The sequence below is a fragment of the Scardinius erythrophthalmus genome, assembly GCF_964197995.2.
Source record: "Scardinius erythrophthalmus genome assembly, chromosome: 4".
Lineage (NCBI taxonomy): Eukaryota > Metazoa > Chordata > Actinopteri > Cypriniformes > Leuciscidae > Scardinius > Scardinius erythrophthalmus.
Window position 1 is genome coordinate 6,979,624 of NC_138224.1, and position 141,264 is coordinate 7,120,887.

The following is a 141,264-nucleotide window of genomic DNA, read 5'->3' on the forward strand; positions in this document are numbered from 1 at the left end:
TTATTATATTATTAAACGTAGCAAAAAATAAGCACGAAGCAACATAACCGCAGCGACAGGCACTCCGAGCCAATCACCAGAGTCTCAGTTGTCATGATGTGATTAATCACTCCATATTTGAACTCCTAAAACACTGTTAAGATTCCTATACATCTACTCCTACTCCTATATATACTCCTCCTACTTCTGTTCCTATACATTTACTAACTAATTTTATTTCGAAAGATAAGTGCGCCAGGAGAATTATCGGTACTGAGTTGTCTTCGGTGGTTCGGTGGTAGCATTGCTGTCGCTAAGATAAAAGGTTACCGGTTCTATTCCAACTTGTCGTTGTTTTATACAAGACTCTTATATTTCAGACTCAGTTTCGAAAGATAAACGTACCAGGAGAACTGTCAAAATAGTGTTGTCTTCAGTGGCTCAATGGGAGCGGTACCGTCGCTGAAGCGAAAGGTTTCCGGTTCTATTCCAGCTTGTTGTTGCGGTTTTATACGCTGTTGTGATTTCAGACTACGTTTTGAAAGATAAACGTACCAGGAGAACCGGCCGGACCGTGCAGGCGCTGGTGGCGCAGTGGCGGAGTCATGGTATAGCCTTCCCAAGGTCCATGGTTCAAGCCCGGGTCAGGCGTCTGTACACCCAAAAAACCAAAGGGGGGGGTAGTGTGTGTGTGTCCCCCCCCCGAGGTTTCGGAGTGCCTGTCGCTGCGGTTATGTTGCTTCGTGCTTATTTTTTGCTACGTTTAATAATATAATAAATAAACTTAACTATTTAAAACCTTTTTTTTTTTGGACTTGGACTTTTCTTTTTCTTCATGGACTTTTTTCTTTTTTGGACTTGGACTTTTCTTTTTCTTTTTTGGACTAAGTATTTTTGACTAACTAAGTAACTAAGTAACAAAGTAACAGTTACTTTAAAAGTAACTAAGTAACAGTTACTTAGGACTTTAACTTACTTTTAAAAGTAACTCTAACTCTAACTTACTTTTAAAAGTAACTGTTACTTAATTACTTTTAAAACTAAGTTACTAAGTTACTTTTTAAGTTAAAGTCCTAAGTAACTGTTACTTAGTTACTTTTAAAAGTAACTTAGTTTTAAAAGTAATTAAGTAACAGTTACTTTTAAAAGTAAGTTAGAGTTAGAGTTACTTTTAAAAGTAAGTTAAAGTCCTAAGTAACTGTTACTTAGTTACTTTTAAAGTAACTGTTACTTTGTTACTTAGTTACTTAGTTAGTCAAAAATACTTAGTCCAAAAAAGAAAAAGAAAAGTCCAAGTCCAAAAAAGAAAAAAGTCCATGAAGAAAAAGAAAAGTCCAAGTCCAAAAAAAAAAAGGTTTTAAATAGTTAAGTTTATTTATTATATTATTAAACGTAGCAAAAAATAAGCACGAAGCAACATAACCGCAGCGACAGGCACTCCGAAACCTCGGGGGGGGGACACACACACACTACCCCCCCCTTTGGTTTTTTGGGTGTACAGACGCCTGACCCGGGCTTGAACCATGGACCTTGGGAAGGCTATACCATGACTCCGCCACTGCGCCACCAGCGCCTGCACGGTCCGGCCGGTTCTCCTGGTACGTTTATCTTTCAAAACGTAGTCTGAAATCACAACAGCGTATAAAACCGCAACAACAAGCTGGAATAGAACCGGAAACCTTTCGCTTCAGCGACGGTACCGCTCCCATTGAGCCACTGAAGACAACACTATTTTGACAGTTCTCCTGGTACGTTTATCTTTCGAAACTGAGTCTGAAATATAAGAGTCTTGTATAAAACAACGACAAGTTGGAATAGAACCGGTAACCTTTTATCTTAGCGACAGCAATGCTACCACCGAACCACCGAAGACAACTCAGTACCGATAATTCTCCTGGCGCACTTATCTTTCGAAATAAAATTAGTTAGTAAATGTATAGGAACAGAAGTAGGAGGAGTATATATAGGAGTAGGAGTAGATGTATAGGAATCTTAACAGTGTTTTAGGAGTTCAAATATGGAGTGATTAATCACATCATGACAACTGAGACTCTGGTGATTGGCTCGGAGTGCCTGTCGCTGCGGTTATGTTGCTTCGTGCTTATTTTTTGCTACGTTTAATAATATAATAAATAAACTTAACTATTTAAAACCTTTTTTTTTTTGGACTTGGACTTTTCTTTTTCTTCATGGACTTTTTTCTTTTTTGGACTTGGACTTTTCTTTTTCTTTTTTGGACTAAGTATTTTTGACTAACTAAGTAACTAAGAAACCAGGCCATGCGCTTCCAAAGCAACATGTAGAACTTGAGCGATTACCTCTGAGATGAATTTCAGAGTTACCTGAATAATGATTACCTCTGTGATTGAGGCTTGGGTTGAAATCACACAACTGAAAGCTTTAACTGATTTATTTAAAAATCACAGGTCACATACAAGTAAACAGTGAAAAAGAAGTTCCTTCACATGAACAGACAAGAGATCTGTGGCTCACAGGTAAGAGCGCTGCCTCACAGATTCAGAGGTTGCTGGTTCAATCTGCGATAGGGGTGTGTGTGTGCACTCAAAGGAGATGGATACCAGTGTGTTCTCTGCCCGGAGCTTCCGGCACAGTCACCAGCAACGGTTATGCTTTTGGACAACAGGGAACAAAATAAATTATTAGTATATAAAAAAATGTCACTCCCCACCCGTTTAAGTTCACATAATTTGCTTTTCAAAGAGGAGGCCCTTCAAAAAGAAAGTGATGGGAACCTACATGTTTTCATAGCACAGTAAAACACACAATCACACATCATATACATTACCTGTCCATGAGCAGAAGTCCATCATTACAGTCAATGTCTGTCACACGACTCTGAGCTCTGCTTCTGTTGGCCGGGTTTACGCTCCACAACACATCTCTGATTCTGTAGAGTCACGGCATAATCAAACACATCATTACACACAGTACATCTAAACAAAAATCTGAATTGGCTAAATGAAATCTGTTATACATCACTAATGCTGCATAAATCAATGAACTGTTCGTCTTGTTTACTTCAATTACTGTCTTACACATACAGGCCACAAAATTATTAAAACACTGAATACAACTAAAAACTAATTCCTCATTCAAAGAATGCCAGACCTACAAAACATCAGTCAAGATTACAGAAATGATACGCAATGAAAACCAACCGCGAAGCCAACCGTGTCTAATTACTGCTCTTTACTTCATTGTTTGTAGTAAAATTATGACATTTTGAATTAAAATACCATTTTAAATGATGTTTTACTCTCATATCCCAGTCATAACAGGAAGTAGAAAAGCATGAAGCAACAGGAGAACATCAGAGCTTCACACAACTCCTGCTGACTCTCACATCATTCCAGAAAACACTGCAATAGTCCTTCTTATTACACTTTATAGTGTGACTATCAGAGGGCGATTCATTTAGAGACTAAAAAGGTAACGCTACAACTAGCGACTGATTTGCTAAAGAGCGAGCAAGACATTTGACAAGAGAAATTGACTTTAAGCGGAAAGTTACTTACAGGTGAGTCTCGTGACACTCGGTTCCTTCATTTTATCAGTCTGTGTGTCAGTTTTATCTGCAGTTGAGCTGGAATATGTGCAGATAAAGTGACATTAAGAGCTGTCATCTTCTCATCTGCAGCATCTGCACGTGTTGTTGTGTGTGTCATCATCTAGGGTCATGTTGTCAAGCAGCAGAAGTGTCAGACTGAAGGAGAACCCGGCTTCTGCCACTAGTGGAGCGGATGAAGAACTGCACTTTACTGTTGGATTATAGTCAGGGTCAATCCAGTAAGTTAAAGGGTTACTTCAGGATTTAGCATTAAGCTTTGTATTAGTAGAAAACCTGTAGTATTTTCGAATTACCATGCTTTCCCCCCTCATATCCCCCTGAGACAAGAGATTTATGTATTTTTTGTCTGGAAAAAATCCTCCGATGACGCAAAAATCGTCATTTTGCGTCATCGGAGGATTTTCTGTCCAGAGGCTAAAGACTACAGCCAGTAGATGGCGTTGTTCCGCATGTTTTCAACCCGCCCATAGAGGGAGGGATCTCACTCACAGAATGTACACAGTGTCAGCCAACTTTCTTTGGAAGCTAAGCTAGCATGCTCTTGTTCTGTGGAGAAAGCTGAATAATAGGAGAAAGCTGAGTAAGTAGGGGTTACCATCTTCCTTTTCCCGGACTTGTCCGGCGGGCGAGACTGTTAAAAATGTCCGGGATTCGGCTTTTGCGTTCTGCGGTCGCCATTCATTGTTTCCATGCACACCTCTCGTTTCAATCTAACGTTAACTGAATTAATTCCGATCGGTGAATCTGACTGTAGTGTTTACATGAACGCTAAACAAGTAATCGGTTGATGTGCGTTTTAACATTGCTAAGAAAATTCCCGCTCCTCCGTGAGAGATGCGAGACCCGGCGCGTCTCAGTATGAAGCCACCGGCCTCGCGCCGTTCTCCCGCGGCCGTCAGCCTCGTCCTGCTCGCCACAGTAAACATGATGAATGGCGACTGTAGAACGCTAAAGCCGGATCCCGGACATTTTGGGTCTCTAAATCCCTGGCAAACTCATCACTTACTTAGGCTAGCCTTGTTGTTTTCAACTGTGCTCTCTAACCGGTAGGCGTGGCCTCCTAAGGCAGCGAAGCAAGTGCATTCTGGGAGTTGTTGTCTTTCATCCACATAAGCCAAAAATACATTTTCTGGCTTTTCTCTGTCTAGAAAGCTCCAAATTCAAAAATTTCTCCACATTTCTTCTACTTAAATGACCTATTTTAAATACACATTCATCTTCCCAGAGGTGAAGTATCCCTTTAATTTTAAAAAGTTACTTAGTTGCTTGTAAAAGTACTTGTAAAAGTAACTATTAGTTACTTTTAGTAACTATTACTTAGTTACTTTAAACAACTAAATTTCTAAAACTAAAGTGAAAAAAGTTACTTTTAAAAGTAACTAAGTAATAGCGTGTGTGTGTTTCCCCCTCGTTTGGGCGTGCACCGCTCACACACACCTATCACAGAGACCTGGCTGGGATTGAACCAGCAACCTCTGAACCGTGAGGTAGCGCTCTTACCTGTGAACCACAGATCTCTTGTCTGTTCATGTGAAGGAACTTCTATTTCACTATTATCCTGAGAGTTACCTATAAAGCAGTTAAAGTGAGATTCAATACCATGTCTTCATCATAGTCTTGTCCTTTGAGAGTGTGTGTTTATCCACTCGCCCATCACAGCAATAACTGGTTTTTGGGACTCCTTGTCTAATGAGAACTATTGAAAGTCAGCAATAGTGGGATTTGAACTCAGGACACTATGATTGAAACACAACATTTTCTCTCCTGAGCCACTGAGACTGCGGAGATGAGGAGCGTTTTCAACAGGTTTGATCCAGAGCTTTGTGTTAAATGATGACTAAGTTCAGCAAATGTTGGGCTTGAGCCAGAACTTTCTGGTTTGAAAGGGAGACAACTATATCCACTGAGCCACAGATGCACTGATGATGTTTTTAAGGTCATTTAGATTTGATCTTAACTTAGTTTGAGGAAAAGATGTGCATCGGGTCTGTGGGATTTGATCACAGGACTCTGTTCCAGTGTTGTGATTCAAAGGCACTCGTTTACCCATTACACCACTGAGTTTGTTAATAAATGTGCTTTATCATCTCTTTATCTTGTTTATAGTGTAAAAACAATGAAAAAAAAAAGTTCGATCAAACAATGATCCTCTCTATCACAGAGATTGTCGATCTCAGGGCTGGTTTGGTCTTTCATATTAAGTGTGACTATTGAAGTGTTTTAGTCAACTAGTCTGACTGCCAGTTATAAGGGAAATAAAAGAGTTATGTTTGATCTCAAGGCCTTATCATCACTTTCCAGATGTGACTGAAAAGTGTTTTAGTTTTACAAAAGATGTGAAATTCTCCACCCCTTTTCTCCTTCAGCCACCCCATATGTCCTCTTTTTCTAGTACAAATAACAAAACAGAACATCATCTCAGGGTTCAAAGAGCCATTGCAGCCCAGCCAACGATGAGCAACGAGCCTCCGATTGGTGCCAGCTTGCTGAAGCTGGGGTCGTTGGTTAAAGCCCACGGCAGTGAGGAGGACTGCACCCGCCAGAGCTGGTTTCCCACAGCGAGCGGCACCTGAGAATATGCACTAACCTGTTCACGTAATAACGTGTTTGCTGTATCATACAATTCCGCATGCTTCCGTGACCAGGGAACCTCCTGACAAGAAGGACATGCTCATACCACTGAGCCACTGGCACTTCCACACTCACTCTTCTTTTTTTTTTTTTTTGGACTTTTGTCTTTTTTTAATTCATCAAAAAACAATGAAACTAAAGCATTCTTCCCTCGAAGACTGAGATTTGACCCTGGATTCTCCAGACCTAGAACCACCAGTCAGACCACTGAGCCACTGGGGAATCTGCAAATGGATTTTTTTTTTTTTTTTTTGGGAGTGTTAACTTAATTATTCATTTTAAAGTTCATAAGCTTTCAACCTGGATGAGACAAACCATTGAGACTTTGGCCCTGTCCCAAATGGAACCCTAAGCACTCGCGGCCTTCCCATAGACAGTATATAAACTGGACACAGCGACCCCATAGGTTTCAATGGAGAAAAGTGAAGCAAATTAGAAGCTCTCACTTCCTGATGGCTGAGCGTACTGCGCAGACTCAAACTGAGCTTAACGACGTGGATGTGACGTGAGCAACCCGTCTGTCTTCTAGTAGATGTGCCAAGAGAAATCTGAATCATTCCCTTCCGAATCTTGCAGAAACGGAGAGCGTGAGCAGAGCTGTCCATGAGCTAGGAGCAGGAGCAACTTTATGACACTCTATGGGCTTCTCCCTTGACTTTATCAGACTTTATTCCTCCACGTCCCCCCGATTGCCTACGAGCTTCTCCTCCTGTCTATTCGGTAATTCCAGATTGTCGCGTGGTTATGACGCAATCGTTAGCCTACTTTTACAAAAACTGTTTCTACGGGGCCATAACGTAGGATACAAGGTAATGGAGCCTTTTATACATTGTCGTGTTTCTTTAGAAAAAAACAATGGAGAAATGGAGTCTTTAAACGCCTTAGATGTAAAGTTATTCACTGTCAAAGTGACGCCAAAATGAATGGGAGCTCATATGCTAACAGCAAGTGATGGCTTGTTAGCCAATAGCGGCTCCCGGGGGTGGTACGGAATTCGACCGCTGGATTGACCCCCTGGGTCTTCCTCTGAGTTTGCATTTTTGTGACGTAATGCCGCTTTGACTGTCGGGAAGAAGTCTACTGTGGAGCCCGCATGAGCGCGGGCTCTGAAAAAGTGCGCATCAAGGGCGCAAATCGACCACATGGGGGTGCTTGCGAGCACCCTTCTGAGATCTAAAAATGACAAATTGGACACACTGCGGTCTCACGGACTTAACGGACACGCGCACGCGGCAGCCATTGTAAGTTCACAAGACCTAAAGTGCACATGAAGTGTGCCATTTGGGACAGGGCCATAGAGATGATTTATTTTGTAAAGGCTGTTAATAGAGTAATGTAACTAAACATCGCCATCCTGTGGTGAATTATGTGTTTCACACTGATACAACTTATTTTTAGGGACAAAAAAAAACTTTTTTTATCAATTCAAAATCGTGTCTCTGCAGTTAGAACAGGACATTATGTTAGAATAATCTAAAATATAACTGACTGAAAAAAATCCATTTTATTAATAAACAGAAAGGTAACAGAAATTGCAACATAAATAATCAGCTCCAAAATAGCAACTCCAAAATAGATAGAGGCAGTTAAACTTTATAAGTGAGTCTTGAGAAATAACATTTCAAAGCTGGAAAATGCATTGAGTCTTAGTTTTGGTGGAGAACATTTCAGAACGTCAGTTGTGCTGAAAAAAAAAAAAAAAACATGTACCAGATGTAAATTTTTCCATTAGCAATTTGCCTAAAAGATGGCTTTTGGTTACAACCAAATGACAACAAATTTATCTCAATCTTTAGATTGATGGAAAGCTGGCTTTTATTATAGACTGTGTGGCTGTTAAAACAAAAACAACCAGGACATAATTATAAAGAATATACACAACATAAGGCTGACATCTTTTGCCATTTTAATGACTATTAATTGACTATATTGATTGGGTGCATTTGCCTGTGAGGCACACTCAACTACATTAGAAACATTAAAGTCAACATTTTAAAACATGTAACATGCAAAACATCCAAAAATAATTATATGTATGTATATATTTGCATTATCCAGCATGTCAGTTACATGTTCTTGGAACTTTCTTTTTCTGGGAGATGTTCTGGAACACTTTTCCATCTGGCTGAGTTTTCAAAGTCAGTGAGAAAGGTCCGCTTATTTGTAACTTCTTTCCCATCTATAAGAGAACAATAGTAACATGAGCAGTCAGTAGATGACAGCAAAAAGTAGTGTAATATGCAGCCCATTGTTACTCCACTGCTCTTACCTCCTCCAAGAGTTTACTCATGGTTCCAGGATCATTTGGGTTGAATTTGGAGTCAGTTTTCACTTCAATCTTCAACAGCACTTTCATACGTGAGTGTGAGTCCTGGCCAGGGTCTCTGTATGTGGTAGTGGACTCTAAAGAGCAGTATAAAAGATGCAAAGTTAGGTTAGAATTTTTCTTTTAATATATATAATAAATCAAATCAGTCCAATTATGGATTATATATATTCTTGGACTAGGAAAATGTATTATATAAAATAATATTACTTTAGTTTTCAGACCATTTCTTCCAGAATAAGATAAACACATTATAAAAGGGCAAAAACATAAAAAAATCAGATGATAATTTATTTACTGATGTAGAATTTATTTATATAAAATCTGTTTAAACTGTTTTAATTATTCTTATTTATTTTTATTATTTTTATGTATTCTATGTAAAGCACTTTGAATTGCCATTGTGTATGAAATGTGCTATATAAATAAACTTGCCTTGCCTATAGAATGCAATATAGATTAAACACAAATGCATGCACGGCTTATAATTTACTTAAATGTATTTACTAATATTTATAAGATATTTTTACACTTTACACCACACCGATAAAAAGAACAAAAAACAATTACAAAAAGTATAGATGCCAATAGTCTGTCTACTTAATTTACTCATTCACTATACAACAAGAGCTTTTCAGATCTTTATTTTAGCGTAGCATACATACCATTGCACCTGAGAAAATGCACTAATCTATTCACGTAATAAGTTGCACAAAATTTTTAATTCTGTCTTAGTTACTTGTATGACACCTTCATAGACATTAGTTGAGTTAGACGCCATATTGCAGATGAATTTAATGGAGAAAAATTAGGCAGTGAGGGATAGGCAAACAATCCATACAATGGGCTAAAGGTCGCAGATCACATATTTTTCACAACTCACATCTTTTAAAACTGTTTCATGGAGGTTTGGTCGTTTTTTTTTTTTTTTTAGATGTTTCATCATCTAAACAATCAGGTTGTTGTTCAACAACAGTACAATTTATTGAACACACATTATTCTATTCCTCACAGCCTTGTTTTCATTCCTACCAGAAACTGGATATGGCGCTATCCTGACTTAGGTCTACTGAAAAAAACTTCTCAGAAGTATGGTTGACAGCAAAATAACTGCACAGAGGCTTGGAATGGCAAGAGGGTGAGCAAACTGCAAGTGGTGCTCACTGCAGAGCCATATGGGTCAAAGACTTTTTGACTATCTAGCCCAGCTCTGTGTAACTAAGAGGTGGAGCTTAAACCAGTTAGGTTTAGGGATAGGGCCATTGGCTCTGCAGTGAGCAACCCCTCAAATAATGACAATTTCAATTTTGAGTAAACTTCCTTTAACTGCAATTGGCGGTTTGCAACTCACCACTGCAGATGACTCCAGCGTGCTCTGAAAATCCACAGTCATGTGTTCCCCATCCCTGAAATGCACAGGTGCTCAGTGCTACCTCTTCCCCAGTACAGTTTACATTGTCCATCCATATTTGTCCTGATGTGGCTCCAAAAAAAGAACCACTGGTTAATTCTTTAATGTCCATCCATATTTGTCCTGACGTGGCTCCAAAAAAAGAACCACTGGTTAATTCTTTAATGTCCCCACAGCCCATCTCTCTACACACCACTGCAGCATCTGACAGATCCCAGTCATCATCACACACTGTTCCCCATGTTCCATTATGGAACACCTCCACTCTTCCGGAACAAGTGTCAGTGCCGTTAACCAACCTCACAAGGGCTAATGCAAAAGAAAACGAAACAGTAATGTCAAGCAATTACAATCATATTGACTGTTGTTAATTACAAACACTGACATAAATACAATACAAAACGCAGTTAATTTCAGTAGTTCACTTACACTGACAGGTGACTCCAGCATCTTCTGAATGATGACAGTTATGCGCTCCCCACTGTGGAAATCCACATTTGCTCAATGCATGCACAGTTCCAAAGCAGTTTACATCATCCATCCATATTGGTCCTGATCCTTGTCCAAAATAAGCTTCTCTCTTTGCCTCTCTAGCATCACCACATCCCACCTCTCTACACACCACTGCAGCATCTGACAGATCCCAGCCATCATCACACACTGTTCCCCATTTTCCATTATAGAGAACCTCCACTCGTCCAGAACAGGAGTTGACACCACTCACCAGCCTAGTTCTTACTGAGGAGACACATTAAAATGAAAAAAATAAAGTGTGATAATATTGAGCACGATTAGATATGCAATTAAACATACAGTATTGTAAAAGGTTTTTTACTCACGCTGACAGATGACTCCAGCATACAAGTCTTGTAGGCATGCGCTTTGTCCCGAATTGTCCAGTGAACTCACTGCGCATTCTGTCAGTGAGGATTCAGTCCCAACACATTTCGACTCATTTATCCATACTTGTCCTGAGCTCGGCCCAAAATATGCCGCTACCTTCACCTCTTTAGCCCCCCCACAGCCCAATTCTCTACACACCACATTTGCGTCTAACAAATCCCAGCCTTTGTAACACACCATTCCCCATATTCCAGAATGGAGAACCTGCACTCTCCCAGAACAGGAGCTGCTGCCATCAACTAGTCTGACTGAAGCAGCCTTGCTTAATGTGGAATTTTCCAGAACTGCTTGTCATGAGAGAAAAAGCATTGAGAATCACAAAAATGTAATGCAGTATGTAGAGCAAAAACTAAAAAGGTAGTTTATATGTACGAGCTGTGTTTGAGCTCTTACCTTGAAGTAAAATGAGCCATATGGTGCACAGCACTGCTGCTGAAAAGAAACTAAGAAAAATGATAACACTAAAAGATATATCAGAGTAACTGAGAACAATGAATGACTTCATTGGATTTGCACTGAATAATGTCCTGACATAAGTATCCCTAATAAGACGTGCATGCTTTATTACGTCTTCTGAAGCCGTGGTTCAAATAGTAGTTTCTTATAAAGCCAAATGAATTGGACCATTTTTGAGTCATAAGTGGCCCAATTGAACTGATTTATTTTATTTGATCAAAAAGCATGTTAAGCTGACAGATCAGTATTACCATTCTCTATATTGTCTAAATGAAAATTACTTGTATTACTACTAGACATATATTTTATAGAGAATCATACCTGAGAATCAATCACACTTTGAGATAACAATACATAAACATTAAATAAACATTAACATTTATTCTTTTAGCACAGAAATAGAAGCAGCAGAATAAAGTCAGAAAGTTCAAAATATGATAAGGGTTTAAACCTTTTGAAGTGTCCCATGTATGCTTCTGTATTCTTCCTCCCTCTGAAAGATAAGTTTGTATGTTGGCGATTTATAGTGTTTTTATCTAGAGGTACAACCTCCAGCCCATGTCTCCTCCCTTCAGACGACCCAGACCATCACTCCTTTTTAGTGTATTATTTTACATAGGATATAATTACAGCATTTACTCAACAGGTAAAGTAGTTAGTAATTTGCACTTGAGGAAGCAGTGACCCAAGGACGCAAACAGGTTAGGCATAAAATAAACCATGAGGTATTGATCACAATAGTTGCAATCACTCTGTCTCTCAGATATTATCACTTTCAACTCATTCTCCCTCTTATAAGGCTGGGGTTTTCTTCATTCTTTGGAACTGTCTGCATTGTTTGGTGTTCGCAGAAATTGTAATTTTGTTCAAACTTATACTCTTGCAAATAAATAGCACTTGCTTGGCACTACACAAAAGGCTGTTCATTGTTTGCATTTTGTTTGGTTGTTTAAATGAGTTGTTCCTTCCTAATTACTCTGTAAGGCCCCATTAACAAGATGCAAACGGTGAAGCTTTTGAATATTTACCTTTCAGAAATAATCTTGCATTATTTAGGACTGTCTGTCAAGCTCCAAAATGGACAACAAAGAAGCATCATAATAAGACGTGCGTGCTTTATTACATGTCTTCTGAAGCCGTGTCTCAAATAAAAGTCTAGTTTCTGTAATTGTGCATGTTACACCCTGTTGTTGTTTTTGAATAGTAATTGGCTGCTTTTCCTGCTAAATGCATGCACAGGTCTGTCTCAGTTCATTTACCCATTGCAAATGGTTAACAAAACAACTAAGGCCATGTTATGACTGCCAGAAAAAGAAAAAAAAATTCTAATTTTTTTTGCATATCCAGATTTTACCTAGATGGGGTTTGAAAGTCTGGACAACAACAAAAAAAAAAACACATGAAATTGTTTTTTTCAAATCCAATCCAAACCACATATGGACATAGTTTGAAATGCAATTCCAATCAGATGTGTCTCAGTCTGGATACTCTGGCTACTCAAATCAGAATTCAAACTGTCTTTTGCATCACTCTTAAAAGTAACACACAATGAAACCTGTGACGGAAATGGCGAAAATTATTCATACAGTGTTCAAGTGGTTTGTCCAAAAGATTTCAGCATTTTCTGCACTGTAACTCGACTGGGCACTTATTTGGAGAGCGAGATGATGCACCATTTTTCCTGCATCCGTTTTGAAAGCCTCGTCACATACATGGGTATGCCTACGTCGTTACCAAAGCAACCCATGCAGATAGGTTGGTTATGTTTGGACACACAAATCTTATTCGATCACCTGCAATTAATAGTGCAGACAGTCTGCCTGAAAATATCAGAGTTGAAAAAATAAAATTCTAATTTGCTTGAAGTCTGAACATATAGCCTAAGTGTACTGAAAATACTTTGGTGTGTTATTTATGACAAATAATGAGACACCAGCTCATCAAGCCTTGATGCTTCTCAACAGTACTATCATGACATGGGTGGAAAGATTCATTCTTGTTTCAAAAACAAAGCAACTGGAATAATTACCTAAATATGGTAACATGATACCATACCTAGAGTACCATGGTAACAGCAGTCACAACATGGACACTCATCAGGAAATTATCACCCTGATAACCAAGGCAAATTATTCAGTTTGTAACTCTACAATGGTATCTGATTCGTGTTTTAAATGAAATAGAATGGAATTAAATCAAATTAATTATTGTTAACTACACTAATTACATTTGTGCAATTATAAAAGTCCAGACAGGTTCATATATGTACAATATCGGATATATCAAGATTACTGTATATATTACATGTAAATGTTGGTTAGCAAGTTAGGATATGACACAAAGATACTTTCTCAGAATCTAAACACAAATATGTATCGTCATTAGGAAAGCAAAAATTGCAGGGATATTATATGAAGCACTGCCATGGATGAAAAACTTACATAAGATAATTATTAATAATATTTATAAAAGGTCAGATTGTATATATATATATATATATATATATAATTTTTTTTATATATTATTTATATATATATATATATATATATGTGTGTGTGTATGTATGTATGTATGTATAAAAGTTTGTAGCATTCAATTTCCTATTAGATTATCCTTGTTTTCTTCTCTGCATGCCAGCAATGACCTGAGAAACCAACATCATTGTACATTTTTATTGTGGAAAATATTAAATTCAAAATTAAACCGTTTTAAAGTTGTGCTAAAGTCTTACCAAAATGTCAGGGTGCAATTCCTTTTGCCTTTTTGAAGACTTTTCCATCTGCCTGAGTTTTCAATGATAAAGTTCCATTTATTCGCAGCTTCTTCATCTATGAGATCCAAATGAAGATAAATACAAAAAGCCAACAGTACCATGAGCAGACAGTAGATGCAAAAAGTAGTGAAGGATGCAGCACTGCTCTCACCTCCTCTGAAAGTTTATTTATGATTCCAGAATCATTTGGGTCGACTCCAAGTTCAGCCTTCACTGTAATCTTCAACAGGACTTTAATATCTGAGTGAATGTGAGAAAGTTAAAAAAAAAAAAATTTCTTTCTCAAATAATTGTGCTCAATGGACCATTTTCACATTTCCAGGGTTCTCAAACACTGAAGTCTTCATAGTTTGTTTAACGTCTGGTGAACGGAAACTACAATAAAAATAATTAGCAAAGTAGCAAAAGAAAAATTGATTGCGTCAGTAAGAAGAGAGAAAGATGTCAAATTTGCCTCAGCCATTGCAGCGTTAACCATTTTTCTCTAATTTAATGCCAAGGTAATAAAACAGTATAGTTGTGTAATGCATGCCTACATGTAGCCTACTTTAAAAAATTTAAAGTCGACATGAAATGGAATTTGCGATAGTCTTTTCTTTCTTATTGTAACGTATATCCGGCTTCTCTAAAAAAAAAAAAAAAAAAAAAATGGCGGGGCTTGATTTTGAACTGATTGGATGGTTAGATCATTGTGGTTTGCTATTGGTGGATCTCATGTGAGTGACAGGTTGTCTCGCCCTCACGCCAGTAAGCAAATCATCAGAGAAGAGATGAGATGTCGCTGCAAGAGGGAGGGGAAGTTATTTTGATTCAAAATATGAGGGTACAAGCACTAAAAAAAATACTGCAATATTTCATCAAACATAAGAATGTTCCCTTTTGATTTCATGCTGACTTTAAAAATGAAAACATAAAAAAAACTTACGAAAGTGCATCGTCACAGTTTGTGAAAAGGGCCCATTATATCACTCGCTGACATTAAAAAAATCGGCACTCACATCCACAAATGACTCCGGCATTTTTCTGGGCACAGCTGGTTGGACTTCTGTTATATGAACAGCTCATCAATGTAGACTCATTCCCAAAACAGTTTACATTATTCATCCATACTGTTCCTGAACCCTTTCCATAATAAGCAGAACTCTTTACTTCCAAAACTGCTCCACAGCCCAGTTCTCTACACACCACTGCAGCATCTGACAGATCCCAGCCATCATCACACACTGTTCCCCACTGTCTATATTGGAGAACCTCCACTCGCCCAGAACAGGAGCTGGTGCTGTTGACCAGCCTGACGATATCTAATGCTCAGACAAAGGAAGGGAGATTATATATATATTCAGTTTGAGTTTGAGCTTAACACGAATCATTTTAGTATTATATTGACTACATTCAATGCAAGGGATGTAAAGCACGCTGTTCATTTTTTAATATTAGGAACAAGGCTGCAGTTTGAACTCACTCTGACAAATGACTCCTGCATCTTTCTCATGTCCACAGCTGCCTTTTCCCCATCCACTTGATTTACAATCTTGCAGTCTTGATTCAGTGTTAGAACATTGTAAATCACTTAGCCATACAGGTCCTGATCCTTGACCAAAATAAGCAGCACTCTTTGCCTCTATCACATTCCCACAGCCCATCTCTCTACACACCACTGCAGCATCTGACAGATCCCAGCCATTATCACACACTGTTCCCCATGTTCCATTATAGAGAACCTCCACTCGTCCAGAACAGGAGTTTCTTCCATTAATGAGTCTGATAGTAGCTTAATGTCACATAAATGAAAGCAAAGAAACATGTGAAATAATTAAATACATATTTAGGATGTTTTCTCCCTTTACAATGCCTAATAACTGTACTTCATTTTCAGTTCAGTCCCACACTGCTATAAACTCTTTTTTACATAAATAACAATGAGAGTGTAAAAAGTTAGAAAAGCAGTGGATTTTACTTACAGTAACAGATGACTCCTGCATCCTTTGAATGGTCATACATTCCATATTTACGTGATTCACAGGCGCTCAGTGTGGCCTCATTTCCAACACAGTTTACATCGCCCATAAATATCTGTCCTGCACCTTGTCCAAAATAAGCAGCACTCTTTGCTTCTACAGCATCCCCACATCCCACCTCTCTACACACCACTGCAGCATCTGACAGATCCCAGCCATCATCACACACTGTTCCCCACTGACCGTTTTTGAAAACCTCCACTCGTCCAGAACAAGAAGTGCTGCCATTAGCCAGTCTAATGTTAGCTAATGCCCACAAAAACAAGAGTGGATCAAATATGATGACTCAAAGTTTACATGCTTAGATTAACATACTGTTTATTTTGTGTACAAGGTTTTGTACTCACGCTGACATGAGACTCCAGCATCCTTCTCATGTCCACAGGTGTTTTGCCCCCATCCCTGTGAATTACAGTTTCTCAGTGTAGAGTCAGTGGCGCACTGTAACCCACTTAGCCATACTGGTCCTGATCCCTGTCCAAAATAAGCAGCACTCTTTGCCTCTATAACATCTCCACAGCCCAATTCTTTACACACCACTGCGGCACGTGCAGAATCCCAGCCATCATCACACACTGTTCCCCATCGGCCATCAAAGAAAACCTCCACTCTCCCAGAACAAGAGTTAGTGCCATTCACCAGCTTAATAAGACCTAAGTCAGAGTAAAGGAAAACAAACAAGCAAACGTATTAGGATTGTTTACCCAATGGATTCAGACATGATGTTTTTTTACTCACTTTACAGTGACAATATTTTCTCTTCAGTTCATAATCTCATGTGGTCTTACATGCATGGCAATGGAAGCAACATACACAAAGCTGTTAATTTCATTAAAATGACTTACCCTGACAGATGACTCCAGCATCCTTTGAATGCGAAGTGTACACTCCTAATTTTTTTAACTCACAGGCACCGAGTGTGGCCTCATTTCCAATACAGTTGACATCATCCAACCATACTGGTCCCCAACCTTGTCCGAAATAAGCAGCACTCTTTGCCTCTACAGCATCCCCACATCCCATCTCTCTACACACCACTGCAGCATCTGACAGATCCCAGCCATTATCCGACACTGTTCCCCACTGAATGTTTTGCCAAAGATAATAGAAAATATCCACTCTTCCAGAACAAGCGTTGATGCCATCTGAAAACTTAACTTTGCCTGAATAATATCATGAGAGCTGTTGTCAGTGAATTATATCTGATGCGCTTTCTCAGATTCATGCACAGATAAGCTAATAAAATATTATGGATTATTTACAACCAAATTTCTATAACGTAAATGGACCAAATCCCATCCACTGGGATTATGTTGGTAGTTTTGTCTCAAATGTATGATTGACAGCAAAACTATTAATTTAACTATAAATTTAAGCACACACACATACATAAAATATTTAGTACTCACGGTGACAGGCAACTCCAGCATCCTTCTCATGTCCACATGAGTTTTGTCCCCATTCCTTTAAACTGCAGTGTCTCAGTGTCGATTCAGTGTTAGAACACTGCACATCACTTAGCCATACGGGCCCTAGTCCCTGGCCAAAATAACCACCGCTCCTTTGCTCGAAAACTTCGCCACAGCCCATTTCTTTACACACCACTGCAGCATCTGACAGATCCCAGCCATCATTGCACACTGTTCCCCACTGACCGTCATGGAGAACCTCCACTCGTCCAGAACAGGAGTGACTGCCATTCACCAATCTGACGAGGGCTAATTTCCACACAGAGCAGTCAGAATTTTGACATAACATAACATAACATAAATATGAGAAACAGTGATTAGTATTTTGAATTGTTTCACAGTACAAATATCTAAAAATTCTTAAATGAAGACTTGGAAGCAAAATTCCTTAAGGTATTGCTGACTTTACACTTAAAAAATTTGAATTAATAAAAAATAAATTATTTAAAGGGAGAACGAGTTTTATGTTTCTTACCCCATTGGCAGATATTTGCACTATTTTAACCATAATTTTTATGAATTTTTCAGAAAACAAGACTTTACATCTTGTGTCATTTTGCTTTTTGAATAAATGTATCTTTAAGAATGTTTAGATATTTTACTGAAAAACTAGACAATATTTTTTTGCAGTAAACTTACAATGACAGATGACTCCAGCATCCTTTGAATGGTCACAGTTAAACTCTCCCGCTTTCTTAAATCCACAAATTCTCAGCGTAGACTCATTTCCAAAACACGTCACACCACTTATAAATACTTGTCCTGATCCTTGTCCGAAATAAGCAGCACTCTTTGCCTCTACAGCATCCCCACAGCCCATATCTCTACACACCACTGCAGCATCTGACAGATCCCAGCCATCATCACACACTGTTCCCCACTGACCGTTATAGAAAAGCTCCACTCGCCCAGAACAGGAGTTGTTGCCATTTACCAGTCTGATTGATTCAGACGTACTTGAAATGGTTTTGCCTAGAACTTCATGTAACAGAAAAAAGTACAAAATGTTAAAAATACTAGCCCTGTCCCTAAAAATGTTGCTTGACCGTGCTTGTTCGTGTTAGCGTTACTACTTACTCAGAAATGGAATGAGCCACACAGAGCCTGACATTGTTGCTGAACAGTCCTCAACTTCAACAAATAAATTCTAAAAAATAAAACAAACTCTACAAATTAGCTTGACACAAAATAACATGAACCAGTTTTGATATTCACATAAACTCCGCAATCATCACACCTGCTTTTTGTTGTTCTGTTTCTAAACTGGCAAGTCAAAAAAACAATGTATGACTAGTTAAATGTCACTCCCATGTTCCCTCCTACTCCATGTTAGGAAGTAGAGTTGTGATTGAGGTTTAAAGTGGTTGAATCTGTTTGGCTCTGGTTCCTCCCACCGACTGACTTCAAAACACTTTTACTTTCTTAAGTCCATGCAGGTGCAATCAAACTTGTCTCACATGAGCATGACATCAAAAAGCAAATGCAAGTTATTAATCTTTGAAACCCAAATGAAGATATTTTTAATAAAATCTGAGATTTCAGTCCCTTCATTGACAGTCCACATAACTACCATATTGAAGCTTCAAAAGGTTCATAAAGAGATTGTAAAATTAATCCATATGAATCCAGCAGTTTGGTCCAAATGTTCTGAAGAGACACGATCATACGGAGCCCCTAAAGGGACATGAAGGAAAGCAAAAAGCAAATTGCAAATAGCTCAAAAGGTTTTGCGAGCAAATGCAGTTTCTCAGGGGAAAATCATCATTGACTTATTATTTTTCCTTCCATCTTTATTTTTTCCACCATCATGTCCCTTTAACGGCTCTGTATGATCGCTTTATATGATAAACAGATTTAATTTTAGGCTTTGTTGCAACTGGCCTGGCTGAAATGAAGTGAAGCCTGTGTTTCATGCATTGTGCTGCTTTGAGTAATATTCAAATTACATCTTGAATCTATGTGTTTATTTGCTTTATTAAGTAAGTAACTTTGCATCCAGTCTTTAATTTGACCACTAATCCCTCGTGATCCCAGCTCTTAAATGTAGGCCCTAAATGTAATTTATGCTGAAGCAGCTTTTTTTCTGTCCATTTACAAAGAATCTGTAGGATCTTTTATCTTGTGACATCTCTTCTCAATGTGTTTGTGCTGCATGTTCATCTGTGTGATCAAGTGCAGTTACATTAGCACGAAATTATGCAGTTACAATGACAAAAATAAAATCTTCAAACCTATGAGACAAATTTGAGGTGGCATTGATGAAAAATGCATGAGAAAATTCATGTATGGCAAAAGGTATTGCAAATCTGTATTTGTGTGCAAGTGATCCATATTTAATAGAGCATATTCTTGAGAAGAAACTTAAAAAGAGTGCAATGACTAATGCATCTGCCCACATACTCTATCCTTCCATGCACTTAAATAAATTATATAGAGGGAGAGATTATAGTTCCATGAACAGTAAAGATATATTAAAACGTTTGACACTTACCTGCATATACTTATACTATTACACCTGAAACTGTTGCTGTGTTCCGCCTCATGGTACTAATCTTGTCTGTGTTTTCAAGAATAAATTTACCAAATGGCCCCTCCCAGTCTATGGCCCACCTCCATATAATGAAGGCATATGCATGTAGTCAACAATCAATCAGGTCCGTCTGAGTTCACAATGTTTGTCTACTTCATCTCTGTTGAGTAAAAAAACCAATGAGTATAATTTTCCCATGAACAAAAATGCAGTCTTACCTAATGAAAAACAGATGCTGAGATATACCTGTATTTACACGTAAAAGCACTTCAAATTTTCTGGTCAGGCTTTCTCAAGCCAACATCAAGTTTGTCTTGACAAACTTTTTTTTTATCTAGTTTGTTATTTTACGCTTAGAAAATATTATGTAACCTTTTTGAGAATACATTATGCTGTTATATTTGCAAAATATAGAATATAGAGAGTATATAGAAAGGCCTGGAAGTTTTTGTCTTTAGGATCTGATTTAATAACCAGATTTTCATGTAACTAATAACCACCGTGAACTTAAAATTGCAAAGAGCCTCAACAGTAGAGACCTCAGCTACTTTATTATTGTGGTGTGTTGTTTTGTTAATGGATAAATTACTGCATAATTGGCTTGAGTAGGACAAACTTAAATTAAACTAATTAGTTCAGTCAAATTAACTTTTATGAGTATTTAGCACTTACTTTTTCTTTCAAGTTCACATAACTGATATATTTTAAGTAAACTGAACTGTTTCATTGTTTTGAGTTTTATGAAATTATTTATTTTAATTTAGACAAACTTAAGTTTAACTGAAACCGGCTGGGATGTCTATTTCCCAGCATGCTTTGCCGATGGCACTCGAAAGGGAGAGTAAATGCTAAAATTAAGTGTAATATAATGTTGCTTTTTTTGTGTAAGATTAATGTTCAGTGTGAGATTTAGTAGTGATTAATGTTTTGTTATGCTAATTTAGAAGAATTTTTGTTAACGTTGGCTTACCATCATGGTGACAAGTGGTGCATGCAGCTTGATTTGAGAGCAAATAATCCCTTTATATTGTTGTGCTCATACAACAAGTGCTTCTGTATAACATGCTATTGCTAATATGTTAACAAATTAGTATGTTAATAGATTAGCTTTTAAAAGCTAACTAAATTTATACTAATAAAAGTGTTCACATTGAGATTACATGAAAGTTTTAAGTTAATTGTATGAATTAATGTACTCATACATTTTAATTGTTCTTAACTTGAAATGTTTAAGTACAAAATAAAAATCTGCTAGTTCTGCTTACTTAAACAACTTATTCAGGTTTACAGTGTACTTCATAGATTTGAATTATATTAATTGAATGGACTTAGCACTATTAACTTTATTTACCCAAGTTATCTTAACAATAAGTTATTGAGTTACTTGGACACAAATAAAAAAAATGTTATGCTTAAATTGTTTGGGTTAATAAACTTAAATGATTTAAGGCAATCGGTTTGAGTTGAACTAACTCATCAGGTTTTACAGTGTACAACTACTGTACTAAATGTAAATGTGTCTGTTTTTGTCCCAGAAATGTGCAGATTTCACATAGGCCTACTCCCAAATATGTTATTTAACATGCACCTATATTTCTGACTTTAGTCATTCCAAAAAACATTGTTCAATCAATCATACTTTTTTTAATATGTTGAGTATAATGTTGAAATTATTAAAAATAGTTCAAGATATCAATATTGACTGTTGTAAATATAGGCATAGTTCCAGATTAATGGATTCTTTTTTTTTTATAAAACTTCTTAAACTTTGTATTTGCTTTGAATATAATTGAGGCATACCTAATGTGAAATCCACACTATTTGGCTGCTTTGAATATTATTCAAACAACATGTAAGGGTTTTAGAATGATTTGCTTTGCTGAATAAATAATGCAAAGTACCTTGAATCTGGCCATGTGCAGTCATATCATGTCTGCCAATTTTAGGCTACAAATGTATTTTTTAGTAACTTTCAGCTTTTGTTATATCAGAACTATACATACAGAACTCTGTTTTAAAAAAAAAATTAATGCACTAATTATGCTGTTAGCACTGAACAAAAACTGCGGCGTTTTGAGCAGAGTTCTGCATATTCACAAATCATCTCATTATAACAAACAATTATGTAAATAAAAAAATTAATTGTACATTCAGCTTCATTAATTCTAACATAACTTTGTGAGATTGCGATGACTAAAATGAGTATGTTTTTTAGTGATTACCAAGGGAGTGCTCTTTGGGCCAGGTCAAACCCAGCATTCAATATGATTTTTCCAGTTAAAATGAACAGTAGTTTGTGAACATAGACGCTTTAATAACAAATAATTTATCTGAAGCATTTATGCTGGGATGTGTAGGTTGTGCAGTGACACGTAACCTGAAACTATTTCAAGGAAATCTATTTAAATGTGTTTTTAAAGAGGAAGCACATCTTAGCCTTACCCTGGAGTTGGTTCAACCTCCACCTATGCTGTTACTATAACCATTCAGATGCCAGTTGGACTAATAAAGTTAATGCTTAAACTCCAGATTGATTCTCATTTAGATCTCATTTAATGTGGCTTGGTAAAAATAAATGAATACATTGAGGGAATATCCATGACAAATAATTGTGTATAAATATTTTTTACAGTCAGGGTTTTGGACCTGTAAATTGCTGAAGGTCATATTTTTACATCCTCAGGTTGGCAGTATCTTTTTAGCTCTCATAATGCTTTATTTTTATGCTTCTGTGTTCAGCTTTGTTTTAAGTACAGGGAAGTTTTTTTTTGTTTTAGCTTAAAACAATAGATTCTAGATTTATTTAAAAGAAACACTTGACTACGATCTAAAGGCTTCACTAAATTGATGAAAAAGATCCCTCAGTTTCCCCTCACCCAAACTGCATTGTAGGACGGTTTGCCACCTTAAGTTCCTACAGCGAGGCACACTGTTCCACGATCAGTTCCACAACTGAGTCTGTAGGACATCAGTCCATATCATCCTAGACTCACGGCGAGGAGACGGATGTCTTGAGTACCCCGTGAACTGGGAGGGCTACGGCCCAAAGGAACGATCATGGGTACCTCGGGATAACATCCTGGACCTGATATTACTCACAGTATTCCATACAAACAATCCAGAACGTCCTGCTCCCTGAGGTAGAGGCTGTCCTCGTCACCCTCCAGCTCGGTCATCAGGAGGGGGGTACTGTCACGGACTCTCTCAACACACCATCTGCACCAGGTCCTACAACTACACCCATCCGGTCCCAGTCACCCGAATACTGATCAGCCTCACCGGTAACTTTTAGCACGAACTGGTTAAATACTCATGATTCCCACACATCCTCATCCGCTCTCATCAGTCTCTACTGGAGAGTGTACCTACCGGACTCGTCCCATCAGGTGTCTACTGTCCCGCAGCATAGACTCCGTGTACTGCCTGTATCATCTTCATCCATCTGTGTAAACCTGCAAATGTATTCAGGTAAGTGTGACTGTCAGTTGGATTGCTTTGAACTGTGACTCACCTGATCGTTTTCCTGTTCTGTTCCAACAATCTGTGAATAAATCATCCATTACTGCCAAATCCCTTTTATCGTTCTCTGTTACATGACAATAACATTTGATATAAGCATTTCACAGATTCCTATGTGCACAAATATTTATAAAAATATACTGTCAGTACATCAGAGGAGAACCGTCAGGGCTCCTATTGTAAAAAATGCTGAACGCTGATAAAATAGCTAGCGCTATTCGCTATGGAAACCGCAAGCAACATTAATGAGGACATCATTGCTAAATTATCCACGCCGTTTTCACGATTCATTTTTAAAGGAAAGCAGCAATTAATTGGCAAAGGTAGACCTACACCAGAGCTTAATTACGATACCCCTGGATGACAGCATCAATCAAGAAGCTAAAGCTTACTGCTGGAATTGTTTGCTGTTTGGGTAAGTTATTTAAAATCGAATAGGTTACATGATATCTAATAGGTTATTCTAGCCGCCATATATATATATATAAAATTGTTAAAAAACCTCTCTGAAGAAGGTAGCATTCCTCTCTTGGTGGTCTAAATGTTTTCTTTGTATTTCAGGGTAGAATGTTGTGCACGTGTATCAGGCATATCCAACACTAGGTCCTTGTCAACCTGTAAAGTCATCCGCAGGGTGGAAGATCACAGCCAAATCTGATGAGAAATATGGACAAATTCATCAGTGCAAACATTTTAAAATTTTTAATTAAACAAAAAGTGAGGATGCATTTCAGAATAGGCTATATTATTATTCATAGCCCTAAAATTGGTTGTAGTGATAAATCTGGCCAGTAGATGGCTGTATATAAATATCAAGGCTATGTTTTACAAAATCCTTGGGCTTGGACATGAGTACATCTAAAAAAATAAAATAAAAATAAAAACCTTCTTGAGACATCCATGAAATCTCAGTGTAGGCCAAACCAAACTTCTCTACAATCTTTGCTGATGATCTTTAAAGGAACACTCCACCGTTTTTTGAAATAGGGCTTATTCACCTTCTTTCCTACATTTAGATAGGTGGGCAAATGCATTTTTGTCTCAGTGCATGCATTGTGTTTTAGTTTGACAGGGTCGGCGCTAGCTTAGCTTAGCATAATGAATGGAATCCTTTGTTGCCAGCTAGCATGTCCTGAGTAAAAGTGATATAAAAAATTTAAAAAACCCACCTAATTACTTCTTGTGGCCTGCTTATTCACGACGAGTACAAATAGCGATGCAGATTAACACTAGGCGATTTCCTAGGCAGATATTGACTTATATATTAAGGACTATATTAGGGGGAAGCACAGGCAAAGCACTGCTACTTCAGCGTGATATCTCTGCGCCCAAGTAGCAGTGCTTCGCCTATGCTTCCCCCTAATATAGTCCCAAGTCAATATCTGCCTAGGAAATCGCCTAGTGTTAATCTGCATCACTATTTGTACTCGTTGTGAATACGCAGGCCACAAGAAGTAATTAGGTGGGGTTTTTTTTATATTACTATTACTCAGGACATGCTAGCTGGCAACAAAGGATTCCATCCATTATGCTAAGCTAAGCTAGCGCCGACCCTGTCAAACTAAAACACAATGCATGCACTGAGACAAAAATGCATTTGCCCACCTATCTAAATGTAGGAAAGAAGGTGAATAAGCCCTATTTCAAAAAACGGTGGAGTGTTCCTTTAACACTAATACCCATTTTTAAGACAGTATAATCTAGTAAATAGTTCCTTTGTTTTGCAGACTTCAGGATTTTGAACATTATTTCACTTTTTAATTTAGTAAATAGTGCATCCCTTATAGTCTTAGACCCAATCACACAGTACAGACAGACACAATGCGGACAATCACCAGATTAAAAATTTACGTCACTTTTCAGACATTTCATAACTCAAAACACTGATTGAACATGTTCAATCGGCGTAAACAAGCCCCGACCAAACCCAACTAAGTGCCATTGCCATTGGTCTGGGTAATTCTATATTTAATTTTTTTAAATAAAAACAAAGCATATGTTTAATTGTTTCAAATAAAAACAAAGCAAATATGTTTAATTGTTTCAAATAAAAACTAAGTATGTGGGAATATTTACCCAATATATTTATTAGTAACGGTAGGCTACTGAAGGCGTCCGTCCTGAGCCATTAATCTTAATTTCCCACCGACCACATGGGCCTGTGCTGGTCGGGTCAGAAGTTTGCTCAATGTAATGTTGTTTAAATCCTGGTAAGCATGAGGCAAAGTTCTCAATTCTTAGAGATTTATTCGAATCCAAAAGCTGGACAAGCAAGCCAAGCAGTATCAGTAATTGGCAGCAGGTTCAACACACTTCAATTCTCACTCGACACCTTTTAAAGGTAACAACATGTGGACTACAGCGCCATCTCCTGACAAAAACAACACTGTCCGTCTCCCTGTCTTCAGATAACACAACCGTCAGCCAGCGAAGCGAACTGTCCTAACTGGTGGTGTCCGCAGACGCAGTAGTAGTGCCCAAATCACCCGAGACCCGCTCAGAAACTATGCCCCGTGCGGATCACGTAAAACTTCTTCTGCGTTCAGTCCTAGACGTAAGCAAGAGCCGGTTCGGATAGCGCGACTGCGGTTCCAGACGAGAAAAACACGTGAACCCGGTTCTAGTGCGGCAGTGTTTATAATGCAACGTTATTGAACTTTAGCCTTAATTGTAGTGGGATGAGAATTTGTGCCATTCTGATACTAATGAAAGTTTGTCTTGCTCTGTGAACCGTTTGCAGGTGCTCTATTCAAGAATAACATCATTCTTCAAGGGATTAATGCCTCAACACTGCATGAGCACCTTAGCCTAAAAACCACAACAAAATCCATCCTATGTTCATCTATCTCAAATATTTTTCATATTACCGTGTGCAGTATCACTACTGTAGCTTAATACATTTTACATTTAGTCATCTGAAGGATCTAATAGTTGTTCGCAGGTTGAGGTGGCTTTCAATCCATTATGTGGCAGGTCATTAAAGAGAGAGTGCCTCAGATTCCAATGATTTATCACGTGCTTGTAATTGCAGCAGGGGTGTGATAAATAAATACAGACCCTCATAAATAAGCTTGTTTGAAATTGCAGATTGTTGTTCGGTCAGCTATATCTTTGGGGAATGAAAACATAAATCAAGTGTCTATCCATCTTAGGAAGAACAATAAAACGTAGGATACTACACAACCAGATGAAGCTGTGCAGTGTGCATATTGGTTTCAAAAGTGGATCGGGTCTACAAAGTTAATAGTTGCTGTTGTTTAACTTTTTTTTACATGACAGACACATTCAAGGTCAGCTGAGTTGAAATATGTTATTTTTATTTTCTCATATTATTTTCATTTATTTTTGGCTCCATTATTTTACGTAATGCGCAATTTTCAGGATCCAATCAGTTCCAATAAATAAAAAACACATTCCGCCATGCATATTTCTGATTTCAGAATATTAAATGAAATGGGTTGCAAGCAACAATTCACAATTATGAATTATATATTGTTATTATACATTCATTTTTTAGAAAGTAGTCATATTTTTCTTTTCTTTTTTTCTTTTAAGTGACAATATTTATAGAATCAATGTACAATTACAATTATCTGCCAGTGAAGCATTCAATAGGAAAAGAGTTTAGAAACCTATAATGAATTAAACCCCATGGAGTCTACAATCAGTGTAACATTTCTAACGGGTTATTAATAGAAAAACAATTTACAGAATACATAGTAAACAAGGCATATATATACAATTTTTTTATACATAATATTTTAATCAGTAATCAAATAAAACTGAATGTCTACAAACATCAAAGAGATACAATTCAACAATCTCATATCATAAATCTCTTGACTTTGTTTTACTTTGCATAACTACTGGAAAAAAATCACAAGTCATTCAGAGTCATGCAACAATCAAAGAATGCAAATATTTAAATGATGCTCTACCTAAACATTTGCAGTATTTTGTCTTTTTTTTTTTTTTTTTTTGTCTATAAAACATTGACTGGTTTCTTCCTTATAAACTGATCTAAACTCAAGACACTGCAGCAAGTAATACAAAAGTCCAGGCAAAGGAAATTCACAATGCTTTTTATTTCAACGGGCTTGTCTTTGCGGTCTGGGCAAAAGACGATTGGCAAGCAGACATGCGAGGGCTATACCTGCCACCTGTATGAAAGCAAGGCCCAGGACTGTTGCTGCAATGTGAAAGACGTTGTCATTTACCAAGCTGAAGACTTTGCGGAAACAACCGTGAGCATGAATCCCTGCTAGCTCGATGTTCCTGCCTCCATTCTCTGGCAACGGTCTGTTACGGCAGCCTTTGCGTTTTATGCAGCAACTGTCTGGTAAAGACACAGCGGAGGAATCATTCCCCAAACTTCCTGTTAAGTACACAGCATCTTGGATAGCCCAATCGGACATTAGCCAATCACGCCAGCCCTCAGCGCCACAGCACTCTAGCGCCCTCTGAAGGCTGTCAAGCGCGTCTGCGCGGCCCTCGTCTTCTCCATAGTCCAATACAGCTTTCTGAAGTCCGCTACGGAAACCTTCAGCGATGTCCTCTCTGTAGAAGAGCCCTGAGAGACCCGCCGATAGTCCACCTATGAGTGTGACCAACTGGAAGACGCCATACACCCGTAGAAGGTAAGGAAGGTTGGCAGCCACTCCCAAGCATCCTAAAAAACCCCAGGCGGTCACAGAAGCACCTGTGCCTAACAAGATGATGGGCGCGTTAGGGTAGCGGTTCGCTGATAGTAGCATGTAGTCGGATAACGAAGCCTGCGCCCATATGCCCAGGGTGAAGATCGCAAGGCCTGCTGCCCAAAAAAGGAAGCTGAAAATCAGGAGTGCAAGGCGCAGCAAGGGCATGACTCCCACCGCCCGGCAGCACGGTGGGGCAGCTCCAACTGCAGGCACAGGGGGCGCCAGCGAGGCCTCTGAGCACAGCGATAATGAAAGACGCTGCTGCTGGTCAGCGTAATCTCGGGAGGGAGAGAGCAGATAGCCAGGGAGTGCTGAAGGCCGACGGGAAACAGAGGATGGAGCCGGTCGTAGAGGAGAAGACAGTCTTTGAGTAGCGTGCAACTCTCGCTCCCACTCCTTTGGACGGCAGGGACTTGCCCGAGCTGGCAGCGAGTCGTAAGGCGGTGCAGGGCTCATGGCCCCGTCTTTATCTACCACCATTTCACTCTCTCTCTTTTACTCCTCCCTTTGTTTCTCCTCTCTTGAATAGGTCCTTCCTCATCACTCCCTCCTGTGCTTTATGGCTGGTCATCAACCCACCAGCGCCTATTCACACCCTATTTCACCATAAATCGTCTTTGGATGAACGCATGGCACGCTTATCTTCGTCTGCAGCTTTTCCGCCCTCTCTCTGCAGAATTTCGATGTTTATTTGCAACATTTCTTACACTCTCTTGCTGCTGCAGTGGCCGTCTGCCTGTACTGCGTCTCTGACAATATGTGGGGGGAGGGGGGGTTGGTGATTATAAGGCTATGATGCTGTTAACCCACACCACCCTGATCTCCTTCTGCTGGTGCAGGAGCCCCCGCTCAGGATCATAAATGTCTGTTCTGATTGATGTGTGGCCATAATAGGCTTTTAATAATCTAATGTCTTTGCAACACTGATATTGATTAGTTTTTAGATTGAATCTTATAGATATTCAGCACTACTCATGCATGCTATAGTATGTGTCAAGGACATGAATATTATGAATATTAAATTTGCTATCCTATGATTATGTGCACATTCTCTGGGATAAAAAAAATAAAAAACATTTAAACAGCATTGAAAGAGTTCCCTTGTATGCTGACTTGTAGGCTGCTTTTCCCTCATTATCTGCTCCCAAAAAAATATTTCATTATAATAATAATTCATTTTACATTTATAATACATTTACATTATAACATAATAATTATACATGTAATGCATAAAAATGTAATACAGTTTAATTGAATTAAAATTAATTCCATTTGTTTTATTTTAAGAATATAATGATTGATATGTAGGCATCATTAATATATTTGTCTGAAGCATTTAAGCACAAGCATAAGAAGAAAGATTTGCATACCTTTACTTTTTCTACTGATGTGGTCCATGTACTCCAGTTCATTCAAACCATATAAAACTGCAAAATACAAAATTAACAGGCCTCACTTCTCAGGTAAACTGATGAAACATCCTCAAGTAACACAAAATTCTCTAACCTCCTCACTTGGGCTTATAGCAAAATTACATGATCCATTGCATAATAAATGTATTTTTTCTTAAAAATTAAGAACAATTTTGTTTAGACAAACTACTTACCTTGCTGAACCAAATTAACTGTTCAATAATAGCTTGGACTGATTATGTAAACAAAAAGATTTTAAAATGAATCAACAGTTGATATTTTTGTTTATCCTTCACACTTTGTCACACACCAGCCAGACTTTGACCTTTTGCATGCACACATAAAGATTCACACAGAGGAAACACTCAGTATCCCCCCCTTAATGGTGATGATTCATATTTATAAAATATATTAATAGAGCAGTATCTCGCTGAACAGATGTTTGAAAAAGCTTAGGAAACGTGACTCCCCTTTTCTAGTGCACCAGCCTTCTCCGCCATAACATCAGTCCATAGGAGGAATTTATGTTTATTCCTCAAATTAATGTGTTTATGAATGGAGGTGCTTCTCAGAAAAGACTTCTGTCAGTGAAAGGCAATGACGGGCTCTCAGAAAAGTGAGGGAACAGAAAATGTGAGAGAAGAAATGCAAGATTGTGGTTGATTGGAGACTCTTTATCAATTCTAATGAATGTTTTATTATAACTGTAGGTACTGTATCTTACAACTCCTTTGAAATGCTATCAAGTTATTTTTTCAGTAAATCTGAACTATGCACTCAATGTCCTTTTGTCTTAATTTTTTTGTACATTTGCTGTTACACTGTTTGATGGTACTTACACTTGAGTTCATTCATTGTTGGACAAACCTGGGCTTTACGGAACATCTATAATGCCTTGTATCCTTTAATCACTTGCAAATATATAAATGTACACATTTTATTTTAGGTGGCAACGTAGGACACTGTATCCGCCAGACCTGATGCGGTGTCGTGCACGTCCAAACACACACACAAAAAAAAAACACGCGGAATAAAGACGGACTTCCGGCTACTTCCGGTATCCCGCTCGCGCGTTGTTGTTCGTTGCTTCGGTCAACTTCACGACAATCGTTCGCCGTTGGATTTAACCGCTATTATGGTTTCAGTCAGTGACATAAGGCGTTGAGAGTTGACTAAAATACAAATATAGATTTATTCTAACTTTGAATAATGGAAATCCTTAACGTAGAGAGTCGCGAGGCGGGTGAGTATTTTTTAGCTTGTGAGTTAAATGCTAAGAGAGTGAAGCTAGCACAACCAATCCTATTAAAGTTACTCACTCGCACAACACAACTCAAAACACACTTGTTTATATTTTTTAAAAAGGGCCTGGTAAATGAAAGTTCTTATTTGTTATGTCATTTGCTATTATTGAAACTGTATTTATAGAGTTAAAATATATTTTCTTATTATAGTTCTATTTATATTATTAATTACAAGTTGTATGTAACGTTAGTCGTTAAAATAAGATTTAAGTTGTTTTGGTCAAGTTTAATTCTTATATATATAACGTTATAGTTTTCAGCGTGCATGTAAAGTTTAAAGTTAACTTCTTCCTAAGAACAATAATTCTTTGAAACATACAACTTACACATTCGAATTTCAATTTAGTGCATCACAACAACTTTTTTCTGAAATATTAAGACCTCTTTATATTATCTACTGATAATATAACTCACTTTACATTTATCTGCACCATATTTATTTCCCTTGTTTTTTCCCTCAAGCTCTCCCTCTCTCTGCCCTGCGTCTGGTTGTGCCGCCTCTTCGGCTGATGTCGGCGTTTCTATGGCAGGTGGTTCAACGTCGTAATGTGACACAGTACGGGAAGCTGGAGCAATTTGTGATGCTGGTAACAGAGACCGTTCCAGACATCATGAGTCGAAGTCTAGTTAATAAACTTATCTTTCACTTGCGTAAAAAGGTAAATCTTATTTGAGCAAAATCCATATATATATATATATATATATATATATATAGATACACACTCATATATACACACACAGCACATGTAACGTGGGATTTATTTCTTTTAGGTGATCTTGGAGCTTTGCCTGAAAGATAAAATGCCAGATCTGTGGGTCATTCAGGCACATCTCGATTCTCTTCGAAATCTCACACATAAGGTAATAGTTTTTTTTTGTGTTTTTTTTTTGTAATTGCACTAACCAAGTTGTTGCAAAAAATAAATCAGTGTCTTGTTTCTTTGCTTTCAATTTGTTGCAGTGGAAAGATGTGGAAAGTCAAATCATCAATAACAAATTCATTAGAATGGTCCACGGCATTTTAGAGGACACAGAAAAGAAAGAGAATTTCATCCAGGTTAGTCTTTTCCTTCATCTTTCTGTGAAAAGAATGTATTAATCATGCATGAAAATGGGTTTTCCATGTTTCACCTCTGTTTCTGTCTTCAGCATGTCTTCCCTGTAGAATATGGTTCAGGATATGATGCCGTATTACAGAGCCTTGCATGGGAGTTCCTGTCTCGAGTGGAAGATCTGCTGCCAGTACCCAACCTTAAAGAGGTGTGTCCTCATTCAAAGATTGCATAATGCATTATACATTATGTTAAATTCAAGGTAACTCTGATCTGAAATCTGATGACTTTCTCAGACAGCCTCACGGCTTTGTGGTGGCCTCTCGATGATGGAGGAGATTGTGCAGCCACTCTCAGATCCAGTGGAGATTAAGGATGTGCTCCAGCACTTCAAAACCAGAAGATTGCATGCAAAAACCAATGAGCTCTCTCCGGGAGTTATCACTGAAAGTGAGCTTTACTGTTGCTACTGTACCACATTTGTTGGCATGTATTGAATAACTGAATTTAATATTTAATTCATATAAAACTTTATTATTTTAAAGGTGCAGTAAGCGATTTCTGAGAAACACTGTTGATATTTGCAATCAACCAAAACAAACATACCCCTCCCTTCATTGCTCCGTCCCCAAAATGCACGAACACGCAATGTAAGAGTGGATGTCTCTTTATCATAGCTGAAGCGATGCAAAATAATGCTTCAATGACACTCTAAACTGTCCTTTTACTATAGCCAACATTACAACAACAGCATATCTTAGTTCTGTAAAACATAGCAAAATCAATGTTACTCACAAACGGAGTAGAAACAATGCAACCTTGGCGTCTGTTTCAGTTCTTCCCGCTCAGTTCTCTCCAGCTCTGAAAAGCTTTTCTAATATGATATCGGCTTAAAGCATAACCTGTCTTTTTCCAGTGATATTCCTCTGAACTTTTCTATTTTATGTCTCTCAGCCATCTCTTTTTCTACAGTCTTTCTTCAAATCTCCCTCTTGCTCTCTCTCTCCTCCCCCATCGTGAGTGTATTCGCCCCCTACTGCTGATTGGCTAGTGTGTTGTGGTGCTCGATCCGATCCACTTTCAACAGCATTTCTCAGACATTGCTTACTGCACCTTTAACTTAGATTGTGTCCTGAACATGTTTTTGTGAGATATATCCACAAACACAATAAAGTTGTATTAGCTTAAACTGTATTATTAGAAAATATTCAAATGATGCTTTAACAAGGTGTTTTTTTCTTTTGGTCTGTACAGTGTCTATCCCTTCTACAGCTGAAGTAGTTTGTTTGCCTCATCCAATCGTACAAGACACAGTCTCGCCTGCCTTTACCATTGAAGACGAGGAACCCCCCACTTCCATTGCTCAAGAGACAATTATCGTTGAATCAGAAGGCACAGAGAACCAATCAGAATCTGATCACGCGGCCATTGCCATAATGAGCCCGTCTCAGAGTTACACAGAAGAGGCTGAGCCTTTAGCTGACAGCGAGGAGTTCACAGCGATAGCTGACGCTGAAGAAGTAGAGGATGGTTTACAGCAAGAAGAGGCACTTTGTGAAGAGAAAGACTCAGGCATCTGTGAAGTCCAGCAGATCTACCTCACCGCAGATGGCTCTGCCGTGGTGGTGTCAGAGTTTGAGAACGAGGGAGAGGAGACGACTCAACTGCAGTTCCTAGAACAATCCGAGATGGTGGAAACGTCTGGTGTGAGGCAAGTCAGCTTAGAGCAGTGGATCTCAGAATTAACTGGAAAGGGCGTCTCACTACCAGTTTTGCCTCCAACTCCTGTTGAGATTGTGAGGGAGGAGACGATCTACGTTCCTGTCATAGAAAGGCCACCATCTGTAAAGTCCATCATTCACAGAAAGAGCAGTCCACCTCGAGCCGCTCTTTCCAAAAAGACAGCTGCCGCTCCTTCAGAGTCCCAGACAATGCAGGAAGAGAAAAGACACACGTGTCCCGAGTGTCACAAAGAGTTCCGTTTCGAGTGCTTGCTGAGGAATCACATGCGCACACACACTGGCGAGCGGCCGTTCCAGTGTTCAGACTGTGGCAAAAGTTTCAGGTGTCTCAGCTTCCTGACCAATCACATCAAAACACACTCGCTTGCCAGACCTTTCAAATGCTCGCAGTGCGTCAAGACCTTCCGCAAAAAAGCGGACCTCATCAAGCACATCCGTGTGCACACTGGTGAAAAACCATACAAGTGTACCATCTGTGGAAAGAGCTTCTCCCAGGGCTCATACTTGAAGATTCACCGCGAATGCCACACCTCAGAGAACCTGCACCAGTGTCCTCACTGCGAAAAGAGCTTCCCGACGGCATTTAAACTGTCCATCCACGTCCGTTACCATTCCATGGAGCGCTCATACCAGTGTAACCAGTGTGGGAAGAGTTTCATCTATGCCAGCCTCCTCCGAAGACACAAAGGTTATCATGCAGGAGAGCGCCAGTACTTGTGTTCAATCTGCGGCAAGTCCTTCGTCTACATGTTCGACTTGAAGAAGCACCAGCGCAACCATGAGAGACCCCGGCTCAAGATCCCGTGCACCCTTTGTCACAAGACGTTTGCTGGACCTGAGATGCTAAGGTGCCACCTGCGCATACACACCGGAGAACGCCCGTTCCGCTGCAAGATTTGTGGAAAAGCCTTCTCTCAGATCGGGAACATGAAGAGACATGAACGTGTGCACACGGGCGAGCGGCCGTTCACCTGTGAAAGATGTGGAAAGACTTACAAGCACTCGTCTCACCTGAAGAACCACATGCTCAGCCACACAGGCGAGCGGCCGTGGCAGTGCTCTCATTGCGGGAGGAGCTTTAAGTTCGCTGGGCCTCTGAAGAAGCATGAGAGAATTCACCTGAGTGAGCGAGGTAATCGCAGAAGAAACTACGACCAAACCCGTGGCCGTGTAAAACTAGAATCCAAAAGCCCTTGACTGAACATGCATATTTAAAATGACTAGTTAATTTCATGAGCTGATCATTACTTTAAAAAGGTAATGTTTTGTTTTCCAAACCATGCTTGTTTATGCAACCCATATTTGAAACTGCACATGGAAATACTTTATAAATTCGTACTTTACATAGTTAGCATCATTGCCATTGTGATGTCTGAATCATGCTGGTCAAGTCATTTCAACAAACAAACAAACAAATAAATAATCTGTTTATTGCACAGTAAAACGCCTAAGAACAGAATCAATGTGGGATTTAAAACACTCACAAAAAAAAAAAAAAAAAAAAAAAAAACAATTCTAAATGGTTGTCCACCTTGGATAATTCAGAAGCAAATTGGATAAACTCACTCCAGAATATTGTCTGGAAGAGCTGTAACAATAACACTGTCCACTCTTTCACCATCACTGAGCAATGCAATGTGTATTTGTTCACAAACTTCCTTTACTGACTCTGATCTTAAAGGTTAGTTCAACAAAAAAGAAAAAATTCTCATAAATTACTTGTCGTTCAAAAGACAAATGAAGATATTTTAATTAAATCAGATATTTCTGTCCCTCCGTTGACATTCCGTGTAACTACAACTTTAACGCTACAATAAGTGATCGTAAAACAAATCCATATGAATCCATCGTATTAGTCGATTGCTTTATATGATGAACAGATTTAATTTAGGCTTTTATTTACTTTTGAACTTTTTGAAACGTCAAAGTGGTAGTTGCGTAGCTGTCAACGGAAGGACAGAAATCTCTCCTTTGAATAAAATATCTTCATTTGTGTTTTGAAGATGAATGAAAATCTTACAGGTTTGGAACGACATGAGGGTGAGTAAATTATCACAGAATTTTTATTTAACCCTTTAATTTGGCTACACATTTGGTACACACTTTAATGGAGATTGAGATTTAGGCAATGACCTTTGGCATCATCCTGTGTAACAGTAACTTACATTTGTATAATATATATATATTAAAATTTGTTAAATCTAGCAAATATAATTTAAAAGCAGATGCTTTTGTACAAAATGGAAATTCTTTTCAGTGTTCTTTTTTCATGTAGCACAAATTTGTTTCTTTTTATGATACAAATATACAATACAAATCCATTTTCTGGAAGTTTCTTTTTTGGATAGATTATGCATTCAGATGAGAAATCAGTCTGCACCAGGAAGAATTCCATCCAGTTATTTCATTATGTTCTAAAATACTTAAGACAAGGGCTATTTGTTACAAATTCAGACTTGGTTTTTCTAATTCCTGTTACTACTTACCATTAATTGTTCAGTAATAGACCCGTGGCTTCAGGATGGCGTTCACATCTTGCTATGCAAATCCAAGACTGCCATCCCAGTCCCACACTATTGAAGCTGCCAAGCAGCTGAGACTAATTATATTTCAGTGTTAGATTTTACCCTGTGAAAACGTGTGATCAACTGAGACCACATGACAACAGCACCATTAGGCAAATGTCTTTCAGATGTACATGCATATGAATGCAGAGTTCAGAGAGAACCTGAACATATAAGGTCCTGTATTTCTGTTGCTCGATAGTGGAAGTTCTTGCTTAGATTTCAGACGATTAAAGGTTTGTGTGTGTCCTTAATCCATCCTCCAAAGTCCACACGACAGAAAATACCTCTGTCAGATCTGATTTATATTCCTAAGCTTAGATGTACAGGAGAATTTGAGTCTTGCTCTCCCTCCAGAGGTAATTCAGGGGCACAAGTGTAGCATAGTCAGGTTTATCACCAACAAGTAAAATGTGTTTTTCTCAAACATGCACTACCGATCAAAGTTTTTAAATAAGTCTGAAATGAGGATGCATTTTATTTCATGAAAAATATTTTAAAAACTGTAATATTGTGAAATATTAAAATGTAAAATACCTGTTTTCTATTATTTGAAGAAAAAAAAATTCAATGTAATTTATTCCTGTGATACAAAGCTTCAGTGTCACATGATCCTCCAGAAATCATTCTAATATGCTGATTATTATCAATGTTGAAAACAGTTGTGCTGCTATTTTTGTGGAAACTGGGATCATTTTTTCCCAGGATTCTCTGATGAGTAGAAAATTCAAAAGAATAGCATTTGTTTAAAATAGAAATCATTGTCTATACTGTCATTTTTGACTAAGACTATTCAGTTTTCAAAAAGAATCATTCAGACCCAAAACTTTTGAACGGTAGTGTATATTTCCTGTTAAAAAAATGTTTGCATACACTTGACATAATAAATGTGAAGTATGTACATTTTCAATGTTAAAATACCATCTCCTCATTCTCCATTTGTAGTTTGATGCCTCTAAATTGTGTGCACATTATTTTTGCTGTTCCTTTAGGATCAAATCAGGACATTTTTGCAGTTCAGAATCACCTGAGCTCTGGGCTTTTGCAGACCTGCTAGGGTTTTTCCTCCCAACTGTCTCTGGCTCCTGAGCCGTGGTGGTTTCAGTCTCATCTAGAGGGTACTTCTCAAATATTTTATTTAGCTGCTTGAAGAACTTCCACTCCACCTGCTCCCCTTCATTTCTATGGGTTGAGAAAAGAAAAAAATATCTATACGTAATTCTTACATTTAAGTAGTATATTTTAATATTCCATTTTTGAGGTCAAAGTTGTTGTATCTACCTGTAATTATCAAGACACTGGCGGTAACTGGCCTTCAGTCTTTTAATCCTGGAGCGACACTGTTCGTCTGTCCTGCTGTAGCCCTTCTCGGCCATGACCAGTGCGATCTGCTGGAAAACAGGTTTGCGTTTGACGCAACCTTTCAGCCTCTCCTGGATAGGGTCGCTCCCCCAGATGGATATAAGTGTGTGTGTCTCACTGTCACCCCATGCCAGCTTCGGCCCTTCCACAGTCGGAGGTTTGGAGAGAGCTAAAGAGTCTGGACACGCAAACACATTTCACAGGTCTACAATTTATAGATCTTCACAAATTATATTCAAACTTTTTGATATCAAGAAGAACTTACATAGAGATCCCAGTTAGAAAGGGAGACTATGGCTACATCTACATTAATCCGGATACATTTGAAAACGCATCTAGTACCTTCCATCCACACTGAGATCGCGGCCACGGCATTTTAAAGATGCTCCCCAAACTGGATACATTTCAAAATACCTTTTCTGTGTTGACTGTGAAAATGGAGGTACGCACAAAGCATTTTGAAACTAAAAGTTTTCAAATGTTTCTGGATTAATGTAGACGTGGCCTATATTTAGATTTATTAGATTAAAATAAGAAAAGAAAAAATCATTTGCATGACCAATTTTCCGACTGATACCTGAATCAGAATCAGTTATGGATTCCAGCTCACTGATGTCCTGGTCATCAGATGTTCTGTCCTTTAAAATAATCTGCTCCAGTTGGTCATAGAATTTACACTCCTCCCTGCTGAAAAACACATTAAAAAGTAGAAACAATATTGAAAATAGTATACCTCTATGTTCACAATAGCACACACTATGCATTTATGCTGTGCAGTAAACAAGACACAACTATTGAATTCTGAACATAACCTTTAAGAACTAGTCATCACAGACTTCAACTCACTCACCCATCGTAGTAAAACTGAGACTTGAGTCTTTTTACACGCGAGTGGCATTGGACACCCGTTCTGTTGAAACCCAGTGCCATCATTCTCTTTGAAATATATCTGTATATGTGCCTGTTTTTCGGGCAGGACATGAGGCTGTGCTGCACACGGTCATCACCCCAGATATCCAGCAGGGCCTGCGTCTCCCGGTCGGACCAGGTCATCTTCCTGCCTGATTCAGATACGGCTACCATGGCTGCCTGCTGGTATTCTGAGGAAGAACAGGTGGATGAAGAGTTTAGGTTACAAGAGAGACAAAAGAGAGAAATAAGAAATAACATTTTGCTTAAAGAAAATTAAGCCTATTAAATATTTTTCATTGTGACAGTATTTTCAAGATAGTTAAGCACAATTCCCATTCCTGTAATGAAGGGGGGAAAAAGTAGAAATAAATTATAACTTATTGCGCTATTTTAAAGGTTACTTATTTTATTTTGGAGTCTCCTACAATTGGTTTAAATACATCCAAGGTAAAAAAAAATAAAAAAAGACGTTGATTTTCCTAAATTTAAAACAGAATTCATAATTTTTTGCGAGGATGAAATTTGACTTTTGAGATTCACCCACCGTGAGTGAATGAGTGAACGAACAAACACAACCTTCAAAGTCACAAACCTGCATCCTGATCATGTTCATCAAAGACATCCATGAAAAAGGCCTCATCACCCAGAACCTGCTCCAGTTTATCATAGTATTTACAATCTATATTCTCTATGCCACATCTAGATGAGAACAATATGGAGGACATTATTAAACCTCAGATAAAAAAAAACACTTTATTTTCAAAGTCAACAAGCAAAAATAAAGCCAAACTCACTTTTTCCTTTCGTGACACTGTCGGAAAGTCTTTGTCAGGTTCTTGATCTTCCATCTGCATTGCTCTGGTGTTTTGAAGAATCCCTGACTGTTCAGTTTCTCTGCTATATCAGCAAACACGTGACCGTTATGGACGGATCCTCTCAGGGCTTCCTGCACCTCATCTTCCGCCCAAATGTCTATTAGAGCTACAGTTTCAGAGTCTGACCAGGATGCTGTCTGGTCCACTCTGCTGCAGGTTTCTGACAGAAGGAAACATGTTATTTTCAACTGGATTATTAGAAATGTGTATTAGGTATTATACAAACCCTTAATATAAACCCTTAATTCTATGTACTATGTTATAAAATTACACATATCAAATTCACTTATCAAGAAATAAAATAATACACATTTCATATCTGGCACATAGACGTTTACAGGTGGTCCTATTATTTTCCCCATATCTGACATTGTTGCAGCACCTCTCCTCCCAGTCTGCCAGTAACGCTCTGTTTAGTTCCTGTCTCTATGAAGCCCCTCCTTCTGAAAATCGCAATGTGATCTGATTGGTCAGCTGGACCAGTGTGTTATGATTGGTCAATCGCTTTGAGCGTGTTGGGGAAATGTTTCAATTCATTACTAACTAACTCAACCAGGCCCAGCCCCTTTTTTCTGCGTATGCCTTGGGCGGGAATTATTTAAATGAGGAATATTGTGACGTGTTTGTTCCAGGAAGAAAACTCAAGACTACAATCGAGGCGTTTCAGGGAGTTCAGAAACATTGCGCACTGATATAAAGAAGAACTCCCTTTGGAGTGATTATTCGCTTTGTAACTTTGCAGACCTTTTCCATGCTCAAACAGCAACATTACACACTAAAGAAAGTTGAACATGTAAAAAAGCATTATAGGACCCCTTTAATAAAAGTACCTGATTTCATGTCAATGTTGGGTTCATTATCTCCTGACACTTTTGATGAAGCATTCTTTCGGAAAATGTGTTCCATCAGGTCATAGAACTTAAATTCTACACGTTCAGCTTCAGGTGAACTGCACAGAAAAAAAAAACACACACTAAAATTAAATGCACATTCCATTAAAAATTATATTTAGTGCTCAGGCCATATTCACAAATAATGTGCTAATAAGATTGCTCTCTTATTTGGTGCTGTAACATAAATGTCTCTTGAATACGGTTGGCCACTGACCTGATGCTGTCCCTGCACTGCCTGTAGCTGATTTTGAGTCGTTTGATTCTGGTATGGCACTGCTCAGCGGAGCGCAGGTATCCGTGAGCGTTCAGCTTCTCAGAGATCTCTGTGTAGATGGGGCCGTTGTGAGGGCAACGCTGAAGGTTCTGCTGGACCTGTTCATTTCCCCATAACTGGAGGAGAATCAGCGTCTCTGCATCGGACCAGGCGACCTTCTTTCTATCATCCATGCAGTTCATTGTGGTTTCTGTGTTGGGTGATCATAGGAGGACATGACACACATGTATTAGACATTTTTGGACTATTATATCAAGCTTAAAAATTTATAAATCCCCATCCATGCAAACTGAAATGGCTAGATCATCAAATCAAGCAGGATGTCTTCTGTGTGTTGAACATTAGTACCATTCAAACTTTTAGGGTCCATACAATTTTTTTATGTTTATGGGAAAAGTGTCTAATGCTCACCAAGCCTGCATTTAATTGATAAAAAATACAGTACAATTATGAAATATTATTACAATTTAAATGAACTGTTTTCTATTTGAATATATTTTAAAATGTAATTTATTTCTGTGATGGCAAAGCTGAATTTTCAGCAGCCATTTCTGCCATCTTCAGTGTCAAATGATCCTTCAGAAATTATTCTAATGATTATTATTAAAATTGAAAACAGTTGTTCTGATCAATATTATTGTGGATAGTTGTCGTGATACATTTATTCAGTATTATTTGATGAACAGATCAAAAGAACAGCATTTATTTGTAATATAAAAAAAATATCTTTACTGTCACATTTGATTTAATGTGTCCTTGCTGGAAAAAATAAATAATTCTTTAAAAAAAATTCTTACTGACCTCAAACATTAACAGGACACAAACAGCAGTGTATTACAAAACAATAGTCTACAGAAGAGTAACAGGAACGAACAGATACCTATTTCCTGGTACTTGTACACCTGGTATTCGATGTCCGTAGACTCCTCCTTTTTGATCTGTGATGAGCATGACTCTTCATTAGCCATAATTCTCTCCATCTGTTTATAGAATTTAAATTCAACTTGCTCTTTGCCCTCGGTGCTGCAAAAAGAATTAAAGAACAGCACTTTCAGTCATTTAAAATAATACAACAGCGCTCTGTAAATTAAATTATATTCACAAGATTCTCTTTTCAGCTGAGTTTTGCTTTTCCTCTATCAGGAATTTGTTAAAGGGTTACTGTCATTAATTACTCACCCTCATGTCATTCCAAACCCATTTTTGATTAAATCTGAGAGCTTTCTGTCCCTCCATTGATAGCTACGCAACTGACACTTTGATCCTTATAAAGAGATCATAACACTAATCCATATGAATTAAGCGGTTTAGTCCAAATTTTCTGATGAGACTCGATCGATTCATATGATGAACAGATTGAATTTAGGCTTTTATAGACTTTGGAACGACACGAGGGTAAGTAATTAATGAAAGAATTTTAATTTTGGGGTGAACTATCCCTTTAACAATGATGTCGAAGATGCTAAAGCACTCACTGTTTACTCTCGTGAGACTGTTTGAAGCACAGCTTCAGTCTTTTCACTCTACTCTGACATTGCTCTGCTGTTCGGACGTAACCGTGAGCGGCCATCTTTTTGGAGATCATGGCAAAGATGTGTCCGTTCTGGAGAACCCCTCGCAGCTCCCGCTGGGTTTTGTCTTCTCCCCAGATCCTGATGAGGGTTTGCGTCTCCAGGTCTGTCCATGGGATATTCCTGGTGCCTTGAGAGGGTGTAAGTGAAACTTTGGTCAATAATACAGCAAGTCTAATATAGGTCATATATTATGCGCAGAACATTTGAGTACCCTCTAGTCCGACATGACCAAGAACATCCCAATCAGTGTCGTCTTCTGCCTGCTGTCCTGAGGATTCTTCTGGAATGGTGACATCATTAATACTTTCTTCCTGTTCTGTAGAGTCTTTACGGCAGAGAATTTTCTCCAGAACATTATAAAACTTCCATTCCGGTCTTTCTCCTCTCACACTGCCAAACAAACACAGATTCAGTTCAGATATAATAAAAAAATCAGAATTCAGTTTTAAAGGTTTCTTACATTTCAAGGATTTAAATACACTACTGTTTAAAAGTTTTGGGTCAATAGGGTTGCATTTTTTTGATTAAAAAAACCCAGTAAAAATTGTAATAAATATATTACAATTCAAAATAAATGTTTTCTATTTGAATGTATTTTAAAATGTAATTTATTCCTGTGATACAAAGCTGAATTTTCAGCAACATTACTCCAATCTTCAGTGTCACATGATCTTTCAGAAAAACATTCTAATATGCTGATTTGTTGCTTAAGAAACATTTCTTATGATCAATGTTAAAAACAGTTGTGGCTTCATATTTTTATGGAAACAGTGATATATTTTTTCAGGATCCTTTGATGAATAAAAAGTTTCTTTACTGAAAGATAAAAGATTTAACTTCTTTAAAAAAAAAAAAATTGTAATCTGACGGACCCCAAACTTTTAAAGTGTAGTGAATGTCATGTCTATGTCTTGTAAAAATATATTTTTTTATTTATTTAACTATACACAAAGTTATTTGTTGCAAAATGGATGGCCCTAAAATATTTCTTTAAAGTCAACATTAAATAACATTCACAATAATAACAATAAAACCAAAAACAATCATTAAGGTAGTAAACAGAGTCTATTTTGATTTCATGTTAACTTCAAATCAGGGTTTTTATCATTTAATAAAACTATTAAAAACATTTATTTTAATTGAAAAATATAAAAATTAGTTAAAAAACTTAAACTAAAGGAAAATTTGAAATGTTGCCATGACAATAAACTGAAAGTTTCAGTATAAGCACTAACATTATTTACTAGAAATACATAAAACCTAAAAATGTAAGTAAAATTAACATGAAAAATAAAAATATACAAATAAAAGCTAGTTACATAAATAGACTATAACAAACCTAAAATAACACTTTCTGAATTAACTCACATGTTTTCATGGCATTGTCGAAAGCTCATTTTTAAGCGCTTTATCCTGGTGTGACACTGCTCTGCTGTTCTAGTAAACCCTCTCTCGAACATCTTCTTAGAGATGAGGTTAAAAATGTGTCGGTTGCGGGCACAGTCTTTTAGACTCCGCTGGACGCTGTCTTTCCCCCATATGTCAATGAGGCAGAACGTTTCTTCCTCTGACCAAGGAACTTTTGAAGCATCAGAGGTCTGGTACGAAGACTCTTCTGGGTAAATAAAGCAGAAAAGCATGTAAATCAGCATGTAAATATTATCATTATTAAACTAGATTTTTAGCAGTGCTTGCACAAGCCAAAGTCATCTTCATGATGCTAAGGTGTTGTGGGTAGAAGCTAAAGTGTAATACTTTGCATGAAGCCTTAGCATGCACCACTAATAAATGAAAACTTAGATTTAAGAGGAACTACTATGCCCTTTTACTTGATTGTGTCTTGATTTTGTTTTTTGGGCTGTACTAGAATAGGTTTTCATGCTTGAATGTTAAAAAAAAACACCCTATTTTTTACATATTTGACATTGTTGCAGCTCCTCTTTTCCCAGTCTGTCAGTAACACTCTGCTTACTTCAGAAACAGTGTGCACTGATATAGAGAACTCCTCCCTTTGGAGTGAATTTGTAACGTTGCAGACATTTTTCATGCTCAAACAGCAACATTACACACTAAAGAAAGTTGAAAGCATAAAAAAGCACAATAGGTCCTCTTTAAAATGAACTGACCTGTGTATGCCCCCAAATGATTGATAAATGTGAACTCTCTGGACACTTCTCCACTGTCGTCTCTTTTCCTTTTAGAGGATTTTTTCGAGTTTCTTTTGGTGTGTGTCTGATTCAGCTCTTCACCAATAGAGCTGTCATCATAACTGTTCCTCTTTTCTATTGATAGGGCACCCATGATTGGCCAGTTTTGATCATCATCATCATCCTCTTCATCTTCTCTCTCCTCTGTATCTATTTTGAATTTTCTCTTTTTAGACTTGCAGCTGGGCATATCCAGATCAGTGTGGCAATCATCTTTGTCTTGACCATCTAAATCGGCTCCCGATTCAGACGGGTCGCCAGATTCTGTGTGATCGCTGGATATGACGACTCGAACCAGCGGAGGGAGGGATTGAGATGAAAATGTAAAGCTGTTATGAGCTGCAACAAAGAGACAAATTAAACCTCAAATTAAAAATCCATGTGTCGGATGGACATGATACATAAGTAAGAAAGCTGAACAAAAATGCTTCTGGGGAGAGTAATTAATTGAAAGTAGAGGCAGAATACATAAATGTTCAAATTAAGTGCTTTGCTGCATTTTTTATTGAGTTTTTAAAGTTTAGTTACTGTCACCTTAATGAAACTGTCCCTTTGTAATTCCGGTTTCATTGGTGAAACTGTTCTATTGTCATTTTGACGGCATAAGCCATTTGATTTACAACTGCAAACACAGATGCAACTGACTGAAACCGTCAAAGTTGTTTCTTGTATTTGCATAATGCAAATGCATCTGATAAAATCTTTCACATAGATATGACATTGTTTAACGTAAAAACTTCTACCATTGTCCTGAAGATTTCCATTAGCTCTGTGGCGTTCAAGCAGGGTCTTTATTTGCTTTGGGACCAAAACTGAATGAAGGCATTCCTCCAGAAGAGACGGACAGGCCCTGAGCCAAGAGACCGTCTGAGAAACAAAATCAAACCAACGGTAAGAGAAATAACACAGTAAGTGTTTTTTACTGATGTTTCTTGATGTACCTGTGAAAGGTCTGGGACTGAAATCATCCGGTCCAGCTGTAGGAGGAAGTCTTCCATAAGTTCCTGTAGGGTTTTGTCAAACTTGGGTCCGTATTCATCTGGGAAAATGTTCTATTAATTGCAATGGGTTGGGGAAAAAATTATTTCATGGCACGGGAAGAAAAACAGCAAAAACCAAGTGAGTTGTGTGACCATGTTTATGTGTTTGTAACCTGGAAGAAATGCTCCCTCTCTTCGGGGTTGCTGATAAGGGTCCGAATGAGGTCCAAGAAGCAAGCCTCAGATTCTTCCATGTCTTCATCAACAACCTGCAGAAATATGCTTGAATTTTAATCTAAGCAGAAACGTGATGTTTCAAGCAGACAACATGCGTTGTCAACAACCTCCAGATGTGGATGATTTGACCTCACTGACCTCATCACTGTTGACACAAGGAGCACGGATTCGATCTATGTGAAGCTGAATTTCTTCCAGGTCGACCTGATGTTGACCACGACATAGCTCCAGAAGACGCTGTGCAAAATAACAGATACAATACAGGAACCAACTGAAGTGTCATTCATCTTTTACATGGTGGATCCTAAATGTTATCTGTTTTTGTGTACTGTGACATTTCGTACCCTTGCTCTTAATCCAAGAATAAGCTGAGCTCTTTGATGGTCATTTAGAAGCTCTGGCACAGTCTCTGTCACCATGATTACAAACTCCTCCAGCATCCTATAGTGCTTCACCTGTCTCTGTTCTGTCACCTGCCACATGGCTGCAGACAGTAACCTCAAGGGTGGAACCATGAAGCTAATCAACGAAAGAGGGTCTGATAAAATAAAATAAAATAGAAATATTAAAACAAGACCATTAGGAACCCATTTTGACTTTATAATCTGGATTTAAATTAGCCTATCTTATAATTGCACTGCCATTTTAAAATAAATAATTATAATCTATTCCAAAAAGACATAGGATAAGAAATTACTCACCTTCGATTTTTGTCCACAGAGCTTCCATTGTTTACAACTTCAATCAACTTTAAACAATCTCGAAATTAATATTTTAAAAAGCAGTGTAACATGATTTAGAAGAAAGGCGCTATAAAACGGAATACTTTTTAATTTCGATGTGCTTTCCACCTGACCATTTCGTTCGTTTCAAAACACTGGACTGAACGACACAGATTCCGGTCTAATCCGCTTTGGTCTGGTCTACAGTGTAGTTCGAGTTCTCCCTCTGGTGGTGCAAAACCACATTATGCTAGTTTTGCGCAGGCCATCTCACAAACCCAGCTTCCAAACCATTCTTTCGACTCGCGATTGTTTTGTATGCTTTTTACTGTTAATATGGTTTCATCTAGACTGGTCTGGGACAAGGACTTCAGAAACATTCTGGATTTATGTTGATATTTTAAAAATGGAAAAACTGAGGGGCTTTTATTATGAAGGATGTGGCCATGGATTTAGCTCATGAATACTTAATTTGATCATACCAACGTTGCTTTGGTAACCTTCCTGGAGTTTCGATCACGTGTTCTTATTAATATTCATAAGCCACACGTCAACGCCTGCCATTGGCGAACGTCGCGTTACGTAATTGACGTTCATGAGTAATATAATTTATAATTCAGCAGTCTGCTGTTTAAATCTCTCTGTTGTTTAAGTATCAAGTAAATATAATTTAATTATTATCTACCAATATGGCACTTATTATTAAGATTGGACAACAATATAAATGTTGGATTTTGTATTTGTAGATGTAGATCCCTATTTGTTTTAAAAGAAAACATAACTTTAATGTCATTTTTAACTACTGCTCATTATATATTAACACATGGGCAATTTATGCATGAAAAAAATAATAATAATAATAAATATATATATATATATAATATGAATCAGTTTCATTTACAGTTGGACAATGTTTGTTAATGACTTTAATTAGAATTATATGGTTTAACAAAAAATTAAAAAAATAAGATCAGAGACTTATTCTTTTTTTTATAAACTACTTTATTTCAAATCTTTGTGATATATGTAAGATTTAACTACAACTAACTTCACTAAGTTGGGAGTCTTGTAAAATCCAAAGGTTAAAATAGCACCAAAGACAAAATCCAAAAAACATTATATCACATCATACATCGTTGTAGGTCAAGGTATTTTACAAGCTTCAAAACATTTTGTTATAATCACAGCACTGAGACAATGTTTATTACAGTAGTTTGGCAGGGAGTTGTCATTTAGATAACAGGAATTTTTTCTAAAACATTTTAGTGTCAAAACAATCTATCAGCATATTGAACCAAAGCTGCAAAACTAGAAGACAATTTGATTAACCAACCATGACTTCTTTAATATATGTCTGCAGCCCACATATTCTTATATTTGGACATGTATTTGGTATTTAGAAAGAAAATGCTAATCTAGAACTAATAGGACTGACTAGACCCTTCTGTGTATATGCATGAAGCACTAAAATGTGAACTCTCTTTATGGAACTGAATGGTTGTGGCCCTGAGAAACCTACACAGCCAAATACAGGGTAATAGGACAGTGGTCACTTCCCATGGCCGTGTTTCGGATCTTGCTGTCACACAGACCCGGGAGCAATGCGGCCGACAGCACAAAGTAGTCCAAACGCCAGCCGACGTTTTTGGCTCGACAGTTCATCATGTAGGTCCAGAAGGTGTAGGCATTGGCTTGCTCCGGATACAGTTCCCGGAAACTGTCGGTGAAACCGGCCTCAAGAAGCTGCGTGAAGCCCTCACGCTCCTCTGGGGTGAAGCCCGCGTTCTTGCGGTTACCCTTGGGGTTTTTAAGATCGATCTCTTGATGGGCCACATTCAGATCGCCACACAGCACCAGGGGCTTGCGCTGGTCCAAGTTGGTCAGGTAGGCCCGGAAATCCACGTCCCAGGTCTTGCGGTAGTCCAGACGCACCAAACCACGGCTGGCATTTGGCACATACGCCGTGACCAGGAAGAAAGTTGGAAACTCAGCAGTGATAACCCGACCCTCTTTATCATGTTCCTCTTTACCTGTTTTCAAGCAGAAAGAGATATTAAGCTTACAGAAAACTCAAGATTTGTAATTTGGACAAGATTGTAAAAAACTTTATGATATTTAACATCAAATAATTTTATAACACTTTTATAGTTTTTCCATGAATAGAATAGCAACTGATGAATAATAATAATAAAAAAGAAAATGTTTTTAAATCACACAGCATAAAGACAAATGTGGGTTACCAGGCATGTGATCAGCTCTGGACAAAAAAGTAAAACCAGTTTCTCTCCAATCCAATCTGACAATATAATAATATTATTAAAATGATAAGAATTGAACTAATAAAGAAATATAGTACTGTCGCAACAATATTATTGTACTACAAATTAACTAGTATTTAAAGCTGCAGTCCGTAACTTTTTTTGTGTTCAAAATTTACATAATAATCGAGTACATGAATCCATTTTCCAAACAGTGTTTTTATCTTATCCTGAATCACTATAATACACCTATAATAAGTGTTTATATTGGGACTACTGGTTCCGCTGTGGAACAACCCCAGCACCTGCATGACTCGTCATAGACATAAACAGAGAGAAGTAGCTCCGGCTACAATGTTCTTCCGCATACAGTTCTGTTTATTAACCGCTAGAGCGCCAAAAGTTACAGACTGCAGCTTTAAAGGGATAATCCACCCAAAAATTACAACTCTGTGATCATTTATTCACCCTCAAGTTGTTCCAAACCTGTATGTATTTCTTTCTTCTGCTGAACACAAAAGAAGACATTTAAAAAAAACAGTTTCGGTTCCCATTGAGATCCAGATATCTTCTTTTATGTTACCCAGAAAAAAGAAATACATACAGGTTTGAAATTTTTGGATGGACAATCCCTTTAATACTACAAAAAAAAGAATCATATGAAGTTTTTTTTACAAGAATAACATGCCTTGTAATACTTACCAATACCATAGGTGACACTGAGGGGTTCGGTCTTGCAGAGCATGGCCACTCCGCTGTAACCCTCTTTATCCTCTGATCCAGCCCAATACTTGTGTGGATACTCGGGCATTTCAGTGATATCAGACGGCAGGGCTTTCTCAGCGCACTTGGTTTCCTGCAGACACAGCACGTCTGGGTCCTCCTTACGTACCCACTGCAAGCAGACAACAACAAAGCAGTGGAAAATGGTTCATATTCCTAGTAATCCGACATAGACTAACACAAATGCTAAATAAAGAGACAGATATGGGTTAGAGTGTTCAAGAACGACCATAATTAACATGTAAAACAACCATTGTGTTAAAAGTGCCCCTTTTACACTTTTTCGGATATTACCTATCATGTAGTGTGATATAAAGCTGTTTGCGAATATAAAAGCGTAGCAAAGTTTCAAAGATCAAAGTGCAGATAAATGGAGTTATTGTGTTCTGAACTGCCTGAAACGAGTCGTCAGTAATTCCAGTCTTACTTCCAGCACAATCCTATGTAGGTTTGTAACAAATTTACATAACGCCCGCCTATGGTTTTCACTGGCTGCCCGTGAATGTCTACTTTGACCCTCAAACACACTAGTTGTAGCTGAGACTGGAAGACTTTGGTTTGTGTTATCAACATGTCGAGAAGATGCTGTTTTCTCCGCTGCAAAAGCAAATCCACTTTTCATGCTCTTCAAAAGGATGAGATTGACTCTGTAAAACTGAAACCATCGTTACTGTTCGTATCACTGTGTATCAAGTGCTGAGGAAGCTCTGGAGCTGAAATTCAGATATGGCAATGGGCGTTTTGTTTCCAACACGTGCTGTAAGCAGTAGACCAATCAAAACAGACTTGGCCACTCTAAGTATAGGTATCTGCAGGACAGTACTAGGAGTTACCAGAACAGTGGGCGAGGCCATAAACAGAGGGGTGTTTTCGACCGCGTTACCTGATTAGCCCACGTCACAGTGGGGGTAGGGTTTAAGGGTGGGGTCAGGTGAAGGGCATCATTTTCACTGCATGATTTATAAACACCCACCAGTTTGAAAACACCCACAAATTTAGAAACGCCCACTTTTGTTCCACAGAGACCCCATACTCGGTCATCTGACCAATCAAAATAGAGTTCCTTTGAGAGAACTCTCAGAGAGGAGAGGTTTAGAGAGACTGAATCCTTGTGAGGAAAAAGCAAAAAAAAACTTGAGCAAAAAAAAGTTCAGGTGCTTTTTGACTTTGGAAGCATGAAATTCTATTGCAGGAGACTCAAAAACAAAATTATGAACCTTAAAATTAGCATTATAGGGGCACTTTAAATGTTGAGTGCATGAATGCATGTGATCTCTTACATCAAGGCCGTTCTTTTTGACCCATGCCCGCAGACCATCCACATTCCAGGAGGTGATTTTCATGTTGGCTGCACGGTCATCTTTACTGGTCATCTTATCTGGAGGATCTTCATACAGAATCGGGGCCTCTGGCTCTTTCCCTTTTTTCTCTTTCTTTGCAGGTGCTGGGACAGAAAGGTTAATGTTATCTGATTATAATCTGTGAGGATGCCAGCTTTCTTATATAGGTTTTAAAACACTGTACCAGTTCCATTGCCAGTCTCCCCATCCACAGCTTCCTCGTTCTTCTTGGCTCTTTTGGGCATGTTTACAGTTGTCTTAAGACCACACACACGAAAGAAACTGACGGCACACACACGTACACCTACAAGAGAGGACATGCGCAATGGAATGTGTAAATGTTCAATGAATCGTGCGCTGCAAGCTATGCAACCGTCAACAACAAAGACCGTAAGAACTTAATTAGTTCGAACAAAAGCGATCAAAAAATTTACTAAAACTGCATAGACCAAAATACATGTGCTTGCAGTGTGCTGAAATAACGAACGAATATAAATTAGAAAATTGACTTAACAGTCCGTAAGTTGGCCAAAAAAAATGCGGCCTGAATGAATGAAACAATAAGAACCAATCACGCTCAGATTTTGGACATTTTCACATTAATCGAGCTGAAAAATCATTAAATATAAATGTGCATTCCATTATATACAGATAGCTCTTTCTTACCTAACACTTTAATCTTTAGTTGAGATTACACTGATAGCTCAGTCTGTGCAGGTCTATGAATTGCTCTACACGGACGGGCACGAAGCTTTCGGCAGTGTGGATGAGGCAGGATGAGGCGCACGTTTCCCCATTTAGAGGTGCCCGAGATATTGCCTGACTAAAATAAGTGTTTTTAAAAAAACAATTAATACAATACATTTATTTTCAGCACATTAGAAAGGAATTGGCATTTTTTAAATTTTAAATACATTCATAAAGCTTTAAAAAAAATGTATTATCCCACTTATACCCATCAATTTCATCCAGGCATATTGTGAAAGCCCTTTTAACTGTTGTTATGGTCTTACAGCCAACGAGTGTGTGGTAAGTGTGAAGAAGATGTGGAAATTAAGAGATTAAGCAAGTCAAAATTATAATTTTTAGTATATGCATTAGTATAATTAACCAAAACCATGATAATCTCGACATTTTAATCAATATTATTAATGACCAGACTCTTTTATCCAACAGCATGCGTCACAGAGCTCCGTGACAGCCAGACATCAGCAGAATTAATTAAACTCCATTTATATAATATACAGTTAATGCAGTACCTATATATATATATATATATATATATATATATATATATATATATATATATATATATATAATAAAAATTAAGTGTATATTTTAAACCTGTTCGTTTAATATTACATTCACAACATAAGAGCACTTTTGCAGGACTTGAATATTGAGGGGGGAAAGGAATGTAGTATTTTTTTAATCAAATGATTCCTGTTTCATTCTCAAATAAGACACCATGACTGTGGTGATTGGATTTGAAGGCAGTGCTAATAAGATCGGTGTGGGTATCATCAGAGATGGGGAAGTTCTGTCAAACCCCCGGCGCACGTACATCACCCCACCTGGCCAAGGTGAGCTCATCAGACCTCACCAGTCAGTCTTTACCTCTTTAACTAAAAGAAGCTGCCACCAGTACTATTTTATCATTGCTTTCTTATGATCTTCTCAGGGTTCCTACCTGGCGAGACGGCCAAACACCACCGCAGTGTGATTCTCACTGTCCTCCAGGAGGCACTTGATGAAGCTGGGCTGAAATCTGCAGACATTGACTGTGTGGCGTACACTAAAGGTGAATGGTTTTACTTACCTGTAGTATACTGTGCATTTTTCCACCCTACCCCGCTCATCAAATATCTCTGTTGTACAGGGCCAGGAATGGGGGCCCCTCTGGTGACAGTGGCAGTTGTGGCCAGGACAGTCGCCCAGTTGTGGGGCAAGCCATTGCTGGGGGTGAACCACTGTATTGGGCACATAGAAATGGGCCGTTTGATCACCAATGCCCAAAACCCCACTGTACTATATGTGAGCGGAGGAAACACTCAGGCAAGAATTGAGAAGTCTTACACATTGAACAAAACATTTGTTTTTTAAAATTAGTATAATATATACTATAATACATATAATATATACTAAGTGCAGACAATTCAATATAATATATCCTTCATTTCACTCCTTGAAAGAATTACATTGCAATTCTCTTCAGGTTATTGCATATTCTGAACGACGTTACAGAATATTTGGAGAAACTATCGACATTGCTGTGGGAAACTGCCTGGACCGGTTTGCCAGGGTCATCAAGGTCAGTGCTTAATAAACTTTAAAACACATATGTAGAATCTTATGTTTGTTTGGTTGATAACCTTGTAGGAGGATTGGAAAATATACTTTGATGATTTGGTTTGTGTAATTATAAGATTTTACCTGTATTCACAGATATCAAATGATCCCAGCCCTGGATACAACATTGAACAGATGGCAAAGAAGTAAATTTCCATGCACTTTAATGGTTCATGTACAAGCATTAAATATCTAAATTGTCTAAAAGCATTTGGTTGATTTATGTATGTATGCATTCTTAAGGGGAACCAAGTTTATAGAGCTGCCATATACGGTGAAGGGTATGGATGTGTCATTTTCTGGGATTTTGTCTTATATAGAGGTGAGATGAATGGCTGGAATGTCTTTTGTTTTTTTAAATTCTATTTGCAGTTCTATAAAAAAAAAAAAAACTTTTTCCCTCAATAATTTGTTCACTTGCAGGACGCTGCTCACAAAATGTTGAGTACAAGTCAGTGCACACCTGAGGATTTGTGTTTCTCCCTACAAGTGCGTATTTGAACTTATGCTCATCATGCTTCCAATAAGACACACATTAATTTATGATTATGAGAAGTGACTAAAAATAGCATGCGATTGACAGGAGACTCTGTTCGCTATGCTGGTGGAGATCACAGAAAGAGCCATGGCTCACTGCGGCTCTCAGGAGGTTCTGATCGTCGGTGGAGTCGGCTGTAAGAGCTACACATGAAATACAGTGTGTTTAGTCTCATTGCAGTTTTGTCAACATCTGAATGCGTGCTCTTTTGTAGGTAACATGCGTCTGCAGGAGATGATGGGGGTCATGTGTAAGGAGAGAGGTGCTCGAATCTTTGCCACGGATGAGAGGTGAGAAAGGATCGCCTTCTTTCGGGATGTCACTGCTGAAAGAACTCATGATAGCTTGTTCTCATTACATTGAGTCAGTGTCATGGTTGTAAATCTCTTCATGTGATATCATGCCTTCAGGTTTTGTATAGACAATGGAGCAATGATTGCACAGGCCGGTTGGGAAATGTTCCGCTCGGGTCAGGTCACAGAGCTGTCAGACTCCTGGATAACACAAAGGTAAACAGCTTCACAAATAACCATCACATCATCCAGAAGCTAGGCATTCGGTTGATAAAACGTTTTGCTTTGTGCATGTTTTTTGCTTCCCATAAAAGATAACAGTGCTATTTTGTCATTAGGCTACTGATTTTTCCATTGCATGTTGAGATTAAATATAGACCTGAGATAACAGTCGTTTCTCTTGTTTAACTGTGACTGTGATCATTCATTAACAGTCTATTGTGTTTTTCAGGTACAGAACAGATGAAGTAGAGGTCACATGGCGAGACTGATGTTTTTGCTGCAACTGATTACTTATCAATATAATTTGCCCTAAATGTCAAGTTGTAATTTTTTTTCATTAAAATCCATGATCCCATAATTCAATATTCATTCATTCATTTCACATCATTGACAGAAAAAGTGTTATCACTTTCTTTTACAGTCCTGTTCACCATGTACATACTATGTACTTAGTTACAATACAATAACTGGGTTATAACTAGGTGCCAACCCTAAACCTACCCATAAACCTAAACTTAACCCATGTAGTTACCTTATATTAGCAGTGCTTTCTTAAGTAAGTACACTGAAAGTACACATACTGTAGGGTTTTATATATCCCAGTTGAAGAAAGGAATTTTTTTCTAATATTTTTGTAAAAACATTGACCTACAGCTCAACTCTTTTGATAACATGATGTAAAGTGCTGTATAAAAGCATTATACTTACAATCATGCATCAATAACATTGGGCAATGGACAATATGGCATCATTAAATATTGGTGGTGGTGGTGAATCAGCAAAAATGTTAATCCAAGATTATTTAATGCAGACCCAAAACATTATGACCAGTCATAGCAGGTGAAGTGAATATCGTTGATCATCTCCAAACAAGGCCACATATTAAGGTCTGGGTAGATTAGATGGTAAGCAAACAATCAGTTCTTGTAATCAACATGTTGGATACTGGAGATGGGCAGGAATAGAGATCTGAGTGACTTTGACAAGGGCCAAATTGTTATGGCAAGGCGACTGGGTCAGAGTATCTATGAAACAGCAAGGCTTGTGGGTTTCTCCTGGTCAGCAGTGGTAAGAATTTACCAACAGTGTTCCAAGGAGGGACAAACTACAATCCGGTGACAGTGTTGGGCGCCCAAGGCTCATCGATGCACGAGGGCAACTAAGGCTATCCCGTCTAGTCAAAGCCAACAGAAAGCTATTGTGGCACAAGTCACACAAAATTTTTGTGATGGTTATAGGAGGAATTTTATCAAAACTCACAAAGACCAATCAGAGTGCCTATGATGACCCCTGTCCACCGTCCAAAGCACCTACAATGGGTATGCGAGCGTCAGAGCTAGGCCTTGGAGCAGTGGAAAAAAGATTGCCTTGTCCGATGAGTTTTCTTTTACATCACGTGGACGGCCGTGTATGCTGTTTACCTGGGGAAGTGACGGCACCAGGATGCACTGTGGTACGACAACAAGAGGAGTGGAGGGAGTTTAATGCACTGGGCAATGTTCTGCTGGGAAACCATGGCCATTCATGTGGATGTAAATTTCACACATGCCAAATACCTAAACATTGTTGCAAACCAGGTAAAACTTTTCATGACGACGGTGTTCCTGGTGGAAGTGGCCTCTTTCAGCAGGATAATGCACTCTGCACACACTGTTCAGGAATGGTTTGAGGAACATGATTAAGAGTTCACGATGTTGCCCTGGCCTCCAAATTCCCCAATTGAGCATCTGTGGGTTGTGCAGGAGCAACAAGTTCGATGCGCAGCGGCTCCACCTCGCAACCTACAGGACTTGAAGGATCTGCTGCTAAAGTCTTGGTGCCAGAAACACAGGACTCCTTCAGGGGTGTGTTGAATCCATGCCTCCACGGATCAGGGCGGTTTTCGCAGCACGTGGAGGACCAACAACATATTAGGCAGGTGGTCATAATGTTTTGGTTCATCACTTTATATTACACCCAATGCAGACAAGCGGTTTATAAATACTAATGGATTCCTGAAATACTAAATATCCATCTTTTTATTTGAGATACATTTCTGCGTTGTACAAAAACCAGAAGACCATGAAATATTTTAACAAGTTTATTCATTTTTATTATGCAACACTGTTCGATTAAATCTCTGAACACCTTCCAGTGTAAATTATTTGTATGTTTCTAAAAAAAAAAAAAAAAATGAGGTCATACACAGCAACGGATTCCTATTAGGATTCATGACCGACATTCAATCTGGGTGAAATATATATATTAAAAAACAGCATTAAGACCAATAGACATTTGAAGGTGCTGCCATAACGTGCCAGCTGCACCTCTGTAAACTTCATGAGAACAATTTTTGTGGGAAGAAAGGGATTATTGTGGGAGGGAAGACTGATGAAAAAGACATTCTGGATTTGGTTCTAAAAACAAGCTCAGTCTTTAGAGAAAGGGATGACGTGTTCAACTACAGGTCAGAAAGTGCTTGACTTAACCACTCGCACACAAGTAGGAACAATGGAGGAATAAAAGGGATTTCTTAACTGTAAAACTGCAGTTCACTGAAATAAAATTGCAGCTTGATAACGCTTTTTTTCCTTTAAAAGAGACAATCCTCCACCAATAAAATGATAGAGGTATGCAGAGGGACTCTGCGCCTGAGGCAGACTCTGTTGTAAGGCAACCGAGAAGTCCAAGACATCGATCTTCAAGGGGGAACAAGTCCAAAGTGTCTCGGTAGAAATGTTGAAGGGGCGATAACCTGAGTGCGGGGCATGTCTCGTATGTGTGTGTTTGTGAAGCTGTGTTAGTGTGTGCTAGGCGGGCGACTCCAGGGCGTTCTTGTACCAAACAACCTTTCCAGGGTCTGAAAAACAAAGAGTCTGTTAATGACAGTCTAAAAATAGTCATTCATGGATATTAATAATAGTGGTCAACCGATATATCCAACCAAAATTTGGCATTTATAATTACTGGCTTTGGCAGGTACGTTTTTTGTTTTGCTGATGTGTCAGAAGTGGTACTTTTACTTTGACAAACGCAGAGTGTCTTAGCTCCAGTTTTCATTAGTTTACTGTCTGTCTAACAGTTCTGTACAATACATTATTATAAAGAACTGTTAAACAAAGGAAGTAGATGTTATATGCAAAAAGCCTAACCTTCCATTGTTTTCTATAATTAGTAACAAGAGGCAAATGCAATTTCAGCAAATATGCAATTATATGATTTAAACAAGCTTTTGAAAAATCTAATAAACATTTCACAAGTCTTGCATTTTGTAGACTACTGACTACATAAAAACATTTACTGTGTGAAACGTTGGTTTCGGATGCGGACAAGAGAGTTCAGCTTCACTGTGGACACACGATGGGCAAACTTTAAACCCTTGATTTCAAACTATACTGCACTTTATCCAGTTGGCCACTGTCTAGGCCTAATTCATGTCATATTCACTGTGTGCTGTGCGTAAAATTAACATTACCTGTCTTTAATTTAGAAAATATATTACCAGATTACTGAGTGCACAGTTGGTTACAGTGTTTACTTGTGTTTTATTCATTTTTTTAAACAATTTCTTTTTGTTTATTACAAATACTATAGTAGGATTACAGAATCAAGAAGTTACCATATAAAGTATAAAAGTTTATTTTATAGATTTATCTATCAAGTCCACCTGAATACAACTCTTTTCAGCAGTTATGCAAATGTTGTTATCTTTAAACAGTGAGAAACAAATATATATATAACATTTGAAGTGGATGAAAACCTCAAAAGTTCAAAGTTATACATGAATTTTGAACAATAGCCGTTCTTGTCTTAGGACAACTTTGATGAACTTTTTTGATCCACTTCAAATGTTGACCACTGAATGCATATAAATTAATATATATAAATATATATATAAATAATATATATAAAATATATAAATAAAATCACTGCTCTATAAGGTATCAGCATTGGCCGTCAAAAAAATTATATCGGTCGACCACTAAACGAAAATAAAGACACCAACCTTGTTTTTGTTTCCATAATATTGCATTCCATTCTGTGGATTAAAAGAAAAAAATCAGTGAGATAAAGCATAGAGTGGTTAGACAAACCTTAATGCCTTGTGCAACCGCAACTATATGGTCTTACCTTGTGTGTGATACTCCAAGGCTTCTTCCAGGTGGCGACAGCTAAGCAGCAGCTCCTCCGAACTCTCAGAGCCTCTCTGGACCTGACCGGGCAGAGACTCAGTAACCTCTCCAGCTACTGGATGGACAACCGGACTCTTCTCCTGGGGAACATCTGCTTCCGGGCCATCGCTGATGAAACTCAGTCCCCACTGGTTCTGCAGCAAAACCCCGATACCAGGTGGCTCTTCTGCCGCCCCAACAGAACCTCCTCCTGCCTTCACCTTGGAGGCGTAGCTGACGGCCGGCTGCAGTTTGGCAGGGCTGTCTTTCACAGGGAAAGCAGGTGGAGGTTTAAGCAAAGACAAGCTGTTGTCCACCCATCGTTCTTTCAGACCGGTTCTGGAGTGTCTCTCGTCTGAACGTGGCCCCGCTCTCGGGCCGTCTCGTCGAAAGCTTCTTGCTTTATTCTGGGTGCGACGCTCTCTGTCGCGGCTCGATGTGAAGGTCTGGGTGTGGCCCACCCCGTTAAGAGAACCTTCCAGGCTACTTGGTGAGGCTTGACGTTTATCCATCCCAGAGGAACAGCCCCCTCCTCCCCCACCGCAGCTGCCAGAGCCGGGAGAGAGGCGACGGTTTCGGATCTGTGGTTCTGATTTAGGGGGTGACACTAGGACAGCCGGATCACACAAGGGGTCGGACTCGCACACTGCATTGCTTGACTCCCAAGTACCTAAAAAATAAATCAAATCCAATTATTCAATCACGAAACATATTCAGTTGTCCAAAATCTAGAGTTTTAATCTAATGTTCATTTGATCATATCAAACCCTAACCATTAATACATTACAATATTCCATTAAATTAATAACTGTGTTATGGTTTAACATATAAATCTTAAAAACAGTGCATGGGAGGAAAGCAAACAAATGCCCAAAGCAAAGTAATGAGTCTTGAATCAGTGAGCCGTAGCAAGAAGTAACTGGAAATTTCTATCCGTCGCCTCCTTCACACATCTGCAAACTCGGAGAGGACTAACCGGAGAAACTAGGACAGCTCAGTAAAATATCTCCAACTAAGCGTTTATTAATAACATCTCATTACAGATGATAGTGACGTTTTGGATACACGATTTTTTTTTACAGCACTGGTCTAGAAACGACACTAACACGCAGTCATTGGCACACATTTGATATACAGCCTAAATGAATTAAATAAACGCGTTTGTGAGTCTAACCCACTATTATATCGTTAAATATTTTTCACAATATCATTCAAAACGTTTGAATGTTTAAGTGTGTCGACATTGCTAACGCTAACAGCAGGCCGCTTATGTTTGGATGTTTAGCGCCCATAACAACCGCCTTCAGCAGAACAAACCCGAAGCGTCAGATTAAATAACAGCCACTGCTTTTATTTCAGATCATTCAAAATCTGAACGACAACAAAGAAAGATGTTAGTGACCTCGGAAAGATCCAGAAACAAAAGTTTCATAAGTCTCGTCCCGCTCGAGCACAAACAACTTAACGTTAACTTCATATTGCAAAACACTCTCGCACTTTAACATCCAAATCAAGCAAAATACAATCTAAAGACGACACTTACCTGTTTTGATATGCATTTCGGTGTGGTAAATCCGGTTTTTAAGAGCAGTTTGGACTTTATTGTGTGTGTACGTGAGTATGTCGCGCAGCGGCGTGTTGCTTAATACGATCATACGGAAGTGACAGTCACCAGGGGGAAATGGGGGCGATGACAATTTCCGGTGTGCTGATGGCGCGAAAAAGAGAGGGAACGGCTCGTGAGCAGATTTGAAATTATATTATGGATGATAACTAGAAAAATCTGGCCATTATCTTGATTTGCATGTAGTTTTCCAGTACATTAGAAGCAAACTTAAACCATAAGTATATTTATGTACAATTAAACTTAATCATATAATTTGATTAAACGGGATTAACATATTATAGGTTTAAATATTGTTTAAAATTATCTTAGAAAAAAGGATAAAGTAGGCTATATTTTATGCTCAGAAAGGAATACAAAACAGATCCCATGCAATGGCCATGCGATATAGCGTACCAAAACAAATGGACCAAAAATGTTGATGGCTCATCCTGCACTACAAAGATTATTGTTCAATAAAATGCTCTTTAGAATGAGAATGCAACTGACTAGCTAGTACATCATGGTTTATTGCAAGATGTATACCTACTACAGCCTACTGGTCCTTCATGGGGTCTTTGAGGAAAGAGATTTTTTTTTTTTTTTCTTAAGAACAAAACTGTCAGTCTACACAATAAGTCGGCATGCATGAGTTTAAACCTTGTCTCACCGCCAGTGTCCATTCTGTCCACTTAATCAATGTGTTTTGTTTTGTAGACGCAAGTGTGCCATGAGCTACTCCTGCTTTCCTCTCTGATTCTTCCCTCAAGTTTCTGGTTATTTCCCTTGCAGCCTTTCCTGGTCTCTTCATATGAATATCTCCTGTCTTCATCACCTCAGATTTTTTGTTGCTTTCCCTCAGTGCTTATCTGTGTTTTTCTGTTTGTATTGTATTTCGTCACTCGCTTGATGAGGACACTCAGATTTGCTGATTGTTTGTGGTATTTGGTTTAAGCTTTAACTGTTGTGAACGTTGCCCTTCTCTCTGTGATTAGTCTCTCTGTAACAAACACAAACAACGACAAAAATGTAACATAACAAAGATAAAACTACAGTTTGATTAGTAAATTCATGATTTGATGATATCCTGACAGTAACAATAATAAATGCAATAGTTCTACAATGGAATAGCTTTCATAATTCTTTTTCATCACCCATTTTAATAATAAAGAGCAAGAAAAACATTTTGGGGAGAGATCTAATTAAACAGAAACGAAGCATAACCTCAAAAGTAAATGGCTCTGAGGGAGTGGCGTTGTGGTATTTCACTTTAGGGATTGGTTTATTACAGTATAAACTTTGGACCCATGGAAAAGGTTGACATTACAATTACACCTAACGATGATTCACTTGTGTTGTCTATTTCCACTGGAAAACTTCAATAAAAAAATATTTTTAAATATATAAAACACCTCCATGACTATTATGGCTCTAAAAGGAACTTCACAGGATCAAAGTAAGTTTTAAATTTCTTAATATTTATTTACAAATGTCCTCACAGACAATGTTCACAATCATTAACGGTTATTGGGGGGGGGGGGGGAGTGATTCATGTACCCCACAGGTTTTTATATTTATACCGTGGTACAGTAAGTACTCACCATTTGAGTCAGTATTTGTATCTTTTAGAAGTGCAAGTTACAGCTGTAGGTCATATTGGGTATGTCTTTATAAACTATACTTCAATGAGTAATTTCAGGTTATATTTTAACTTCATGTCTCACAGTGTTGTCTTTTTCTTGAATTATTAATCTGCAAAGCCTTGAGGACAATAGAAGCACTGCATAACGTGCATTTTGGAAGATGCCAGGACTGGCATGACAAAAATATGTTCCAAGAATGTTTTGCTATCGCTCCCATTAAGTTATAAAAACGCTATTTCTGAATGTTCAAAAATAAAGTTTTTGTGCTAACGTTTTGAGAACGTTTTTAAAGATCAGATAATTCTATTAAAGTTATTTGAAGAATGTTTGTTCATGACTTTTAAGAGGACCTCGCCAGAATGTTAGCTAAAGTTCTAAGAACATCCCTGTTGGGTATTATCCTGAGCTCTGAATAATATGTCTTCTAATCTAAAACACTGAAAATATATCACACTTGTCTCTTAATCAAGGGAATGAGCAGCATCTGTTCGAGTTGAGGATCATCCTACTTGGAGGCCGAAATTCTGGAAAGAGCTTAGTGGGAAATGCTATCTTAAACCAAGAAGAGTTTGTCCTCCATGAACGGACCACTTGCCTAAAAAGAAAAGCGGAAGTACAAGGGAGAAGTGTGACGGTGGTGGATACCCCAGGTTGGTGGTGTGACTTCTCAGCACAAGACACACCAGAGCTGGTCAGGAGAGAAATCAGACACAGCGTCTGTCTGAGTCTCCCAGGGCCTCATGTCTTTCTCCTAGTGGTGAAAACAGACTCAGTGTTCATAGAAAAGCGGAGGAGAGCCGTAGAAAAGCATCTTGAGCTCTTCAGAGAAAAGGTTTGGAGTCACATTCTGGTGCTGTTCACAAAAAGCAAAAGCTCAGAAAATAAATCATTTGAGGATCATGTTCAGGCATCAGGTAAACCCCTCCAGTGGCTCCTGAAGAAATGCAGTGGCAGGTTTCACGTTCTTGATACCCAGAAAACATGCAATGCCACCCAAGTAATGGAACTGATGGGGAAAATCGACAAGATGGTTGCAGAAAATGAAAGACAACATTTTGAAATGGATGTAAAGGCTTTACAGGAGATAGAGGATAGGAAGAGGGAAGTGGAGCTCAAGGCTCATCAGAGACTGATGAAGATACAGAAGCAGAGATCTACTCTGAAGGGTGAGTTTTAAGATAAGGTACACTAAAACAATAAATGTGCCATTAAAAGACAATTCCGTAATATTATCGATTTAACTGCACTGTCTGACACTAGGATGTAGGAAACTAAATTGAGCTGGGTATTGACACTAACTTTGCAACCAAGCTAACGTAAAATATGTTCTAAGAACGTTTCGCTAATGTTCATGTTAAGTTATTAAAAATGTTTATTTTTGAATGTTTATAACTTTGAGAGAACCTTTAAAATGTATGCACACTCTCAGAAAAAAAGGTACAAAAGCTGTCACTGTGGCGGTACCTTTTCAAAAGGTTCACTAAAGAGTGCATATAAGTCCCTCAAAGGTACATATTGGTACCAAACATGTACATATTAGTACCTAAATGGTACATATTAGAACCCTTTTGAAGGGTACTGTCCCAGTGACAGCTTTTGTACCTTTTTTTCTGAGAGTGCATTTTACAACATTAGTTTTCGTATCTAGTGCTATATAAATAAATGTGACTTTACACTAGTATTTTATCTTATGCATTTTATTGTAAAACTTAATTGTTTTTCTTCCTCCCTTCAGTGCACTCATCTCATCACCATAACATAAGACTCGTCCTGCTTGGGGCAAAGGGCTCAGGGAAGAGCTTGACAGGAAACAGCATTCTAGCAGCAGGAAGTGACCTAAGTTTTACAGCAAAGAAGCGGACCACGCGGTGCGTGAAGAAAACGTTCACAATGTTGGAAAGAATGGTCACAGTGGTGGACACACCTGGCTGGTGGATGAACTACTTTACCCAGGATTCTTCAGCTTTTGACAAACAAGAAATTGTCAACAGTGTTTATTTGTGTCCACCCGGTCCCCATGCTTTCCTTTTGGTGGTGCGGTTGGACAGGTCATTCACAGAGGTCTACAGGAGAGCCATTGAAGAGCACGTAGAGCTTGTTGGTAAGGACGTCTGGAATCACGCTATAGTGCTGTTCACCTTTGGTGACTGGCTTAGTGACACAACCATTGAGCAGTACATTGAAAGCGAAGGAAAGGCCCTCCAGTGGCTCGTGGAGAGATGCGGAGACCGCTACCATGTGATAAACAACAAAAGCCTTGGGAATAAGTTCCAGATAACAGAGCTACTGGAGAAGATAAAGGAGATGACTGCAGGAAATAGCATGAGACACTTTCAAACAGATGAGAGTCTTTTTAAAGAGATTGAGAGAAAACGGAAAGTACAGGAAGGTATGGCAAAGCTTCGGCGTGAAAATGTGCTGAGACGAAGAGAAAGTTTGAGAGCTTTTAAGAGTAAGTCAAGAACCTTTTCTTCCAGAATCATCTAATAAATTAGACTGCAATACAAAATTTTAGTATGAATCAAATGTACACTATGCAACTTTGGTCCCTGCAGGCATTTTGCAAAAGAACTTTGTTCTGGTTGTGCTTCGGCTCTCTGTGACTGTGTTTAGATGGATCTCAAGCGGACTAGCTGAAGACTACTGTAGCTATACCCATTAATAGACATGGTACTTCCTTGAAAATAAATTCCAGCACAGCGCAACAACTTATAATGAAATTACCTTTCACAATAGATTATGCTTTACAATGAACTCTGTTAGAGAGCTGCAAATGGCAATTTATCTGTTCTGTTCAATAAAATACTCACTTGATGAGTAATAAAAACGCCCTCTCCGTGTCACTTTTACAACATTTCAAATCCCTCAGTTCTCGCCATCTCTGAAAAGCCAAGCCGATGTTGATTCTGGTTTTATTACGAGCTCTGTCACGCTCTCTTTTAACCAGCAGACTCTCCTCTGTTCTGTGTTTGCCACTTATAATAGGCTTTCCATAGTGAATCAGGGAAAGACAAAAATGTGTTTTAGAAGAAGGATTGATGATGTATTGATTTTTTTTATCAAAAAAGTTCACCCTCATTCAAACTCATAAGACTTTGGTTAACCTTTTAAACACAAATTAAGATATTGTTTATGAAACCTGAGAGGTTTTGCAACTAAAACATCCAAAAAGATCCAAAAAAGATCATAAAGGAATCTTAAAACTAATCCATATGAATAAATGAAGTCAAGTAACCCCCTAAATTAAATCTGTCAGACTTCGTTAAACAATGCCTTTATGACCTTTTTTGGATCTTCAAAGTTTTGGTTGCATGGACGTTTAATAGAGGGACAGAAACTGATTTGAGAATCTAATTTCATTAAAAATATATATCTAAGTCTTATGGGTTTTGAACAACACAAGGGTGAGTAAATTATGACAGAACTAACCCTTTAAGATTTCTTTCTCTTAACAGATCAGGTGCGATTGCCCTCAGCCATAAGAGTTTTCCTCCTGGGCGGCAAGCACTCTGGTAAGACATCATCTGCATGCTGCATTTTGGGTAATGATGGACAAGAGGCTGACAGCCAAAAACCCATTAGAGGTACGGTAATGTTCAACGAGACAAAGGTTGAGGTCATTGACACAACAGGCTGGACAACTGAGTATCCAGATAATGCAGAGTTCAGCAGGAAACTTCTCCATGACTGGCTTTCTGGTTCAGCCAGCGGGATCTGCATCCTCCTGCTGGTTGTCAATGCCAGTTCCTCATTTACGCTGAAAAACCTGAAAGCAGCTCAGGACCATCTGCATGTTCTGGGAGGGAAAGCATGGAGCAGCACCATTGTGTTGTTCACGAATGGAGACTGGCTCGGTGATGTTAGCGTGGAGCAGTACATTGAAAGTGAAGGAGATGCACTTCAGACACTGGTGGAGAAATGCGGAAATAAATACCAGGTTTTCAACAACAAGATCAAAGACAATGGCACTCAGGTCGCAGAACTGATGCAGAAGATAGAGGAGAAGGTGTTAGAGCAGGTGCTAAACAGTGCAGAAAACCAAGGGAACATTAAACGACCTCTAGTACATGGCGAATTGATGTTCAAAGGAAGGATACAGATTGGGGAAGCGCAAACCCTTCTCAGAAGCTCTACACACATCCATCATGGTGAGTTTAGGTTTATATACTTGCTTGATTCTGGCATTGTATGTTTAAAATGTTTGTAACTCTTTTTGTATCAGGTGACACTGACATTCCAGGAGAGCATCAAATGTTTGGGATCTCTACATCCAGTGATCCGAGAATTACCATCACCGATTCCAGCCCTTCGCAAAATGAAAATGAATCACTGGCCTGCTGGAGTGTCCGATTATGTCGGACCTCGTTACCCAGAAACTTTCATCGAGGACTAGTAGTGGTGCTCAACAGCTTAGAATGGTTTCACCCAAATGAATCATGGATTGGTGTGAATAGGACAGATGGACCTGAAACAGGGTCTCTTGCTGTGCGCCATGTTTCACCAACTGAGCAACCAGTGAATGTACAACGATTATTCAGGGATGAATCACAGGAGGAAAGGTTCTGTGGGCCAGCCCTTCCATTTTACCACAGCAATACACCTTGCACAGCTCAAACTGCAAAAGAAAGAGCCTTTATGGATTTTGTCCAATCAGAGAGCCTGCAGAACCTAATTGACCAATGGGGTGACAGTAACATTGAGGAGCTGGAGGCATTCATAGATTCTTATTTTGAGATGGTGTGGCAGGAGAAATGCAGCAGCATGACAACAATCAACTGTGAGAGTTCAGGCATCAGTGAGAACGCTCAGGGACATCTGGCCTCGATTGACAGGAAACTGTCAAAACTTGACATCCTGGAGGGAGTTCAAAGAGAATTGCGGGAGCTGAAGCAAAGCATCAGGCACTGTAGTAGAATGTTTGAGGAACTGAAGGACAGAAGTAAAGAGACACATGACCCCAGTCGACCTTCTGAAGCAACACCGTCAGCAGAAAGTGAGGAAAGAGGTTGCAGATGAAAAGTGAATAGGGCTTGGCACTACTGAAAAAAATACTAAAAATAAATATATTGGTTAAAATGGGTCATGACTAACTTCACGAAACGGAAGCGGAAGTTACGGTAGTCTTTTCTTCCTGATTGTGACATAACTTTTCGAACAAGAAAAAAATTAGGGTGGGACTTTTTTCCATCAGGAAATTATTGGATTTGCTATTGGTCGATCTCATGTGAGTGACAGGTTGTCCCGCCCTCACGCCAATAAACATGTCATCAGAGAAGAGAAGAGATGTTGCTGCTGCAAGAGGGAGAGGAAGATATTTTGAATAAAGATTACAAGGGCACATGAATTTAAAAACAATTATGTACACTGATAAATCATTTAAAATAAATACCGCAATATTCCACACACAAAAAAGAGAACTGTCCATTTTGATTTCATGGTGCCTTTAAAGTCTGAAAAGAAGATGTGCATTTTTCTCTCTAACAGAAAAAGAATTCAAAATTAAAATGTCCCAGTTAATAAATCACAAATATAGGTATGGCCCTTTAATAATAAATATTTTAATACAGCTGGCATCACACAATTCTCATTCAAAATTCTCTTGAACAGCATGCAGACACTCTCATAAGTGCTGGTGACAGCAGAAATCATAATCTCGCAGAAGAATTTTTTTTATATATATATATAAAATGTGAAACACACACACACACACACACTATATATATATATATATATATATATATATATATATATATATATATATATACAGTAGGAAGAAAATACTATGGAAGTCAATGGGTGACGTCAACTGTCTAGTTACCAACAATCTTCAAAATATCTTTATTTTAAAAATTATGTAAATGATAACAAAATTTTCACTTTTGAGTGAAATATTCCTTTAAAGTTCCAGGAAGAAGGTTTGTTCATAACTTTCAGAGAACCTTACTAGAACGTTAGCCAAAGTTCTGAGAACGTTCCATATCATCTTTAAATGTCAATCATGCTTTTATAATCATTTGCAATCAAATCATGTTTAAAACGCTAAAATGTTAAACTAGTTGTTCAATAAATAGCCTAGCTAATAAAAATACTCAAAGGATTGTTTAAAGTGGACATAATTTTATATCAGTCATGCTTTCCCCTGACACTATTGTCTCCTTGGTAAATAAGTACTGTAGATAAACTAAATTGTTATGGCAGTTGAAAAGTTGAAAACCTTTGTTCTAAAAATAGGCGGGTGGGGGAATCAATAGTGTTGAAGTGTCTCCACCTAGTGAACCGCTGAATTGCATTCAGTCACTAGAGGTGTAGTAGCTTGACGAAATATAGGAAAGGAAATATAGCTTGTAGCCTGTTCACAGAGCACATATAAAAACAATAACACAATAAAGTCCAAACATGTAATAAGTGTATGACTCTCCTCCGTTCAGCTAATTTCACTTAAAGCTCGTGACAGAGAAAGTATCTCTGTGCTCAGGGAGCAGAATGCAGACAGATGAACCGTGAACGCGCACAGACCCCTTAAAGGCGCGTGACAGCTTGACGCCGCTTCCCTTTAAGAGCCCGTTATGCGTCACCTGACCAGGTCCACCGACAACCGAAAAGGCAGGACCTTAACCTTCATTACCAGAAAAAAAGCAACTAAATATCCAAGATCTACCCGATATATCACTGAAGCGTGAACAATTACTTGTCTTCATACTCACGCCCTTGAAAAGGCTTGAAAAAGACGCGTCATCATCACCATCATCATCCGACAGGACGGGAAGGACACACGGGCTTTGACCGAATAATACCGAGGCTCCGGAATCCCGAACAGGTTTATAGGTTGAGGATTAATCAACGGAACGTTTTTTTTTTCAGCTCGTTTTTGTGCGTTTATTTAATTCATTCCATTGAAAAAAGATCCGGTTCAACGTAAAACGCGCCGTCATTTCGGTTTGATGTTTTTTAGTTTTTTTTTTAAATACATATACTAATCAAAGGTGGCAGTTTACCGTATTATTTTGATTATTTATTTCCCACAAGAGCCAGAAAATAGCTCGGCGTAGGGCGTTACGTAATAGGAGCATTATCCATGGTGCTGAAACCAACCCATGCATAGACGCCTACATCGACCAAATTTTAGAAATAAACTTCAGACATATATTTTTGTGCTTTCGAGGAGAAATCGACATTGTCAGTTTCTGTAGAGCCACCTTGGATTCCGTCTCATTTTTTGTCGGCGAATATCATATGCATTTCGACTGTCCTTCCCCCTGAAGTTGATTCTTGAGGTGGTTGTCGACGCTACCGGGAGAAAATGTCGGGACAGACTCTGACGGATCGCATCGCCGCGGCGCAATACCAGCTCACCGGATCCGAGGTGGCTCGTGCCGTTTGCAAAGCCACCACGCACGAGGTGATGGCGCCCAAGAAGAAGCACCTGGATTGTAAGTGAGACATTTTTTGACTCACCCTCATTCCTCAACGTGTTCAGTCTCACTCAGACCTGGCGCTGTCCACTTCAGCACCACAGCACTGTCCAATGCGTAGAGTAACGTGGCTGTGTACATGCATGGCTTGTACTCATTGAGGTTGTTTGCTACTAGTTGCAATTCTGTCAGTGGAAAACCTGCCTTTTAGGGTGCATGTAATATAAGGAGCTTAAATTCTAAGAAGCGTGTCAGTGTGTGTAGCTGATTGCATTTAACTGACAGCACAGAACATACCCTGAAGTGTCTTTATGTGGGTGGTGTGGTCTGGAACTGAGAGGGAGAGACAGTAAAAGAGAAGACAGAAGGAAATCAACTGCATTTAGACAAGACGGAGAGGCTACAAAAGCATCTTCGTGTCGCCCTCGAGCTCTGTGTCCTGCAGGAGAAGGCCTTCTGAATTATAAATCGATCAGCCAAAGCATGCATGTATTATTTACAAAGCCAAAGGTGAAGACACTGGTATGCAAGCTGGGGAATCTTGTTGTGTGTTAATATCAGCAATCCCTTCATCAGGGAATCACATGTGTGATTTCACAGGCACTCCCGAAATCCATAGATTCATAAATCCGCTTTGTCTGGGCAAGGTTTAGCATTGTTGGCCTGTCTACAGACACAAACTTGTTTTACTTTTGTAGTATCAGGTGTTTTGTGACAAGAAATGTGTTTGTTGAGTTTTTATCTCATAACTCCAGCCATTTGTCTGTTGAATTGGAAGGCGTGAGGGGTGGTGGTGAGGTTGTCATGGAAACTGAAGTAGATTATTGGGGAAGGGGGAGGGGTGAGTCAGTGACATCATGATGACATGGTACCAGTTTGCATGAAAGGGTCTTCATACCAATACAGAGGCAGCATTTGCTTTGAATTTAAAGTCGCAGATTGTTAGTTTAATGTGGTCTTTTCTGTCAATGTTGTTGTGCTGCTTCATAGAATATTATTTAAATATCAAAGCTATCACTGTCTTTTTTTAGATACATTTGTTTGGATTGATTTGTATGATCTTGCATCATGTAGTTAAGAGACAAAAGCAACTGATCGGTAGAGTTTAGTCATGTGTTCACACATATGGTGCGTGTGTGTGTTTGCAATGTGTCTGTATTTACGCTGTCTGTAATCCAGTCACATGAGCAATTCCATAATCCCAATGAGCTGCACCTGCTCACATATTCATAACCTATATATACAGACTCCCAAAACAGTGCTATGCCATATACTTCAATAAATAGAGACGTTACATAGCAACAAATTGCACTAGTGGTAACGCAACTCACACTATATCTCAGTGTGTTCTAATCTGGACTATTCTTGGCTTCTTAACTCCACTGCAGTGTGCTCTCTAGCAGCCATGACTAACATATTGGCACCCTGAGCACAACGTTACATGGAATTTAAGATGATCTCCTGTCGGGAAGTCTGTCCAGAGAATGCCAGGGACATATTGCACTCCCAAAGAAACAATATTATATTATACTTATATTTGGTTTAAAGAAAATCAATCCTGTTTTAGGACTATTGGAATTTGTTTTGCATTTGTTACATTATTTTCATGACAGTTAAACACATTTTCCACCAGATTTCCCAACGAAAGAATGATGTATCATTTAAATTATAAGTGCATTTAATTCATGCTGATTCCAGTTTTCATTGCATTACAGTATTGTGAATCTAATGAGAATTAAGTATTTAGGGACAAAGTCATAATGCAAGAAATCTTAATGGTCCCAAAACAAGTTTTATTTCTTTATAAAATCTTTTATTTTATGTCTTTGGTTTTGAGGGTAAAATTTGCTACTTTTTCAGTAGTTGCTTGAGACTGAAAACTGATATTCAGTCTGAGAGAAGTTCATTTTAAAGTTCTACTTTGTGTGTGGTTGGAAATTACGCTACGTTCACTCTGTCAGTTTTTGGGATTGACACTAAGGTGCAAGTCTCAAAATGTCCCGTTCAAACAGCAATTTACAGTAGAGTTTTGAATACTGTCTGTATGAACGTGAAATGGACACCTTGGTTTAAATTCTCATTCGAAGGATGGTGCTTTTTTTGACAGTATAGTGTCCCCGTCACTATACTGGGGCGTTAGGACCGAGCCCCCTCTTGGTCTCTCTTGAAGCCAACACGGCTTCAAGTGACTGAAACTTCAATTCATCGATTGACCACTAGAGACAGGCTCCAAAAGGGAGTCAATTCCATATATCCCCCATGTTAAAATGCCCAACTTTGCAGCAGAAAAAAATGTTTATAGCCTGGTACAAAAATTGGTTTTGGTCTATATAGCTAATTTTGCCCTTCATGACAACTGTGAGGGGGGTGAATTTTTTTTATAACTCATCCGTTTAAATTATATTAAGCCTTAAAGTTTTGCATAATTAAGGGCGTGGCCACTTGAGTGACAGGTGGATTGTCACTGTTGTCACTACTAGCCGTTTGTCTGCACCTCAGTTCCACCCGCCTCTTTGCCCATTTTCTGTTATCCGAGAGTGATGCGCGGTGACGCGCCGCCAAGATGACAGTGACTGTCTCTGCCAACTTTGGGCTTCAAAAATGCTCTTCAGAAACCTACGGTTGACGTCACGGAAACTACGTCCATATTTTTTTACAGTCTATAGTTAGGACCCACACAAACCACAGTGTGAGCAGCACCCTAGTTTTCCAAGGAGGTCTCCCATCCAGGTACTGACCAGGCTCAACCCTGCTTGGCTTTAGTGGGCTACCATTCTTGAGCTACAGGGTGATAGCTGATGACAGTATGCAGGAAAAATGCACAGGCATAATGTTGTTTGTCTCTGTGGGGACTGTTTCTTGCTTCTAAATTGCATGTTATGAATTTTGCCCCTTAAAGAATCTGTCTGCTGATATTAATAATCATAAAACTCTTCATCCATATTGCAGTACGTAGCGCTGTGGTGGTAAACGTGCGTGTGTTTTGTGTGCAGATCTGATCTCAGCCACCAACGAGACAAACGTGAACATCCCTCAGATGGCTGACACACTATTCGAGAGATCCACTAACGCCAGCTGGGTGGTCGTGTTCAAAGCTCTAACCACGACTCACCACATCAGCATCTACGGCAATGAGGTGAAGCAATAAATTACAGTTTTAAACTTTATTCCTTTTAGTGTCTTTTTATCAAGTTTAAACTCAATCTTACAGATGCATTTGCTAGTTTCTTTTGGCATAAGAGAAGAAAACTGCATGCAGGACTGCATTTGCGTTTATCAAGTTCAGAGTTCATTAGACGTTTTGAGAATATGCTATAAAAATGCAATAAAATGCACCACATCTGCATCGACGGCAATGAGGTGAGGGATACATGACTGATTTACTATAAAACTAAGGGTGTGTCTCAATCAGCTCCCTAGTTCAGTAGTCACATTTCAGTGCCCTGTAAGAATTTTGGATTGAGAAAGCCCTTAAAATGGCTGACTACCTGATCAGTGCCCTGTCCACTGAACTGGGGAGCTGATTGAGACGCACTCTAAGTTTCACAAGCAAAACGCAAAGTTTCTTGGGGGAACGCAAAACCTTTGCGAGAGAACGCAAAAGCATTGAAATATGTTTTATCTCCCATCCTATATTTTTTCCATCACCATGTCCCTTTAGGGGCTCCGTAGAAAACTGCGTGCAGTATTGCATTCGCTTTTATTAAGTTCAGAGTTCATAAGGCATTTTGGTAAATAAAAAAATAAAATAAATACTGTGTGTTTCAAGATTTGTCCTGATTAAATCCCTGCAGAGATTCATCCAGTATTTGGCCTCCCGAACTTCCCTGTTTAATCTCAGCAACTTTATTGACAAAACAGGCTCCCATGGTGAGTTTGTATAAGTTAAATGAATAAAGTCACATAAACATCTATCTTAACTTGTTTACTAATTCCATGAAGTGTGATCTGAAGTGTGATCCATTAAATGTGATCAACTAAGGCTGTTTATATCTTTTCTGTCCCCAAGGCTATGACATGTCGACATTCATCAGGCGATATGCACGGTACTTGAATGAGAAGGCATATGCTTACCGCGCGATGGCCTTCGACTTCACTCGAGTTAAAAAGGGGTATGTCGATTGATTCTGGGAATAGAAGGCCACATTGGCAACATTTAGACACTAGTTACTCCAAGTTATTCAATATTACATCAGAGTACATTTTAGATAGCATGATGTTGTTAGAAACGCTTCAGACTTTTCTCCCAGAGTTGTTACATTTACAGATCACAAAGGGAATGTCATCTCTGAGTTAGAGCGAAAAAAAGGATGGTTTCTCAGGAATCAGCAAATACATGCACTGAACTGTTACTCCTGTGTGTGTGTGTGCACTCAGAGCTGAGGGTGTGATGAGGACTATGGCTCCTGACAAGCTCTTGAAGGCCATGCCTGCCCTGCAGACTCAAGTGGACACACTGCTGGAGTTTGATGTGAGTAACACCTCCCACAACATCTGGGACCTTCTGTGAAGCCGTCCCATTAACTGAGATTGTATTCATTTCGGGGTCAACCCTATGTTCCCACAGCCCTATGTTCCCACAGCCCTATGTTCCCACATTTCTAAGAATTTTTTTTTTTACGATTTGTCTAAACCCCAGTTACGGGTAGGTTTAGGGGTGGGGTCAGGGGTAGGCCATTTGTGGGAACATTGTCTAAACCCCAGTTACGGGTAGGTTTAGGGGTGGGGTCAGGGTAGGCCATTTGTGGGAACATAGGGCTGTGGGAACATAGGCATGATCCCTTTATTTCAATGATTGTTCTTGTACTTTATCATTATTAGTTTTTTTTTTAACTCCATTCTTCACAATAATGTTTTAAATGTTCCCTCCCCCCCCCCAGGTTCATCCTAAAGACTTGAACAACGGCATCATAAACGCAGCATTCTTGCTTCTCTTTAAGGATCTGATAAAGCTCTTCGCATCCTACAATGACGGCATCATCAATTTATTAGGCATGTGATAAATAATTTAATATAGATGATCTCAATCTCTGAACTATAATACATCTTACTATATTTTATACATTTCTTAAAGCCTTAAAGTTAAAATGCATTATAATATGTGCAGATTCCTTGTTACATCTGGTTACATCTACAATTGGTTGTTTGTCGTGTGTTTTAATGCGTTATATTTTCTAAAGGTGTGTTCAATGAATAGATGAGTATTATAATACATTATAACTGTATTACAATTATTCATGACAATACGATGCATTATAAGTTGCATTACAAGGCTTAATTAATGCAGAAATATAAATGTATGCAATTTTAGATTATTTGTTTGAAAGAATTAAAAGAGCATTTCATGTCTATCCTTTTATTCAACTGGTCAAGGTTGATATTGGATTTCAAGTAATTAGTTACAAGTAATACAATACTTTTTTGAGAGAGTAATTTGTAATTACACTGTTGAAGATGTAATGAGTAGCTAGTAATTAATTACTTTTTTAGAGTAACTTACTCATCATTGATTATATATAAACTAAAGCCTTAAGTAAAGTGTTAACCAAATCTTCTATCCTTAAACAATGGGCTGTGATCTGTTTTTTTTTTTTTTGGTTCTACAGAGAAATATTTCAAAATGAAGAAGTCTGAATGCAAGGATTCTCTGGACATTTATAAGAAATTTCTGACCCGGGTGACCAAAATTGCAGAGTTCATGAAAATTGCTGAGGTAAGGCCAGAAGAAGAGATATTTAAAGTCAAATATATTTACAGAATACCAATTCACTTAGAATATGATTATTGCGTTTCTGTTGCAGCAAATAGGAGTGGATAAGAATGACATCCCTGACATCTCTTATGTAAGTTACTATTGTACTCAGTGACTGTCATATTCCCAAACATTCGTCCTTTCACGTATGCACATTTATTGGCGTGTCACTATAGTGTAGCTCTTAATTTATATTAGAGTCAGGTCAAGTATTGATTCCTTGATGTCAATGGATTGTAAAAACTTTAGAGCACTGGTTGTCTTCCTTTTAAAATAATGAAGTAAAGCTGGTGTGAGTGTGAAAGAGCTTTTCATCTGTCCTAACCAAGCATCATTATTAAATCACCCTCCCATGGGAATTCTCAGTGTCTGCATCCAGGCGTAGTTGCCGACATGGCAGATTCAGACAATGAAGACTGTCCCTTTAAAGACTGCTTCAACGAAGAGCCGGTAACCATGTTGACTGATATGGGACGCAGTATGCATCTCAGTGCATTGCTTTTACCATGGCCGCATGGGATAGTAAAATGTCCATCGAATGAGCACTTCGGAAGTAGTAGGTCTACTTTTCGCCTGCTTTTTTATGAATACTATGTATTCGGACTCAGCTCACATACTGTTTTTTGCCTACTATATAGTACAGAAGTTGGCATATTTGGACGCAGTGGATTTCTTTGTATGGGCTTGTGGTTTAAAAATTCATATAAGATGCGTTTCTGCCTTTCCTCTCCAAAAAGGTGTCCTTAAAAGGCAAATAATATCTATAAAATACTATTGATCTGACCACTCTGAAACTAGCAGAAAAGAGCCTTCCGTAGAGCTTCTTTTTAGCTGTGATTAAAGTTTTCAAAACAGATGAATTTTGCTAAATCAACACTGTTGTTTTTCTGTTTTTTTTTTATGTGAAACTGCTTTCTGTATTGTATACAGTGCTACATAAATAAACATGGCTTGACTTTCTCTCAAAAATGAATAGGTCACATTGCGATTAGCCTTTTTGTTCAGAAGCTGGGTAAAGCAATGCACTGAAGTCCAGTTCCGCCCCACAGTTTGTGCAGTGAGCTGATTTTGCAGTGCTGTGAGGAGTGGTTTGAGTACAGGTTCCCAGCTGGTTTTGATGTGGTGTTTTATTGTTTGAATTTGCAGTGAAACCTTGAGAGATATTGACATCAAATGTGCTCTGACGGTTTTTGGACTGCTCATAATGTGTGTGTGTTTTATTTTGCTGTTCTCAGGCTCCCACCAGTATTCTGGAATCACTGGAGACACATATGAACAGTCTAGAAGGGAAGAAAGGGTACGAGACCCCTGAACTCATTCTAAATCATTTTAAATGTCAGACAGGAAGTAACTCTGAACTTGTAAATCAAATGCTGCATGCTAGATTTAATAGAGAAGCCTGAGTAGGGCACATAACCATGGCTGCTCACTGTGATTTTGCCAAGTAAAACATGTTAAATTGATCCTGAAACAACATTCCTGTCCGAAAACATAGTCCTAACCCTTTCCCTACTCCTAAACCTAACCCTACCCATAACTTATACCTCATAGGTGAAATGATAGGTGAACAACACTGATGTAAATGCATGTTACTAATGTTTAAAATGTCTAAACTTGACATAAACTGTAAAAATGTCCCTCATATCTGATTGGTTGATTGTAATGTTGATCTATAGGAAAATATTTTACTTGGTGAAATCACTTTCACCAACCGTGGCTTGTCTCTGCAGTTACTGTACTGTACGTCTCTTTAGATAAGAAATAGAAGGTCTCTAACTAAGTAAATATTAATACTAATTTATGTTCTATTCCTCCTCCTGCAATGGTTTGTTCAGGGAAGGGTGAGTATGTTTTAAATAATCTCGTCGACATTTTTATCAGTTTTGTTATTTTTATATAAAATAATCTCAATGTCTCTGTTTGTGTCCTTCAGGTCACCCACAAAGGTAAGTGGGCACTTTTGTTTTGATTTTGTTCATGGATCTCACACGCATATGCTTAACCTGTAGCTCTGTGTTATGTTTTAGGGATCACCCACCAATAACGTGTCTCCAACCTCCACTCCCGCCAAATCTGCTGCTGCCGTCCCCACTTTGGAGCCGCCACGCTCCGAGGCCACGCCAGCTGCCGAAACTGCCACTGAGTGAGTAATGTAACCTCACTTCCTGTCGGATAAAATGCTAATCAGAACACAAGATAATATCTGACTGTACAGTTTTCATGTTTATAAAAGTGAGTGTCTCTATCTTACCGTAGTTCTCTTCTGGATCTGGACCCATTGTCTTCCTCTGGACCTTCTGCAGGAGGAGCATCAGCTGCTCCCACATCTTGGGGAGGTACAGACACATACAGACTCAAACACATACACACACACATACAATTTCCAGACCAAACCAAAACCCGAAATTGCAAAAAAAATATTAAAATGACCTTTCCGAATGAGTAAGCTCAGATGCATGGCTATGCTGAGGTCTGACTCAAAGATGTTGGAGTATATGTGCCAGCGTGCTCAAATTGGGTTACTTTAATATGAAACCATAAAATATTTATGATCATAACTGATCTTATCAACATGAAAAAGCATTCACAACCCATTTCACTTCCGTAATGTGACATATTTTAGAGTGAAATAGGTCATCCAGCAAGAAAACCGTCAGGCTGACTGATTAAACCATGAATGTGGTCTCAATGACATCAGCTATTTTAACTTCATATTGCTCCATGACAAAACCAAAATTGCCGCAAACCCAAAATAATATGACAGACTGCCCAGAACAAAACCCAAAACCAGACCTTTAACACACAAACTTTCTACCTTAAAGCGCCTGTTTTACATTTCTCACTATAAACTCTTTAATGAATGCGTGACTTAATTTGATAATCTCTTTTTCTATCTGTCTCTGATGGGCCGCTGACACATCAGATCTGCTGGGGTCAGGTAAGCGTTGCTGGCTTTTCATTTTATGTTAGATGTGTTTTCATGTGATTTGATGTGTTAAATGTCTCATGCATTTTATTAAACATTTTGAACACTTGTTATAGCTCATCTGGGAAATTTAAAATGACCATATGACAGTCCTATATATGACAAACCACCCTTTTAGAGTGAGAATCCATTTACATCTCTGTGTCAATCCCTCAGTCTTTGCTCAGTAGAATCTCTCTCTCTCTCTCTCTCTCTCTCTCTCTCTCTCTCTCTCTCTCTCTCTCTCTCTTATGCTCTTGCCCTCTTCTTTGGTTCCTTTCCTGGTTATCTGTTTATTTACGTTGTGTTTATATTGGTCTGCTGGGGGCGTGGCTATGCAGAAATGGGTTCCCTTACTTCAGAGACTCTCCTTCCTGACCCAACCCTTGCCGTAGACTCCAACTCCTCAGCCACGCCCACAGCCGCTGAGGCAGCCGTTTCATTGGCTCCTCCTCCTTCCGCTGCCGGTGCTTCCTCCGGCTCAGCCGATCTCCTCGGAGGTCAGTAGTGAGGTTTCTTCCTTAAGAAGATGTAAAGGCTGTGGCACATTCTGAAACAGAGGAACATCCCAGCACAGAGATTAAAGATCAGATCAAAATCACAGTTTGCGGTGTTTCATTTGTGATTTGTGAAGTCTGTAGTCATCAATGCTCCTTTTCTGTCTGCAGTAGAAATCTAGTGCTTCTCATTTCATTTTCTGCTTTATATCTTCCATCCTGCATTTTGTATTTGACATTCGTTTGCCATCAATGCTCCACAAGATCTTGTGTATTAAAATTACAGATATGAATTATAATCATTTGATTATTCTTATGTGTAGCTGCATTTGCAGACTGCACAGTAAGTTTAATCAGGTTTTCAGTTGCAGTTTTACATTCAGAGAATGCAAAACGTTTTAAAGTGAGCATGAAATCAAAACTGACACATTTTGCTTTCTAATACATGCTCATAGAAAAAGTTGTTAACTCTTTCCACGCCAGCGTTTTCAAAAAAAGTTGCCAGCCACGGCCTGCATTTTTTATAATTTTCACAAAACATTCATGGCCCCCAGAATATTTTGTTGTATGAATACCTGAATAAGAAGAAAGAAATAACAGAGCCTCTGCTTTTAAATAAAAAGCCCATTTTATTTAAAAGCTGTTCTAGCTTCATGTGTTCTTTTTTTAACAACACTTGAATGGGGTTTTTCAACATTTTGAACAAAAAGCTAAGAAAATCAAGTTTTTTTCAAAGACTACAACATGCATAAGCAATGCTTTTATCACTTGTTTCTGCTCCTTTTTTGCCTGTGTTTTGATCTGGAGATTCAGTACTCTTTCAGAAGATGCGTTATAGCGCCCCCTACCTTGAGAACAGTGAAAACACGAAAAGCCGTGAAATTCCGAGATGTTCCTCACTGCAGAACACGAAATCCAGGGGGAGGAGTTGGATCTAAACCTACCCATCTCCACCCCCTGATCCCTAAACCCACCATAAACCTACCAATCTCCACCCCTTATATCTGGACCCAACTCCACCCCCTGATACCTAAACCCAACCATAAACCTACCAATCTCCACCCCTTATATCTGGACCCAACTCCACCCCCTGATACCTAAACCCAACCATAAACCTACCAATCTCCACCCCTTATATCTGGACCCAACTCCACCCCCTGATACCTAAACCCAACCATAAACCTACCAATCTCCACCCCTTATATCTGGACCCAACTCCACCCCCTGATACCTAAACCCAACCATAAACCTACCAATCTCCACCCCTTATATCTGGACCCAACTCCACCCCCTGATACCTAAACCCAACCATAAACCTACCAATCTCCACCCCTTAGATCTGGATCCAACTCCGCCCCCTGGATCTCGTGTACTGCACTGAGGTGCTACTGGAAATTCCGCCAATGGTGGGGAAAGAGTTAAAAAGAAAACAACCTCTGAAATAACTCTAATTTATGGTTGCATGGCTGAATGGGCTACTAGTTAATGTTAATCAACAGATATTTAGTAAATATTTTGTGAGTAATGCAGCCATTCTAAAAATCTTACTAATTTAATAATGATTTAATGATAAGATCAAGTTCAATCCTTCTTTCGTATGGTTGAATATCCTGGAAATCATGCCATGTTACTAAAGTAAAATAGGTTACGAATATTTAATATTAACAAAATTGGTCAGAATTATTATATAGTGCACTCTTGAAAATAAAGGTTCCAAAAGGGTGTTTACAGAGCGATGGCATAGAAGAACCATTTTTGGTTTCTCAAAGAAACTTAAAAAAATCATAATTTTCTTAGTGTGAAGAACATTTTAATAATCTAAATAACTTTTTCCCACTATAAAGAACATTTTGTGCAATGGAAATGTTCCATGGATGTTAAAGGTTCAGCCTTTATTTTTAAGAGTGCATGTTATTTTAAGTATTCAGGACATCATTTAAAATATTTCAAATGCAATAAATGTCTTTTTTCCAAACTTTGCATGACACTGAAGTCATGTCGTTTCTTTCTCTCTATGCTATCTTCTCTCTCTATTTCCTCTTCCTCCTCTCATCCTTTTCTTTGGCTATTATACGTCAACCCTTTGGCCCTTGTGTGCGGTACTCCAGATGTGTTTGCGGCCCCTGCGGCTGAAACAGCTGCTGCTGCAGAGGGCGGGGCCACCGCAGCCACGCCCACTTCTGCTGCCGATGGCACCGCGGCAACTGGTGGGTGACAACAGTTCAAGCGCATATATGTGTATGTGAGAATGTCGGTGTAGAATGGGTGAGAGAGAGAGAGTGTGTTTGCTTGTGACTGTTTTCATTTACCGCTTTTAAGAACCACATAGAGCCTCTTCTGCAGGCTCTTCCCTAATGAAGCCTCCTCTGGTCAATGTTGAGTTTTCTGAACTGGCATCGGTGTTGCCGTGGAGATTGCTATCTGTGTTGCCAGGGCAATAGTCTTTGAACATGGAAGTTCGGTTCTCTGGGGGGCAGAAGCAGATGTCGACTTGTTAGGCGCGCAACACTGACAGAATAATCAGCTCTAACTTCAACAGAGAGAGGAGAGTTCTTCTATTTTTCTTTCTCATTCTTCCTTCTCTGAAGATTCATCCTCAGGTTGACTTTATCCATCTTATTTTAATGTAAGAGCAGGTGCGGCTATTTGTAACTTGAATGTGCGAGGCTTCCAGTGTCATTCGCTTCCAGTTCCACAAAAACAGTCCGTTATGCTGTTATTGCAAACTTAATTCATTATTGTAATCATAAACACATTGGCGCAATATTGCACTTTGTTATTCTTCTAGTTATTAAATTATACCCAATTAACAGGGAACATTCTCAGACCTTTGGCAAACGTTCTGGCAAGGTTCTCTCAAAGTTATGAACAAACGTTTTGTTTGAACATTCAACATAATGAGAACTTTAGCAAAACATTCTTAGAAATATATTTTTGTTATTAGTGTAGATGCTAATGGATCAGAAGTCTCGCACATTCGCAGAAAATAGCTAATTCCCGCTTTGCAAAATAAGGTGGATATAATAAATAACAACAGTCTCAGAGCCTTGAAGATGTTTTTCGATCACCCTCTTCTCCCGGTATAGATCCCTTCGCTCCTGCGGCTGGTTCTGCTGATAACTCCCTTCAGTTGGACCTGTTCTCCCTGCAGCCAGTAGATGACAGTAACGCTCTCTTTAGCTCAGTGGCGCCCACTACTGGCCCGGCATCTGTCTCCACCACCACTAGCGATGTAGCCCACACTGCTTCCCCAGCACCGACGATAGACCTGTTTGCTGGTAAAACCCTTAGGCCAGAAATTTAGCATGCCCCATGAAAATCTTCTTTTTTTTTCTAGATTTTGATTGGTTTGATTTGTGTTGTGTATTATTACTATTATTTGTTTTTATTATTATTATGGTTTATGTTTTTGTCTTTATAAATGTCCTCTTGTCTTTAGGTTTTTTTCATCCCATGCCAGATTCATCTGTTCCCAAAATAGACCCTAACCCCAGTCTAGACCTGTTTTCAGCAGGTACACACAGTACATCCATCCACTCATTCCTTGCCTCGCTTGTTTTTTCTCCATTCTGTCCTTGACTGCTCAAGGTGAGCCAAATATGCTTCTCTCCTAGGGCAGTCGACACACTCCCTCACTCCCTTAGGCATTCATTCACTCCTTTTTCTTTCCCAATCTCTCTGTCTGTGTTTTTCTTGAAATGTCTCCAAGACCCACCAGTTACATTATCCCCACTTAGAGACGTTTTTATTTTCACTTGCACCCTTGGGCTTTATCGATGAAGTAAACGGGTTCTGACCTAAAACTGATGCACCTTACGGGTTTAGTTGTGATATTTTAGTGTTCCTTTTACATAGATAGATGCATAAAGTTACTCTTCAAATAATGGATGTTAAACGAGTAAGACTTCAGATGTCAACTAAACTCGTTCCTGTGCTCCAGATGTGTTTCATCCTCCTGCCGCTGCTCTATCTGCCCCCATGAGCTGGCCAGACAGTGGGGCAAATCTGGACCTGTTTGGGGGTTGGTAACAACCCCAGTGTGCATGATTTGCAATGGTTTGATTTGCATGCTTTGCTCAGATGGTTGCTATGGATTCTGTTATTGGGAAATAAAGCTGTTCTGATGGTTGATGGACAGCAGACAGCAGTTGTGAGAGCTTCCCTGACCTGACAGGAAGAAGTGAAAAGACTTTAATAAGGTGTATGTGTGTGCTTTTATGGTTCTTAACACTTTTGTGGGTTGTATTTGTGTGCCCAGCTAACACAATTGTTCTAAGAACATCCATTAAGTGAATGAAAACGTTATTTTTGAATGTTCTCTGGACATTACAGTTTTTTAAAGGGGCTATTTGTAAGAATTTTAATGTATGTATTGATTTTTTATTGCCAATGTGTGAACAGCTTGTTACAAAACTTAAAAAAAAACGAGACTTCCTAGGTTGTCTATGAAAGCCTGTAGACTGATTTTTAGACTGTAGACTGGCCTTGAATCACGTTCAGTCTCCTGTACGTTACGTGTGCTCAAGTGCGAGCACCTGCAGTAAGTTGTGGCTGCAGTTCACTTTATGCCCACCGGTGTCACTAATAACAAGGGTTTCTGAATTCTTTATAGCCCCTTTAAATGGTTTTACTTTTTCTTGGTTATGTGAACATTAGAGACAACATTAAGGGAATGTTCCATTTTATAATTCTGCAAACATTATGGAAACGTTACTATTGAATGTTCTCTGAACCTAATAAGTAGTAACATTTAAAGAACTAGATGAATGTCCAACTAAAACGTTCCATAAATGATGTATAAATAATGTTTTTGGGCTAATGTTTTGAGAATGTTATTAAAGACCAGATAACATTCTATTAACGTTACTAGAAGAATGTTTGTACATAAGTTCTGTTAGCTGGGTGATAACAATCTCTCTCTTTCTCTCTCTTTGGGCTTGACTCTCAGTGTAATGGCTTTGGCTCACTCACCTGCTCACTTTTTTACCCTCATGCTGCGTGGATGGATCAGAATCGGCGGGTGCCGGTGAGGCCAAACCAGCCACAGCAACCACAGGTGGAGATCTGATGTCGGGTACGTCACCTGCAGCCCTCATGACTTTTTGTTCTTTCTTCATGACATTTTCATGGTTTGTCTGGTGTTCAAAACAGTCACGTTTACAATCTTCATAGTCCATAGCATGGAAACTGCAGCATGTTTTCATACCCTTAGGAAAGACAAATCCCAAATCAGATCTCAGTCGTTTCTCAACGATAGCAATGAGATGGGGAGCAAACTATGCACCTAAAGTCAACATTAAAATGAAAATCCTATTTTCTAAATACATGTTACAGATATGCAATATATTTATGTAATCCACATTTTTTTCAATGAACCATAACGGAGAACTCAAATTAAGCTATGATTTATTTGTTTATATATATCAAGATTTTTCTTCTGGGTGTATGTGTCATTTTTAACATAGCAGAGGTGTTTTTATGTGTGTTGATGTCAGTTTAGTGATGTGTGTGTGCCTGGTGTATATATCTCAGTTGTGTTGTGGTGATACTCACATGTTAAGATGAGATCCGTGTTTCCATCTGTTTCTCTCATGCGTGGCGTTTATTTTCATCTCAGCTCTACGTGGACCTTCTTCCCAATGCCTTGCTGCTTAATTCTGCTCTCTCTTTTCTCTCATTCACTCACTCACTCACTCTCTTTTGTGCTCATCCGATGTTTCTTCTGCTTGACGACACTTTCCTCTTCCTGATCATGTTCTCTTTTGTATGTTCTTCTTCTATTACTTCTTCCAATGTTTCAAATTCCCTCTTTTTATTTATTTTTTTCTTCATTTTCCATATCTCTTCCCATCCATCTGGCTCTTGGGTCATTGCTTGCTTCCTCCTGTGCTACTGGTGAGTTCTGATGCTCCTACACCAGCTGCAATCCCACAATGCATTGCTGCATTGCAGAATAGGGCTTCAGTGAAAACTGAAAGACTGCTAACCAAGCTATAGGAAAAGTATAAGATGGATGGATGGATGGATGGATGAATGAATGAATGAAAGTTTGGATGTTTTGCAAAGATCTCCAGTGTTAGATCCTGTGCATTAATGTGCTATAATAGAAACTAATGGTTGAAAAGTTATTATAAAAAATCAGTGGTTAGTTAAAGCTGTCCAGTAATGTAGGCTATTTTAGGCTTGTTTCACAACACATGCGTAAGCAGTGGCGCATACTGTTACAGGTGCCCATATTAAAAGGTTACGATGCTGAGCCTATTTTTACTGTGTTTAGTGGGCAGAAAATATGTTGAAAATGCAATATAAACCTATTTATCAACACAATCTTTTGCAATATAGCAGCATAAAATAATGGAGGGAATTAATCACCCATTTTTGGAAAAAAGATGAATGTCAGGCTTGATTCCACATGCAGCTCAATGCACACAAAAAGCATTTTTTACGCTAAAAACCTTTGAGAAGAAAATATTATTTCAGGATTGAGCCGTAGTTTGTAGCGTCAATATAAAAGCACAGCAAGCTTTTCATAGTAGTAAGTGCTGCTTATGCATGCTGTGTGAAACAAGTCTAACACTACAGGTGTTTCAAAGCTGTTAAATGTTATGATTGAATGAATGTTTAATGTGTCAGTGTGTGTGTGTGTAGTCATGGTGTGTCTTGATAGCGCTCAGCTCTCTTTCTTCATGCTCTCATTCTTACACCGTAATTGTGTTCGAAATCACCCCCTATACCATCATTCACTATTCCCTGCATTTCTCCACTAATATATCTCCACTCATATATACTCCACTTGAAGGAGTGAATGAAAATGACACTGAGTGCGTCGGAAGGCCTGCCGCTTTTGCATAGTTTGCGCTTGCCATTTAATAATCATTTGAAACTGGCAGTACCAGTAGTAATGAAAAGATTTATCTTGAACTCTGTCATGGGAATTAGTATGTATAAACCTTAATTAAAAATTTTGATAATCAATTAAAAAGTAATTTATACCTGTATGATATGTAGCCACATTGGACCAGCGGTTTGGAAAAAGGATGCGGGCGCCATCTTCTGGTGAGACGCGGGAATTCATTCGGCCTGACCCTCACAGTGCATTATGGGTATTCTCTAGTCGTTGAGTGTAGACTCGTTATTGCGGTTAATTATGGGATTGAATGAGTGCACTCAATAACATCCACTATGGTTTCGGACACCAATACAAATGGCTGTTCCCTCAAATAGTGCCCTATTTAAGGGGATAGGGGGCGATTTCGGACACAGCCCATGCCTACACTGGACTATACCGTTGTTGTGCCACAACAGGCAGAAGCTGTCCACACTGGATGTGACAAAGTGACCATTGCAAATCAATTTGTTCTTCATATCAGAAGAAGCGAGAGCACTTGAAGTACGTCAGAATAGAACGGGATATCAGTTTACCGCCAGGAATTTGTTGTGTCGTGCCACATCCAGTTTAGACAACATCACTGATTATAATCACGAGACCGCTCGTGTCTGGTGTAGACACAGGGTTAAGAATTTTCTTGTACTGGTTGCCATAGCGATATACCCTACATGAGGGTTGTTAGCATACAGTTTAGCTCCCCTTTTCTTACTATTACTGAAAAAAAAGCTCACTGTCACGGCCACCAGCCTAGTCACCACCTCCTTCACTACATTTCCCAGCATCCTCCTTGGCCCACACCTACACCTCCTTCACAATCACCTGCAGGTGTTGTTAATATGTGAATTAACTTCACCATAAAACCACTCACCTTGTGTTCCCTCATTGTCCAGTCTTGTTTATCCCGAGTGTGTGGAACGTTTGGACCCATACCTCCCGTGTCTTTACCTATGTGATCTCCTGTGTTCTCTAGCGATTCCTCCAGTGTTCATCCCTAGCATTCCTCTCCAAGTGATCCTCTCCAGTGTCTGTGTCCTGTGCTCTCCTCTACCTTGTGTTTGCCATTTACCTGTTTGTCTTCCCAACTGCTGCTAAATAAACTCTTTCACCTGCTCTTCTGTCTCCGGGTCCCTGTTCTGTAACACTCACTATGTTTGTCTTACTCTCACTCCCCCTTAAGCTTTTGATGGAATGGGTGATATGCTCATGCCAGCTATGGCTCCCCAGGCGTCAGGGGCGTCACCCATGACCAACTCACCGGTCAAACCCATGGGAGGAAACCTGGACTCAGCTATGGCCAACATGGCCAGCAGTACGTTCCCATACATTTTTTATTTGGTGTAGCCAAAATACAATAAAAAATAAAGTGTCTTTAATGGCATCTATGGTCTCACAGCGATGCCATAGAAGAACCATTTTTGGTTGCCCAAACAACCTTTCAGTGAACAGTTCTTAAAAGAACCTTTCTCAGTGTAAAGAGCATTTTAATAATCTAAAGAACGTTTTTCCACTTAAAGAAACTTTTGTGCAATGGAAAGGTTCCATGGCTGTCTTTATGGAACCATTGATGCCAATAAAGAACTTTTGTTTTTAAGACTGAGAACCTTTAGCATTCATAGAACCTTAAAATTCCATAGAACCATAGAAAATAGAGGTTACAAAGGGTTTTGTTCCGCAGCGATGTCATAGAAGAACCATTGGGGTATAGTGGAGCCTCTTCGTGTTATTCATACAAACACAAAAAAACGGAACAAAAAAACTCACTGAACGGTTCTTAGCGGAACCCCAATGGTTCTTCTATGACATCGCTGCGGAACAAAAAAACCCTTTTGGAACATTTATTTGTAAGAGTGTGAAACTTTAACATTCATAGAACCTTTCCATTAAACAAAGGTTCTTTAGAATAATAAAATAATTATTCATTTTTAAGAGTGTAAGAGCTAACAATTATAAGAATCTAAAATTGTATATCTCTCTGTCTGTGCTTTCAGATTTGACAATGGGGAACCAGAAACCGTAAGATACAGTAACATCCTACTCTCGATTTCACCATATTTTCTTGCCCCCTTAAATATATATTTGTGTATCTGTTCCTCTTCTGTTTCTGTCTCTCTCTGTCTCAGGGGTGAAGCAGCTGGAGGGGCGAACTGGCAAGCGCAGGTACCCACCCCTAGCTGGGGCGTTGCCATGGTAAATGTTGTGTTGTTCTGTAGATGTGGAGCATGGGGGTGGAGCATGGCTTTGAGCAGCATGGCGTGGAGCCAATCACGAGCTTCCCCTTCTACCCGCCTCTCTCTTGGCTCCTATCAGCTGAATGAGCAGGACTAAAGAGGCGGAGCTTTCTCATATATGAAACTTAGGGTTGAAATATTGAAACTCTTGAAATATCAACTGTACATTTCTTATTTCAACTTATTCTTATAAACTGCACTGGTAGCACTTTACAATAAGGTTACATTTGTTAACGTTTACTACATTAGATAACACAAACTAACACTGAAAGATACTTCTAAAGCATTTATCAATCTTAGTTCATGCTAATTAAAAAATGCACTAATACAATATTAAATCAAAAGTTGTATCTGTTATTATTACATTGCTATTACTAGTTTATTATTAACTAATGTTAACATAGATGAATAAATACTGTAACTGGAATTGCTCGTTGTTACCATTGCTCATATATTTACAAAAGGATGTATCAAACTTTACAGATTCATAAAGTTTCATGAATCTGTAAAGATTCAGATTCAGTCTCGCTTTAGAGCTTCAGACCTGTTTTGGCTTGACAGCCGCTTCCTTCTCTTCTCTTTGTTTTGTTTTTATTATTATTATAATAATACTAAACATATATGCATGTACATCCTCCCTGAAATATTTCAATTCACACTTAAATCAAACTGTTAACCACCATCCCAGTTCCCACTATGCACATTCCCTTCCCTTCACCGTCTGTGTGTCGTAGAGTCATTTTGTTTAGGTTTTGTCCTGTTCTGTGTTGTTTGGTGTTAACCTTTCCTCCCCATCCCTCCCACCCGCTTAGAACTGTCCTGTCATGGGATCCCCATCACCATTTGGCATGGTAAGAGTGTGTGTTTATGTTTATGTGTGTGTGTGAAGCCGTTTGTGTTTGTTTCTCTTACTGTGTCTCTCTGTGATTCACAGCCTGGAGCAGGAGCTTCTCCCATGATGCCTGGCTCACCGATGATGGCCTCCCAACAACCAATGATGAGGCCACAGTTTCCGGCAGCAGGAGCCCCTGGACAATCGGTATTTTAGACATGAATTCAGTTGGATTTTTCACTTAGACATTAAAATAGTCATTTAGACAAGAAATGCAGACACACGTACTTAATTATTGCTCCCGTCATGTGTGCGTTTCCCCTACAGATGTCTCCGGGAATGGCCCAGAGTCCCAGGAAGCCTCCACCTTCTAAAGATCCTCTCGCCGACCTCAATATCAAAGACTTCATGTAGATGAGCAGCTGGTGTAAGTTTAACTACAGCTACAGCAGATGTGAAATCTGACGACAGGAAACACAATGAGACACAAGCGGAAATTATGTTCTGCATCTGATGGATCTCGTTTTTAATATTATATGAAGAATGTAGTTAAAAAAACATGAGTTACATGAAAATAGTATCATCTGGGGCCGTAACCATAAGGGGAACACGGATCAAAATGTAATCAATATATAGTGATCAATCAATATCTATTAATATATACTGTATAAGGAGCGATATTAAAACGTCATGTATTTCTCGTACAGGTGAAAAGCGGTCTCATGACATCAGCATGATCGAGTTGAGTTTGTGGCAAAACCTTTTACAGTGCTTGCATTATATTGAACGCATTATTAGACCATTTTCTAAGGCTGCTGCACGGTATATTAAAACCATTTAAATATCATAATATAGCGTAGTGCAATTGAAATCACAAATGCTGAGATTTCATTAAATAAATATATGCGCTGCAGGTTTCAGAGTGAAGCTCAACGCTTTGATTATTTACATGCATGCAGGTTTCTTCCAGCGGCTCAGAGACGTTAAAACCCTCAATCTGAGTTTGAATAATTTGATGTCCACATGTTCTTGTTCAAGAAATGATGGTGGCTGTTGCATTTCTATTATAAGGAAGTGGCCAAATATTAAAGATTAGGCGGACATTTGAAAGAATTTCAAGGATAACACATAAGGATTTGACCAACAATCACCAGGCTGTTGGCGCCCTCTGCAGGCATAATTTGCATAAGTTGATTATTCGCATTTTGTATATTGCATTATGTATTTTAATAGTTGTTCAATAAAACCATAAAATGTCCTGCTTTTGATACCTTATTTGAACCAAAGGCTATTGTTCACGTAGATCTATTTTTTACAAAAAATATTATCAGATTACTCCAATAATCATATGTATGTAATTATGTGTATATATATTCAAACACAAATACATACAAATTACTAAAACCTCTTTCTTTTTTCTCTGTTGCAGTTGTCACACTTATTGTGCAGCCCTGATGAATCAGACGTGTGTACTCTCTTCCGTTCATCACATTCAGGGCCTCCAGTCCCTCCTTCTCTCTCTCTCTTTCCCTCCCTCCCTGTCTGTTGTTGTAGCACAAACCGTGAACGTGACTAAGTACATGTGTGTACGTGTGTTTGTATTTCAATGTTCTCAGTTACTTCAGATCTATATATTTAAAAAAAAAAATACTATGAAGAGTAATGGGCGATGCATTCTTGAACGTGCATCTGCGGGTCTCTTAATGATAGATGTGCATTCATTTTTCCTGGCTCGCTTTCCGTGGGAAATCAAATCAAATGTGTGACGTTTTCTGTGGAAAATGTTTTTTTGCTGTGGTAAATATCACTGGGCCGGTATGTGTCATCATCAGTCGAGTATTAGTCATCTATTGACCATGGAATAACTTCTGTGGGAACAATATCAACGTATTACGAGTTAAGGTAGTGTCTCACGCACTGTTTCTTTTTATCAATGCCCTGATTTTATTATTTTTTTCGTATCTATATTGATTGTGAGTTACATGCAACATGTGACCATTTCATGAAAATAAATATGCATTTTAGAACATTTTAAATTACAGATTGTTTTGAATATCCTTAGTCTTTATTTTGAGATAAAAAGGTTGAATATATTTTAGTTATGTCAGAAGTTTACTTTGCAAACTACATGGCTAGTTAGTAAATCCCATTTGTACAAAGGTCTGTGTCCATCAAAAGACACTGTCTGAGCCGATCGAGTCCTGCTTGTACGTACAATATAATATCACAGCATGTAATTCCTTTGTTGTGTAAAGGGGGCGCCATTGAGCCAGATCAGATTATATCAGCAGCAAGTTCATCAGCCAGTCTCAAAACAGGACTGAATAGAACTGGCTGCCTGGTGTTTTGTTGTATTGCAATGTTGCAAGTGAGTATCAAGGCTATCAAAGGGACAAACAGCAGTTTAATGGGACAGTATTGCATTTTATTGATGGCTGTTTTTTATTTCAATTGAACATTTTGTTGATAAATTTTATTTTTGGATGGAATAACACCCTTTGCCCCTCCCACCTTTGTGCATGTTAGTCCTGTTGAAATGCAATAAACAGTGATCTGGAGAGAAACGCCACCGTGTAATTATTGGGTAAATGCATGTGCTTACACTGATCTCGTAAAGTTCATAAGAGCTCCCAAACAATTTAAATCATATAAACATATATTTAATCCCCAATCTGTGTGTGTCTCTCTCTCTCTGATGCACAAGCATCTTATGTCACGCTGTTACACAGCAAACATAAAGCAGTGTTCAGACAATCCAGGATGCCGAAGCCAAGATGAAGATGGCACAATGTATTCATGGCTAAAGCGACACTGACAGATCCACAACCATTGAACAAACCAGTGAGTGGACACTGATGGTATGAATTGACATCAGTCTCCCCATTGCTCTTTCTCAGTCCGTGTTTGGCATGACAGAAAATACCTCTTTAATATATGAATGTGTAGTAGAAAAGAGCACTGATGGCTAACAGAGCGACGGACAGCATCATGTTCTTCCTGTTCTCTCCTCTCAGTACCTGCAGCTCCTTTTCTGAAGAAAAAACAAAAATGGCATCATCATACAGAACTGCTCTTCACAAAACTTGTTTCAATACCAAATGACGCGATGCATCAAGACATTTTTGTGATTTATTTCCTATTGTGATGTGCATCCACGTGGAACAAGAAAAAAATTTAGGGTGGGACTTGATTTAGTTCATTAGGAATTGTTTGGATGGTTGTGGTTTGCTATTGGTCGAGCTCATTTGAGTGACAGGTTGTCCTGCCCTCAACCCAGTAAACAGTCAAGTTGCAAGAGGTAGGGGAAGTTTAAATCATGTAAATGAATTATTTCAAATAAATACTGCAATATTCCTTTAAAAAAAAAAAAACAATAATTGTTCATTTTGATTTCACGGCTACTTTAAATTCCATAACCCATGTACTAAATTTTCATTGTCAGACTGACGCATTTTTACACCCCTAATCTTTCCATAAAAGTGACTCACCATATTTCTGTATTCTGATATTCATTATGGTCATCTCATCTTCAAGGGCGAGCCTGTCAGTACATGAAAAGACTCGTTTGCTACGTTTCTACAATAGATTATGCAGCAAAAAAAGCACAGCGATGTTTATCATCACATTGTCACCACCTTTCACTGTCCGAGAGTTGTTCTTTTCTCTGTCTGAACTCTGACCTCTCCAGGTTGTTTTTACAGTGTGATTTGCGCTCTTCAATGCGGTCAATCTAAAGAGAGCAAAAAAGCATAATCAATATGAAAACAGATAGGACTTATCAGTTAATACGGGATAGCACAGACATTCAAAATTTTCAATAAATTATATCTGGGCATAAATGTAGCGTCATCACTCCAATACCTGTCAGCTGTTTCATACATAGATATACATACAGAATAATTTACCTATGGCTATACATATCTATGGTTTCATACACATGGCATGGTATAAACGAGCATTAGCTACCTCGCTTGCCACACTTATTTTCTCTTTCTTCGTCGTCCTTGATTTACTCATTTTGGAAGGTCTGAAGTATTTAGTGAAGAGAAATCATGAGAATAATATACTTCCGCACACAAATCTTTTACTCATCACTCTCTTGCTTGTGGCTCTTTGTCTGTGACGAGATTCATACTGCCATCTGCTGCCGAAGAGGTGACATTTCATATTGGACAAAGCAATCCACACATTCGCTAAACAAACAGGAGAACACTCGCATCCGCTTGTAGGAGAAAGTATGAAGAATTGACGGAGATATCTTAAAGCTACACTCTGTCATTTTTTAGTTGATTCTTAGCAAAAAACACTTTGTTCTTTCAAAATGATATGTGCTCATTAAAGGGATAGTTCACTTTGAAAATAAATTTTGGTATGTTTTAGCTTACCTCAAGGGCATCCAAGATGTAGGTGTCTTTTTTTCCGCAGTAGTTTCAATTTAGATATTTTAGGTCAAACCGTTCTTGTCTGTCAGTCATTTCATGCAGGTCTATGGATACTGTCTCAAAGAGCATGCACAAAGTCCAAATTAAACAATTCCCCATCGTAAGTACACATTGATGGCCTAAGACACGAAACGAGCGGTTTGTGTGAGAAAACGAACAGTATTTATATCGTTGTTATCTCTTGAACACAGCCGCGTCCAAGTGATCTGAGGGCGCGGGCGGGTATAGATATATACACTAGACGTCGCCTTGGCTACTGCAGTGAGAAGAAAAACAAAAAAATGTTTAGATATCGATCCTCAAATGCGATGGACATTGCTATTTAGAAAACGCATTTTACTCAAAATCGAAATAAATAAATGCATAAATAAGTAAATACTGTAAGTAAAATCAGCACACATTTAAGCTGATAATACTGACTAATCCTGACAATACATGCTAATTATCTGTAATAGCCTACTTTTTTATTATTATTATTTACTGTCCGACAATTATTTTCATCAAAAGAAGCATACATTTAAGAATGTAGCCTAGAGCAAACACTAATGTATTTTTTTTTTTTTTTTTTGATAATCAGGATGATGTTCTATGTGTGACAGGACAGGGTTGTATGTATTTGTGTGTGTGTGTGAATAAAACAAAATCAGACAAACTATAATATTTAAAAACACTGTATTTGATATATCACGTAATCAATAAAAGAATATGTTGAATTGTTGTACAATGTTGAAGCTATGAAAGAGATATACAGTCCTGCTACTTTCTACTCAATTTATAAGTAAGTACTCCCACTACCGCCACCAGGGCGGCGACACCAACTAGCAGCACCGGGAGTTCAAAGGGCGAGGTGGGAGGCATGCCTGCCTTTGAAACCACCTCTTCCGAAGATGACGTTGTGTGGTCTTGAGACACGCTAGGCTCATTACTAGATTCAGAAGTATGAGACTCCTCTGACTGTGTGACTGCAGAGTGTGGGAGAGGATCTAAAACCTGTGAGATGATTTCAGGTATGGGAACAGAAGCCAGTGTGAAATCTGACGGCTCGGACAGAAGAGGGTTGTGAGTGAAAAATGGCTGAGAATCCACCTCTGTCTCATTTTCCTCCACAACTGGCTCCTCCACACACATCAGAAGTTCCCCTGTCTGTGGAGGCTTGAGATCTGATTCTGCTGCAGACCCAATCTCCGCCAGCTCCCTATCGCTGCCGATCATGCTCAGCACGCTGCTCTGAAGGTCTTCTTCGTCGTCTGACTCCGCCCTCTCGTGGAGCTCCGCCTCTAAGTGGATGATGTCAGAGGTGGAGGAGTGGTTCTCGCTGTGGTCCTCTTGAACTAGAACCATCTCACTGGTTTCTAGACTTCTGAGCTCTGTCTCCATGTCGCTAACAGATGCCCAGGACTCAGCTAGACCCGCGGTCTGCCAGCGGCCCGAACCACTGCTGCTCTCCTCCAGGCTTGCGGTTAGATCCTGGGGAGGGTCGGGCCCCGCAAAATGCCTGTCCTCAGACAGGATGGAAGATCTTTTTTTCCCCTCCGATAATCTGACTAATGTTCACAGGTTCTGTCTTCAGTGAGTCCTAAAGATGGACAGAATGAATTCAGTCACCAAATTGAACAAAACATGATATTCAATGAGCAAATAAATACATAAAAATAAATGTGGGTCAGGAGTATTTACCAAATCTGACCTCAGCATTTATGTCCATGACAAATTACAAAAGAATTACAAACATCCTTATCTGTTGTCATGTTCTGATCTATGTATAGGCCAGTTATGCAGCCTATATATATCTCCATCTGTTCACATGTCAGACATGGCATGACAAGATCATGATTCAGTTCACATAGGACATATCTTACTCTTTTAGGACCAAATTTTATTTACTTTGCCAGATTAATCAATGTTTAAACTCATAAATCTCCCACTGACATGCTAAAGACGCACTACTGCCATTCATTTAGTGTCCAATCCCGTTAATGAAGTTCATAACATGATGGTAACAGCAGTTCGAGTTTGAACCAGTCACGGCACAATGAAAACATCTGCAGCGTCAACAGTCGGATTGTGAAGAGATAGTAAACTAAACCCCTTCAGCAAGATCAAAGGTCAACGTGCTTAAAGGGATCAGATGTGCAAGAAATACACGGTGTAGAGATGGCTGAATGTGACCCAGTGGACAGAATGTGAAACGGGAGAGGACGATGACACAGGTTATACTTTTGTATAAACCTCTTCTAACCAGCAGGAATATTTAGTTAAGTGTGGCTGAATAGGTCCTTCTATTTCCACTGTAACAAGGCAGTTAATAGAATATGATACTATCCTCATATAAAACAAACTGTGATAGAAAAGATGCTATAACTTAAAGCACTGCAGATGTTATGAAAATAAAATAAAAACTGTCCAAGCTTACATTCTCATACTACCCATTCAGGAAATTCATATAATTGTTATGAAGCAACAAATAAAATGCACATGGACTATATTTAAGATCAGAAGACAGTAAATTCTGGCTGTCATTCACTCTTCTGTAAGAGACAGAGAATACACCCAATCATAACCTGTATATGTCATTTTATATTCTGTAAGAGGAGCTATTGAAAACATATCTTACCTTGTCTGAGCACAGGGTTTAGTCAGGAAATGAATGCAGACTGAGGCTTGAATAAATACAGAGGAGGGGTCACTGGGGCTTATGGGCTTTGCTGCAACAGAATGCTATGCAGCGCCTCCCTTTGCCTGTCCCCTACCCCACCCCCTATCCCATTACATCTGTCCGACTCATGGGGACATGGCAAAGTAGTAAAAACTCATATCGGCCCATTTAACCTTATTCTGGTCCATGACACATTGATCTGTCCTACTTTCTAGGACATAGTCCTGTTTGCTTGACGTGTTTGTTTAACAAAGTTAGTGTCTAGTACCTTGTAATAAAGGTTACTGTTATTTATTTTTTGTTGTTGGGGTTTTTCTTAATTACACTAGTTAGTTTTTCTTAATTAAACTTTCACAATGACCTTAAGCAGAATTTCATCACTTTTAAACGATTTATGAAATCAAGCAGACAACCAGAATGTGCCCAAATGTATAATTTTTTCAATTGTCCATTTTCCATTTCATCTTATGTCTGCTATTTTATCATTTAAAACTTTTGGGTGAAATGGTTTGATTTTATTATTAATTATTTTGTCAAAGGTTCAAAATAAAAAGCCCTACACGCGCACTGAGATCTGATTGGTTCCCGGAGAGGAAACACGCGTCATGTGACGTATGTGTCATCGTTGACTGAGAATCAGCTGATCCTTCCAGTCTATTTTCACGACTCTGACACTCTCACGATCGACCACTTGCATATCATTTTGTGCGTTTTTAAATCTTTAGGCTTTTCCAAAAATATTCGAACGTCTTCATAAATATAAGACGTGTTTCCTTTGCCGCGACACGAGCTTTTTCTGTCGGTGGAGTTTAAAATCCTCTTACAGCAGCAGTCATGGCGCTCAGCGATGCCGACGTCCAGAAGCAGGTGAAAACGCGTTCAAATGCATCATTTAATCTTCATTACAGCATAACACTATAGAAAGATTAATCATTCAGTGCTTTGCTAAATGCATTGTTTTTTTGACGAGCCTGACAGGAGCGTCGTGATATAACAAGACGATGTGGCCTTCAAGGTTGTTCGTCATTTATTCATTAGACACGGCTAGCATCACGAGACCTGTCTATATGATAACAGTTAATGTATATCAATACATTTAAATGGGTGTATTAAAGTGAATTGTTGTATATGGAAACACGCACTTGTGCATAATGGATCAATAAGGTCAAATTAAATCAATCATCCCAAAGGCAAATGCTGAAATGCATAATGAATAATGTCAAATATGTATCACAAGATATAGAATGCAGATGATGCAAAATATGAAGATGTAGGATGTTCTGCATAGTAACAGCATTCATGAAACCTACTAAACACACACACTAGACAGACACATTTCACATCCATGTGATGGGGCCACGAGAAGAAGCTCTTATTACTACTGTAAACTTGTTTAATCATACTTAGGATTATTTGTTTCGATAAAGAGAATGCATGTGACTGTATTTGCACTGATTTCAGGTTCCATTAAAGCCTTTTCCCCATTGATATTAAATTGTTCTCCTATCGTTTTTCCATTTCTTCCAGATCAAGCACATGATGGCTTTCATTGAGCAGGAGGCCAATGAAAAAGCAGAGGAGATTGATGCAAAGGTCATTTTTTGTTTAGCTTTAAATTATTCCATTAGAACAATGCAATGTTATAGTGGAAATGGTGTAAATATACTGATATGATAAGTGACACCCCCTGCAGGCAGAGGAGGAGTTCAACATTGAGAAAGGTCGGCTGGTTCAGACCCAGCGTCTGAAGATCATGGAGTATTATGAGAAGAAGGAGAAGCAGATCGAACAGCAGAAGAAAATGTGAGTGTGACTTCCTCCTTGCCATTAGACGGCCAAATCATTACTGTGGAAATTCCCAGTTTCCTCAAAATCTGTTACTCAAACAAGCGTTTCATGTTGTAAAGCGGTTTCAAATCATTTAATTATTTGTGAAATGATCTGATTGTGAATTCTTTGTCCCTAATAGTGTTTAAATGGTTTGCTTCCTCTCCACAGTCAAATGTCCAACCTAATGAACCAGGCCAGACTGAAGGTCCTGAAGGCCCGTGATGACATGATTTCGGTTAGTTCATGTTCTCTTTTGTGGCACATCAATCCTTAAACAAAATATTGGCTGGGAGTTTCTGTTGTTTGTTTATGCAGCAGTTTTAATTCTGTGCTCTTTAGGATTTGCTAAACGACGCACGTCAACGACTAGCGAATGTAGCCAGAGATCCATCCAGATACGCTGCTTTGATGGACGGACTTATCCTGCAGGTGAGCAATATATAATACAGAGTGTAGCAAATCAGTTCTGTCAAAGACTTTCTGTGAGTCTTATGCCCTAATATTCTCATGTTTCAGGGTTTTTACCAACTCCTGGAACCCAAAGTGAACATCCGTTGCCGCAAACAGGATGTGGGCATAGTGCAGGTCTGTGGATGTATATTCAATGACTACTGAAACCATTAAAAAAAAAAAAACGAAGTAAAATCAACTTTATCTGAAACAAAAATATAAAAAAAATCAAACTTATTTTAGCTAGTTGCCAAGACAACATTTCTCATTTTCATTTAGTTTAACTTGATGTACTAAACTCAAATTTTATTAAAAACTAAATAGAATGTTTTATGCGATATTCCAATTTTGCGCTCAAGTTAAATTTGCAACTTTGGATGGAAACACAGCTACTGATATAAAAAAGACTGACTTTAGCTAAATTTGTCTTTTACATTTACATTTAATTTACATTTATTCATTTAGCAGACTCTTTTATTTCAAAGCGACTTAAAAATGTTTTATTAGGCTGCTGTGCAGAGAAACATCCCCATCTACAAGGCAGCTGTGAAGGACAGTCTTGAAGTGCGCATTGACCAGGACCACTTCCTCTCTCCAGAAATGTGAGCATCTACGCTGCCTAAGCAGTTCCTCTTTTATAAAATTAGCTTAAACGATGTTAGCTCTCTTTTTTTTTATCTTTGTAATGAAAGTTTGTGTGTTTTTCTGTGTAGCTCTGGTGGTATTGAGCTGTATAATGCTGATGGGAAGATCAAAGTGTCCAACACTCTGGAGAGCAGACTGGACCTCATGGCACAACAGGTATACAGCATTTGGGCTGAGAAGATTATGAACAGTGTTGGAAAAAGTTACTTGTGTTATAATATTGTTACTCCCTAAAAAAGTAACTAATTGCGTTACTTAGTTACTATTATTGGAAAGTAATGTTACGTTACTTTTGCATGACTTTTTATCACCTGGGCTGGGCTTGGTTTTTTGTTTTTTAATAACAAAAAAAAAAAGTTATATTTTTGGCAAACAGTTTTTTACAGTTTTATAATAACAACATGCCAGGAACTCCAGAAGAAAATTAGTCTGTACGGCTAAATCTGGCTCATTTACATTTGGACATTGTCCTTATGTTCATTAATGTGCATTGTCCCTTTTAAATAAATAAACAAATAAACAAACGTCAAGAACCTTTCACACCAAAATGAAATGATGCAGTAGAAGAAAGTTCAACACTCTTACTTCAGCAATAAAAACAAACAAATTAAACACAAATGTGATGTTTAACTAAAGTCATTATTGCTTATGGTTGAATTGGATCATTGAAGGTCAGCAGCAAAGACATTGGTTAATAAAGGCAAGGCAAGTGTATTTATATAGCACATTTCATACATAGTGGTAATTCAAAGTGCTTTACATAGAAAAGGAGTTAAAATAATCATAAAATAATCACAACATGTACATAAGAAATATAAAAATCTTGCATAAGAAATTCAAATAACACGAAGTTCAGTTTGGGGCATCCCAAGTGGGATTAAATGGATGAATTATGAATTATTTAGCATTTTAATTATTTCAGGTTTGCTTAATAGTTTACTTTTTTTACTAAATCTGTTTTTGTGCAAGTGAGATGAGTGAATGCATGTTCACATTTATTTTCAAACTACAATAACCGTCATGTTCACACAGCTCACATGTTCGCACAGCGCCTCTGCATTTTACACCCGATTTCTCTCAACATGGGGACAGGAAGAGATGTCAGACAATAAATGTGAAAATAAAGTAACTTGCGTTACTTATTTGAAAAAGTAACTTTTGCATTACTTTACTAGTTACTTGAAAAACGTAATCTGATTACTTAACTCGCATTACTTGTAATGTGTTACCACCAACACTGAGAAGCTGTGTTAAATAAATGCTAGGATTTTGATTTGATTTTGATTTCTTTTCAGATGATGCCTGAAATCCGAGTTGTCCTGTTTGGTGCAAACCAGAATCGCAAGTTCATGGACTGATTCTCATTCATAGAGGAAACCTTTTAGAACCACGGCGGAACGCCATTGTTTGATGTTGTATTCTATTTTCATTCTGATGTTAATGACTCCATTCCTGTGTCTGTCTGTCTGTATTTAAGAAAATATCATGTGAATGTGTGTGTTCTGTATGTGGTGATTCATTATTGCTGTAAAAAATAGTGTTTTGATTGGCTGAAGGATCTCCGGTCCTGAACATTTTGTGTTTGATTCCGAATGCAGCTGGAATATAACATGTTTATGTTTACAGAAACGTAAAAACTTAAACCGATGTAGAAATTCCATGAAATTCCAAAGCTCTCATTAGTTTGCAAACTGAACCTGATAACCATTTAGACAACAGCTACATCTTTAACATCCCACAAAATGGTGACACAGACTTGACTATTACAATCTGTTCAGTTGAATTTTTATTTGCTGTCCTTTACTGTGGTGCAGAGCATGACTTGTATATCAGAACCAAACGTGTCTGTTAACACTGCAAAGATTATATTGATGTGAAAATGACACAATGAAAAACAATATAGACCAGATCTTCTCCCATTGTGTGCTTACTGAGTCTATAGTGTGGATGGTAAACGGGTAAATGTCAGCCATTTGGGGAATGTCATAATGAGAAGGGTTTGCTGAAGGCTCTTATTCTACGAGTCATTTATGATTTCACAGTATGTCACATGCTCTATTGTCATCACATTCTCAACATGTGCTGTCCTTCAAAATGAGGAACTTAACATGCAGAAACAAGGCAGCTGAAATACATGCTCTCTGAATGTAAGACAAATAGCAGGGAACAAAAAGGGAGCAATGAGTAAAATAAACTTGAAGGTAAGGAGTTCTTTGTTATTTATAATCAATAGTAATATTTTAAGGTATGCTGTTTTCTTATTGCTGAGGTTTTCTTTATTAGATTGTTAGAAATGTCAATGATTTGATTATTACAAAGGTTAGGGGTCAAGCAACCATATTAAAATAATATTACCCATACTAAGGAAATAGTGAGATTTAACATAACCTGTGTTAAATATTATGATAATTATGATGTAGGTTACATTTCGATCATGTACATAGTAATAATGCTTATTGTTTATTACGGTAATAAAATTGATATTCAAAGATTGGTTTTGAACAAAGCGAGTTAAAATGCAGCAGTAAGTGAATTTAGACCCTTTTATGCATTTCACAGAATGACCAAGAAATTAAGTTGACATTAGACTATTGTCCTGACCTTTAACAAGGGATAGATCTGATTAAGACGTTAAACTAGGAAAAGGACAAAAAATAGACAAGTTAATACTTGCATCCAAACCATTCCTGTAAATAAGAAAACAATTTGATTTAGATGTTTAGCAAGACACATAAGAGAATCTCCAGATTGTCAGCTATGAACTTGAGACTTCGAGCTTTTAGTTTAGTCGGCTTATAATTTTGTATTAACACAATATATCCAATGCAAAGTGAAATGTGGTTTAGGTGCAAATTGCACAGTACAAAAGAATCTAGAACCATCAGACACATTTGATAAAGACAAATCACTTAAAAAACAAAAAAACTAACAAGCATAGGAATATCACTCTCTCTTGTCTCAGGATCTCTGTACGAGCATGAGGCGGCTCTTCTGGTGTATCTTCAGCTGGGAAGCTCTGATCATGCTGATGTTACTGTGTATCAGAGAATGTAATCCAATGCCAGACCCCCATCAGAGGGATCTGATGCTGAAGCAGGAGATCTCCCAGCAAGTAGGGGGCAGAGTGGAGCTCACTCCGGCTGAACTGCAGTTGGATTCAATCCTACACCAGCTAAAGCTGAAGGAAATGGTTTATTCACCTTTCCCACCTGCCAATCACTTCTTCAAAGTGCGGCACATTGTGCAAAAAAGCCCTGTCTTCAAACTACTACAGAAAATGCCAAAAGGTAAAAAATGGTTATATGTTTGGGACGTGTGATCTTTGCCAAGGCAATTTCATTGATTAAAGGGGACCACTTTGTGTTTTTGAACTTGGCAGACCTTTTTCATGCTCAAACAGCAACATTACAAACTAAAGAAAGTTGAGAATGTAAAAATCGATAGGAAAAAATCGATTAAAATCGATATAAAAATGAATGATACCCCTTTAAGGTTAAGGTGTAGGGTAGGGTTAGGGGTTACGATTTGTTGTAACATTGTGTGGGCAATCAGCACTGTGATTGACATGACTAATGAAATCTCTGAAAGTTTGCGCTGAGATGGTTTGAAAAATAATATTAATTTGGGGCACATCTGTCCTTCAGATGACAAAATGACTCTGTGCCTTACAGGTGCTGCCCTTCACATCCACAGCTCCGCTATGGTGAGTGTGGAATGGCTGGTGCTGAATGCAACATACAGGCCTCATTGTTACATCTGCTTCACGTGGGACGGGTCACTGATGTTCCTTTTCTCTACTATTATGCCCTTTCCACGTTTTGGATGCTTTGTCTGGAAACGGCTAGACGTGCTGAGGGCCAGCCTCAGTGATGTCACTGCCTTTGATAACAGGTGATCAAACTTATTTCAACATCAGGCATAAAAATAACCACTGGTACAAAAATGGCAGTGGCCATTCAGGACATGTTATTGCACTGAAAAGCAACATTTGTATGCAAATGCCACAAATACATTTTACTGTAAGTATGGTTTTAGTGGCAGTTTGACAGATATATATTTCATGAAGTTCTGTCATGAAACTCTAGATGGCGCAGGCTGATGGGTCCTTAATTTAACTGCTGATTTTTTTATTGTTAACCACAAGCTGATTGGTTCATGTCACATTTGCATCCAATGAACTTGCTGCTCAGCATTTAAATGGCTGGTTAGCGTTTATATCAGAGTTCCTCTGAAACCCTCCATCTTCCCCAGCTTCACCTGCGTAGATCAGGTACGGGTAATTTTAGATATGCTATCTGTTCTGAAGCAGTGTTTCTTACATGCCCACATCAGCATATCAGTGTATGTATTAGCAGTAGCAAGTTCCTGTACTTGCTCTGCAGCAGCAGCATTAATCTACAACAACAGCAATAATCAACTGCAGCAGTGTGTGTGTGTGTGTGTGTGTGTGTGTCCTAATAAATTCATATTTAATTATAACCAGTTCCAAAACCAACAAACTGAAAATAGACTAATTACATTTTTTTTTTTTTTACTTTCAAAAAAGCTTACAGACATATCAAATATATGCATTAAACATAAGACAAACAGAAACTGGGGAAAACATATAACAGATCTTACATTGTACAGGGTAAAACATTAAATTCTACAAATTATTCTTTTCAATATAAGAGACGTTTTTATGCACTTCTTATTTCCAGTGATTGAGTTAGACTAATTACATGAATTCAATTTCTCAGTTTAATGCGGAATCTCACACTCTTCACGGAAGACCCGGAGACGTCTTATCCAACACAAGATGCAGCATGGGACAGGTTTGAGAAGATTTTTATGGCTCTGTCTGGGCTGATCAACTATGCACCTGTTTTTAAGGACTACATTTACGAGGCTCTGACGGAGCTTTACAAAGACAACATCATGTACGTGGAGCTGAGGGTCGGACAGTCCAAGGTTTGCGACTATTAAATCACATTACAATATTAAGTTTATACAGTGTGTGCTCTTTGATGAAAAATTCAACAATAATTTGGGAACAGATTGCATGTTTTATCTTAAAGTGCCTCTATTTTGCTATTTTAAAGGTTCCTAATTTTGTTTTGGAGGTCTCGTATATATGCATTTAAGGCCAAAAAAGGCTTTAATTTTCTCACAATATACATTGCAGCATCCCCTCGCCTCGATAAAGGACTCATGCTAAGCACGAATATGCCTACTTCGGACTTCCATTCTATACAGTATATGAAAAACAGTATGTGAGCCAAGTAGTATGTCCGAATTCATAGCATTCAAGAGTAGGCGAAAAGTACCCAGATGACTTACTACTTCTGGCGAGATTCTGAAGTGTGCATTCGATGGACTTCACTATCCTATAAGGCCACAGGAGAGGATATGTGAATGGAAGTGAAGTGAAGTGAAGACAGTAACAATAGTGTCAGTTTTACCCTATACATTCCAGCGCAAGTCCTCATCCTTTGGAAGAGCATGCAAAGATATCGACATGAACACGAACCAAACACTTCCAGGCTTCAGCTGCAACTACAGTGTTTGAGGGCGGGTCAAAGTAGACGTTAATCGCGGCAGCCAATGAAAATCATAGGCAAATTTGTTACAAACCTACGTACATGTAGGAAGTTAGACTGTAATTACTGAGGACTTGCTTCAGGCAGTTCAGAATCGCTCTTTCTTTTGGGAGACAATAACTTTGATCTTTGAAACTTTGCAGACCTTTTACATTCACACAAAGCACAGTAGGGGCACTTCAAATACTGTCCCTTACAGACTGGTCACGTAAACAAATCCATGAACTACCCTTGTCTAAATCCAAATCCTTTAACTTTTTATGTGAAAACCATGTTTATTTTATATTGTCCTGAAAACTAACTATATTGTAAAATTATATTATGTTTAGGCGTATGAATTGGATGGCACTACTCATGACAGAGCGTGGTCTCTGGAGGTCTACAGAAACATCACTGAGCAGTTCAGAGCAAATCATCCAGACTTCATAGGAACTCGTATAATCTTCACTGTCCACAGGTAAAACTACATTACATTAAATTCTTATGTTCTGTTGTTCCCTTGCCTGTTTTCTCCCATGAACAGATTACATTTACCAACCATTCCAAAATAATAATTAAATATTACTTCTGATGTAAAGAATTTTTATATCTGTTACCAAGGGTTGTGAGACTGAAACGTGTATGTTCAGTTTTATGTTTTAAAATGTTCTTTTTTACAACCATTAAAGAATTACAGCCTTTGAACCAAATGGCATTTTATACCGTTTTTTTTTTTTTAAAAGAGTGTACCTTTTTGGATAATTTAATTCAGTAACTTTAATGATTACCGTTTTAAAAAACAAAAAAAGAAATGGCATTTAAATTTTTCAATTATGATGGCACTAGACTAAAGGGGTGAAATTTCTGATTATGGATGAGATTATGGATAGTCATGCTTCCTTAAAACATAAACTTGAGATTACAAAAGCAAAGAAACCTATGCCATAAATTAATGCAAAGTAAGAAGAAACATTTTAGTGAACTCTCAGTTCAAAAAGATGAATTATATTGCCTAGGATTTTGTTTTGACAGGAGGTTTAATATACTTTTCTGCTGATCTGAATGCACACACAGGAACCTTTATGTATATCAAGTGAAGGGGGCCGTGCAAGAGGCCATTGAAATGCAGCGAAAATATCCAGACATCGTCGCTGGATTTGACCTGGTAATCTCATCCTTGACCTAAGTTAGGCTAAAATCCATAGCCATGCCACCAGAATGGAATAACCAAGGGAAGTTCTTTTTCACAAGGAAATTGGGCTTGATCAGGACTCTGCACGTAACAATAGTATTACTTTTCTCCGATTTGATCAATTTATTGCTGTAGGTAGGTCGTGAAGACACCGGAAGATCTATCTGGTACTTTCGAGAAGCCTTGTCATTCATTTCAGAGATGGAAACACAACTACCTTTCTTTTTCCATGCTGGAGAAACAGGTCAGTATGTGTAGCTCACTTCATTTTCATTTTCAGTTACAGTTACCCAGCTCACAAAAATATGCTCTACGAACATTTCGTCAACATTCCCATTTGAGTTCTGAAAACTTTATTTCTAAATGTTCTCTGAACATTCAAACGTTTTCTTGGTTGCGTGAATGTTTTGCATATTTTTTTTGAAAGAATTAAGTTTTAATTTTGCAAATATTATGGGAACGTTTTGAAACACGTTAAAATAATGTTAGATGAACTATCCAACTAAATGTTTTTGCAAATAAAATGTTATGTTACGAACTTTTGTTCATAAATTTGAGAGAACCTTACTAGAATGTTTTTAGCTGGGTAGTTGTACAATAACAGCTGAATTGGAATATGCTTACTGTGTTACATGTTCCCTGTTTGTTTAGAATTTATGTTATATTTCTAGTTTTCTGAGTCTATATTTATAGTCCCTTTATAGTCCTTTTGTTTCATTGATTCCCCCTGATTGTATTCACATGTGTGTCTTGTTACCTTGTTAGTGTGTCTGTATATACAGTATAGCCCTTGTGTTTCCCATGTTGTTTGTCAGGTCTTGTCTTTCTATGGCTGTATGTTGTTGTTCTCAGTTCAGTCTCCTTGTGTTCCGTTTTCCAGTTTCTGAGTTATTTGTATTTTGATATAGTGATGGGAGAAACGAAGCTTTTCGAAATCACAAACACAAATACTCGCTGGTTCGAATTTTGAAACAAATTATTCGAGGCTTGTTTCGAAAGTGCCCATCACTATTTTGATCATACTTTAATAAAACATCTGCATTTGGATCCATCTCTCCCTCGTCTCCGAGTTTGCCACATTAGACTATGGGTGTTTGCTTTTAGATTTGGATGGTACGGATGTGGACAGGAACGTTTTAGACGCTTTATTGTTTAACACCAGCCGCATTGGACATGGCTTTGCGCTGGTACATCATCCTCTGGCCAAGCAGCTCTCCAGGACAAGAGGGGTGGCAGTGGAGTTGTGTCCCATTTCCAACCAGGTATATTCCTTCAAATAAAAATTTGTTATACTTCGCATGGTATGATAAAACGATATTTGGACAGACTTAGCATAGTGTTACTGGTTAAATAAACAGTGTTTTGTTTTCTCCAGGTGCTAAAGCTAGTCTCGGATCTGCGAAACCACCCCGCTGCGGCACTAATGTCTGACGGTCATCCCATAGTGGTGAGTTCTGATGATCCCACCTTATTCGGGACCACTGGGCTCTCCTATGATTTCTACCAGGCCTTTGTGGGTATTGGAGGGCTGAGCGCAAACCTGGGCACTCTGAAGGAGCTAGCGATGAATTCAATCAGGTGCAAGATTTATTCATACACTTTCATTTGACAAATAATTTCAGTTATAGAAGATGAATTTAAGGTTGCATTTTCCCCCCTTTTTAACAGGTACAGTTCCTTGTCACCACAACTACAGGATAAAGCTTTGACGATATGGCAGGAAAAGTGGAATAAGTTCGTAGCAGATAATTCATAACGATGACAAACAGAAGAGGAGAGGACTGTATTTTTTTATTATTATTATCGCGCTAACAGGAAACGTTTTCAGACCTTTGGCTTCTCACAAAGCTATGAACAAATGTTCTTCCAGTAATGTTAATAGTACGTTCATTCTGGATGTTCGTTTTGGATGTTCGACTAACATATTTTAAATTTTACAAAATGTTTAGAGAACATTCAAAAGTAACCTTCCCATAATGTTTGCAATATGATAAAATGGAATGTTCCCTTATTGTCTATGTTCAGAGAACATTCAGAAATAACATTTTCCCAACTTAATGGGAATGTTAGTGAAAAGTTTTTAGAACAGATTTTGTTAGCTGGGTTACCTTATAAAACTAGGCGGTTTCAAATGAAGAATAAAAAAATGAAGAATAAAAAATCAGCACATTGTGCCGAAGGACTTTCTAAATGCTGAGAGTATTATGTGACATACTACTTTGACCAAGTTTAGACTGTGAGGTTTATACAATGTGTCCTGCAATTCAACAGCATTTATATTTGAACATAAACACAGATGTCTGGTGTGGCTCTCTGCCGTAGAAGTTCTGTTAGTACTTGCTGACATTCCTCTTTACCACCATAAACAATAAAAAGCACACTCCATTTACTGTATATCAAGAACTTGTTCATGTTAATGTTTACACAAAGATTTTTTTTTTTTTGAAAGAAGTCTCTTATGCTCACCAAGCCATTTATTTTGCATTATTTTGAATTTAAATATTATTACTATTTTATCCTATCCTATTTATTGTCTATCCAATGGTTCTGCAGGAGAAGACGAGAACAGGAACACTGGTTGTTTGACTAGTCTAATAATTAGAAAACATCTGTTATATTTCCAGTAGATCACATGATTGTCAGGTTGTTAAAGCAGCAAACTGATGTGTCAACAAAGAAAATCATTTTCATATCTCACTCTTAACACAAAAAACAAAACTGCTAGAATTGTCTTTTGATATGTATCAAACAGACGGAAGATATGAGTGGATTTCTTTCATGATACCTGCGATGTGGACATTTATCTTGTATTCATCCATCCAAACTTCTGCCACTCTGAGGGCATTTCTCCTCATTTCGCCACTAAGGCCGTCAGGCACGTAGGGTTTTTGCTCTTGTACTTCCTCCACACAGCCACACCTGAGCCGAGAAAAAAATCAATTGAATATAGAGTATAATATAACATAATTCAGTAGAACAATCATGTGCTTTACCCATATTCCTAATTCAACCTCCATCCAGAGTCCCAATCTCACTGAAGAACAGACGGAGAGAAATTCACCTGTGGTCTCGAGTGTCCGGCAGTTCCCGGTCCAGAGGCATCTGGTCACTGAGGAAGGCATTATAGCCGTATTTCTGAAAGAGATCTTCAGCCTTCCTCTGGTTGTCCTCAGAAAGTTCCACAGTCCATTTCTTGAAGAGTTCAGAGTTTGGAAACAGCTTCTTTGCTGGCTTCTTCACTGGTTTCTTCTCATTTCTTACTTTGAGGCTTTTCTCTTCTGCAAGAATTTGTGGTCATCAAGTATTCAAAGTCTACAGCAACATTGAGGCAAAACAGATCTCAGTAACTCACCAACAGCGTATAAATGAGCCTCCAGTTTGTCCAGCTTGTTGAGAAGTGCGCTGTGTAACGAGAAGTTCTGTTGGACTTGGTGAAGCTGACAGCGACAGACAAGACTGGAAACAAACTCTTCACACAGCTAATTCTCATGATGATTTAAATGCTCGAGCACAAATGTCATCACAGACAGTTTCGTTTTGTAGCTGTGGTCTATTAAAGGCGTTTCCTTTCTGCTTTCAGTTATTCTATAAGACTCATTGGTCCTGCCATGCTTGTGGCTATTGTTGTAAAGTGCAGCATCACTGATGCTTAGTCAACTGTGGCAGAAGCTAAGAAGTTTGCATGTAATAGATTCAGTAGGCTATAATTATCTTGAGCTTCTTTATGAAATGTAACATAATAGATTCACAAAAAGAATAAAGCATAGTGTGAATCTATATTTACATGAAAACATGCCTCAGATTCAAGATTTGAAATGCTCCAGAAGCAGAAGATTTTCACTGAATAACGACTTAAACTTTGACCCGTTCATCACAGTAAGTTATCATATGGTTTGAGAAAACCGAAATGTACAAGTCATATGGACGAATGCTATCCTTTTTGGAGCTTTTCATTAATTTGTTGTTTGGAAAACAAAAACAAAACTATATAGTTATTATAGTTAGTTAGGATGTTCTGCTAAATATCTCTATTTGTGTAAAGCCAGGTGCACACTGTGCGATTTATTATAGTCCTTGGACCTTTACAATTGTTACTTGTCAGACTGTACGAACATGATCCTCGCTGTAAGCCATGTCACACTGTAAGATCTCCGTTGTCATAAATGTCAGACTGTACAACAGTCAAGACGTGTTAAACTGCTCAAGGAACTATACCATGAAGGTAGCTGAACAAACTCAGGGTTAAAGGATTAGTTTTGTGTTGACAAAACCAAACCAAAGCAATCAGGCTTTGTTGATGCCATGAAGCAGCTCATGAACTTTCTCTGTCAACTTTGATCTTGAAGCTATGAACCAAACCCCTGCAACAACTCAATGCTATTGGCACCAGATCAAGAGAAAATATAATTCAAAGTTGTAAGTATATGTCACAGCCTTTATTGATTAATTTTGGGGAAAGTCATGGCTGATCTACAGCATGTTCAATTGTTGTAGCCTAGCCCAGTGGTTCCCAAACCTGTCCTGGAGTACCCCCAACACTGCACGTTGTCTTTGTCTCCCTAATCAAACACCCCTGATTCAACTCATCAGCTCATTATCACATGGGTTAATTGAGCTGATGAGTTGAATCAGGTGTGTTTGATTAGGGAGACAAAGAAAAGGTGCAGTGTTGGGGGTCCTCCAGGACAGGTTTGGGAACCACTATTAACGGTACACCCCCCTAAGCTCACAGAAATGGTTAGACCCAAGTCTTCAGCAGCCAATGACACTGACCTGTTCAAACTGATTTTAACGTGTGTTTCACACGCGTTTTTGACGTGTTAAAATTTACGTGTTTTTGGCCCTCTTGGCATTCCATAGAGCTTTACATCATCAAACAATGGCACATTGACTATGAGCTGCATTATTGAAATGGTGGCTACAAAGCAATCTCTAATGTTAATTATGGTCATGGCTTGTCCTGAAAAAACAAAGACAATTTGACTGTCGTCGTAGGAGAAGTCACACTGCAGGACTGTGAGTCAAAACTTCTGACCCTGCCAGAAATTCGTCGGAGGTCAAATTTGATCACAATGGTCATTTATCGGCTGTCGGTGAACATGTAAAACTAACGATCAAAGACTTCAGATTTTACCCAAGGAATCTAGGATCAGAGGATTCTTTTAGGATTTGCAAAATTTGTCTCAGACGGCCAAATTGTGGCCAAAATCGCACAGTGTGCACCCGGCTTAATGGCAGGTAAAAGATGAAAAAAAAAATGTTTTTTTGGTTATTCCTTTAATAGACACTGATATTTCGTGACAACATACACCTTCGAGAGCTTTTAGGAAGACTAGCCTACTCAGAAACATGAAACAATTAAAAATATATATATTTTTACATACAATGATTTCATAAAGAAAGAAACAAAAAAGAAACAATCCATCCACCCATCCATCTATTTTCTTAAAAATAACCTACTCTTGTACAGAGCTCAACATTTCATTAAAATCCTCCTTCATTTTACAGTTGAAATTTGACAATGTATTCCTGCTCATTGAGTTATTTTAATTATTATTTTTTTCTTTGAAGGAGAGAATTCACATATATTTACATAGAAACTTCTGAAAAACTGAAACTGACACTAATTAATCTCAGTGGTTTTGAAAAGGACTTAGGGGTTTTAACATTGATTTAGTAAAGTTTCTGTAAACTATGTTGAGTTCACTTGCTCTATATCAGGAGTTCTCAAACTTATTTGTAAGTTAAGTTAATATTTCAGTAATGTAACAGCATATTCGCATATTCACAAATCTCTGATGTCAGTTAACAGTCACATGACATGCAGGTAAACAGATACAAATTTTAATCTTTATTTAGTGAAGCGTTTTATTTTGATTGTTTAATTTTAAAATTATTTATATAAGGCTGCACGACTTGGCCAAAAAGTAAATAAATTGCAACTATTCTGACATATATTACGATTTCTATTTGAACTGTGAAAATCATTATTTTTCTCTTTAATCCTCTTTCTGGGTATCAGTTATATTTTTAATTTCTCATCAGATTGCGTTTCATAAATCCTGAATTACATGTTGTATCTTCCAGTGCTGGTTTCTGCATTCCTGAATAAAAATGTTTTTTACGTTCTGGTCAGCACTGATCTCCAGACAGCGTTTGGTGTCTCTGTTCTGTATGGCCTGTCCCTAAAAATCAAACAAGATGAAGAAAGTTTTTTAATGCAATGTTCAGATTGTGATATACCACAGTATTCTCTCAGTATTTGGGGTTTGTTCACCTGTTTGAAGTCCCAGTACATGTGTTTTTGTTTTTCAGTGCCTGAACACCAGGACAGCTCTGGAAACCTGCCTGAGCCGGGATCAATTAGACAGCGCTTCCGATCGTGTAAAAGGGTCGGCAGGGGATCAACAAGTATCTCACCATTTGCTGTATAGTAAAATACCTGTGTAAGAAGAGACTAAAGTGCGTCAAATATTCCTCAAAAATACAGAGAAGAGAAGAGAAGAGAAGAGAAGAGAAGAGAAGAGAAGAGAAGAGAAGAGAAGAGAAGAGAAGAGAAGAGAGGATTTTATACCTGTGAGGAAAAGAAATGACATGGATATAAAATGGGAGTGTTCTCCTCAGATGGCCCCTTATCCAAACATAAACTTGTTTGCAGATCATTAATAAGCTGTGTAAGAGAGATAATAAGGACATTATATTAAACCTCTCTTATATAAAATTCTCTTGAGTCATAGTGAACCATATGTCACTCACCATTCCATAACCTAGGAAATCATTCCAAGGATTTAACGCCTTATAGACATTTTCCAGATACCATTTGAATGGTTTGCATTTCAGCCTCTCTCTCAGTCTCTTTCTCTCTGAAACATCACCGATGTCTATCCCATGATTCTGTGGAAAAAAGGAGAGAACAGATCATAAATCTAATGAAGAGCCAAAACAATTTAACATTTCAAACCTTTAGTCCCACCTCTCGGTTTACTTTAATGGTCTCAAACCGAACCTGACAAAATCAACACATCAAGACTCCTAGAACTGGTCTTGAACATCCCGAATTTATTTGTGTGGCTGAATCTTTTCATTAGATCTACCTGTATGGGGACACCCCAGGCCATGTGGACATTTTTCTTGTATTCGTCCATCCAAACTTCTGCCACCCTGAGGGCATTTCTCTTCATTACACCACTAAGGTCAGGCATGTAGGGTTTGTGCGCCCTTTCAATGTGAGCAACTTTAGAGCAGGGAACAATCTCTATACTTCCTCCACACGACCACACCTGAGCCGAGAAAAATCAACACTGAATATAGTATAATACATAGAGTTTAATTTAATATAATTCAGTAGAATGATCATGTGCTTTACCCGTATTCCTAATTCAACATTCTCTCCTCCGTACACCTGCATCCCTCCATCCAGAGTCCCAATCTCACCGAAGAACAGACGATCAACCACAAGTATTCCCATTACAGAGGGACTCCTGGAGAACAGCCGGAGAGAACGGATTTAATAGAGCACAAGCAACATCAGTTCAACAGAACAATTGTCAATTGTCACCACTCTATTTAGAGCTGCGCCATGACAGGTATGAAAGTCAGTTGTGACAGACGTTTACAGAAGTTGTATCTGGACTTCGATCGATGCATTTTGGGCAGGTCTGGAGCAGTGTTTTGTGTTAGATAGAATAAATACCTTTTGTGGAAAATTTCCAGATCTTATACATGTACTAACAGATGCATTACACACTAAAGGGAAAGGAAAAAAGCATCGCATCTTAAACACTATTAGACAAAACACACACTCACTTTCCTGGCTGTGAAGGGTCTTTTTGATCGTACCACTTCTGTGGGAAAGCCACGTACATGCACCAGAGAGCCCAATCAAAACCATGAGCAAAGGCAAGCATAGTTTATCACTTCCAAGTCATAGTAATTCACTTTGTCAAACACTGGGCTCAGGACCAGTGTACGATCAGCCTGGATACGTGCAAGCAGAGGCTCCGCCCTAAAAGTGAGAGAGTACTTGAGAATGTGATTTCATTATTACACATTACACATTATAAAAATTACACACCATTGGACATGGACCTCAATGTGGGCGTCCAAGATGGCAACCACATCTCCGGTGGCAGCCTCCCAGCCTGAGATTCTGGCCTGGGACAGGCCTCTCTGCTCTGGATGGGTCACCATCCTAAACAGTTCGTCTAAACAGTTAACAGCCTAAACAGCCTAAACAGTTTCTTTGGACGCTTTGATGAACAAAACAACACAAGGCCACAGAAGACCCCTCCCCCCCTCCATGATCAGCCCCTATGCCTCTCCACCGCCAGCGTGAAGAGGACACTCGCCACTATCAACTCCCACAAAGCAACAGGTCCAGACAATATTCCGGGTCGGGTATTGAAGGACTGCGCAGAGGAGCTGAAGGAGGTCTTCACAGATGTCTTCAACACTTCCCTGAAGCAAGCCACAGTTCCATCATGCTTCAAAGCCGCCACCATTATACCTGTGCCAAAGAAACCTGTACCATCCTGTTTCAATGACTATCGCCCTGTGGCACTGACACCCATCATCACGAAGTGCTTCGAACGGCTTGTCATGTCACACATCAAATCCATCCTCCCCCCCACCCTGGACCCCCACCAGTTTGCATACCAAGCCAAACGATCTACAGAGGATGCAATCTGCTCTGCCCTTCATCCAGCCCTTACCCATCTGGACAAAAAAGACACATATGTGAGAATGCTATTCATAGACTTCAGTTCAGCATTTAACACATTAATTCCACAACAACTTATCTGCAAACTTGACAAACTAGGATTAAGTACTTCACTCTGCAACTGGCTATTGGACTTCCTCAGTCAGAGGACTCAAGTAGTGCGTGTTGGCAACAACACCTCAAGCAGCATCACACTGAGCACAGGGGCCCCTCAAGGATGCGTGCTCAGTCCACTGCTCTTCACGCTGCTGACACACGACTGCACAACAACTCATAACACTAATCACATTATTAAGTTTGCGGACGACATAACTCTGGTGGGTCTCATCACCAAGGGAGACGAGACTCACTACAGGAAGGAGGTAGGCCTTCTGACCACATGGTGCAGTAACAACAACCTCCTGCTAAACGTCAGAAAAACCAAAGAGATCATTGTTGACTTCCGGAGAGGTCACACCGAACACCTGCCACTGTCCATCGATGGTGCCGATGTGGAGAGAGTGAGCAGCACCAAATTCTTGGGGGTGCACATCAGTGAAGATCTCTCCTGGACTACCAACACTGTATCTCTGGTGAAGAAGGCTCAGCAGCGTCTCTACTTCCTGCGCAGACTCAGACGGGCAAGTGCTCCACCATCCATCATGAGCACTTTCTACAGAGGCACCATTGAGAGCATCCTTTCCAGCTGCATCACTGTGTGGGGCGGGAGCTGCACTGAATACAACAGGAAAGCTCTTCAGCGCATAGTAAACACAGCCGGAAAGATCATTGGTGCACCACTCCCCTCCCTGAAAGACATATACTCTACCCGCCTCATCCGCAAAGCGACCACAATTGTGAGTGATGAAAGTCATCCAGCTCACAATCTGTTCAGCCTCCTGCCATCTGGGAAGAGGTATAGGAGCCTCTATTCCCGCACAACCAGACTCAACAACAGCTTTATCCACCAGGCTGTTAGGATGCTGAACTCTCTCCCCTCAGTCACCAGGCCGCCAAGAAGATGACCACCACCCCCCCCACCCAATGATGTCCTTGCACTATCATGCCATTTGCACACTTTTGATGCTGCTATGTCTTTGCACTACAATGCCATCTGCACACTTCAGATGCTGTTTTTGACGAACTGTCTTTGCACTATCATGCCATTTGCACACTTCTGATGTTTGCTATGACTGAAACTGTCTTTGCACTATCATGTCACTTGCAGACTTAATTTAAAGGTATTTTTATCGATGCCTATATATATATAGTGATAGTCATATAGTTTTTAGCCATGTCTAGTTTTTATTTTTGTTTGTTTTTTAACTCTAGTCTAGTTTTACCTACATGTTTTTGTCTTCACCGTGGGATGGAGGGAAACGTAATTTCGATTGCTTTGTATGTCTGGAACATGTGAAGAATCGACAATAAAGCTGACTTTGACTTTGACTTTGACTTTGATCTTCACCAGGCCTGGGTGCTTCTCATTGATGGAGCTGACATAAACATTCAGCTGTGTCTTCAGCTCTTCTGTGGAAGACATACATCCAGAATGACTAGCTCAGTCTGTTTATAATATGCATCTGTAACTATAGGATTTGATGAGGTTTTGAGAGAAACAAACCATTTCTGCTGTGGTCGTCCACCAGTATGATCTCTTTGAGCAGGTGGGCTGGAGTTCTGTTGATGATGCTGCAAATGGCTCTTTGAATGACAGACAGAGCCTCATCCAGATAAATCAGTACCACGCTGATGGTGGGCAGATTGTGCGGATATTCACGGCCAATGCATCTACAGAACAATGACAAAAGGAAAATGGATGAATGCAAGAATGTCAGAGCGTTTCCATGAACGGCTGAAACTCACCTGTGGTCTCGAGTGTCCGGCAGCTCCCGGTCCAGAGGCATCTGGTCACTGAGGAAGGCATTATAGCCGTATTTCTGAAAGAGATCTTCAGCCTTCCTCTGGTCGTCCTCAGAAAGTTCCACAGTCCATTTCTTGAAGAGATATGAGTTTGGAAACAGCTTCTTTGCTGGCTTCTTCACTGGTTTCTTCTCATTTCTTCCTTTGAGGGTTTTCTCTTCTGCAAAATTGTTTGTGTAAGTCAATAAAATGTGTGTATGATGTAATGTAGTATTCATTAGAACTGTTTTTACTCTGGTAAACCAGCGAAGTTGAAACCTTACAGCTCATATTAACAGATTTCTGTTGTTTTATCTATTTGAAAATCATTGTCTACTTCAAATGACATTAATACAAACTGTCCATGTTTCTTCAAAATAATGATGTGCATGTAAAACTAAAGGTGAACTCAGTACTTTTTTTCTCACGAATTTAAAGGAACTGTATGTAGGATTGTGGCCAAAACTGGTACTGCAATCACTTTAAAAATACTGTAGAGCGGTGTATCCCCTCCCCCTCCCCCTGACTCGAGGTTGCCAGATAAGCTGCAGGATTCAGCAGAAACGTAGGCTGCTTCAATGAGCTTCCAATGGCAAGTGACGACGAGACGTACACAGTTCGTTTTTTTTCTGTTAATTATGTTTATGCTTCATGAGAGATATTTTGATAAGTAACTATGTATTTAAAAAATTTACTAATTGTCATTAGTTAAATATAATCGTAAAGATTGCTGGGGCCATAATAGCTGAAGAGATAAGAGTTTTTGATTTGATATTTAATTTGATTTGATTTCTTTATTTTGAACATATAAATGCAATTACAATTGAAAAAAATCTGAGAAAAAAAGGATAATAGTAAAACAAAGAAAAAAAAAACATATAAACAACAAAATAAAACTTTCTTATTTTTCAATACGAAAAAAAAAAAAATCTCGATTTAAGTACTAAAGTTTTTGTCATAGGTAGGCTAACAAATAACCAAAACATTTGCCACAGCAATTATAACGCGGGACAAATTCAATATCACCAATGGCTATCACAGGGTTGTTTTCAGTCCCATTAGAAAATATTGTTAGAGTAACTAAATTACATTAGCAATGGTCAACTTGCAGCATGTGTAACTTAGTCCACGATATACTGTACGTGAAGAACGAATGACGAATAATTTTTCTGGGGTAAAGTTAGGCTTCTGTCTCAATTACGTTTCAAATTGCCATAATGGGCGTGCTAATGTTGTTTTCATCAGCGTCTCAGCATAATGACAGAGAAACGGGCTCCTATAATGCATTGCAAATGTTAGCATACGTCCATGTGAGCTAATGTTACGTTACTTTGCACGAACATGCATAACTTTGTTCGACTGTCATGAATATATGAAATGTCCATTGACATCAAGTACAAGTTAGCCAAGCATAGATGAATCTTACCTGTCCTGGAGAAAATTAGCAACGTTGCGTCTGTGTTCAAATTCTTCTCCGTTTTCAAAAGCATCTCCAATACAAATTCTGGTTTTATTTCGGACTTTGTCACAACGAATTTCTGAATTATAACGAGGTCTTTTTGATTTAGTAACGTTAGACATTTTTATCCGACTAGAGTAGGTTAGAGCAAAGCTGGCAACCCGGATCCCGAAACACTACTGACTTCGTGATTGGCAGATAGGTGGAGGGCGGCGCGTCAGGCCAAAACACAAAATGACAACATCAACATCAGTTGAGGGCTGCAAGTCCACTTTTTAAATGGCAATATCCTGGCCGGACTACTGTTGTCAGTGATATAAGTATTTGAAATGAACATGATTTCTTAATGTCTAGTGACACATCAGGGCCATTTTATGATTAATTGAAATAGATTTCTTACATACTTTAATACTTTTGAAATATGTTTACCATCATGTTTTTAAAGAGATGTTTAAAAAGAGATATCCCAGTCATATTCGTGACCTAGTAACAGCTGTTTAATTTTTTATTTAAAAAACATTTAATTAAAAAGAGCTTCATTTGTGTTCCGAAGACATGAGGGTGAGTAATTAATGACAATTTTCATTTATAGATAGATAGATAGGTAGACAGACAGACAGACATACAGACAGACAGATAGATATTCAAAATGGGTGAACTAAAAGAAAATAAATTGGGTCAATTTTAATTTCATGCCATCTTTAAAGAGCGCATAAAGGGTAATATGTAAAACAGGTGAACAGAAATTATTTTTGTCAAATTTGATTAAAGAAACTCACCAACAGCATATAAATGAGCCTCCAGTTTGTCCAGCTTGTTGAGGAGAAGTGCGCTGTGTAACGAGAAATTCTGCTGGACTTGGTGAAGCTGCTTTTCTTGAGTTTGGATTTCCCACTTGACAGAACTCATATAGAGAAACACCACAGCGACAGACAAGACTGGAAACAAACTCTTCACACTGCTAATTCTCATGATGATCAGAACAGCAAAATCACAGTTTGTTAACTGTCAAGATGTTATCCTTCTTCACATACCAGTTAGTCGGTGGGCCCTAGCCCGTGTTAGATTTTGTGACACTAATGTTTGCTGAGAGTTTTTTTTTAGTTTGCTGATCTTTATCACTCTGACATGATCACATTAATCTTGGGAAGGAGGAGACAAGGACATTGAATCCTGGTAGTTAAACTAAAATATACACTTGACCAAACTTTCTTAACCTCAATGATATCATTCAGCAAAATGAACCAGTCTGATATTACAGTCCTTTAACTTCAATTTCTCATGTTGTGTGTTTTTGATTCATTTTGATTTAGCCTAAATTACTACAGAAGGCACTTGTTACACCAAGAACAATTTTTTTTGTTTGTTTTTTGATAAGCACCCACATAAAGTTCACCAAACTAGGAAGAGTCAAAAATATTTTATTTTAAGTCACAATAGGCACATAGTGAGAGTATTCCCAAAGAGATTATCACCTGTTGCAGTTTCAGTATTCACAAAACCTGCAGCATTGAAAGACTTAGAAAGAGTTGACTTATAGTATTGTAACATTAATTTATGAAGAAACACTCTGCCTCTGCAAACAAGACTTTTACAATTTACACAGGCTATTCAATGAAATTTAAAGTCTTTGTTGGCAGTTTGTCTGAAAACGAAGTGCTGGGTGAGCTGGTTTTCAGTTTTATTTGCATAGCACTTTCACAATATATAATGTTCCAAAGAAACATTTACAAAAGTAAAGCTCCACCCCAGATGACTGTGGCAAGGACAGCTTCTCTGTTGTTCCCCTCTCCTCCATACATGACTGGTTTTGGCAACTAGAGGGAGACATGGCTTGAGTGTTCACTTAAAGGCACAATATGTAACTTTTTTGCTTTAAAAATAGCAAAAATCACTATATCTATGTTACATATATTTTTTAGTTGTGTACTTACATTATCCCAACTGTTTCCAACAACTTTCAAACCAGGAGAAATTTTAATTTAATTCGAAGAAACGGCATGTTTCTTTATTTCCGTTTTGTCGCAGTCAATGGCATCATATCCGCGTTGTCCCTGGTTTCCGCTTGTACTGCCATGGTAACCAGAGCTATGAACCAGAGTCCTCTAGTAACCAAGGCGACAGACATGGACAATGTAGTTCGCAATGTCTATTTGCACGCTGTTGTTGTTTCATTCAAACATTATGGACCATGGCAAGCAGACTTCGGATAAAAAATGAGAAAACGAGAATCAATATCAGCGCGGTGTTTTCGAGATTCCTAGAGCTCCCATAGACAGTATATAAACGAGAGCTCCACGTCCGAGACTTCGACCGCTTCTACATGTACTTTATTAAACAGGTGAGCACATTTACATAAAACTAATCAATGTTATGTATCAATCTCTCCTCTCGTCCTTTTCTGTTGATGTTCATGCTGCAAAATCTTCATACTTCCACAACAAGATCAACAGTTCCTCCAACACACGATCACTCTTCAAGAAATTCAACTCCCTCCTCTGTCCACCTCCACCACCACCCGCCTCCTCCTTAACTGCTGACGATTTTGCGAACTTCTTCACCAACAAAACAACAGCTATCAGCAGTCAGTTCTCAGCACCACACACACAGGAACCCAGACCGACCCCTTCCACAGCCAATATCCCTCTGTCCTCCTTTTCTTCGCTAACCGAGGAAGAAGTATCTACACTTCTCCTCTCCAGTCACCCTACCACCTGCCCTCTAGACCCCATCCCCTCACACCTTCTACAAACCATCTCTCCCACACTTCTACCATCACTCACACACACATCAACTCATCCATCCACACTGGCTCCTTTCCTACAGCATTCAAGCAGGCTCGGGTTACTCCACTGCTTAAAAAACCAACGCTAAACACATCATTTGTAGAGAATTACAGACCTATCTCTCTCCTACCATTCATTGCAAAGACACTTGAAAGAGCTGTTTTCAACCAAGTAACATCCTTCTTGTCTCTAAACAACCAGAAGAAAGGGCATTCAACTGAGACTGCATTACTGTCAGTCACAGAAGCCCTACGGATCGCAAAAGCTGCTTCCAAATCTTCAGTCCTCATTCTCCTGCATCTGTCTGCTGCCCTCTTCTCCATCTACACCACATCACTGGGGCACATCATACAGACACACAGCTTCTCCTACCACTGCTATGCTGATGACACACAGCTCTTCCTCTCGTTTCAACCAGATGATCCCACAGTAGCTGCACGGGTCTCAAGCTGTCTGGCGGACATCTCCACATGGATGAAGGAACATCACCTGCAGCTCAACCTGGCAAAGATTGAGCTTCTCGTCCTCCCTGCCAATCCGTCACTACAGCACGACTTCACCATCCAGCTAGATTCATCATCAATCACCCCATCAAGGTCAGTCAGAAACCTTGGAGTAACGTTTGATGACCAGCTGACCTTCACAGATCACATTTCAAAGACAGCTCGATCATGCAGGTTTGCACTGCACAACATCAGGAAGATCAGGTCTTTCCTAACTGAGCATGCAACACAACTTCTCGTCCAGGCCTTGGTCATTTCTAGGCTTGACTACTGTAATGCTCTTCTGGCTGGACTTCCAGCATGTGCAACCAAACCCCTGCAGTTGATCCAGAATGCTGCAGCTCGCCTTGTCTTCAACGAGCCCAAGAGGGCCCACTTCACTCCACTGTTCATCTCTCTGCACTGGCTACCACTCGCTGCTCGCATCAAGTTCAAGGCATTGACGCTTGCTTACAGATCTGTCACAGGCTCAGCTCCCTCCTACTTTCACTCACTCCTACAAGTCTACATCCCTACCAGACGCCTAAGATCGGTCAACGAGCGACGCCTCGTGGTTCCATCACAGAAAGCCACAAAATCACTTTCCAGAACATTCTCATTCACAGTTCCGTGCTGGTGGAACGCACTCCCCTCCCTCATCCGGAATGCAGAATCCCTGACAACATTCAAAAGACAGCTGAAAACCAATCTATTCCGTGAGAACTTAACCTCTTAAAAAAAAAAAATTCCTTTCCCTTTGAAACATCACTTATCAGGCTTATGCTACTCTAAATAATGTCTGAACTTCGTATTTTGAGCACTCCTTGCGTTGTTGTTGTTTTTGCCTCTTCATGATGACTCGCTTAATTTAGTCCTAATTTGCAAGTCGCTTTGGATAAAAGCGTCTGCTAAATGACTAAATGTAAATGTAAATCCTCAGCATATGATCACTGTTTTGCTTTAGTAACAGTTTCATATTAAATCTAAAGGAGGAATCTATTAGACTTTGGCAGTCATAAGCTGTCAAATGCAGCATTGCAGAGCTCAACAGCTCTGGCCGTGCTGTGATATAAGCAAAGCGCTATTGACTATATTTTAAAAAGGGGAGGAACTGCCCGATACTTCCCGCCTTGTCTTCCTGTTTCAGTAGAAATTGTGTCACCACATTAAAAAACGCAACAAGTTTCAAGGCACTTCAGTGGGCCTTTAAAACTAATAAAGTATCTTTTTGTGGTAATAATCAACATTTTAAATAATATGTAATTGTTTTGCATCACAGTAATGAGAATTAGGGGCATATTTAACTGTAATGGAATATGCTAATACTAATCCCTCAGCCAAAAAGGTATTTTAATTAACAATCCCTTTAAAGGGATAGTTCACCCATAAATGGAAATTGTCATCATTTACTCACCCTCAAGTTGTTCCTAACCTTTATGAATTTTTTCTTCTGCTGAACGCAAAAGAAGATATTTCGAAGAATATGGGTAACCAAACAGTTAATGGGCTCCATTGACTTCCATAGTATGGAAAAATATACACTATGGAAGTCAATGGGGCCCATCAACTGTTTGGTTACCGACATTCTTCAAAATATATTCTTTTGTCCTAATAAGCACAAATTTGTGTTTATAAACGCAGCGGTGCTTTGTGTGCAGTCGTTAGCATGGAAATTGTTCTATTTCTGCTGTTTCCATAAGTGCCATCTACTGTCAGAGAGTCGATTTATATTTTCATTCTCCGGTTTTTGTTTGTGTATATGAGACCTAATTTGTGTAATGTGTGTAAAGTGTGATTATAACGGAACAAGAGGTTCATATTTCATAAAGACTACAAAAACACAAGTGAGAACAGTGATGCACATATTATGCAACAATGCAATGCGATGCATAATATTTGAAAAACTTCTCAGGTTACACATGTAACCATGGTTCCCTAAGAAGGGGAACAAGACACTGTGTCCTAAGACACTTTGGGGAATGCCTCCGGCATGACGATGTCTGAAATACATGTAAGAATGTGTAAAAACAGCCTGTGACGTCACTTTATTGCAACCGTGAGTATAAAAGGGCACCAAGAGTTTGTCATCAGCACTTTTGTCTGAAGGAGACGTGAACAGGTATGCCCGAAGCATGGCAGCAAAACACAGTGTCTTGTTCCCCTTCTCAGGGAACCATGGTTACATGCCTAACTTGAGACATTCCCTTTCGAATGAGAACTCGCACTGTGTCCAAAGACACTTTGGGGAACGAATACCCTCCACCATGCTGAAGGAATAACTGCCTAATGGCTATGACAAGCACAAAGAAGGTTCAACGGACTTACATGCCAGAGACCGATCCCTCACTTAGGTCAAACAGAATTGTCAATGACACCATTCCCCACAGCCATGACCTAGGCCCATGCCCTAAGCCAGGAGAACCCTAACCGGGGCATGCGAACAACACCTGTCCCAAGGGCAGAGATCAAGGTCTGGTAATGCCAGTCCAACTGACAGACATTACCTTTAGGGGAATGCAGGCAAGGAGAAACGAGAGTTCCCTCGCCTTGTCGCTACATCTGGTTCAACCCAAGGAAAGGGGCCTGAGACGGGTCGAATCAAAGACAGTTTACAAAGGCGGCCCATCACTGTCTAGTTAGAGCTCAGATGAGAGGAGGCCTAAGCAGAACGACTCTCTGTGCGAGAGGAGACCAGACCTACTCAATCTTACAGACAGTTTGCGAGGCGGCCTCACAGAGGGCCAAACACTTGATGTGTCTGTCTAGCTGAGCTGAGGTGATCGGAAGCCTCAGCAGAACGACTCTCTGAGCGAGAAGTGCCAGCCATGCTCGACCTAAAGGACAGTTTACCAAGGTGGCCTCACAGAGGGCAGAACACTTGATGTCACTGTCTAGCTGGAGCTCAGGTGAGCGAAGGCCTCAGCGAAACTACTCTCTGAGCGAGAAGAGGCCCGACCTACTCAACCCAAGACGGCCTAACACTCAATGTCACTGTCTAGGTGGAACTCAAAACAGCAGGAGCTCCTGTGAGCTGAGGAGTTTTGAACACTTGATATTATCTAGAGCTCAACTGGATGGGGGTCTCAACAGAATGACTCTAAAGCGATAGATCAACCAACAAGCTTAATTCACATCTATTTACATATAAATTTACTTCTGAAAAACTGAAACAGACACTTATTTATCCAAGTAGAAAAGTAGGTACTAGTACTAGGGGGGTTATCATTAATTTAGTAAAGTTTCTGTAAACTGTATGTAAAGTTTACTTGCTCTGTATCAGGTGTTCTCAAACTTATTTGTCGGCTGAATCCCTTATATGTAAAATAATAATATGATGTGTCACCCGGAGGATTTAAATAATATTTCAATAATTTAACAGCATATTCGCATGTTCACAAATATCACATGACATGCAATTAAACAGATACTAGGTAAACAGATAAGACAAATTTTTATCTTTATACAGTATAGTTAAGCGTTTTATTTTTAAATTATTTATATAGGGCTGTGCGACTATTTTGCAAATTATATCTGAACGGTGAAATCATTATTTTTCTCTTAAATCCTCTTTCTGAGTATCAATTATATGTTTACTTTCTCATCAGCCATATGATATTTTTGTGCCATTTTAGCGTCTAATTTCATTCAAATTTTTCATAGCTGCATTCACGTTATTTTATAACACTTTCTGTGATGTTGCTCAACGTGATCCAGTATTTCAGCTGTGTTTATCAAAATTGATTATATCCTGAGTTTCATAAATCCTGAATTACATGTTGTATCTTCCAGTGCTGGTTTCTGCATTCCTGAATAAAAATGTTTTTTACGTTCTGGTCAGCACTGATCTCCAGACAGCGTTTGGTGTCTCTGTTCTGTATGGCCTGTCCCTAAAAATCAAACAAGATGAAGAAAGTTTTTTAATGCAATGTTCAGATTGTGATATACCACAGTATTCTCGCAGTATTTGGGGTTTGTTCACCTGTTTGAAGTCCCAGTACATGTGTTTTTGTTTTTCAGTGCCTGAACACCAGGACAGCTCTGGAAACCTGCCTGAGCCGGGATCAATTAGACAGCGCTTCCGATCGTGTAAAAGGGTCGGCAGGGGATCAACAAGTATCTCACCATTTGCTGTATAGTAAAATACCTGTGTAAGAAGAGACTAAAGTGCGTCATATATTCCTCAAAAATACAGAGAAGAGAAGAGAAGAGAAGAGAAGAGAAGAGAAGAGAAGAGAAGAGAAGAGAAGAGAAGAGAAGAGAAGAGAAGAGAAGAGAAGAGAAGAGAAGAGAAGAGAAGAGAAGAGAAGAGAAGAGAAGAGAAGAGAAGAGAAGAGAAGAGAAGAGAAGAGAGGATATTATACCTGTGGCGAATAGAAATTACATGGATATAAAATGGGAGTGTTCTCCTCAGATGGCCCCTTATCCAAACATAAACTTGTTTGCAGATCATTAATAAGCTGTGTAAGAGAGATAAGGACATTATATTAAACCTCTCTTATATAAAACTCTCTTGAGTCATAGTGAACCATATGTCACTCACCACTCCATAACCTAGGAAATCTTTCCAAGGATTTAACACCTTATAGACATTTTCCAGATACCATTTGAATGGTTTGCATTTCAGCCTCTCTCTCAGTCTCTTTCTCTCTGAAACATCACCGATGTCTATCCCATGATTCTGTGGGAAGAGGAGAGAACATATCATAAATCTAATGAAGAGCCAAAACAATTTAACATTTCAAACCTTTAGTCCCTCCTCTCGGTTTACTTTAATGTTCTCAAACCGAACCTGACAAAATCAACACATCAAGACTCCTAGAACTGGTCTTGAACATCCAGTATTTGTGTGGCTGAATCTTTTCATTAGATCTACCTGTATGGGGACACCCCAGGCCATGTGGACATTTTTCTTGTATTCGTCCATCCAAACTTCTGCCACCCTGAGGGCATTTCTCTTCATTACACCACTAAGGTCAGGCATGTAGGGTTTGTGCGTCCTTTCAATGTGAGCAACTTTAGAGCAGGGAACAATCTCTATACTTCCTCCACACGACCACACCTGAGCAGAGAAAAATCAACAGTGAATATAGTATAATACATAGAGTTTAATTTAATATAATTCAGTAGAATGATCATGTGCTTTACCCGTATTCCTAATTCAACATTTTCTCCTCCGTACACCTGCATCCCTCCATCCAGAGTCCCAATCTCACCGAAGAACAGACGATCAACCACAAGTATTCCCATTACAGAGGGACTCCTGGAGAACAGCCGGAGAGAACGGATTTAATGGAGCACAAGCAACATCAGCTCAACAGAACGATTGTCAGCATGAAACTGCTTTCATACAACTTAAACTTAGAGGCCATGTGATGCTATTTTAAAAGGTTGTTACTTTGTTTATTGGATGTACTAGTATAGTTATCATGCTTTAATGTTCAAACAACTTACTTTTTCACATATTCCCCTCTATTCCCAGTCTGTTAGACAAACTCTGATATCTACAAAGCTCCTCCTTCCGAAAAGCCCAGAGTTCTCTGATTGGCCGGCTGACCCAATGTGCTGTGATTGGCCGAGCGTGTGTCAGATATGTAATGCCCCATGCCATAATAGTGTCTGACCTTTTTTCTTTATATACCTTATAGAGTGGTGCAGGTATGACGTCAGAGCCCGGAAGACTAATTCGCAGCTGGTTCCCTCAATATTTTCCAATGGGGTTTTGTAATGGGATTTTCAATTTATGAGTAAAATAAAGCCTGTGGTAAATATAAGTTGACGATACTTTGACGTTTTGATCTACAACGTAAATTACACAAACCCAATTATAAAAACCCTTAAAAAAAATCTCGAAGGAACCAGGCGTGAATTAGTCTTCCGGGTTATACCTGCACCACTCTATTCAGAGCTGCGCCTTGACAGGTATGAAAGTTGTGACAGACGTTTACAGAAGTTGTATCTGGACTTCGATCGATGCATTTTGGGCAGGTCTGGAGCAGTGTTTTGTGTTAGATATAATAAATACCTTTTGTGGAAAATTTCCAGATCTTATACATGCACTAACAGATGCATTACACACTAAAGGGAAAGGAAAAAAGCATAAAATGTTCTCTTTAATACGGAGTCACCTCTTAATCACTATTAGACAAAACACACACTCACTTTCCTGGCTGTGAAGGATCTTTTTGATCGTACCACTTCTGTGGGAAAGCCACGTAAATGCACCAGAGAGCCCAGTCAAAACCATGAGCAGAGGCAGGATAGTTTATCACTTCCAAGTCATAGTAATTCACTTTGTCAAACACTGGGCTTAGGACCAGTGTACGATCAGCCTGGATACGTGCAAGCAGAGGCTCCGCCCTAAAAGTGAGAGAGTACTTGAGAATGTGATTTCATTATTACACTGTTAAAATGTTCACTTGTGGTGGTTGTTCACAAGTGATGTCATAGTTAACTAAAATTAAAGCTATTCAAATAATTTTCGTTAATTGAAATAAAGCTGAAATAAAATAAAATGTAAACATAACAAGTGTAAAGTAAACAAACATTACAAAAATTACACACCATTTGACATGGACCTCAATGTGGGCATCCAAGATGGCAACCACATCTCCGGTGGCAGCCTCCCAGCCTGAGATTCTGGCCTGGGACAGGCCTCTCTGCTCTGGATGGGTCACCATCTTCACCAGGCCTGGGTGCTTCTCATTGATGGAGCTGACATAAACATTCAGCTGTGTCTTCAGCTCTTCTGTGGAAGACATACATCCAGAATGACTAGCTCAGTTTGTTTATAATATGCATCTGTAACTATAGGATTTGATGAGGTTTTGAGAGAAACAAACCATTTCTGCTGTGGTCGTCCACCAGTATGATCTCTTTGAGCAGGTGGGCTGGAGTTCTGTTGATGATGCTGCAAATGGCTCTTTGAATGACAGACAGAGCCTCATCCAGATAAATCAGTACCACGCTGATGGTGGGCAGATTGTGCGGATATTCACGGCCAATGCATCTACAGAACAATGACAAAAGGAAAATGGATGAATGCAAGAACGTCAGAGTGTTTCCATGAACGGCTGAAACTCACCTGTGGTCTCGAGTGTCCGGCAGCTCCCGGTCCAGAGGCATCTGGTCACTGAGGAAGGCATTATAGCCGAATTTCTGAAAGAGATCTTCAGCCTTTCTCTGGTCGTCCTCAGAAAGTTCCACGGTCCATTTCTTGAAGAGATATGAGTTTGGAAACAGCTTCTTTGCTGGCTTCTTCACTGGTTTCTTCTCATTTCTTACTTTGAGGCTTTTCTCTTCTGCAAAAAAGTTTGTGTAAATTCGTTAGAACTTTTTACTCTGGTAAACCAGCAAAGTTGAAACCTTAAGGCTCATATTAACAGATTTCTGCACTTAATGGCATTGCTGATGGAAAACTTTTGCATGATGCATTGCATATATCAAGACAGACAGACAGAAATATCTTATTTTATGTTCCACAGAAGAAGAAAAAAACATCTAGGTTAGAATGACATAAGGTTGAGTAAATGATGAATTTCCATTTTTGGGTAAACTATAAGAAAATAAATAGAGTGAATTTTGGTTTCCTGACATCTTTAAAGAGCGCATAAAGGGTAATATATAAAACAATAGGTAAATAAATATTTTTTTGTCAAATTTCATTACAAAACATATTAGAAACTCACCAACAGCATATAAATGAGCTTCCAGTTTGTCCAGCTTGTTGAGGAGAAGTGCGCTGTGTAACGAGAAATTCTGCTGGACTTGGTGAAGCTGCTTTTCTTGAGTTTGGATTTCCCACTTGACAGAACTCATATAGAGAAACACCACAGCGACAGACAAGACTGGAAACAAACTCTTCACACTGCTAATTCTCATGATGATCAGAACAGCAAAATCACAGTTTGTTAACTGTCAAGATGTTATCCTTCTTCACATACCAGTTAGTCTGTGGGCGCTGTCCCATGTTAGATTTTGTGACACTAATGTTTGCTGAGAGTTTTTTTTTTAGTTTGCTGATCTTTATCACTCTAACATGATCACATTAATCTTGGGAAGGAGGAGACCAGGGGCTCGTTCTTCGTACGTTGCTTATTACATCCGAGATCAAATGACACATCCAAGATGATATCATCGTGCTAATCATGATCCGGCTAATTGGGTTCTTCGAACTCACCTGTTGTTTATGATTAGTATAGCTGGATTGAGTTATCTGAGATAACTGCGCGTTCATGCGCTGGCTTAAAAGGGGATATGTATCGATCGTAGAAACATTGATCAGCAACGCTGCTATTGGCTGTTCAGCGTGGCCAAAGAGCGCGCACAGTTTTTCTCCTCAACAGAGCAAGATAGTCGAAGTTTATTCGGAATTTTAATGTTTAATCAAAACGCCAGGGAACACAAAGTCTGCAAAAGCCAGGAGAGAGGGCTGGCAAAAAGTAGCAGACAATTTAAATCTGTTAGAAGTGGCCATGTTAGATGTTTTTATCACTTATTAGCCTTTTTTGTATTTTAATAATTGCATAATTAGGCTACTTTGTTCATTGTAATGTCAGAGTCACCACACTAGAACATGGGAACAAATAAAAGTGAAGTACAAAAATATTCTACACAGCCTAATGGTAATTTTTAGTTATATTATAGTCTCTTCTCTTCTATAAAAGGCACTGTTAAATAAATGGTTGTCTGTTTATAAAAGCAACCAAGAAAAAGGCTGAAAAAAAAGAAAAGATCTCAGTAGCCTACACTGTAAAATAATTGTACAAATATTGCTGCATTAAATGAAGGTCGCATCAAAAGTAATGATGAATTGCTTTGACTTGTGAAAGTGAAAACTGATAAACTTATATTAATGTAAAAATATTTTGCCATGAGTTATTGATCACATTTTCCCGAGTGTAGTTCATTGTAATGACATTGTGTTTTCCTCTTTTGTGCACTTTTACATAATACACCAACACTTGTATCTGTTCCCAAGAAAGTGGTGGCTGAAATATGTGCAGTAAGTGGACATTCTCTAACTTTCCAAAGGAAAGAAAGTATAAGACCTTGTAATGTCCATTTGTTTCCATTGCACTGAATAACCCCTCTCAGATAACTGTCATATGGAGGAACTAGCCTACCTGCAAGTGCATAAATAACTTTACTTAATTTATACTTGTATGCTTTATGGCTGCAATATAAGTTGCAGGATTCCACATCTACAGAAAGGCCTACAGAAGAGTCTGCACAGACAGAGGAGACATAGGCCTACAGGTGGACAGTGTATAGTCAACTTTTCCTTTTTATTTGTTGCATGAGGCATGTGTCTAATATCTTGTTGCAGGCACTTGACCACTGGCTTTTCTTTACAAAGAACAATTGAAATAAAACTCAAGGAACTAAGCATATTTGTCTTTTATTAAACATTTAATGATTTTTTTTTTTTTTTTTTGGCAATGTTGTGTAATATGGCACATGTAGCAATGTCACAGGCCCTGTCAGGTGTGCAACCCTCAGACTTTTCAGACACTGAAATCTTCCCTTTAGTTAGCTGAAGTTCATTTTTATTGTGTGCCCTTGTCCTGGCTAGAGCTGCATTGTAACTGGTTTGGGTCAGGGAATGGGGTCATAAAACACCTGTCTGCAGGAACATGTCATAATCACCTATGAAAAAATGCAGTTCTGTTAGGATTAATAAGTGTATGTAATACAGTGAGCTTGATATTTAATTGTGGAACTTTCCTTACCACTTTCAAATAATGTGCAGGAATGTGAATCTCTGAAAATTCTTAAGTCATGCACAGATCCTGACCTTTTTGCTTTCACATTTGTGATTATGGAAGATTTGTCAACTGCCTTTTTTTTATTTGATATAATATTATTAATCTGGAATATTAAGAATCCCAATTGTAACTGGGCTGCACATTTACATTGTGAACCCCCTTTCTGTTCACATAATCCCCCTTTCTGTTCACATAATCCCCTTCATTGAGGCCTTGATGGCAGCCTATAGTCTATGGTACCAATCACGTTAGTGAAGCCTGAGTGACATACTGTAATCGGCATGTTCATGATTGTATGATCTTCATAAAAAATGATGATAGCCTAAAAAAAAATTTGCTTTAAAAAAAAATCGCTTTACAACATTGGGTCTAAAGTGGCTTGGAAATGCCAAAAAAAAACAAAAAAAACTGTTTTTTAAACCTAAAAGCGCCAGGTAAACTCCAAATGAAACGACAGATAGCCCTTTCCATCGCCTTCTCCGCATCTCCAATAGTGTAAAGGAAAGAGCCACTCGCAAATAATCTTAGGGCAATGCAAACAGTTTGTGCTGTATTTAAAGCCAGACTCCGACAAGTCGAAAATAAATGTGCGTTTCCAACAATTTAATAATGTAAACGACAATCTCACGAGTCACGAGAAAGAAAAAAAAACATCTCAGAAAGTGCACTATCGCGCTGCGCTGGACTTCCCGTATCAGCTCCGCTTATGAAGCCGCGATCTAATCCTGTTTACATGAAATAAGCCTGCTCCCGAGCAGGTTTGAGCTTGCGCATGTGCTGCTATGACAGCAAGTCCAGGATGAGCTTCGAAGAACCAAACGATCCAAGATCATGCCAAATCGTCAACAATCAAATCCAGCTAACTGAGTTAGCGACGTACGAAGAACGAGCCCCAGGACATTGAATCCTGTAAACTAAAATATACACTTGACCAAACTTTCTTAACCTCAATGATATCATTCAGCAAAATGAACCAGTCTGAATTTACAGTCCTTTAACTTCAATTTCTCATGTTGTGTGTTTTTGATTCATTTTGATTTAGCCTAAATTACTACAGAAGGCACTTGTTACACCAGGAACTAATTTATGTTTTTTTGTTTTTACTGAAAAGCACCCACATAAAGTTCACCAAACTAGGAAGAGTCAAAGATATTTTAATTTAAGTCACAATAGGCACATAGTGAGAGTATTCCCAAAGAGATTATCACCTGTTGCAGTTTCAGTTTTCACAAAACCTGCAGCATTGAAAGACTTACTTAGAAAGAGCTGACTTATAGTATTGTAACATTAATTTATGAAGAAACACCCTGCCTCTGCAAACAAGACTTTTACAATTTACACAGGCTATTCAATGAAATTTAAAGTCTTTGTTGGCAGTTTGTCTGAAAACGAAGTGCTGGGTGAGCTGGTTTTCAGTTTTATTTGCATAGCACTTTCACAATATATAATGTTCCAAAGAAGCTTTACATAAGTAAAGCTCCACCCCAGATGACTGTGGCAAGGACAGCTTCTCTGTTGTTCCCCTCTCCTCCATACATGGCTGGTTTTGGCAACTAGAGGGAGACATGGCTTGAGTGTTCACTTAAAGCTACAATTATGTAATTTTTTTTCGTCGCTAGGGGTCGCTAACCTCTGTAATTTTTTTTCGTCGCTAGGGGTCGCTAACCTCTTACAATAACAAAGACGTAGGTTGGTGACGCATAAGCGGAATTATGGAACTTGTCGTCATGCCGAAGGATCTAATAATGTTTATGGATGAGTGACTACATTGATGTTTTTAACATGACTGTGGTATGAAGCAGGTGCTAAGTCTACTCTGGTCCAGAGACATGCACAGAACGGATCATATGCGTGAGTCGGCGCAGACCACAAAACACGTCGAAGCGATGTGGAGGAGATTATAGGAGGAGAAACAGTTAGACAGACTCGGCTTTAGAAACAGCACTGACAAGTGGAAGAGATAGCAATGGTGCCATTCATGCATAAACATACATTTCAAAATGACATGTACAAAAATTTCACTTTTCAAATCCTCAGCATGATTATGATCACTGTTTTGCTTTAGTAACAGTTTCATATTAAATCTAAAGGAGGAATCTATAAGACTTTGGCAGTCATAAGCTGTCAAATGCAGCATTGCAGAGCTCAACAGCTCTGGGCGTGCTGTGATATAAGCAAAGCGCTATTGGCTATATTTTAAAAAGGGGAGGAGCTGCCCGATACTTCCCGCCCTGTCTTCCTGTTTCAGTAGAAATTCCATCACCACATTAAAAAACGCTGCAAGTTTCAAGGCACTTCAGTGGGCCTTTAAAACTAATAAAGTATATTTTTTTGTGGTAATAATCAACATTTTAAATAATATGTAATTTACATTTTGCATTACAGTAATGAGAATTAGGGGCATATTTAACTGTAATGGAATATGCTAATACTAATCCCTCAGCCAAAAAGGTATTTTAATTAAAAATCCCTTTAAAGGGATAGTTCACCCATAAATGGAAATTGTCATCATTTACTCACCCTCAAGTTGTTCCAAACCTTTATGAATTTTTTCTTCTGCTGAACGCAAAAGAAGATATTTCGAAGAATATGGGTAACCAAACAGTTAATGGGCTCCATTGACTTCCATAGTATGGAAAAATATACACTATGGAAGTCAATGGGGCCCATCAACTGTTTGGTTACCGACATTCTTCAAAATATATTCTTTTGTCCTAATAAGCACAAATTTGTGTTTATAAACGCAGTGCTGCTTTGTGTGCACTCGTTAACATGGAAATTGCTCTATTTCTGCTGTTTCCATAAGTGCCATCTACTGTCAGAGAGTCGATTTATATTTTCATTCTCCGGTTTTTGTTTGTGTATATGAGACCTAATTTGTGTAATGTTTGTAAAGTGTGATTATAACGAAACAAGAGGTTCATATTTCATAAAGACTACAAAAACACAAGTGAGAACAGTGATGCACATATAATGCAACAATGCAATGTGATGCATTATGCATAATATTTGAAAAACGTCTCAGGTTACACATGTAACCATGGTTCCCTAAGAAGGGGAACAAGACACTGTGTCCTAAGACACTTTGGGGACTGAGGGTGGTGATGTGTCGAGACTGAGACTATCGCGAGACTGTGGGTGAGAACCAACATGGCAGCGCTCTGAACGCAAACACCGGATTACTATCAACTTCACTCACTTATCAAAACAACCTTCACTATACTGGATAACCAATCTTATCAAGACCCGGATAACCTGTTCAACTTCATCGACAGCTATTTCTACAATCTGGACATTATGTCAGAACCAAACAGGAAAATACGCAAACGGGATTCATCCACTGAAACAGACGAGGAAACTACAGTCGAGGTCAGTGTACTCGCATCCATAAACTCCAAACTTGCCATACTCGAACTTCTCCATATAGACATCCGTGATCTGAAAGCTAGTCTCGAATTTTCCCAATCCCAAATCGAAATTCTAATGCAAGATAACATCGAACTAAAAAAAAAACGCATCACACCTCTCCACCCAAGTAACAAAACTTACCAAAGAAAATCAAATTATGCAAGAAACCATATTGGACATCCAGTGTCGCAGCATGCGCGATAATCTCATATTTTCTGGAATAAACATACCTCCACAAAACACACCCGACGATCCAGAGAAGGCAATAAGAGAGTTCATGCACGACTCGCTCAAGCTGCCTGCAGCGACAGTTGAGGAGATAACTTTCCACCGAGCTCACCGTCTTCCATCCAAAGACCCCAAAAAGCCACCTCCAATAATTGTTAAATTTGAAAAATACAAGCACAAAGAACTTGTTAAAAGCAGAGGAAATCAGCTGAAGAACACCACGTATGGGATGTACGATCAGTTCCCCAAACAAATTCAAGATCGCAGACGAAAACTAGTCCCGATGATGAGGCGTTTCCGTGAAGAAGGAAAGCGAGCTACATTATCGGTAGACAAACTTTACGTGGATGGAACACTCTACCGCGATCCAAACATCACTACGTGGCTATATCCTAACTAAACTTTCATTTTCCATTCTAACACTGACTGTTCCAAAATGCATTCTTTATAGCCATACTGCCATAACCTGTTACATATTTCATTCATCAAGCCAATAGTTATTAATGAACTTTGATTATAGACCCTGATGTCTCTCTTATTTTGTTATTATTTTTTTTTTTCCTTTTTTTTTTTTCTCTCCTCTTTATTCTCTTCTATTCCCACAATGCCATGTCTGCTTCTAGTAACACATGCATTATGTTATTATCTCCCAGTATTTTTTTTTCTCCTTTTCTTGTTACTCGCCATTCTCTCTGTCTCCCACATAGTGTATGTTGGTTTTTTGAATATGTGTCCTGTCTATTTATGTGCAGAGCAGTGTTTATATTTGTGTTCTGTGACTGTCCATCTATGTTTTGTGTCTGTTTGAATGAGCCAGCCAGCCTGGAAACCCCCCTCCCCCCTCCCACTACATATCATGGGTACCTATCTTAGGTACAAATAGCACATCTTACATACTATTAGTATTTATATTTTACCATGCAAACACTTAAACTGATAACATGGAATGTACGTGGCTTTCATACCACCCCTAAAAAAATTAAAGTAATCAACCACCTCATTAAATTAAGGGCAGATATTTGCTTCTTACAAGAAACACACTTAACGGATACAGAACTACAACATCTCCATTTCAAACAATTCGACAAAATATTCTCATCTACATTTAATAGCAAGCAAAGAGGTGTTTCTATCTTGATAAATAAAAACATCAGATTCACTCTTAATTCCTCAATTTCAGATCCAGAAGGAAGATTTATTATCATCAATATATCAATCAATCACTTAACTTTTACACTAGCAAACATTTACGCTCCAAACAATGATGACCCACTTTTCTTTCATAATCTCTTCTCTCTGCTGTACAATTCCACAAATCTCATAGTAGCCGGAGATTTCAATACTGTTCTCAATCCATCATTTGACCGTACACATAATCACAGTAACAGACGAACTTGTCACGCATCAGAAGTAATTAAACAATACATGACGGATTATGGCCTTGGCGATAGCTGGAGAACAAGGAACCCACTGCTAAGAGAATATTCATATGCCTCTTCAGCCCACCGTTCTTCCTCTAGAATAGATTTTTTTTTGGTTAGCAACTCCTTAATGCAACAGATATTAGAAAATACTATCCATTCAATTATTATCAGTGACCATGCCCCTGTATCTTTAACATTAAACATCCCAGCACAAAAGAAAACCTCTACAAGATGGCGCTTCAATAATTCTCTCCTAGAAGACCCCAATTTTACCACACTTATAAAAACAGAGTGGGCATCCTTTCTGGAGATGAACGACTCTCCAGAAATCTCACCATCAACACTTTGGGAATCTGGCAAAGCAGTCATGAGAGGCATAATTATATCATATTCATCCCACAAAAAAAAACAGCAACAACAATTGGAAAACACTCTTGAACAGAAAATAAAACTGCTTAGTAATCCACAGTTTACCGCCCCATCTGAAGAAGTACAAACTGAACTCAAGCAACTTAAGGCTCAATTGGATATTATCATAAACAAAAAAACACAGTTCTGTATACAGCAACTTAAATATGATCAGTTTCACCTTAGCAATAAAGCAGGTAAGTATCTGGCAAACATGTTACAATACAAAAAAGACAAATCACTCATCCCATCTATTCTGGACACTTCAGGCAAAACTACGCAGGACCCTCAAGAAATTAATAACTCTTTTCGCCATTTCTACAGCTCTTTGTACACTAACGGCACCCAACCTCTACAATCTGAAATTGACTCCTTTTTTAACAATCTGGACCTTCCCTCATTAACCACAGAACAAGCAAACTTTTTAGAACAACCCATCACCCCTGAAGAACTTATCAAAGCCTTACAAAGCATGCAAAACAATAAATCACCTGGACCCGATGGACTACCGGCAGAATTCTACAAACACTTTTGGGACATCTTATCACCAACTTTTAACAAATTACTCACAGAAATCCAAACCACATGTACCATTCCCACACATATGAACACAGCGCTCATTACTGTATTTCTGAAACCCAATAAGGACCCAACACATCCCTCTAGTTACCGCCCACTTTCATTAATCAACACTGATCTGAAAATTATCACAAAGACTCTAGCTACCAGGATTGAAACAGTTATGCATTCACTAATTCACCCAGACCAGACAGGCTTCATCAAAAACAGAAATGCAAAAGACAATATCCGCAGACTTTTCAATCTCATCAGCATTGCACAAGGACAGTCACAAAAAACTATAGTTGCATCACTAGACGCAGAAAAAGCATTTGACAAGGTCAACTGGACATTTTTATTCACCACCCTCCGTAAATTTGGTTTTGGAGAGTCGTTCATCCAATGGATAACAACACTATACTCTTCTCCAAGGGCCGCAGTCATCACAAATGGGATCACTTCACCAAGTTTCATTCTGCACCAAGGAACCAGACAGGGATGCCCACTCTCTCCATCCCTCTTTGCCATATTCATCGAACCACTCGCAGCAGCAATACGCCAAAACAATAAAATTAAAGGAATCCAAGTCAACAACTCTCAACACAAAATTAGTCTATATGCAGATGATTTACTATTATACTTACAAACTCCATCACAATCACTTAATGAAGCATTCAATGTCATCAACAAATTCTCAAAAGTCTCTCACTATACAATCAATTGGAATAAATCAACTATACTTCCGCTATTAGGAGACGATGTGGACTCTGCAGCTCATGACCCCTCCCTTCCCCTCAACACGGGTAACATCAAGTACTTAGGTATATCAATTTCCCCCAGGCTGTCAGAGCTATACAACCTCAACTATGCCTCACTTCTCAAGAAAATAGAAGATGATTATAAACGATGGAACAAGCTCCCACTCACACTCACAGGCCGTATAGCAACAATCAAAATGAAGATACTCCCCCAGATCAATTACCTATTTTCAATGATTCCAATTACTCCGACAGACTATTGGTTCAAAAAATTAGATTCCCTCACCACTCACTTCTACTGGAAAAATAAAAAACCAAGGATAGCACTTACAACACTCCAAAATACAAAACACTTAGGTGGACTTGAAGCACCAAATTTCATGCACTACTACCTGGCAAACCAATTACAATATCTATATAAATGGACTCAACAACAGACATATTCCGACCCATGGCTTGATCTTGAGCAATACTTGTGCTCCCCCAACTCAATCGCAGATCTTCCCTTTCTACCACAGTCAATCAAAAAACTGGACTTCTATCATAACATTACAATAGCAACAACTCTGTCAGCCTGGTGGAAAACCAACAAAATCACCAAATCTCCCCAAGCTCCATGTAGGTATACTCCCATCTGGCACAACCCTGACCTCCGTCTTCACAATAAACCGATCCACTTCCCCAAATGGCAACAAAATGGCATCACCCACCTTCACCACGTATTTGAAAATCATAAATTTATGTCATTTACCTCAATTGTCCAGAAATTCGGGATCGGGAGAGACCAATTTCTCCACTACCAACAGCTTAAATTTTTAATTCAAAGCAAAATAACTTTAACTAACACCCTACATCCTTCTGAAATAAGTTATAAGTTATTAGAGATAGGCAACCACCCAAGAAAACTTATATCTAAACTCTACACCATCATCGCTTCATCTAACCCCACAATAACCCTGCCCAAGGGGAAGTGGGAAAGTGACCTCATGCTATCTTCCGACCCGGATTTCTGGACACAGATCTGCAGGAACACTTTTACTATGACCACCAATACCAATTTACAACTCATACAATATAAAACCATCCACAGAATCCACATCACTCAGAGTAAACTATTTAAAATGAAATTATCTGACACAGACACCTGTTCACAGTGCACCTCTGGGAGCACAGATACCTATCTCCACGCAACCTGGCTCTGCCAGCCTGTTCACTCCCTTTGGATCACATTAACCAACACACTATCTTCAATCCTGGACTGCAGAGTTCCACTGTCTCCTGCACTCTGTCTCCTAGGAGATACTTCAGAAACCTCCATCCCCTCCAAATACAAAACCCCACTTCTTGTCTCTCTAGCAATCGCTAAAAAGATAATCTTTCAAAACTGGAAATCAAAATCATCCTGTAATTTCACCCATTGGACTAACCTAATTACAGAATTCATTTTGACAGAAGAAATTATAGCTCATAAAAAGAACAATATATCTGCCTTTAAAGAAACCTGGAATCCTCTCATAACCTTTCTAAAAATTCAACAGCTAATGTAAACCACGTGCTTTCCCACTCACCCCATCTCCACCCCTCCCCTCCACTCCAATCATCTTTACCCCCGCCACCAATATATCTGCCTTAACAACACCTAACAGTCACACACTTACAGACATACCAATCCCACACTTATAACTCTGCTTGTCTGTCTATCTGTCTATCTATCTGTCTGTCTGTCTGTCTGTCTGTCTGGCCGTGTGTCTGTCTGTCTGACCGTCTGTCTGTGTACCTCCCTGTCTCCCTGTTACGGCTTGTCACTCTTTATTATTTTCTTATTTTGTTATATGAATAAAAATAAAGTTGACCTCCGAAGACGGGGGGGTGGTGGCTGGGCAAAAAAAAAAAAATAATAAATAAAAAAAATAAGACACTTTGGGGAATGCCTCCGGCATGACGATGTCTGAAATACATGTAAGAATGTGTAAAAACAGCCTGTGACGTCACTTTATTGCAACCGTGAGTATAAAAGGGCACCAAGAGTTCGTCATCAGCACTTTTGTCTGAAGGAGACGTGAACAGGTATGCCCGAAGCATGGCAGCAAAACACAGTGTCTTGTTCCCCTTCTCAGGGAACCATGGTTACATGCGTAACTTGAGACATTCCCTTTCGAATGAGAACTCGCACTGTGTCCAAAGACACTTTGGGGAACGAGTACCCTCCACCATGCTGAAGGAATAACTGCCTAATGGCTATGACAAGCACAAAGAAGGTTCAACGGACTTACATGCCAGAGACCGATCCCTCACTTAGGTCAAACAGAATTGTCAATGACACCATTCCCCACAGCCATGACCTAGGCCCATGCCCTAAGCCAGGAGAACCCTAACCGGGGCATGCGAACAACACCTGTCCCAAGGGCAGAGATCAAGGTCTGGTAATGCCAGTCCAACTGACAGACATTACCTTTAGGGGAATGCAGGCAAGGAGAAACTAGAGTTCCCTCGACTTGTTGCTACATCTGGTTCAACCCAAGGAAAGGGGCCTGAGACGGGTCGAATCAAAGACAGTTTACAAAGGCGGCCCATCACTGTCTAGTTAGAGCTCAGATGAGAGGAGGCCTAAGCAGAACGACTCTCTGTGCGAGAGGAGACCAGACCTACTCAATCTTACAGACAGTTTGCGAGGCGGCCTCACAGAGGGCCAAACACTTGATGTGTCTGTCTAGCTGAGCTGAGGTGATCGGAAGCCTCAGCAGAACGACTCTCTGAGCGAGAAGTGCCAGCCATGCTCGCCCTAAAGGACAGTTTACCAAGGTGGCCTCACAGAGGGCCGAACACTTGATGTCACTGTCTAGCTGGAGCTCAGGTGAGCAAAGGCCTCAGTGGAACTACTCTCTAAACGAGAAGAGGCCCAACCTACTCAACCAAAGACGGCCTAACACTCAATGTCACTGTCTAGGTGGAACTCAAAACAGCAGGAGCTCCTGTGAGCTGAGGAGTTTTGAACACTTGATATTATCTAGAGCTCAACTGGATGGGGGTCTCAACAGAATGACTCTCTAAAGCGATAGATCAACCAACAAGCTTAATTCACATCTATTTACATATAAATTTACTTCTGAAAAACTGAAACAGACACTTATTTATCCAAGTAGAAAAGTAGGTACTAGTACTAGGGGGGTTATCATTAATTTAGTAAAGTTTCTGTAAACTGTATGTAAAGTTTACTTGCTCTGTATCAGGTGTTCTCAAACTTATTTGTCGGCTGAATCCCTTATATGTAAAATAATTATATGATGTGTCACCCGGAGGATTTAAATTAATATTTCAATAATTTAACAGCATATTCGCATGTTCACAAATATCACATGACATGCAAGTAAACAGATACTAGGTAAACAGATAAGACAAATTTTTATCTTTATACAGTATAGTTAAGCGTTTTATTTTTAAATTATTTATATAGGGCTGTGCGACTATTTTGCAAATTATATCTGAACGGTGAAAATCATTATTTTTCTCTTAAATCCTCTTTCTGAGTATCACTTATGTTTACTTTCTCATCAGCCATATGATATTTTTGTGCCATTTTAGCGTCTAATTTCATTCAAATTTTTCATAGCTGCATTCACGTTATTTTATAACACTTTCTGTGATGTTGCTCAACGTGATCCAGTATTTCAGCTGTGTTTATCAAAATTGATTATATCCTGAGTTTCATAAATCCTGAATTACATGTTGTATCTTCCAGTGCTGGTTTCTGCATTCCTGAATAAAAATGTTTTTTACGTTCTGCTCAGCACTGATCTCCAGACAGCGTTTGGTGTCTCTGTTCTGTATGGCCTGTCCCTAAAAATCAAACAAGATGAAGAAAGTTTTTTAATGCAATGTTCAGATTGTGATATACCACAGTATTCTCTCAGTATTTGGGGTTTGTTCACCTGTTTGAAGTCCCAGTACATGTGTTTTTGTTTTTCAGTGCCTGAACACCAGGACAGCTCTGGAAACCTGCCTGAGCCGGGATCAATTAGACAGCGCTTCCGATCGTGTAAAAGGGTCGGCAGGGGATCAACAAGTATCTCACCATTTGCTGTATAGTAAAATACCTGTGTAAGAAGAGACTAAAGTGCGTCAAATATTCCTCAAAAATACAGAGAAGAGAAGAGAAGAGAAGAGAAGAGAAGAGAAGAGAAGAGAAGAGAAGAGAAGAGAAGAGAAGAGAAGAGAGGATATTATACCTGTGGCGAATAGAAATTACATGGATATAAAATGGGAGTGATCTCCTCAGATGGCCCCTTATCCAAACATAAACTTGTTTGCAAATCATTAATAAGCTGTGTAAGAGAGATAATAAAGACATTATATTAAACCTCTCTTACATAAAATTCTCTTGAGTCATAGTGAACCATATGTCACTCACCACTCCATAACCTAGGAAATCATTCCAAGGATTTAACGCCTT

At 38.8% G+C, this 141,264-nt stretch overlaps 16 protein-coding genes and 1 pseudogene across 20 annotated transcripts in view; 6 read left to right on the forward strand and 11 right to left on the reverse strand.

The window, feature by feature from the left end:
* Positions 1-7,685: 7,685 nt before the first annotated feature.
* Positions 7,686-15,938, reverse strand: LOC308690200 (scavenger receptor cysteine-rich domain-containing protein DMBT1-like; the record flags this gene model as incomplete). Its single annotated transcript, XM_081364537.1, has 7 exons — positions 7,686-8,378; positions 8,469-8,602; positions 9,877-10,245; positions 10,366-10,674; positions 10,776-11,123; positions 15,531-15,829; positions 15,934-15,938. The coding sequence occupies 7 exons, from the start codon at positions 15,936-15,938 to the stop codon at positions 8,262-8,264; spliced, it is 1,581 nt and encodes a 526-aa protein (XP_081220663.1). The 3' UTR covers positions 7,686-8,261.
* An 83-nt stretch (positions 15,939-16,021) lies between these two features.
* Positions 16,022-18,666, reverse strand: LOC308690201 (scavenger receptor cysteine-rich domain-containing protein DMBT1-like; the record flags this gene model as incomplete). Its single annotated transcript, XM_081364538.1, has 6 exons — positions 16,022-16,332; positions 16,434-16,739; positions 16,932-17,249; positions 17,496-17,804; positions 18,195-18,533; positions 18,633-18,666. 6 exons carry the CDS (start codon positions 18,664-18,666, stop codon positions 16,022-16,024), a joined length of 1,617 nt encoding a protein of 538 aa, XP_081220664.1.
* An 8,924-nt stretch (positions 18,667-27,590) lies between these two features.
* LOC308690055 (tetraspanin-7-like) lies at positions 27,591-28,856 on the reverse strand. Its single transcript, XM_081364289.1, has one exon. The coding sequence runs from the start codon at positions 28,779-28,781 to the stop codon at positions 27,693-27,695; it is 1,089 nt and encodes a 362-aa protein (XP_081220415.1). The 5' UTR covers positions 28,782-28,856; the 3' UTR covers positions 27,591-27,692.
* A 1,861-nt stretch (positions 28,857-30,717) lies between these two features.
* On the forward strand, positions 30,718-36,132 carry LOC308690045 (uncharacterized protein). Its single transcript, XM_081364278.1, has 7 exons — positions 30,718-30,956; positions 31,480-31,676; positions 31,789-31,878; positions 31,979-32,074; positions 32,167-32,277; positions 32,366-32,519; positions 33,324-36,132. The coding sequence occupies exons 1-7, from the start codon at positions 30,923-30,925 to the stop codon at positions 35,006-35,008; spliced, it is 2,367 nt and encodes a 788-aa protein (XP_081220404.1). The 5' UTR covers positions 30,718-30,922; the 3' UTR covers positions 35,009-36,132.
* Positions 36,133-36,216: 84 nt separating this feature from the next.
* On the reverse strand, positions 36,217-46,808 carry LOC308690043 (uncharacterized protein). The gene is made up of 19 exons (XM_081364273.1): positions 46,391-46,808; positions 46,034-46,227; positions 45,828-45,926; positions 45,626-45,721; positions 45,414-45,524; positions 45,216-45,339; positions 44,392-44,811; positions 43,634-43,880; positions 42,477-42,655; positions 42,167-42,392; positions 41,572-41,714; positions 40,632-40,881; positions 40,355-40,473; positions 39,444-39,684; positions 39,242-39,348; positions 38,588-38,837; positions 38,315-38,424; positions 37,657-37,915; positions 36,217-37,557 (listed from the first exon to the last, which is right to left on the reverse strand). Exons 1-19 carry the CDS (start codon positions 46,416-46,418, stop codon positions 37,347-37,349), a joined length of 3,414 nt encoding a protein of 1,137 aa, XP_081220399.1. The 5' UTR covers positions 46,419-46,808; the 3' UTR covers positions 36,217-37,346.
* Positions 46,809-47,317: 509 nt separating this feature from the next.
* apex1 (APEX nuclease (multifunctional DNA repair enzyme) 1) lies at positions 47,318-51,617 on the reverse strand. Its single transcript, XM_081364294.1, has 5 exons — positions 51,459-51,617; positions 50,977-51,096; positions 50,733-50,896; positions 49,372-49,564; positions 47,318-48,441 (listed from the first exon to the last, which is right to left on the reverse strand). The coding sequence occupies exons 2-5, from the start codon at positions 51,035-51,037 to the stop codon at positions 47,927-47,929; spliced, it is 933 nt and encodes a 310-aa protein (XP_081220420.1). The 5' UTR covers positions 51,038-51,096; positions 51,459-51,617; the 3' UTR covers positions 47,318-47,926.
* On the forward strand, positions 51,543-56,268 carry osgep (O-sialoglycoprotein endopeptidase). Its single transcript, XM_081364293.1, has 12 exons — positions 51,543-51,821; positions 52,256-52,375; positions 52,474-52,593; positions 52,672-52,847; positions 53,008-53,103; positions 53,238-53,287; positions 53,385-53,463; positions 53,565-53,630; positions 53,725-53,815; positions 53,894-53,969; positions 54,090-54,188; positions 54,424-56,268. The coding sequence occupies exons 2-12, from the start codon at positions 52,261-52,263 to the stop codon at positions 54,461-54,463; spliced, it is 1,008 nt and encodes a 335-aa protein (XP_081220419.1). The 5' UTR covers positions 51,543-51,821; positions 52,256-52,260; the 3' UTR covers positions 54,464-56,268.
* Positions 56,261-60,012, reverse strand: LOC308690059 (uncharacterized protein). Its single transcript, XM_081364295.1, has 4 exons — positions 59,889-60,012; positions 58,305-59,015; positions 58,180-58,212; positions 56,261-57,033 (listed from the first exon to the last, which is right to left on the reverse strand). Exons 1-4 carry the CDS (start codon positions 59,998-60,000, stop codon positions 56,984-56,986), a joined length of 906 nt encoding a protein of 301 aa, XP_081220421.1. The 5' UTR covers positions 60,001-60,012; the 3' UTR covers positions 56,261-56,983.
* Positions 60,013-61,373: 1,361 nt separating this feature from the next.
* LOC308690202 (GTPase IMAP family member 8) lies at positions 61,374-66,607 on the forward strand (the record flags this gene model as incomplete). The annotated part of the gene is made up of 5 exons (XM_081364539.1): positions 61,374-61,404; positions 62,062-62,757; positions 63,327-64,043; positions 65,047-65,739; positions 65,814-66,607. The coding sequence occupies 5 exons, from the start codon at positions 61,374-61,376 to the stop codon at positions 66,605-66,607; spliced, it is 2,931 nt and encodes a 976-aa protein (XP_081220665.1).
* A 2,284-nt stretch (positions 66,608-68,891) lies between these two features.
* Positions 68,892-88,580, forward strand: LOC308690054 (clathrin coat assembly protein AP180; the record flags this gene model as incomplete). Its single annotated transcript, XM_081364288.1, has 21 exons — positions 68,892-69,021; positions 71,997-72,139; positions 72,798-72,873; positions 73,013-73,115; positions 73,381-73,474; positions 73,884-73,995; positions 74,610-74,716; positions 74,805-74,846; positions 75,991-76,071; positions 76,783-76,898; positions 77,012-77,091; positions 77,679-77,693; positions 78,062-78,220; positions 80,326-80,424; positions 83,229-83,291; positions 86,284-86,415; positions 87,095-87,119; positions 87,227-87,293; positions 88,147-88,185; positions 88,269-88,373; positions 88,494-88,580. 21 exons carry the CDS (start codon positions 68,892-68,894, stop codon positions 88,578-88,580), a joined length of 1,875 nt encoding a protein of 624 aa, XP_081220414.1.
* ccdc167 (coiled-coil domain containing 167) lies at positions 83,661-92,393 on the reverse strand. 3 transcript variants are annotated; one of them, XR_014030115.1, is made up of 7 exons: positions 92,133-92,273; positions 91,802-91,896; positions 91,655-91,707; positions 91,090-91,197; positions 88,455-88,627; positions 88,247-88,362; positions 83,661-84,208 (listed from the first exon to the last, which is right to left on the reverse strand). XR_014030115.1 is itself a non-coding variant. In XM_081364303.1 (4 exons), exons 1-4 carry the CDS (start codon positions 92,181-92,183, stop codon positions 91,094-91,096), a joined length of 303 nt encoding a protein of 100 aa, XP_081220429.1. In that variant the 5' UTR covers positions 92,184-92,393; the 3' UTR covers positions 89,585-91,093. The 3 variants fall into 3 exon arrangements, 1 of the variants encoding a protein (XP_081220429.1); XR_014030116.1 differs by lacking the exon at positions 83,661-84,208 and having other exon boundaries at positions 88,173-88,362; XM_081364303.1 differs by lacking the exons at positions 83,661-84,208; positions 88,247-88,362; positions 88,455-88,627 and having other exon boundaries at positions 89,585-91,197; positions 92,133-92,393.
* An 871-nt stretch (positions 92,394-93,264) lies between these two features.
* LOC308690065 (uncharacterized protein) lies at positions 93,265-95,251 on the reverse strand. Its single transcript, XM_081364302.1, has 2 exons — positions 95,223-95,251; positions 93,265-94,184 (listed from the first exon to the last, which is right to left on the reverse strand). Exon 2 carries the CDS (start codon positions 93,983-93,985, stop codon positions 93,365-93,367), a length of 621 nt encoding a protein of 206 aa, XP_081220428.1. The 5' UTR covers positions 93,986-94,184; positions 95,223-95,251; the 3' UTR covers positions 93,265-93,364.
* Positions 95,252-95,840: 589 nt separating this feature from the next.
* Positions 95,841-100,390, forward strand: atp6v1e1b (ATPase H+ transporting V1 subunit E1b). Its single transcript, XM_081364300.1, has 9 exons — positions 95,841-96,131; positions 96,792-96,857; positions 96,958-97,067; positions 97,263-97,329; positions 97,434-97,523; positions 97,611-97,679; positions 98,052-98,146; positions 98,258-98,345; positions 99,485-100,390. The coding sequence occupies exons 1-9, from the start codon at positions 96,099-96,101 to the stop codon at positions 99,545-99,547; spliced, it is 681 nt and encodes a 226-aa protein (XP_081220426.1). The 5' UTR covers positions 95,841-96,098; the 3' UTR covers positions 99,548-100,390.
* ada2b (adenosine deaminase 2b) lies at positions 100,286-107,337 on the forward strand. Its single transcript, XM_081364287.1, has 10 exons — positions 100,286-100,390; positions 101,152-101,476; positions 101,861-102,080; positions 102,929-103,139; positions 104,098-104,225; positions 104,822-104,912; positions 105,075-105,183; positions 106,044-106,201; positions 106,315-106,517; positions 106,608-107,337. Exons 1-10 carry the CDS (start codon positions 100,370-100,372, stop codon positions 106,693-106,695), a joined length of 1,554 nt encoding a protein of 517 aa, XP_081220413.1. The 5' UTR covers positions 100,286-100,369; the 3' UTR covers positions 106,696-107,337.
* Positions 107,338-110,992: 3,655 nt separating this feature from the next.
* On the reverse strand, positions 110,993-117,970 carry LOC308690050 (putative polypeptide N-acetylgalactosaminyltransferase 8; annotated as a pseudogene). Its single transcript has 11 exons — positions 117,778-117,970; positions 115,504-115,720; positions 115,262-115,428; positions 115,106-115,167; positions 113,014-113,159; positions 112,746-112,944; positions 112,034-112,420; positions 111,696-111,833; positions 111,514-111,609; positions 111,217-111,381; positions 110,993-111,124 (listed from the first exon to the last, which is right to left on the reverse strand). The product of its transcript is annotated as a putative polypeptide N-acetylgalactosaminyltransferase 8 (transcript).
* Positions 117,971-123,377: 5,407 nt separating this feature from the next.
* Positions 123,378-128,374, reverse strand: LOC308690048 (putative polypeptide N-acetylgalactosaminyltransferase 8). 2 transcript variants are annotated; one of them, XM_081364282.1, is made up of 11 exons: positions 127,952-128,374; positions 127,348-127,564; positions 127,106-127,272; positions 126,828-127,011; positions 126,426-126,623; positions 125,412-125,526; positions 125,140-125,325; positions 124,807-124,944; positions 124,628-124,723; positions 124,246-124,410; positions 123,378-124,153 (listed from the first exon to the last, which is right to left on the reverse strand). In XM_081364282.1, exons 1-11 carry the CDS (start codon positions 128,142-128,144, stop codon positions 124,022-124,024), a joined length of 1,791 nt encoding a protein of 596 aa, XP_081220408.1. In that variant the 5' UTR covers positions 128,145-128,374; the 3' UTR covers positions 123,378-124,021. The 2 variants fall into 2 exon arrangements, 1 of the variants encoding a protein (XP_081220408.1); XR_014030114.1 differs by having other exon boundaries at positions 123,607-124,153; positions 124,246-124,394.
* A 12,145-nt stretch (positions 128,375-140,519) lies between these two features.
* The window catches only part of LOC308690051 (putative polypeptide N-acetylgalactosaminyltransferase 8), a gene marked incomplete at both ends in the record, with an annotated part of 6,510 nt that continues 5,765 nt past the window's right edge, over positions 140,520-141,264 (reverse strand). The window contains 4 exons of the mRNA XM_081364285.1: positions 140,520-140,651; positions 140,744-140,908; positions 141,041-141,136; positions 141,223-141,264. The exon at positions 141,223-141,264 is cut by the window's right edge and continues 96 nt beyond it. Coding sequence (XP_081220411.1) covers positions 140,520-140,651; positions 140,744-140,908; positions 141,041-141,136; positions 141,223-141,264 — 435 coding nt within the window. The remainder of the gene's footprint in view (positions 140,652-140,743; positions 140,909-141,040; positions 141,137-141,222) is intronic.

Coding starts and splice junctions, on each gene's coding strand:
- atp6v1e1b (XM_081364300.1), top strand. CDS start 96,099: ATGGCGCTCAGCGATGCCGACGTCCAGAAGCAG. Junction 96,858..96,957: donor CAGAGGAGATTGATGCAAAG/GTCATTTTTTGT, acceptor CACCCCCTGCAG/GCAGAGGAGGAGTTCAACAT. Junction 97,524..97,610: donor TGGACGGACTTATCCTGCAG/GTGAGCAATATA, acceptor CTCATGTTTCAG/GGTTTTTACCAACTCCTGGA.
- LOC308690045 (XM_081364278.1), top strand. CDS start 30,923: ATGGAAATCCTTAACGTAGAGAGTCGCGAGGCGG. Junction 31,879..31,978: donor TTCGAAATCTCACACATAAG/GTAATAGTTTTT, acceptor AATTTGTTGCAG/TGGAAAGATGTGGAAAGTCA. Junction 32,278..32,365: donor CAGTACCCAACCTTAAAGAG/GTGTGTCCTCAT, acceptor TGACTTTCTCAG/ACAGCCTCACGGCTTTGTGG.
- osgep (XM_081364293.1), top strand. CDS start 52,261: ATGACTGTGGTGATTGGATTTGAAGGCAGTGCTAATAAGATCGGTGTG. Junction 52,376..52,473: donor CATCACCCCACCTGGCCAAG/GTGAGCTCATCA, acceptor TGATCTTCTCAG/GGTTCCTACCTGGCGAGACG. Junction 53,104..53,237: donor GGTTTGCCAGGGTCATCAAG/GTCAGTGCTTAA, acceptor CTGTATTCACAG/ATATCAAATGATCCCAGCCC.
- ada2b (XM_081364287.1), top strand. CDS start 100,370: ATGAGTAAAATAAACTTGAAG. Junction 101,477..101,860: donor ACTACAGAAAATGCCAAAAG/GTAAAAAATGGT, acceptor TGTGCCTTACAG/GTGCTGCCCTTCACATCCAC. Junction 105,184..106,043: donor TTTCCATGCTGGAGAAACAG/GTCAGTATGTGT, acceptor GTTTGCTTTTAG/ATTTGGATGGTACGGATGTG.
- LOC308690055 (XM_081364289.1), bottom strand. CDS start 28,781: ATGGTGGTAGATAAAGACGGGGCCATGAGCCCTGCACCGCCTTACGAC.
- apex1 (XM_081364294.1), bottom strand. CDS start 51,037: ATGCCCAAAAGAGCCAAGAAGAACGAGGAAGCTGTGGATGGGGAGACT. Junction 50,897..50,976: donor GGAGACTGGCAATGGAACTG/GTACAGTGTTTT, acceptor TTTCTGTCCCAG/CACCTGCAAAGAAAGAGAAA. Junction 49,565..50,732: donor TCAAAAAGAACGGCCTTGAT/GTAAGAGATCAC, acceptor GTCTGCTTGCAG/TGGGTACGTAAGGAGGACCC.
- LOC308690043 (XM_081364273.1), bottom strand. CDS start 46,418: ATGGAAGCTCTGTGGACAAAAATCGAAG. Junction 38,838..39,241: donor TGAACATGATCAGGATGCAG/GTTTGTGACTTT, acceptor GTTCTTCCTCAG/AATACCAGCAGGCAGCCATG. Junction 37,916..38,314: donor CATAACTGATTCTGATTCAG/GTATCAGTCGGA, acceptor TTGCGTGTCCAG/ACTCTTTAGCTCTCTCCAAA.
- LOC308690048 (XM_081364282.1), bottom strand. CDS start 128,144: ATGAGAATTAGCAGTGTGAAGAGTTTGTTTCCAGTCTTGTCTGTCGCT. Junction 125,527..126,425: donor GATCCTTCACAGCCAGGAAA/GTGAGTGTGTGT, acceptor GCTGTTCTCCAG/GAGTCCCTCTGTAATGGGAA. Junction 124,945..125,139: donor CCTGGGGTGTCCCCATACAG/GTAGATCTAATG, acceptor CTCTTCCCACAG/AATCATGGGATAGACATCGG.
- ccdc167 (XM_081364303.1), bottom strand. CDS start 92,183: ATGAGTAAATCAAGGACGACGAAGAAAGAGAAAATAAGTGTGGCAAGC. Junction 91,708..91,801: donor CAACTCTCGGACAGTGAAAG/GTGGTGACAATG, acceptor ATGTACTGACAG/GCTCGCCCTTGAAGATGAGA. Junction 91,198..91,654: donor TATCAGAATACAGAAATATG/GTGAGTCACTTT, acceptor TTTTTTCTTCAG/AAAAGGAGCTGCAGGTACTG.
- LOC308690065 (XM_081364302.1), bottom strand. CDS start 93,985: ATGGAGACAGAGCTCAGAAGTCTAGAAACCAGTGAGATGGTTCTAGTT.
- LOC308690059 (XM_081364295.1), bottom strand. CDS start 60,000: ATGATCGTATTAAGCAACACGCCGCTGCGCGACATACTCACGTACACA. Junction 59,016..59,888: donor CGAAATGCATATCAAAACAG/GTAAGTGTCGTC, acceptor TTTATTTTTTAG/GTACTTGGGAGTCAAGCAAT. Junction 57,034..58,179: donor ATTATGGAAACAAAAACAAG/GTTGGTGTCTTT, acceptor TTTGTTTTTCAG/ACCCTGGAAAGGTTGTTTGG.